The sequence below is a fragment of the Ovis canadensis genome, chromosome 13, assembly GCF_042477335.2.
Source record: "Ovis canadensis isolate MfBH-ARS-UI-01 breed Bighorn chromosome 13, ARS-UI_OviCan_v2, whole genome shotgun sequence".
Classification (NCBI taxonomy): domain Eukaryota; kingdom Metazoa; phylum Chordata; class Mammalia; order Artiodactyla; family Bovidae; genus Ovis; species Ovis canadensis.
The window spans coordinates 26,277,466-26,419,430 of NC_091257.1; the positions used below are offsets into that span (position 1 = coordinate 26,277,466).

At 50.0% G+C, this 141,965-nt stretch overlaps 1 protein-coding gene and 1 long non-coding RNA gene across 7 annotated transcripts; both read left to right on the forward strand.

Annotated features, from left to right (window-relative positions):
* The first annotated feature begins 2,474 nt into the window (after positions 1–2,474).
* Positions 2,475–87,129, forward strand: PFKFB3 (6-phosphofructo-2-kinase/fructose-2,6-biphosphatase 3). Of its 6 annotated transcripts, none has more exons than XM_069547162.1 (15): positions 2,475–5,901; positions 67,654–67,779; positions 68,778–68,874; positions 69,488–69,554; positions 69,969–70,043; positions 70,413–70,469; positions 73,063–73,187; positions 73,652–73,859; positions 75,160–75,306; positions 75,424–75,528; positions 76,953–77,082; positions 77,645–77,707; positions 77,820–77,884; positions 79,499–79,672; positions 84,634–87,129. In XM_069547162.1, exons 1-15 carry the CDS (start codon positions 5,577–5,579, stop codon positions 84,679–84,681), a joined length of 1,812 nt encoding a protein of 603 aa, XP_069403263.1. In that variant the 5' UTR covers positions 2,475–5,576; the 3' UTR covers positions 84,682–87,129. The 6 variants fall into 6 exon arrangements, with proteins under 6 accessions (XP_069403263.1, XP_069403264.1, XP_069403265.1 ...); XM_069547163.1 differs by lacking the exon at positions 84,634–87,129 and adding an exon at positions 81,182–81,278; XM_069547165.1 differs by lacking the exon at positions 2,475–5,901 and adding an exon at positions 60,355–60,758.
* An 8,933-nt stretch (positions 87,130–96,062) lies between these two features.
* LOC138417313 (uncharacterized) lies at positions 96,063–106,190 on the forward strand. Its single transcript, XR_011248069.1, has 4 exons — positions 96,063–98,960; positions 101,060–101,438; positions 103,352–103,561; positions 105,248–106,190. It is a non-coding gene; the product is annotated as an uncharacterized lncRNA (long non-coding RNA).
* Positions 106,191–141,965: the final 35,775 nt, after the last annotated feature.

A 141,965-nucleotide genomic window follows, 5' to 3' on the forward strand; every position in this document is an offset into this window, starting at 1 on the left:
TATAATTATGTTTTGACTTTTTAAACCTTTTCATTTTTAATTTCAGACTCGCAAAAAAGTTGTACACAGTACACAGCATTCTCAAAAACCCTTCACTCCAATCCCCCAACTGTTGCCTAAACACAGCAGCAGAGTTATTAAAGTCTGGAAGTGAATACATTCCCCCTGCTGGCGTCCCTGTTGTGGTCCCGTTGCAGTGCAGGAAGCCCTCTTTCATCTGGAACATCTCAGTCTTCGTCTTCATGATTTTGATGTATTTGAAGAAGTATCAACTGGTTATTTTGTAGAATGCCTCTTACTTTAGGTGCCTGTTGTTTCCTCGAGATTAAATTCAGAGCACGGATTTTTGGCAAGAGCATAGAAGGTGTGACGCTGTGTCTTTCTCGGTGCACTGTGTCCAGAGGCCCCATTTGGTCCCTCAGGGAAGGCGTTCGCATCGATCCCTTGGCCAAAGCAGCTGCTTGGTTTCTCCATCGTAAAGCTGCCTTCTTCCCCTTTATCATGAATAATTACCTTGTGGGAAAGACTGTGAGCCTGTTGGTATCCTGTTTCTCACCGTATTTTTGCTCACTGATTGTAGCAACTACCGATGATTCTTCTGTGAAACAATTACTGCCGCGGGATTTGCCAAAACGTTCCTGGTTCTGTAATTCCTTCTACATTTATTAGCTAGAATTCTAATAATTTCAGTCAATCTAGAAAGCTTCAGTTTCTACAAATCCTAGAATTTGTGGGGAAGAGTGTTCCTTCCAGTCCCACTTGTTTACTCACCTATTTATTTACTTCAGTGTGGATTCAGGGAATCTTTCTTCCTTCTGTGGGTCAGAACCCATTACGACCATGGTTTATCTTGTTGCCCAAACCGTCCCCGAGGAGCCCTTTCGGGTTGGCCCCCGGCTCTTCTGGACATGCTCCTGTCACTTCTTCATAACTCAGTGTAATGGTTAATGATTTCCTGGCACCCTCATCTTTCCTGTTCCAATTCTCCAAGGTCTCCTAGGTCCTTTATTGAACGATTGGTATTTAGAAACCAAGATCTATGAGTATATAGACATGTCCACAGCACTGTTCTTCATTTTTAAAATTTTATTGAAGTATAGTTGATTTACAACATTGTGTTAATTGTTTGCTGCATAGCAAACTGACTCAGTTATACACATGAATATTCTTTTTCATATTCTTTTCCATTATGGTTCATCATGGGATACTGAATATAGTTCCCTGTGCTCCGCAGTAGGACCTTGTTGTTTATCCATCCTATAAATAATAGTTTGCGTCTGCTGACCCCAGACTCCCAGTCCACCCCTCCCCTAACGCCCTACCCCTTAGCAGCACAAGTCCCCAATATCTGTGATTCTGTTTCTATTTTGTAGATATGTATCATAGTTTAGATTACACATATAAGTGCTATCACACGGTATTGGTCTTTTTTTTTCTGACTGACTTCACTCAGTGTGATAATCTAGGTTCATCAATGTAGCTGCAAATGGCACTACTTCATTCTTTTTATGGCTGCGTGGTCGTCTGCTGTATATAGGTACCACCATCTTCTGTGTCCGTTCATCTGTTGATGGACATTTCTGTTGTTTCCGTGCAGGTCTTGGCTATTTCCATAGAACTGCACTTAATGGTCATGCTCTGACACTGCGGATCATTGACCCTTTCATCGTCACACACAGATACTCACCTTTTGGTAAAATGCAGGGTCAAGGGGAGCTCATCCGCCTGCAGCTGGACTCCTCTTGCTACACTTGACCCCCCTGAACCTCAGCCCCCACGTTCCTTGGACTAGCCATGTGCGCCTACCCCATGCCTCCCCAGGCGCTCCCATCACTCACCTCCTCTGCAGGGACCCTTCCCACTCAGTGACCCTGGAAAGAGCCTCTCTGCACTTTCAGATCTATTATTATTAATGTTACTAATAACTATTAATACCTCTTACTGGGCACTTGTGCTCCGGGCAAACATGAGTTGAATCCTTACAGCAACCCACAAAGAAGGCAGCTTCCCCATTTATGGACCAAACACGGAGGCTCCAAGAGGGCTGTCACCCAGCTTAGGAAGCACGAAGTGAGGATTCTCACTCTTCAGCTCTGCTCTTTGCATCTGCCCTGCCCTGTGCGGACTGTGGGTCTGCAGACACCCAGGAGCCAGGAAGAGTGAGGGGCGGCCAGGCCGTGACAGCCCCTGGACTCTCCTCCCTGGGAGTCTGGCAGAGGTGGGGTGGGGCTGTTCCCCTGGCCCCCTCCTCTTCCTTCCGCCTTCATACACTCTTTTTTACTACTGTTCCTGGCCCCCATCAAAATTTCTCAGGTTCCTTCTTTGGCCTGGGAACTCCAGGAGACAAAGCCTAACGTTCTATGATCAGGGAGACAAGGCTTGAAAATGCAGATGCCCAAATACCTGGGGAAGGAAAGGCTGCAGGTGGGGTGGGTGAGTTTCCGGGGGATCTCTTCCTATTTGAATGTTCCTGTCCCTGTGAGAGGACACGAAAGCCTTCTGCCTACGAATCAGAAAAGAAATCTGGGTTGGGACCCTTTTCTTCCTGCAGAGAGAAAATCAGAGGCTGTGCCCTGGGCACTTCCTGCCAAGAGCCTGGGCACAGCGCACCAAAGCCAGGAGAAGGCAGCTCATATCCTGGGGAAACAGAGCCGGAGATGCTGATCTGGCTCCTCCAGTCCCCTGCCTCCCATCTAAGCTTCACTTTCCTTTTGGTTCTCTAAGTGCAGTCTGAACCAGGAGAACCAGCAGCATCCTTATAACCTGGGCTTATTGACAGATGGGTCAGTTGCTGGGCCCCACCCCAGACTGAATCAGAAACAAGGGCTGAGGCCCAGCGGTCCGAGTGAGCAGCCCTTCAGCCTCTTCTCCTCTCCTGCCTGCAAGCTGAGTGCCTCTGGCCTCAGGACCTCAGATGATTCTGCTAATGGTGACCATCCTAAACTGATGATCAGCTGAGGGACTAGGGGAGGCCCTGGACTTTCCTTACAGTTCTATAAATTAGGGTAGGTTTTAAAAATGCCACTTCGATGCACTAAGAGCTCCTTAGTAGAGAAGCGTTTAATCAATACTCCATTAGACTAAGGACAGAAATGTCAGCTGACACAATTGAAATATGCTGAACACTGATGACATTACTTAGTTTATGACTCATGTTACATTGGTGACAGGGCCTGGGAACATTTTCTAAATTTCAAATTGCTCCCAACTTTTCCTCCACATCTGCAAACCACAGGACCATGACCCACCACCCCAGCCTGTTGCCCACCAGCAAAGCCTGTGATAAGTTAGTGCTTCAGCAAATCCCACTGTCCATGACACTCTTACCTCTTGTGGGAACTTGCCTGGGCTATTTCCTCCCTTCTGCAAGGGACAAGCAGAAGCACTCTGTTATTATATGTTGACATCAGTCCTTGTTGGCTGCCTCTGACTGGTGGTAAAAGAACAAATGTTCTCAGGGATGTTAAACAGACACCACAAAAATCAGAGAGGGCTGCTCTCTGAACATAGGAGGGAAACCAGACTGTAAGGAGTCCTGTTTCCTACTCTGCGTTATACTCAAAGTGGAGCGATCAGGCTGCATGACTCTGAACTGGTTTTACTCAGCCCTTCTGATACCAAACGTGTGGGTTTTCCACACCAACAGCCATTTGTCCCATTGGATGTCCTGAAGTTCAACTCAGTCATAAACCACCTGGGTTTAGCCCATATCCCACAGGTTACAGGCTTAGTCCCTCAAGACTGCCCCGTTTCAGACGCCTGTCACAAGTACTGCCCAGGGTACCATTTTCTGTCGAATTCGGCTGCCAAGTGTGGGGTTCCTCCAACCCCATCCTTTCAGGTTTGATAATTGGCTAGACAGGCTCACAGAAGCCAGAAAAGTATTTACCGCTATTATGGTGGCTCAGATACTAAAGAAACTTGCCTGCAATGCAGGAGATGCAGGTTCGATCCCTGGGCCAGGAAGAGGGAATGGCTACCTGGAGAAGGGAATGGCTATCCACCCCAGTATTCTTGCTTGGAGAATTCCATGGACAGAGGAGCCTGGTGGGCTATAATCCACCGGATTGCAAAGAGTTGGACACGACTGAGCAACTAACGCTAACATAGAGGATGCAAGTCAGAAGCGGCCACACAGAGGAGATGAAGGGGGCAGGTGAGAGGGGAGCGGGCAGAGAACCTCCAGGCCTCCTTGGGTGCCCCGCCATCCCAGCACCTCCACATGCCCACCACCCAGAAGCTCTCCTAACCCCGCCATGGTGGGGTTTTGACTGAGGATTCGTTTTGTAGGTATGATTAATTAAATCATTGCCCATTGGTGGTTGAGCTCCATTTCCAGTCCTCTAATCATGCTGGGTCTTTCTGACCACCGGCTCCTAACCTGAAACTATCGAGGGGCTCCTGGCTACTGCTCTTCTAACTAGCATACAGAAGATCACTCCAGAGATTTCAAAGGTTTTAGGAGCTGTGTGCCGAGAACCAGTACAAAAGACCAAAGATTTCTTACTGTATTTCACAGTCACTCAAGTCCATAGAGCAGTGAAGGTGCCAACCAGAAGGACAAAAGGGCTGTCATTGCAAGGTGCACGTCCTGTGGCTTCAGTGACTCAGAGCAGTCTGCATCTGTGATGTGCTTTCCTGTACACTTTATCTGTGCACTTAGATACAGTTTGCCTTCCGTGGCAGCTCAGACCATGGAGTAAAGTGCACGGCCACCACGCATTATGCTCCTGGCGGGAGAAAAGGGCAGAGGGAGCTGGAATTGCATCTGGGGCTCTCCCACCTGTCCCTCATTTCCTGCTCCTGTGGGCAGACTGACGCCCACACTCACCAGGGCTCACTAGCCTACTCTCTAGCTGGGTCCATGTAACAGTGTCTTTCCAGAAGGCTCCACCAGGGCCCTAGACAGTCTGACCCAATGGCCACTTCCTTCTTTCAAAACAGGGTGCGGTGGAGGGGGTTGGGGGGTGAGGAGGTAGTTAGGGCTGTAATGGTTCTGATTCTCATTAAGAAAAAAAAATTTTAAACCACACTACTGGCTTTGACTTTTCCAGCTCACCTGGTTGGTAGTTTTCACCACATAGAAATGCCAACTGCTATTTGCATGGATGCTTTAAACATTAGATCAGGAGATTGTGCTAACATCTTCAAACTGTAACGTGAAATAGCACTTGTCACAGGAATTAACTCCTACTTGACTGGAAGGATGACCTGCCTTTGAGGCTCTTTGAGTCCATCATATTATAAACCATTTTCTCAGGTGCTGGTCTCGCAAGCAAACCAGTAACGTGAGGGGCAACGCCCCTCCCCCAATTCTCTGGGTTACAGTTCCGTAAGTCCCACTACCACGATTATTTTTTAACATACTTATTGAGCTGTGCGTGTGGCTGCCCCCTCCAGCCCTCATTTAATTTCAAATCAGTTCAGCCAGCGTTGGAGCCATCTCCTGGGCCTGAGGACAAAAGATTGAAATGGAATAAAGTTCTTCCAACACTTCCAGGGATGAAGCCCCCCGAGCAGCCCGAAGGCTTTAATAAGGGAGTAGATTTTGTTCCCAATCAGGAGTTTCCGCTCAGATGCGTCAGGAGACGCAGGCCGGGCGTCAGGGAGCTCGGGACCCGGACCCCAGCAGTAGCCGGGAGATTGCCGGCGTCGGCCGGCCGACCGGGAGCGCAAGGGTTAAACGGTTTCCGCGAGGCCCGCCCTGGGGCCGCGCTTCCCGCTCCGCCGCGGTTCCTCCCTCTGCCGGTGACGCGCCGGCCTTTGCCCAAATATGTCCCTTTCCCCTCCCTCGCCCGACACCCGGCGCCCGCAGGCGCCCCCGAGCCACGGGGCTGGCACTCGGCCGTCGCTCAGCCTCAGCGTCCCGGGAGCACTTCTCCGCGATGCCCTTCCGAAAAGGTAGGCGGGGTCCCCGCGGAGCGCGCTCGGGCCGGGGCGGGAGACCTGAGCGGCCAGGTGCCCGGGGAGGCCGGTAGGGCGCGGGGACGCGGGCGCCGCGGTGTGCCCGAGGCCCCCGCAATGCCCCGCTCCTTCCGCGCGGCTCCTCCGACCCCGCGTCGCCGCCTCCGGCCACCCGGCGGGCTGACCCCCACGTGCCCGAGCCGGGGTGCAGCGCGCGCGCCGCGGTACTTGGACAAGCCCCGATCCGATCGCGCCGCAGCAAGTTCTGAGATGCAGGTGGAATCGGGTTCTCCCGGCGGGTTGAAGATTTGGCAGGGGAGTGTTCTATGGCGGCCAGAGGTGGCGAGAGGTTCGCAGCGTCGGGTCCCGGCGGCGCGCTCGGGTCGAGGTCCGAGCCTCCCGGAGAGACGGGCGGGGGAGCATGCAGGTGTGGAAGCAGAGCCGAGTGGGAGTCCTGCCTCCGGCCTTTTCTGCTTACCCTCTGGCTCTCGGGAAGTCCTTTAGCCGACCGGAGTCGCGATTTCTTCATCCGCAATACGAGCGCGTCAGCTGGGACGTGTGGGAAGGGTGAGCGGCGCGCGGGGCAGCCGGCAGAGGAACGGCCCGCCCACCAGGCAAGACCTGCCTCCCGGTGCCCGGCAGCCTGCGCCGAGCTTCCCACCGGGCCCGCCTTCGGGCCCAGCTCCTCTGCAGAAAAGCCCCGGCTACTCCCGCGGCCCTTTTCCTGGCGGGGTGGTGGAGGCCCTGCTGTGCCCCGGGCGCTGAAGAGCGGGGCCAGGGCGCGCCATCCTCAGGTTGGACCCTGATGGATGGATAGAAGAGACTCGGCTTACTTTCCAAACAGAGCAGTCTGATTGACTCCTGCTCTTTCTATTTCTGTTGGCAAGGGCTCGGGGACCCACTTTCACTCAGACCCAAGGCTTCCCCACCCCCACCTGGGTACCAGTGACCCATGCCAGCGACTCCCTCTCGAACACCTGGGGACTGGCGACTGGCTGCGTGGCTTCCTCCCGCTGCCTCCACCCACCTTTCTGGCCGTCTCTACACTTCTCTCATCATCTCGATACATCGTCAGATTAATGCTAGGGTTTCCCCGATTACCCTGTTGGCCTTTGTCCCTTAAACGGAGGTTGCTACGGTGCCACTGTGAGGTCCTGGTTGTGAAGGGGCACGGTCTGCATGCCGGCCTGTGGGGATGTTGAGAAAGTAGGTGGCAGCTCAGCGCAGGGACTGAGGGTTCAGTCAGGTCCTCGGCTGATGGCGCGTGGTCCCAAAGTGGCCGGCTTCAATGGATCCATTATTCCGTATAATGGGGCTGCCATGCCTCTGGGCACTCCCCAGAGTCCCCACCTGACCTCATGTCGCTGCAGCATGAATGGTCATTTATCTACTGCGTCTGTGTGGTCTCTGGAGGCAGACTCCTGGGGGCACAGCCGCCGTTCACTCGGAGGGAGCCAGCCTTGCGCGGGAGGAGTAGGTCCCCGGGCAGCTGAGCCAATGTTCACCTGTGAAGGTTTCCCTCGGTCCTCACAGCAGACCTCCGTCCTCACGCTGCCCACCGTGTTTTGACTTTTATCCCTAGTCTGAAGAGAAGAACGTTGCTGCCTGGACAGGCGAACCCTGCCCCTCTGTTCCATGAATACTGATTCCTGAAGGGTCCAGGATGTGAGAGACGGGCCTTGTGGCTTTTTCATAAGCTTTGTTGTGAGCCAGGGCGGGGCTCCGGTGGGCTTGCAGGCCAAGCAGAACTTCCCCACTTGACTGGGTTGGGACCTCCTGTTGAGAAATAAATGCAGTGAGTGGAAATTAGGGCCAGGCCAGGTACATTCAGTCCAGTTCGGTGATGAGACAGCATTTGGACCTGTCAGGAGGTGGAAAGGTCAGCCTGTGAGAAGGGCTGTGGCACTCCATCCTGGGAACCATCTCGCTGCTAGAGACTTCTATATATATACATATACACAGAATATATGCATGGTATATATACTAAGACTTCAGTGTACACATATATATATACTCTTTCATACGTTAAAGGGTGGATTCCTTGGTGACTCAGATGGTAAAGAGTCTGCCCACAATGACGGAGACCTGAGTTCAGTCCCTGGGTCTGGAAGATCTTCTGGAGAAGGAAATGGCAACCCCCTCCAGTATTCTTGTCTGGAAAATCCCATGGACGGAGGAGCCTGGCAGACTATAGCCTGTAGGGTCACAAAGAGTCAGACACGACTGAGCATCTTCGCTCATTCATACTTTAAAGAATTTGAATCTATTAAATATTTTTTTTAAATAACTTAAAAAATGGGAAATGAAAAGACTTTGCTTCTCTCCCTGCAAAACAATGAGAAGCCAGATGGAGGGCTCCTTTGTGGCTCACATCCAGAAGGCTGACGGCTGTGTCTCCTAGGCTGTGTTTCTGTGTCTTGCAAGACAGATTCGGGGACCAGCTGGGTCAGGGCCTGGCAGGAAGGACTCGGCCCACTCATTCCAGGCAAGCTGAGAAGAGCTTAGTGAAGGTCCTATTACAAAGATGCAGGATAAGGGAGAGAAAAACCACAGTGGGTATTACAGAAGCCCCAGCAGTCCCACCCCAGGCCGGGGGTCGCTGAAGGTCCAGCGGTCACTGGAGCTGGTGGCTGGATGGGGCCTGCCCCTCTCTGGAGGATGCTGGTGGCTCGTGACCCTGCAGAGACCGCTTGCCGCTCCCTCTCTCTGACCCTAGGGCATTGACAGCAGAGGGCCAGGAAGCTCATCATGTGCATGTGGGTCAGCTTGTGGGGACCCGAACCTGCTGGGACCTGACCTTGCCCTTCGTGGCAGTGGGTCTGGGGCGACAAACAGATCGCCGCTCAGGCTTTGGTTCTCAGCCTGTGCCTTGCCTCTGGAGGCGCTCGATGGATGGCACTGAATGTAGTGAGGACAGAGTTCCGTGACTGCACACCACTTGCTTGCTCGCTCAGTCGTGTGCTCCTTCACTCACTCATTCTTTAGATCGAGCGTCTGCGGTGCGCCAGGCATGCTAGAGGTTCTCTACTTGCAGTCACACCCCCGGGCGTGATCCACCTGCTGTGATGACTGCAGCAGGAAGCATGGAGCCCGAATGGGGTGAACGGCGGGGCTGGGGTGGCGGGCAGAAACCTTCGATGGCCTTCCCCGCCGGCCGAGGGGGTGACATGCCAGCACCGTGTTCGTGCTGCTCACACGTCCACCATGCTCACACCCGCCCTGGCCTCTCTCCTTGGTGGCTCCAGGGTGCTGGTGGCTGTGTGTGTGTGGGGGAACAGAGTGGGACCCTTGGGTGAACTGCTGGAATCTTGAGATGGGCTAGAGTGACAATGAAACACCCTGATGTGGCCCATCAGGGAAAATCGTGAGAACAAAGGGGGCGGCAAAAACTTAGGTGGGAACCCATCACGGCAGGTGGATCATGCCCGGGGGCATGACTGCAGGTAGAGAACCTCCAGTGTGCCTGGCGCACAGCAGACGCTCAATCTGAAGAATCATTGAGTGAAGGACCCTACCCCAAAACTTAGGCGGTAAATCGGGCGATTAAACCTGTGAACCTGGCAGGTCCCCCTCTGGGGGACTTTGAAGCCAGGCTGGATGGTGATTTTCTAGGGGGTGGAGGGGTGCTCCATTCCGAGTCCGGGGCTTGGACCAAATTCTTCGGACTCTTTCAGGTGAAAAAGCTGGAAAAATGTCTTTAGATGGTGGAGTCCTAGGTGTTCCTGCCCATCCCACCTTCAGAAGGGAAGGGGAGAGAGGGGTGAGGTTCTGATAATAAATAACAGTGAGAAACCAAAGTCACACTTAGGGAGCACCTTCCAGTCCTGGGGTGAGAGCTCTGCCTGTGTGCACTTACCCTCTCAACCACCCCAGGACTGTTCCGTCCACTGTGAGGGTGAAGGAGTGAGGCTCAGTGAGGCTCTGTATGCAGCAGTCAGCTCGGGCGCTAAGCAGACCTGGACCGAGGCTTTGCCTTTCCAGCTTGGCCCACGATGATAGGCTCGGCGGGGATGTGGTACTTTGTGCATCAGGCTGAGACTGTGCAGCATGAAAGTCTGCAGTTATGGGCCAGCAGCATTTTCCACGTTGGACAGGAGAAAGGAGAAAGTTAGATGCCTGAATCTTCTTTGTCCTTGAGGGAGGCCCGAGGAGGGCATGGGTCTGCACGTGGAGATAAATCCTGTTCTGTTTCCAGAACACGTTTGTGGCCCCGAGGGCACACCTGTCAGGGGCAGGACTCAGTGCCCTGGTCTGGCCAGATGATTGCCTACAGGTGCCTAGGGAGCCGCTCTGGCTCCTGCTGGGAGTGGAGGCACAGACCAGTGCCACCATCGCAGGAGAGGAGGCCCCTGAGGGGTTCCTGCAGGTGAGCTGCTGGCAGTGGGTTTTTGGACCCAAGCTGGGGCCCTCTCCTTCCTTTCTCTCCCAATAGGATTGCAAAAAGCAGACCCCGACTCTACCCTCCAGGAGGCTGGGCTGGTCCCCCGTCCCTCCATCAGCCCCAGCGCTCCGGTGCTGGGCCAGCACCACCCTCTGCCCTGGTGCAGGCAGGCCGTGTCGTGGGGTGCTCTCCTCCCGTGGGTCCGGGGAGGCTTGCTGGGCAGGAGGCTCTATCTCAGAAACTCTGCCCCAGGGAAGCACCTGCCAGCCAGGCCGGGCCATCTTGTTTCCTTGAGGGCCTCTGTTCCCCACAGGATCCTCTGCTTTGTCCTCCTAGGCCTTCGATCCCTGAGCTATGCCCCTCTAACGCTTTCCTGTTCCCTTAAAGTGTGTCCTCTGCTGTGGTCCATGTCCTCAGCATCCAGTGGTGGCCCCCAGGACCCCCATGCTCCCACATCTGGGCTCCCCGCCTGCATCTGCTCCCCTGGGAGAGCCGTCTGCCCCCTCATTGGTTGGGGAGGGGGAGATGTACCATCCTTCATGGTACATCTGCACACGTGGATACACACACAGGCTTCGGGTCCTGCCTTAAGGCCCTGCTCAAGTTCACGTCTTCTCTGCCCTGTTTTCCATCTGTTCTGTGCAGATCGGGCTCTTGCAGACGCTTACTTTTGCTCAGTTTGCTTGCCCTCGATTTGGGGAGGGTCTGGATCTCATACTTCTGTCCAGCCAGGTGGTTGCAAGTGCTCCATAAATCCTTGTGCCTTGTTAGTTTGTCCAAAACTCCATTTTTCTCTGCGGTAAGCAGTGGTAGAGCCGAAGTAAGACTGTCAGATTCCCTGATCACCAAAAGATTTACGGTCATGCTCCCATGCGTAGTCTAAAATAAAGACAACGCCGAGCCATAAATGTAAGCAAGGCAGACACACTTGTGATTCTGACGACGGTCCCTATTTTTTTTATGCTTCTGGGTGAAACTGTAGGTCCTTAACAGCAGCACCTGATGCTGCGCACCGGTGTGGTCTGCGCCTTGGTGGGTTCCGACCTGGGGGCCCCATGCAGGCAGACGCTCTTCTCTTCCCCTTGTGGAGCTAAAAGCACCCATTGCTCACACATGCTCAGGATTTGTGGATCCATGAAGTGTCCAAGCCTCCGGCACGCCCGCTTCCCCAACCTCTTCTGCATGGGACGTGAGTCTCTCCTTGAACTTCACAGAGTTTTCCCCGGGCAGGCCTGCCTGAGCCATCATCTGTCTCCCAGTACCCAGCTCCTTTGTGGGTGGCCTTCCTGTTTCCTCCTGATCTCCAGTGGGTCCCGGGAGGTGCGGACAGCCCTCAGCCTCAGCTGACCATTTGGAAACAAAGGGGTAGCACCCTGAGATAGCTCCAGCTCCGGCCCAGGGACCGATGTCCCCCCACCCCCCGCCCCCCTGCTTGGACGCTCATCACACATGCTTTCTGCTCTGTCTGCCCCTCCGAGCTCCTTTAGCTAAGCTGAGCTGTGGGAGGCAGGGGGTCCTCCACTGGACTATGTCCTCCAAAGACTCTATCCTGGGCACCCTGGACAGCCTCTCCCAGCAGCTCCAGGGGACCGGCTGATGTCTCAAGAGAGTGGCAACTGAAGGTGTTCTGGGTGCCAGGAAGAAGCGCATCCTTATCCCACTGGCCTGAAACAGCCCGTCTGGATACTGGCTGCATCTGTGTCAAGGGACTGAGCAGAGGGGCCCAGCTGAGGTTGGGGGCATGTCGAAGCTCTGGGCAGGGGCCAGGCAGGCAATGTGTGAGCAACAGCAGGGTGTGGGACTGTCCGGCCCTGGGTGTCCCTGCTGGGATGGGCAGAGGTGCTGACGCTCTTGAGGGAACAAATGTGTTCTTTCTGAGGACTGACTACTGCTTTGGTGTTTTGCCTGTGGGCTTGACCTGCTGAACCTAGAGCAGGGTTCAGGGAGGCCTCCCCCTGAGGCTGCCTGGGCTCATCCGGAGGCCTAGGGACCTGGGCCTGTGCAGTCAGAGGGAGAGCAAGGTTCCATCAGCCTGTGGGGGTGGACAGGAGCTTCGCGAGTTGCAGGAAGAGAGAGGGAGAAACACCCGAGCAGGACCCTGGGGAAGGCCCAGCCCCTGGCATCGTGGTCCCAGGACGGCAGGTGCTGGCCAGGGACAGGCCTCCAGGGGTACCGTCTGTCTTATTTCTGGCCGCACACTTGGGTTGTGCTTAGCTGCTCAGTCATATCTGTCTTGTCGCAACCCCACGGACAGTAGCCCACCAGGTTCCTCTGTCCATGGGGATTCTCCAGGCAAGAACACAGGAGTGGGTTGCCTTGCTCTCCTCCAGGGGATCTTCCCGATCCAGGGATTGAACCCAGGTCTTCTGTATTGCAGGTAGATTTCTTTACCAGCTGAGCCACCACAGAAGCCCACACTTGGGTTAACTGGGGGCTTTTTAAAAAAGTGATGTGCCAGAAATTTTGATTTAATGGTACTGGGTTGATGTCTGGACAGAAAGATTCATGAAACAGTCTCATCCTTAGCATACAGGTACACGGTGACATTTCCAGTCAGTTCCATTTCATTAACAAGGAGGCTGGTCAGGCTTCAGCAAACCCACTTCAAGGCCAGGAACAGGGAGAGCCCAGCACTCCTGAGAACGCTCCCATTGCACCTCAGGGCACCTCCAGACTTCTTGCCGCTTGGGCCCTGGGTGTGACTGAGGGTCTCTAGCAGGTCTGGGGGTGCGAGGGACCTTCCCAGACTCAGTGGGGTTGGGGGGCTTTGTGAATCTGCATCAAAGGAAGGAGGCCCCCACCACGCAGCCATCCATCTGCAAGGGCCACCTTTCTCTGGGGAAACATCAGAAAACAGATGTTTGGGGAACACGAGGAAAGAGAGAGTTACAGCTGAGGAACTTGGGAGAAAAGGCAGGAGACGCACTGGGAGGCCGGATGGGCTGCCTCGGACGACCCCGACCCGGTGATGTTACTTCAGTCGCCTCCAGAAGTCCTTCGATTGCATGGCACATATCTGTCCTTTGCCTCGTGGAGCAGGATTGGGTGAAGCGCCAAGGGGGCAGCAGGGAACTGGCCAGACGCCTGCCCTTGTGGGCTTCCATTCTGACGGGGAGACAGACGGTAACAGGCGAGTCAGTGAGCACAGCATCTGTCCACAGGGTATCTGCGTGGGGTAGAAAAATAATGCAAGAAAGATGAGGGAAGGTGGGGGGGGCACTGCTGTTTGCAATAGGATGGTCACTGAGGGGACATTTGAGCAGGGACCGAAGGGAGTGGGGAGTGAACCATGTGGTTTCTTAGGAGAGTGTCTGGCAGGGGGATGTGTAGATGCAAAGGCCCTGCGGCTGCCTTGGGCTGAGTATGGAGGTGGGAGGGGCTGATGTAGGGTGGGTGTGGGTCACGGTGCCGACGGGCTGGGTAGGTGGTGTGAGTCCTCAAGGCCGTTGTAAGGCCTTGGCCTCCTCCCTGCAGTGGGATGGCAGGCCCCAGGAGGGACTTGGTGGAGGGCAGCCACAAATCAACTGTATTATAAACCCTCAGGCTGGCACGTGGCTGCCCTCCTGGGACCGGACTGCAGGTGATGTATTCAGGAGGTAGAGATGGTAGGTCTGGATCGGATGTGGAGGGAGAGAGAGTTGGGGCGGCTCCCACGACTGCCCCCAGCTGACCTGTGCACATGCTGGGCACGTTACTGTTAACAGTTGGCGTGGTCAGTGGAGGGGGCAGGTCACAGCAGGGCTGGGGGGCTCAGTGATTGCTGAGTAACTGTGAGAGGATTCAGGAGGATTGGGACTTGGCAAGTGGACATCTGCAGAGATCCAGTTTGCTCTGGGCTGATCTCCAGACAGACACTTTTTGTAAGAAGAAACTTGCTTTCAAGTCAAATCAGTGTTGACGTTCTTTTTATTAAAAAGTATTTATTTGGCTGCATCAGATTTTAGTTGTGTCATGCAGGATCTTTCTCTGCAGCACAGGACTCCTTAGTTGCGGCATGCAGGCTTAGCTGCCCTGCGGCGTTTGGAATCTTCAGTACCTGCTGTTGTTCAGTCCCACAGTTGTGTCTGACTCTGCGACCCCATGGACTGCAGTACGCCAAGCTTCCCTATCCTTCACTCTTTCCTGGAGCTTGCTCAAACTCAGGTCCATTGAGTTGATGATGCCATCCAACCATCTCATTATCTGCTGCCCTCTTCTCCTCCTGCCTTCAATCTTTCCTAGCATCAGGGTTTTTCCTAATGAGTTGGCTCTTCACATCAGGTAGCCAAAGTATTGGAGCTTCAGCTTCAGCATCAGTCCTCCCAGTGAATATTCGGGTTGATTTCATTTAGGATTGACTGGTTTGATCTCCTTGCTGTCCAAGGGATTCTCAAGAGTCTTTGCCAGACAGTCTTCTAGTTCCCTGACTAGGAGTCAAGTCCGTGTCCCTGAGATCTCCCCATTTTAGCATTGACAGTCCCCAGAGCCAGCTGCCTCCTCATCCCAAGCAAACTGGGACGGTGGATACCTGACCCACCTTCCACCAACCCTCGTTCCTTGGGCTTGATGACCCCTGGATGGCCTCTTGTTGGAGAAGTAGGTTTGAAAACATTCATATTGGAGCAACAAATAGAATCCAAGTTATTTTTATGGCCCTGGGTTACAGGCTGGAAAGTATGGAAGATAAGTTTCAAAGCAATTCTGTCAGCAGACACAGTAGAAAATCAGAACAAGAATGTTATCAGCAACTCGCTGTAATAACAGCAAAGGAATCTGAATCTGCAAATTGCCTGGCTTCTGCATGAAAAACCTAAAACTCAAATGTCATCCCTTTTTCACGAAAGTGAGTCAGTCAGCATCCACTTTACCACGAGTCATGCTTGCTGTCATGACATCATTTCCCAGACGTGAAAATGGGGAACGAACCACGCTTCAAGCTGAAATCAGGTTTGGTGCAAATCCTAGATGATATAAAAGCTTTTTTGTATAAAGTCATTTGAATGCAGGGAAAGGTCATGTGGTCACTGAGTGCTCTAGAGGAAACTGATTTCTTCACGTTATAAAACTTCTACAGATTTCATTTGTGGATGCCTCCCAGTGCGTAATTCAGGGCCTGATGGTAAACCGGTCATCTGCACCCCAGGAGCACCAGCTGTGCCCAGCAAGCGGGGTGGCCTGTGTGCCTCTGTGGCCACGTTCCTTTCTCTGGCTCCTGTTAGAAATAACCAAAGGGCTGGGAAAACCTTTTAGAAATCAGCCGGTGTGTAATGGGATGAAGGAGAAAAAGAAATTCCTCCTCTTCACCGCTCAGGAAAATGCAGGTGGAGAGCGTGGTAGAAGGCACCGTTTTCCCCTTCTTTGCCGACAGACAGGAAGGCTGGCGTTATGGAGTGCTGGGACGAACGTGGACCAGAAGGGTGGTCTCTGACATACTGCTGGAGGGTGACTGAACTGGCACGCGTGCCTGGGAGGCAGTCTGGGGCTGCCTTATAAAGTGGACACCCACACATCCTATCACCAGGTCATTCTTGGGTGTGTCACTGAGACAGACTCCTGGGCAGCTGGTATCCACTGAGACTCTGTTAGGAAGCCCTTTAAACACCCCGAAAGCACATGAACAGAAGCATGAGTTCACTCTTGGTATAGCCCCATAATGGAGTATTCTGTGGCCGTCTGAATGAGCTACACTCTGAAGACAGCTACACTCAGTATTGCCCATGCCTATTAAAAAAAGACCTCAAAACACTGGATACAGATACTTTCAAAAAAATAAAAACCACAAAATCTAAGCCATATGCTTTTTAAAAGCTTCATTCCCTTTTATAGCTTTTTTTTTTTTAATAATTAATTTGGCTGTGCTGGATCTTAGTCACGGCACGTGGGATCCTCGTTTTGGCATGGGGATCTAGTTCTCTGCCCAGGGATGGAACCCGGGCCCCCTGGGTTGGGAGTTCGGTGTCTTAGCCACTGGACCACCAGGGAAGTCCTACCATTGCTTGGTTTTAAATGCGTGAATTATGTCTCAAGAAAGCCGTTCCAAAAACCAAACAAAAAGACTTCATCGTCTTCATGGCAGCCGCTTTCTCAGCCTTCAAGAAGCAAGGTTTTGTCTCCACTTTCTGGATGAGCAGAAAGAGAGAAAGATTTCACAGACCCTGCCGAGGTGACGGATGACCAGGAGGAACAGCTGAGGCTGGTGCTGGGTTCCAGTCTCCGTCTGGACGTCTGCCCACCCGCCACGTCTTTCTGCTGCTTCCGAGGGCGCCAGGTTCCGGGCGGGGGTGACGTGGACCTTGGCCTGGGGGTGCCCCAGCCGACCTCAGGGGGCGTGGGAGAGCGTACTGGGAGGGGAGGAGGGACTTGATTCCAGTCCTGTGATGTCTCTCTCTGTCGGAGGGCCTCTGATGGTCCCTTCATCTCTCAGGACTTTTGTTCTCTTCTATAAAAGGAGGAATCGGCTGGGTCATCTCTTCAGCAAGCACACTGTGTGATTCTAATGATCCTCTTTCATCTCTCATGCTGTTAGGGTTGGTTTCTTCAATATGCATTTGAGTTTTAGTCCCCAAAGGGCTACACTAATGATTCCTACATTTAACTGGTAATACATGTAGTATATGTAGTTATCTCGATGGGTATCCTGAAGGTCTTTCAGTTTTCATTAACCCCTCTTCTTCATCCCCTCTACAAAGTGTGCGTCACACTAAGAGCTGGTATATAGGTGACTTGAACAAATCACAACAGGACAGTCTCTCCTGCTCTGAAGTGTCATCTTGTCCTAATCTGGGGATCCATACACCTGACGTCTTTGGTGATTACAAAAAAGTGGTTTACACCAAGTCCTAAGTGAGTCCTTTCTGTTATTGGCTTACATTTTATGTGTTTTTAAGCTGAGGTGTAACATATATACGGGAAGTATTCAAATCTCCATCAGTCTCTACACGTCTGTAGGTGTTGAATTCACTAAGACATAAGAAGCAATTCTTCCCTTTGCAAGATCTAGCCCCTTCTCTCTCTCCGGAGGTAACAGTGGTTCCTGTGCCGTAATGTATGTTCACTCCATTTCCCCAGCTGGACCGTAAGCTCCTGGGCAGTGTCCCCTTGTCCTCGGGCCCGATAGGATTGATAACCATATACTGAATTAACTAAAGAATTAGTAGGAACATTAATGCTTCAGGCCTCAAAGGATATCACTCTCTGACTTGAGGGTCTTTCTTTCTTCTTGATTAACTTATTAATGGAATCTTCTCCCAGCCCCTGACAGCGATCGCATGGAAGATCCACGCAGAGGAGCCTGACCTTCACGGGAAGGAACACAAGGCTGCAGAGCCAGCGCTGTGTCCAGAGCCTCCAGGCTTTGTAGCCCCCTGGCTCGGGTGCCTGCAGCCCCTCAGCCTCCGTGTGTTGTTGACGCTGTAACACCGCTCTAATGACTTCTCTGAGGGGTGTTTCTGCAGGTTTTATTCTGCCTTGTACCTCTCTTTCATTGCTCTGCCCGGTTAACAAGTCAAATGCCTCTTTTTCAGAGGGGGGCCAGTTTGGGTTAGACACTGTCCTCTTCAAGCTGCTTAGATTGAAGTCCTAAGTTATTCCAGCCAGGACACCTGCTGTCCCATTCACACAGGGTGTCTGGGGGGTTGTGCAGAATGAATCAGAACCCCTGAGAGGAGGGCCCTGGAACATGAGATAACAGAGTTCAGGCCACCCTGGGTCTCCTCCCGAAGGCTTGAGAACCACGGCAGCAAGTGTGTGATGAATGAATGACATGGGCCTGGCCGACCTCCTGTAACAAAGGAGACATAAAATGCTTAAATGACAGCAGAAATGTGTCCCAGCACAACTAGCCAAAGGGGGGACCTTGGTTTCAGGAGACCTTTGCAGTGACCCCTTGTGCTTCTTAATAATCAATGTCCACGTCGCTCTTTGAGCTGCACCTGCCCTCCTCAGAGACCGTTATAAAGAGGCCCCCTCTGAGCACGTGAGCCTCCCTGGGGGGACACTGCCCTGCTGAGAAGGTGGCCTGGGAGTAGATGGAAACCTTTCTGCCGCGAATGTTGGACAAAACACCGGGGATTCGTTTGCCCCAGACATGTCCCTTTCACTGCATATGTATTTTATTTGTGAGTGTACAGGAACATAAGATGTTCCTTGATTTATGTTCAATGACTCAGAAAACAGTTCTCAGGTCCACAAGCATTCTTTGCATGTGTCAGCAATGAGTGATACTCCTTGCCTGGAGGAAGTTTTCCATTTCTGTCTGTACCACTTTCTACTTTAAAAAATGGTAAGCATCTAGCAACGTTGCAGGTACAGCACATTGCCTGGATTCTCCAGCAGTTGTTGCATTTTACTGTGTTATTGTCTCAGGGTGTTTTGCTGTTGTTGAAACATTTGAGACTTCATTGCAGACATCCTAACACTTCGTCCCCAAATACTTTAGCGTGTTACTCCCCAAATCAAGAATTGTTCTCTTAAATTATCCATATGGATTCGAGGATTTTTAAAATGATGATCACATGTGTTAGAATCCAATCCTGACTGGATGGATTTTAACGCTCAAAACATCCCAGATTTAACACCCTTTCAAGTCGGCTGCCATGTCTTTTCGACACATTTCGACACATTCCCTTTGCCTTTTGAGCTCTTCCTTATTTTTCTGGCACCACCAGGTGCTTTGTCTCTACATCCTGTCTCAGCCTTGGGATCAGCGGCTGCTCCAGAGAGCCCTGCTTTCTTTCACTGGAGGATGGTGGTTATAAGTCAGGCCTGGGCTCTGGTTTGATTTTTGCTCATGGGCTACCATTGTTTCTGGGGACTTTTCAGTGGCCAGAGCTAGGAAACATGCTTTAAAAAAATACAAATTCATACTGCTCTCATTCTGGCCCAATACCAGATAGCTCTTCCTCTCCTTCCTCCCAATTTTGCATATTTACCTTTTATATTTTCCCCAGGAATCTTTTTTTAAAAAATCTCGGGGCTTCCCTGGCAGCCCAGTGATAAGACTCCATGCTTCCACTGCAGGGGGCATGGGTTCGATCCTGTCAGGAAACTGAGATCCCAGAAGCTGCACAGTGAGCCATTTTTTTTTTTTAATCTTCACTCTCCTTTACTCCTGGTATTATTAATTTGGAATCCAAAATTCCTTGTGCTGAATATCTGATTCCCCATGAGCGATGGCATTGAGTGGACCATAAATTCAGTGCACAGGTGGGGGCTGATCGTCCTATCTTCTGGGGCCTTAAAAAATATCTGCAGACAGGAGGTCTGAAGGAGACCACAAGCAAGAATACTTCGGTTCCTTCTGTATCTGCCAGTCATTTCACAATGCATGTGTTTTAACAGAATTTTTACCGAAAAGTTCAGGGGACAGAGTGTGGCACTCCCGCACCTGCTGTCTGAGTGCCCCCAACTCCTCTGGGCAAGAGGCCTGCTCCTCACCCACGGCCACGAGCAGATAAGCAACATGCTGCACGGACCACCAGGTATTTAAAGGAGGAGAAAGGAAATGAAAGAAAAATGTTCGATGAAGATTGCCTCTCCCCTCATAAAAAGATCAATAGCAGGAAAAAAAATGTTTATGTATATGAACAGACATATACCCACAAAGATATGAGACTCAAAAGGCTGCCAGGCAATTGAACTAAGGACAAGGATGAGGGTCTGGGGGCTTCAGAATGAAGGATAGGTCGGTGAAGAAGCACTGTCTCCCATAAACAGGACCCCTTCTAATGTGAATTTCTCTTATAAAAAGGGTAACTTTTCCTCTGTCTGCGGTCTCTCTAAAATAACCAGCTCAAAATAATCCTTAAGCCAGGAGGCATATTTTAGGGTGGCTAGCTCTGCCGCTCTCGATACACCTCCTGGAGCCAGGCTGCAGGGACGGAGGTGGCCCAGGGGCTAGGGGAGAAAGAGGGGCAGGCAGAGGGCAGGTGTCCGCGGGGCTTCCGCCGTGGGAGGCCAGGCAGGAGCCTGCAGGTGGAGCCCTGCCCCAGCGGCCGCCGCCTCACCCTCCCTGGGTTAATGATGGGCGAGCAGGTCAGCTGCGCCCGGCTGCCCGGGGAAAGGTCACCCCGGGACACGAGGCTGCGGCGGGAGGGGCAGGGAGGGGCGGGAGGGGCAGGGAGGGGCGGGAGGGGCAGGGAGGGGCGGGAGGGGCGGGAGGGGCGGGGCGGGGCCCAGGGGACAGGGCGGGGCCGAGCGCGCGGACGGGCGCGCGGATTGGCTGCCTGTGCGGCGCACGGGCCGATCAGCGCGCGCCCCGCCCCGCCCCGGTGCGCATCACGCCGCGTTCACGTGGCGCCGCCCCAGCCGGCTCAGCGGCGCAGGTCCTGCACGTGGGCACGGCGTGGCGTGCGCCCCGCGGTACCGGCAGGCGCCGCGTTCGTGTTCCGCGCCTACCCTCCCCGCGGCCTGGTTTCATTTTCCGGCCTAGGGTTCTTTCCGAGAAGGCCCGGGAGTGGCCGTATTTTGTTTAAAGCGCCAGAGGAACTAGGGCGACAGGTGGTTTGGTATCCGGGCGGGGCCGGGAGGGCGCGCCGCAGAAGAGGAAGGGGATCGGAGAGGCATTAAAAAGAGCCCGGACGGGGAGATTGCGTAAGCCCGTGCAGTGTTTTTATCTTCGGGACGTAAACAGTGGCCGCGTTGCGTTTTCCTGCCCGGCCGAAAGATACGCCAAAAGATGTACCAAATTGACCGTGGACGCGGTGTTCCGTGTGACACGGTGTAAACAACTTGCACAGCCTCGCCTGGAGGGCGCCTCCAGAGGGTCGGGGGCCTCTGCGGCCCCAGGAAACCGCGGCCACCTTCTGCGTGCGAGCTCTCCCAGCCCCCATGGGTTGAGGCTTAGGTGTCTTAAGCTTCGACCCCTAGCTGAACAACTCCTTCCCCAGCCTCTCACCCTCACTCAGAGCCTAGAATGAGCTGGGTCTGTGGAGCTCTGGAATTAACTTTCGAGAGTGACTCAGATAGTGGAGGGTCAGGAAACCAAGTCACGTGAAGAGTGGTTGAAGAATTGGGGTGTTTAGCCCAGACAGGTCCCTGGGGCACACAAGCCCAGCTACAAATATGTGAAGGACTCTTGGATTGTTCTGGTACAGTGCTGCCTGAGGGGACAGAACAGGGATATTTATGGCAGGTGAATTTCAGGTCAATTACGGAGAAGGAGCAGCAAAGAACCTTGCTGGAGTTTTATTCAGGAACCTGGTACAGATAGGTGTTTACTTGTTTCAGTAGGAAAATGGTGGCGTTTAGATTCAAACTCTGATCTGCCAGATTCCAGAGCCTTTTCATTTTTCATGATGCATCGGTTTTAATGCAGTGGGTTACTTTGTGGGTAATGACAGTGCCAAAGTGTTTCTGCGGTGATGGAGTGCATTGGACTGGAAGGTTCAGCCAGCCCTGTTTAGCCGTGTCACTGATTTCTGTATCTGATGGAGAAGGATCTTGTCCTGGGCCAGACAAGGATACCAGGGCTACCTGAGGAGGAGGAGATCCCCCCATTTCACCAGCAAGTCAGATTTTCCATCAGGGCACATGTCTGCTCCGTTGGCCCTGCAAGTGCTCTCTCTTATTGAAACAGTCCTGACTCTGAGTTTAGCAAGTGTGGTCACAGGGTCCAGTTGTCATCGGTCCTTGTTACAACCTCCCAGCCCATTTTTTGCATCTGACACTCTGCCTCTTTGCACTCCATCTGTCTAGACTCAGGTAAAGGTGGGACTAACACAGTAAGAGCTGAGGTCTGGGGGAGCAAGCAGGACTGAGTATGTCAGTCCTACAGGCGGCATGAGACACAGTGCCGTGAAAAGTCAGGAGGGGAGGGCCCAGGCTGGTTGGATTTCAGTCTGTGGCCCCTAGTGCCTCAAGAGTTCACACTTTTAAGCTTCTAGAGAAGATGCATAGAGGAAGTGGCCCTCTTTGAGGTCTTGGATTCACTTTATGAGTTAATATCTTCAAGCTTTCTGAAACCCTGAGCACTTTAGGAGTCATTTTTTGTCTCCACTACATGTATTATTCAGTGTTTCTCATGTTAGCAACCCTGGGAGGAAGGTAGGGGTATGAAATGCATGTAACATAGGAGGCAGAATCTGGTTTTTCTTGGCTCTCTAGTGAACCTGGTTACAATTTCTTATAAAAATAACCCACGGAGAAAATACCAGGCTGAGCCCTCTTCCCCTAGAGGAATTTGCCTGCGGCTGCATCCACCCTGCACACAGTTTTTAGACCTCCAGAAGGCTGTTGCTGAATGTCCACTCTTCCTTTCAGTACGTTTCCTGATTATGCATCCTTAACCTCCTGGGTCCTCCCGTTTCCAGGGTACCAAGACATTGGCCATCTCCCAGGCAGCCCAGTCCAGCCCTGAGCAGCACCACAGAGAGTGAAATACGTCTGCCTGCTTCCTTCTGGCCTCTTTCTTGCTGGGTTACTTCCTGTCTCTCAGGTCCTCTCCTGCACTCTCCTGTTCCTCACAGCCTTCATGGCCATCATCTGAGTTTATTTTATCTGCTGTTTATTTCTGTCTGCTCTGGTCGCTGTGCGTGGGCTTTCTCTAGTTGCGGCCAGCGAGGGGCTGCTCTGCAGTTGCAGTGCTCGGCCTTATTGCAGTGGCTCCTCCTGTTTCAGCTCACCCTCTAGAGCACCGGCTCCACAGTGGTGATGCACAGGCTTCGTTGCCCTGCAGTATGTGGAATCTCCACGGACCAGGGAGCAAACCTGTGTCCCCTGCGTCAGCAGGTGACCTCTCAACCACAGGACCACCAGGGACGGCCCCATGGACATCGTCCTGAAGGGACAGTGTTGCAGAGAAGCCAGTTCTGACTCCATGTTGGGACTGTTTCTTTGATTTGCTTTTCGTTGCTTTTGTTGTTATAATCATATGGAATGGGCTGCCTCAGAGTATCCTGCCTCTCTGCCTGTTAGAGTGCCTTTGTTCAGAATCCAGTCCACCTGTGGCTGGCAGGAAGGAAGAAATGACTATATCCCTTGCCTGAGGCTTGCCATTCTAGGAGATATTTGCAAGACTAATGGCCGCCTTATTTTGCTTCCTCATCTCCTGGGATCTCTGGTCTATAAAAGAACCTGGAATACAGACCATCCTGCCCCCAGCCCCCCAGTCATCACATGGTTATTTTGAGGCACTAGCTTGCCTTCTTCTTGGTCAGCCGGCTACCGACTCAGGTGTCTCCTTTGCCTCAACTCCTCATCTCTTGGATGCCTTGGCCCAATATGCAGCAAACAGAGACAGCTGCTGCTGCTGCTTAGTTGCTTCAGTTGTGTCCGACTCTGTACGACCCCATAGACAGCAGCCCACCAGGCTCCTCTGTCCCTGGGATTCTCCAGGCAAGAATACTGGAGTGGGTTGCCATTTCCTTCTCCAGTGCGTGAAAGTGAAGTCACTCAGTCGTGTCCAACTCTTCGCAACCCCATGAGCTGTAGCCTACCAGGCTCCTCCATCCATGGGATTTTCCAGGCAAGAGTACTGGAGTGGGTTGCCATTTCCTTCTCCAAGAGAGAGCTAGGACTTGGTAATAATAGTAGCTTGGTTTGTATTTTTACTGATGAACATCCTAGGGTTAGGGTCGGGGCAAAGGTTGAATCACATCCTTCTTTTCCCAGCTTCCCCCCTTCTCACCCTAGCCTACTCACCCTGAAGGACCGCTGGGGTGGGGCTCAAATCGCCTGACTGTGAGGTCCCTACTTCTGCTCCTGCTTACTGAGCCAAGGTTCTGCTCCCCAGCCAGCTGTCTTTCACTGTTCACGTATTATTCATTCAGTAAGAGATTCCGTCAATGAGATCAAAGCCTTAGACTGTGCTGGAGGCAGAGGTGGGATGTTGCTGCAGCCTCTGGAGGCTCACATCTTGGGTTCACACACCAGCTGCGTGGCCTTGGGGAAGTTCCTTCCTCTCTCTCTGCCTCGGTTTCCTCACCTGTCAGCCTTGTGGGGTGGTCGTGAGGATGAAGCAAGAAGCAGCCTGGTCTGGGACTGGCACGTGCTTGGCAATCCGTGGCTGGTGCCCTCTGCCCAGTGATGCCAGCTCTGAGGGTGTTGTTGCCACCCGCTGCTGTCTGGGCGTCAGTGCACTGGACGATGCGGGGGGCAGGTGGTCAGCACTGCTGCCATGCCGCTCCAAGGGCTTAGTGCCCTTCCAGACCACCTGAGTGCGACTCCCAGGCCTGCCCTGTGGAAAGGCGGGCTGTCTGCAGTGCTGTGTCCAGGAAACTGCCAGAGATCCATCCACCCAGGACCACACCTCCCGAAGGGGTCCTCGGCCGAATGACCCCCTTCCTGCCACCCTAGGTTCTCCGCAGGGACCACCATCTGCTTTCTTGGGTGTAGCCAATAGAGTGGGCCCTGTACCTGGGGAAGAGAAGGGCTGTGTTCTTCACTCTCACAGCCTGTGGGGCTGTGATGGGGTCTCTGGTGGCCGCACGCATCTTATCTTTAGTGGGAAGAAGAATGAAGAGGGTTCAACCTGTGGCCAGTCACGGGAGCTGTTGGGAGACAGGCATCTTCAGTGGGTACAGAGCAGGTGTGTTCCCCTGGGATTTTTTTATTTTGATCTTGAAACTTTGTGTCTGTTCCTAAGGCTGCCAGGAGGCTGGGGGTGGGGGTGGGGGGTGCCTTGTGTGTGTGTGTGTGTGTGTGTGTGTGTGTGTGTAAGTGAACTTGCCTTTGCTGATTGGTGGGTGTGGGGGAGGAACTGCGAGAAAGAGGTAGTTTTCTGAGGTCCAGAGAGAGGCTCAAAGTCTAAAGAATCTTTAAAAAATCTTTCTAAAAAGTGTGTGCATGTTCAGTCATGTCTGACTCTTTGTGATCCCCTGGACTGTAGCCCAGTAGACTCCTCTGTCCACGGCATTTTCCAGACAAGCCATTTCCTACTCCAGGGGATCTTCCCCACCCAGGGATCGAACCCGTGTCTCCCGTGTCTCCTGCATTGGCAGGCGGATTCTTTGCCACTTACGCCACCTGGGAGGCCCCCCTAAAAGGTGTGGCATCCCTAAATGTGTGTGTCCTCGGGTGAAATTCCAGTTCCTGGGCTCTGCTGCAAGGTTTGCCAGGAGAGTCAGAGACCCCAGGGAGGACTGGCCCCTCCCTGCCTCTCACAGTTGGGTTTTTATAAGGTTTCCATTTCAGTTTTGTATGTTCACGTCCTTGAACCTCCACCAGCGTCTCTGAGGCTCTGGGTTTGCACTGGAAAGATTGATGTTCTCACTGGTTGTGTGCTCTCTGGGATGACTTGACTCTTCCTCTTCCCTGTTTGTAGAAACCTTAAATTAGTAACATTTGGGGAGTCTTTTTTTTTTTCTTCTTTGCATCCAGTCTCCTGGACTTCTGTCTGTGGTTATTTTGAAGTGTCAGCACTGGGGGATGTGCCTTGGGGGCCCACCCACTGGCTCTGTAATGAGGAGACTGTAGTTTGCTTTCAGCGGGAGAACCAAGTTTACCATTTACTGGAGCTCCAGAAAGAGCCATAGACCCTTATCCCAAGATAGGAGGCTGTGAGCCTAGAAGCAGTTTAAAAAACTCTGTACTTTGATCCTCATCTTATCCGGAGAGACTGCTTAGATTGTTTGGTGATCTAGGAATCAGAAAGAGGACGGATGGCTTTCACATTAAAAGAGACATTATTCTCCAAGCTCACTCCCACCCTCCTCTGCGCCTCATGTGTGTTTTCCTTCCTGTCCCTGTAACAAACGAAGTACAGAAAGACAGAATGTTTGAAAGGGACTAGAAACTTTCAGCCACAGAAATTCCTGGGGCAGTGGATGGTACAGAAGGGAAGATTAAGAAGAAGAGTGGAGCTGGGTAATGTATGGAGGTGATGGTCAAGCAGGAACAGAGTGTACTGGGGGGTGAGGGGAGTGAGAAGCTGGAGGAGATGACCTGTGTATGCCAGGACCCCGAGCTTCCTTCCCTTAAGCTCACTGTTGAGAAAGGCAGGGCACACCATGTCCCTCCTCAGCCCCCAAAGCATGACTTCAAGTGCCAGAAGAAAATACCACAACTTCTCTTTCTATTTACTGCGAACTCATCCTTCTTCATTTCTAATTTTCAAGCAGGTTTTACAATGTACATAATATTATCAGCACAGTGGTATGTGTATATAATTTACAACTAAAGACATACCTTCTTGGGAGGTGGTGGTTTGCCATCAGAAGAGTTGGGAGGTCACTGCTCAGAAATGATGACACAGCAGGGAGAGACCAGTGCTCCGCAAAGTTGAATGCTTGTGACTCATCGGAGACTTTGTTGCTGAAATGCAAATTTGTGTTCAGGACGTCTGTGCTGGAGCCCCAAATTCTGCAATTGGAGGGCTGACTCAGAAGGAGTGAAATAGTGGTCCCTCTGCCTGCCTTTTTTTTTTTTTTTTCCAGTACTGTTCCAGTTGGTGTTTTAGTCATTGAGGGAAAGCCAGTGGGGGGGTCGGAACAAGATGCTGTGGAGCCTCTTCCCTGGAATGTCCCAGCCTGACCTCCAACACTGCAAGGAAGTCCCCGTGTGGTCAGTGTCACAGAGGTCCTGGGATCTGTTCCCATCAGGGATGTGTCAGTGTCCTGGGTCATATGACACTGTGATGCTGCTTTGCTTCTTGGGCCAGATGGCCCTGACCCTCTGCGGTGTGCGGGCACGGAGGAGGGGATGGGGAGAGAAGGAGCTGTGAGCGGACAGGTGGACCTGTGAGAGCTGGTGCCGCCCCTCCTTGCTCCGTGTGGGTCCTGGTGTTTTCCGTCCTCGGCTGCCTTCTTCTGGGCACTCTGCGATGTGGGCACCTTCTGCTTCTGACACTTAGCTCACATTTGCAAAGCACATTTCAATACTGCTGCTTAAAAAGGATAGCTCCCCAGGCCCAGAGTTGTTATTACTGTTTTTTCTTTTTTATTAGAGTATAAGGCTTCTCTGGTGGCTCAGTGGTAAAGAATCTGCCTGCTAATGCAGGAGACTCAGGAGAGTCCCTGGTCCATGAAGACCCCGTGTGCCACAACCGCTGAATCTGTGCTCTGGGGCCCTGGGGGCCCAGCTGCTGAGCCCACTCGCCGCAGCTCCTGAAGGCCGTGCTCCACAGCCAGAGGAGCCACACAGTGAGAAGTCCGCGCGTTGCAACTACAGGGCAGCACTCACTGGCCAAGACTAGAGAAAAGCCCTCGCGGCAGCAAAGACCCAGCATGGCCTAAATTAATAGACGATACGATTATTAAGGTTTCATTGCTTCACAGGGTTGTGTTAGTTTCCGGTGTACAGCACAGGGCATCAGCCATGCCAATACGTGTGTCCCCTCCCTCTGGAGTCGCCTCCCACCCCCAGGTGACCACAGCACACTGAGCTGAGCTCCCTGCGCTACACAGCCGGCTCCCGCTTGCTCTTTTATGCATGGTAGTGTGTGTATGGACTTCCCAGGTGGCGCTAACGGCAAAGAACACGCCTGCCAACGCAGGAGACATAAGAGACGTAGGTTCGATCCCTGGAAAGACCCTTGGAGGAGGAAATACAATGCACTCCAGTATGATTGCCCAGAGTACCCCATGGACAGGGGAGCCTGGCAGGCTACAGTCTGTAGGGTCGCAAAGAGGGTGGGACAGGACTGAGCGACGAAGCACAACCCAACGCAGTGTGTTATGGATGCCAGCCCCAATCTCCCAATTCATGCCTCTACCCCCGCCCACTCTGTCCGCTTGTCCGGTCCCTGCAGCTGCGTCTCTATTCCAGCCCTACAGATAGGTTCATCTGTACCATGTTTCTAGATTCCACATACCTGTGTTAATACACCATATTTGCTTTTCTCTCTTTCTGGCTTGCTTCACTCTGTACAAAAAGCTCTAGGTCAGTCCACATCTCTACACATGACCCGGTCTCATTCCTTCTGATGGTTGAGTAATATTCCACTGTATATACGCACCACATCTTTATCCATTCCTCTGTCACTGGCAGAATTCTTTTCACCTCTTCTTGCAAGTGAAGAAACAGCCCCTGAGGGGTCAAGTGACTCGTGAGATTGCAGGGCTGGGTGCAGTGGAGCAGAGAGGGTCCTTCCCAACGTGTGCTCACTGTTCCTTCTGTCTGACTGGAGACTGCCTCTGTGCTGGCAGCCCACGAGAGCTAAGAGGCCTGCGGTTTTGAGGACTTCAAGTCCCATTCATTCATTCATTCATTCATCAGAAAAGTTTCTAGGGTGTGTCTAGACCTCAGTGTTCAGAATTCAGGGATGAACAAGGCGGTCCTTGGCCTTAAGGAGGGAGACAGAGGAGCGGAGATGAGTCTCCCAGCTTGTTGGGTGCCTGGTGGGGTCAGGTCACTGTGCCGCTGGCGGGTCCCATTGCCGTGGAAGGGGCAGCAGAGAAGGTGATCTGGCAGGGTGTGTCGGCTGAGACCTGAGAGTAAATTTCCAGCAAGACAGGGGCGGGGGCGCCAGCACCCGGTGACTCAGCGTGTGGACACCGGGCTTTCTCCTCCATTCAACCGAAACAGAAATGATGGTGATTAATAATACATTTGAAACCTAACAGTGATAATCCTAAGTCATCATCTAAATCATTAGATTAGTGATAATCCTAAGTGGGCTGCTTGTTGTGTCTTCAGCCTACTTAATCATCGTGGAAGGTCCCTCTTAAACACTGTGAATACTGTTTGTTCTGAGAGCTACTTTGCTGTTAATACAGGGGCTCCCTTTTCTGGTGACATGTGTCTGCCTGCTGTAATTCCCACATTGCTTTACTTTGAACAACGCACGTCTTCATATTTAAGCTGGATTTCTTATCATCTGGCTTGCTTTTTCTCTTTATCCAGTGTGATGTGTCTTTTAAGTAGTGTTTAGGCCGTGTACGTTTAATGTAACTATCAACTGTCTTCAAGCACAAGAACAGAGAGTTCCCCAGGGCCAGAGGGTTTGCTTCCAGTCTGTTCTGGGCCAGAGTCTGAATCAGGTTTGGCCGGCTGGCTCTGAAGATTTCCCCAGCAGTCAGCCCAGGAGTCACCAACCTCGGGTTTGGAGCCCCTGGAGCTTGGTCTTCAGGTTTGGGGAAGAAGCTGACTGTGAGCAGTCAGCCCAGGACCCCCTCTGCCCACCCTATACGCATGTCCTGCCATTTATAAGCTCCACCTTACCCCTGAATCCCTCTCTGGCAGAAAAAAGGCCCACTTCCCCCATGAAGCCTTCCTGGACTGCTGACCAGCTTATAATGGGATTTGTCTGTGCAGGGCACGCACACTCAACACCAGCCTTGCGGTGAGCTTCCCAACACAGCATGAGAAGGATTTCTTTAAAAACAGAATTTCTAACACTTTCCCTAAAGCTTCACATGTAATGGCCAGATCGGGTTTGGCACGTCCTGGACTGGAACAGGTGGACCCTGGGCATGGGAAGAGTGGACATCCACCCCTGAGTTTGCACCGTCTGAGAGCAAGGTCGGTCTCCAAGTCAACAGATCAACACAGAGGCCGCTGCACAGGTTTTGCAGTGCAAGCAGAGAAATTAGAAGTGGTCTTGGTGGGGGAGTAGGGAGCCAGTGGTAGTTTCCGAGCAGGGGAAGAGCAGAGCTGAAATACTGTTTCAGGAGATGAACGTGAGAGCACTGTGTGCCAGGGGCTGGAATAGGGAGGCTTGCGTGGCCAGGGGGTCCAAGGGAAACCGGAAGCAGCGTCCTGTGCTCTCTGCGCAGTTTCAGGGCTTAGATCTGACCGGAGGCGGTAGGAATAGGCGGAATACAGATCACTTGTCTGAGCGATGTTACATCAAATAGGGTTTGGTGACTAATTAGCGGTGGGGCTCAGAGGGAAGCTGCAGGTTGCGGTCAGAAGCGGGGTCAGGGGCCGCCAGTGGGCTGGTCTTCCAAACTCCCGAGCCTCAGTTTCCTTGTCTGTACCCTCAGGGAGCTACAGCTGGTGATTCATCCCAGACTCACACTCGCCTGGCCTCCTGGCGCAGACCTGCTGTTTACATCCTTCACTGACCCAGGCTGTTTACCAGCAGCCCGCTCCCCGCCTCCCCCCGACCTCGTCCCTGCTTTCCCCGTCTGTCCAGGGCCCCAGCACCTGGCCGGTCTTGGCATGGCTGCCCAGGCAGGGTGTCCCAGGGCGCAGCTCAGATTCCACGAGTGAGGGTGGCCACAGCCTGGGCTGACCTCCTGGGCCCGCTGCCTAGAGCTGCCCCGAGGCCCTGGCCGAGGAGGCTGAGCCGGACCCAGCTGTGGACCGACCAGGCGAGCCTGGGACTAAGCGTGGAGGCGGGAGGAAGGGTGAGTGTGGGGCCGCCCTGCGCTCCGTGGGCTCTGCGTATCCTTGGCTCTGGGCTCCCAGCTCTTCTGCAGCCCCAGTGGCTGATGCCCGGACCTGGGGTCCCGGCGAGCCTCACGGACGGTGCTGTTTGGTTTCTTTTCATTGGTGACGGCGGGGCCCCAGCTTCTCCTCTCAAATCCCTGCATCACCTCTCCTCCGGTTCCACACACGAGTGATGTCTCTCTTTTCCGTAGGGGGAAGTGGGAGGCCACTGAGGAGATGGTAAGTTGCCGACCGATTGTGAAACGTCCTCTTGGTCTTGGTCCATGCCCTCTGCCCTTTTTCTCTGCAGTTGCGGGCACTTTCAGGAGCAGATTGCTGGGTGTCGTGGTAAAAATCCCAGTGCATGGAGCACTTAGGATGTGTGGGTGTCGTCCTGGGCATTGGTGTGTGTGCACACCAAGCTCACTGAGTGAGATCCTGGCATCCCCAGCCCGTTTTACAGAGGGCTGAGCTGAGCATGGAGCGGGTGGAGCCCAGCGTGATGGCCGCTCCTCGTCTACTGGAGCTGGGACGTGAGGAATCGAGCATCAGCGATGCTCAGACTCAGATAGAGAGAGCCCCATCTATCCAAGCCCCATTGCTTTTGACCTGTGTGAGCCCATGGGCACATGCTGCCCAGCACAGCCAGTACCATCCACTCATCGGATGTTGCCACCTACTGGGTGCCAGGCTTCATTCTAGGTATTGGGGCTTCATCAGAGGCAGAAACAAGCAAAAATCTGTGCCTTCATGGGGGAGATGAGTCAATACACAGGATAACAGAACACAGCACATTAAGGGTGATAAGTGCCAAGGGGCGGAAAATAAAACAGGAAAGAGGGACATGAAGTGTGGGGTGTGTGTGCTGAATCATGGTGGGGGCCATCACCAAGTGACTTTGGCAGGACAGGGGAGTGAGGGCCAGGGGTCCTGGGGTGGGAGGGCAGCCGCAGGAACTGTGAAGTGGATAGAACTCTCCCCCAAGCCAGGTGCCTTAGAGATTACCCTGGAATGCAGTCAGGTGTCATTTCTCCTGGGGGCATGGATTGGGTGTCTTTGCCTTGAATTTGTTTGCTGGATCCAGGTATTTATTGCTTTTGGAGCAATTCCAGGCCTGCAGCAGTGTTTGAGGGCCCCCGCATGTGTCTAGCCCCCCACCCCCCTCCCCCCCAGCTTGCACCTTGCCCCAGCGGGCATCCTGCACTTCTGCTTCTGCAAAGCAGACTGGTGGGATATGATGCCAGACTTTGGTTGCTGCTGGAACCACTTTTGAAACTGCCTTGGGAAATGGTCTCTAGTCTATTTCCTCCTCACCCCGGTGACCACTGTGAAGGGCCTCCCCACCTCTCCGTGTCCTAGGGCGAGTTATTTAGTCCCTCTGAGATTGCATCCTAACCTCCAGAATAGCCAGGATATAGCGGTAGCTAGTTCCCACATGGTTGGGTCAGTTCCAAAGATGAGAGATAATTTCTTTTAAGTACTTAACATGATGCCTGGTACATTCAGTAAAAGGGAGCTGTGATGAATTTATTGGCTAAGAATAAAAATAGCTAATGCTTCCTGGGCTATGTGACTGCTCCTGTTTTACCAGTGAAGAAACTGAGGCGCAGAGAGGTTAAGTTCTCGGTCCAAAGTCACACAGCTGGTAAGTGGTGAATTTGAACCCAGGCCGTCTGGTTCCCATCGGGGAGAAGTAGCAGATGAAGGTGAGGCAGCCAAAAGCTTGAACTTGCAGGACCTCATGCTGCTTCTGAGCTCTTTGTCCAAATCCCGTTTTTGCTGGAAGCTTTCTGATTATTTATCAGCTAACAGTTTGCTCCTTCTGGTGCTGGGAGGAGGACTGGAGTGTGGCGAGGAGGCCCCCAGCTAGAGGAATTTTCCCATTTCTTCTTTCTCTGCTCTGGGGTGTCACCATTAGTGGGGGCTGTCAAAGGACAGTGTGGAGACTCAGGAAGGCATCAGGCAGAAGGTGGGGGAAGAGAAGGGACCCTGAGTTCCACTAGGCTGGGTTTTTGAACGATGTACTCGCTGGCGCCCCAGGAGCGAGGTGGGCAGGATTTCTGCTGTCTGAGCAAGTGGGTACGGGAGGGATGGGGTACAGAAATACGGAGACGGGCACCTGAGCCAGACTCAGCCGAGGTGGCCAGCAGGGGTGGCGCTGGAACCCAGGGCACCTTCCAGCTTAGTGAGTTGTGAGATGACCGCTGGGCCTCTCAGTGACACCGAGGCCCATGACCAGCTCCAGACTGGGCACATCCTTTCACAGCTGCAGAGTGAGATCAGGCTAAGTGACCACATGGAAATGACCGGACTCTGGGCACTCAGCCATTCAGAGTAACCGGCTTCTAAAAATCTCTGGAATTAGCATTAATTTGAATGAATGAATGATGTATACGTACGTCAGTGCTGACTCCCGGACAGCAGGCAGTCCTAAGGAATTTGGACCAAGAGGAAAACACAGTCCTGTTTTTTCCCCTTAAGGATAACAATAGGACAGGCTCATGTAGAAAGGGCAGGAAAGTGTAAAGAAAGAAAGGCATCCCCCATAATTCCATAACACAGAAGTAGCTTTGTTATCACTTCCAGAAATTTCCTCCTTTTTTTCAAAAAGTTGATCATGGGATATATGCAATTTGTACTCTGATGCCTTACTCTTTCAAGAATAAATTTTAATAAATTTAATTATTTTCTTTTTGGCTGGTGCAGAGTCTTTGTCATGGGCTTATGGCAACCCACTCCAGTACTCCTGCCTGGAAAGTCCCATGGACAGAGGAGCCTGGTAGGCTACAGCCCATGGGGTCACAAAGAGTCGGACGTGGCTGAGCAACTTCACTTTCTTTCTGTATTTCTCTTGTTGCAGTGAGTGGGGGCTGCTCTCTAGTTACAGTGCGAGGGCTTCTCACTGCGGTGGCTTCTCTTGTTGCAGAGCATGGGCTCTAGGACGAGCAGGCGGAGCAGTTGTGGCGCGCGGGCTTAGTGGCACCTCGGCATGTGGAATCTTCTAGGACCAGGGATCGAACCCATGTCCCCTGCTGCTGGCAGGTGGATTCTTAACCCCTGGACCATCAGGGAAGTCCTGACTGCCTTCCTTTTAAGAATTCAGATGAAGGTGGTCTACTTTGTGTGTTAGTCTAGAAAATGACAAATTGTTGCATGTGTTCCTCAAGCTACGGCACGTCCTAATCATATAATACTGAGACGGATCCTCACAGGTTTCAGCTAGAACTGGAAGTGAACACAGAGACTCAAACAGATGTTTGTACGCCCAAGCTCATTCACAGCAGTGCAAAGGGTGAAGCAGCCCAAAGTGCCCATTGACAGATGCCCAAGTGTGGGTGAAGTTTGTCGTCCAGTCCAGGGTCAGGGCAGAGGGCCAAGTCTCTGCCAGACAGTGCAACACCATTACCACTGCCCCAGGGACCCCACTTGCTCCACTGCAGGGTCAGCCAGAGGGTCCGTCTGTCCCCATGGACCCACCCTGGTAACCTCAGAAAGTGGATGTGGCCAAGCCCTGCAGCAGAGAAGCAGCAGAGCTCCGCATGCACGCACGCACACACACACACACGCACGCACACACGCCCCGGCCCATCCCCATGCCCGCCACCCCTGCTGCTCTCACAGGGGGTGAGGGTGGGGCTCCCAGAGAGTCTCCTCATCTCTCCTGGGTGAACAGACCCCATGGGCAAATGACCTCTCGGGGGATTTTCTCGTCTAGCATAGCAGGCAAGAGGGAATTTTCTCTGGAAACCACCTAGTAGTTTAGTATCCCAAGAGTTTATCCAGCCTTCCTGGAGAAGGTCAACCCAGTTCTTCATCCTCAAAAGCAAAAGGAAACACATAAGAACAGGTTTCTGAGCTGCTAAATGGTCATCGGCCATGGAGGAGACAGGGCTGTAGGTACAGCGGAAACACCGACTCTGAGGAGTTCTCTTATTCTAGATGTTTTTGCTCACGAGTCTCCAGAACATCAACAGACTCCACGGGGACTGTGTTTACTGGTTTCTTCCCATGCATGTATGCTTGGTTCCTGAACACAGTATGAGACACGTGTGATCAGACACTGCTGACTTCTCCCAATCCCGTGGCCCCAACCTGAAGACCGGCACAGCGTTGGTTAGGTGTGGTGCAAATTGGAATCTTTATTTGGCTAGACCCGGGCATCACTTGAAAGGCTTTGAACAATTGCAAAGCCTAAACCCCACCCAGCAGCCCTGATCAAAAGGGTCTACACGGAGTTTACACACCAGATGTTTAAAAGATGTGCTCTGGATGGTTTTCGTGTGCTCCTGATGCAGAGAACCAGAGATCCATACTGTGGTTCAGGTTCGGCGATCAGTTTTGTGTGGTCGCTCTTTCCCTGCCGCACCACCCCCCGCCTCCAGATTATCCAGCCTAGCAGCCTGCGACCTCAAGTTACTGAAATTTAGGACATAAGGAACCTGATGGAAACAGCCAGGAGGCTGAGGCCTGGCTTTGCATGAGGCTCCGCTGGGAGAAATGCCTGGGGGACCAGGTCGTGCCCCGGAGAACTTCCTGCTGAAGCGGCCTTCCATCCCTTACGAGCCCACGAGGCTGCACAGTTCTGTCTTTCCATCCTGAGCTGATCTCTCGTTGCTTTGTGAGGATCGTGGAAACAGTTTCTGTTTCAATCTGCAGTCCACAGATGAAGCATCGCGGGCTGGCCGGGCTATTTCTGCAGGGAGCCCCCCTTGTCCACAGTGCCCGGAGGTGCGTGTGCCTGACCCTGGCCCCTGCTCTGGGGGCACACACTCTAAGCGGTCTGCAGCCTTTCCGTTCTAACTCCTTTGGAAGAAGGCTGGTTTTAGTATTGTGTGATACGTCAACACAGTTTAACACATCACAGGAAGTGTTGGACTAATCCCTGTTGGGCAGAGCCGTGCTCTGTCCCACACTTGTCCCACAGCTAAGCTGCCAGGTTGAGGGATTTCATCTCCTTCTGACACCTCCAGCCTCCAACCTGGGGCTCCTGAGTTCCCTTGCCCAAAAAACCAGGAAGGAGGCAATCAAAAGACGCCCTCATCTCTGCTTGCTATAGTCCTATACTGTATCCGTTGTTTTTCTTCAAGTGTTATTCAACCCGCTTTTGTACTAAAGGTCAGATGGAGAAATGAGAGTCTTGATCTTTCTCTAGGAAAATGGTCCAGGATCAGCAAATAGGTGAGAAGAGGTGGTGAGGCCTGCTGTCCACAGAGAGCCCTTCCTCTGGGTGACATGGGGGCTCCACGGCAGACCCTCACCCCAGATCCACTGTCTTTCCCTCTTTCTCTGCCTCCTTTAACCAGATTCACACATAGGCATATATGTCCTTAAAAAGGGTTTCATTTCATGGTGGTTAACCGCATGGACTATTTGCAGCAGACACATTGGAATTGGAATCCCCATTGTGTGAGCTGGTGCAGGACTTTTACCTCTCCACCTGGATTTCTTTCTCTGAAAACTAGTGATACTATTACTTACCTGATTGCATTGTTGAAAATATAAGGTAAAAGTTGAGCGCAGAACTTGTCCCCCATGCAGTGCTCGGGATACATAGTAGCTGTTTTATCAAGTAGTTGTTATAGTATTGTGTTCTAGTCTTTATAAAGTATCTTACAATGTATTCACTTAAGGAAGATGAAAGTGAGTGAAAGTCTCTCAGTCATGTCTGACTCTTTGTGACCCCATGGACTTAGTCCATGGAATTCTCCAGGCCAGAATACTGGAGTGAGTAGCCTTTCCCTTCTCCAGGGGATCTTCCTAACCCAGGGATCGAACCCAGGTCTCCCACATTGCAGGCAGATTCTATAGCAGCTGAGCCACAAGGGAAGCCCAAGAATACTGGAGTGGGTAGCCTATCCCTTCTCCAGTGGATCTTCCTGACCCAGGAATCGAACAGGGGTCTCCTGCATCGCAGGCATTACCAACTGAGCTATGCCTTTCATCATGAAAATGAAAATCACCTATAATTCAACCACCAAGATTCATCATTTCTGATCTATGTATGCGTGCTAAGTCTCTTCAATAGTGTCCGAGTCTTTGCAACCCCGTGGGCTGCAGCCCGCCAGGTTCCTTTGTCCCTTGGATTTCCCAGGCAAGAACACTGGAGTGGGTTGCCATGCTCTCCTCCAGGAGATCTTCCAGACCCAGGAATCGAACCAGCGTCTCTTGTGTCTCCTGCATTGGCAGGCAGGTTCTTTACCACCAGCGCCACCGGGGAAGTCCTTCTGATCTATAGACATACCTAATATATTCTAGAAAGTTGAGATTCCCCCAGCATTGTTTTTAAAAAATGTGATTGAAGTATCGTTCATTTATAAATTTCTGCTGTACAGCTAAGTGATTCAGTTATGCATATGCATATATGTGTATATATGTGTATTCTTTTCCATATTTTTTTCTTTTGTGGTTTATCACAGAATAGTGAATCTAGTTCTCTGGGCTATTCAGTAAGACCTTGTGGTTATCCCTTCCACATATAATCGTTTGCATCTACTAACCCCAAACCCCGAGTCCCTCCCTCCCCATCCGGCTCCTGGCAACCTAGTCCGCTCTGCCTCCCACCGGCCTCACTTTCATGTGTCCTTCCCTCATCCCCATAGTCTGCCATCAGCACGTGACAGCGCCAAAAACACACTCAGCTTGGCAGTGACACCATCCGGGTTCAGTGACTTCTGGCGTTCATCCTTTTCCTCCTTATTCCCTGGTGGTGGGTTTCTGATAGCTCACCGTGGAGGCCGCTCGTCACATTGGGCTCCCTGCATCCCTGGGGGCTGCTCTTCCCTTGATCTGTGCACCCAGAGGATCCCTGTGGAGCCGGCGCTCTCCCCGCTCTGGCCTGGGATAGGCGGGGCTCGCCTGCACCCCTCTGCCACCAGCCTCGAGCCCCCCACTCCATTGGGTGGGGGTGTCATTCTGACTGTGGAGGTAGGGAGCTGGGGTGGCCCAGGTCAGGACACGGAGTGGCTCGGGCCAGTTTCCCAAAGACCAAAGGAAAGAGCATCTCCGCTCAGCAGGCAGACATGAGGGCGCTTAAGGGTGCCCGCCCCCCCCCGCCCGCCCCCCCCACCCCGTCGGAAGAGATCAGCCCCTGGGAGCAGACTCAAGCCACAAGAGGCCAGTCCCAAGCCCATCCCTTCATGCAGGGCCTCAGGGTCAACACCTGATGAGCTGTCTCTTCAGCTTAAGGGCTGGATGGCAGGTAAGTCAAGGACCACCGGAGGGGAGATGTGCTAAGCCAACCAGGAACCACTGATAAGCTAATTCGGTGTGATGCAATCTTTTCGGGAAGCTAGTCTGATAAGGTGGAGAAGGCAATGGCAATCTACTCTGGTACTCTTGCCTGCAAAATCCCATGGACAGAGGAGCCTGGTAGGCTGAGGTCCATGGGGTTGCGAAGAGTCGGACAGTATTGAAGCGACTGAGCAGCAGCAGCAGAAGTCTGATAAGGAAGGAGAGAATGGGCCCTAAAAACCGGGCACAGAGGGGCCGTGGAGGGTTGGGAAAGAAGACCAGTTCTCAAAGAGGGTCCTGCTGGTCCCGCCCATCTCCTCTCTGGTGTGGCTGGACAAGTGTTCCCTCTGGGAGATGGGGGTTTCTGCCTCCCCCATCTGCCCTTTTGAGGTTTGGTCAGCCAGGGTCGAGCGTGGAGGTGCTAGAGGGCAAACAGTGGGTCATGTCCCCACCTACGCATGCATTCTCAGTTGTTTAGTCATGTCCGACTCTTTGCAACCCTATGGACTGTATAGCCCGCCAGACTCCTCTGTCCGTGGGATTCTCCAGGCAAGAACACTGGAGTGGGTTGCCGTTTCCTTCTGGAGGGGTGTCTCCACATCCATTGAAATAAATCTTCAACGTTCTGTCTTTGACAACTAACACATGCTATTTGATTTACTTTAGTTATGGAAGGGAAACATGAATTTTCCACAAGTGAGTTCAAGAATGGCATTATAGGGAGCTCCATAGCAGTCCAGTAGGTAGCACTCCACACTTTCACTGTGGAGGGTGAGGGTTCAGTCTCTAGTTGGGGAACTAGGATCCTGCAAGCTGAGTGGTGTGTCCCCCCGTAAAAAAAAGGTTAGAGTGGAAGTTGAATGTATAAACATTGTTGGTCTTGTCTAAGTACAAAGCTTAATATCTTCCCCCACTCTTCTTGTGATTAAAGACCATGTCTCCTGAGAGATGTTGGTTGGAAAACTGTGTAAGCAGAAAAGGATGCTATTGCAGAGATTGTTAGCATTCCCCCAACATCCATGCACCACTTTCTGAGCAGCAGAGTCCTGGGCAGAGAGTTCAGTTAAAAGACTGAGCTCCCCGCTGAGTTGGTGGCTAGTGTGACTGGCTCTACGACCAAGTTCTGCCTAGTGAGATGACATGGAGGTGTTCCAAGGACTTTTGCAGAGTGTTTTAAAAGCAAAAGGCCAGGCATCCTTTAAGCTGGTGGTATTTTGGCATACGTGATTTTGTAGTATTTATATAGTGTAATATATACGACATATCTTATGTCACACTGTTTAATATAACGTAATACATATGATGTGGCTTAGGTTACACCATTTAAAATACGGTAAATGAGGAGAGAGATATTAGGCAACAACTGTTCTAGGCAGCTTCTGCACAAATTACCTGTTAGCTGCATGGCGGGCCTCTTGTCAACAAGTGAAAAGTCAAATTAACTGTAATTGCAATTAAACGTTTTATAATTTATAATAGGTTTACCTAATAAACCATTAGGTTTTGACCTATGGGAGATGCCTTGATTTGATCAGATGTGTGTAAATTCCAACCCTGAGGAAGAGCCTTTTGAAGTGAATGTGAATGTGCGGAATTGCTACCATTTTAGGCCCTTTGTGAACTTAAAGTTTTTCGAGTTTAATTTTTTGTTTTGAAATAATCGTAGCGCTACATGAAAGTTGCAAAAATAGCACAAAGCCTCCCAAGATAACCTTCACCCAGATTTTGCAAAAGTTCACATTTACCCTATTTGATTTCTGAGTCTCTCTCTCTCTCTGTTTTTTAACTTTAAAAATTTATTGATTTTCTTTTTTCCTGTTTCTTTTTTTAAAAACAATTGATTTCTAATTGAAGAGGAATTGCTTTACAGCATTGTGTTGGCTTCTGCCTTACATCAACATGAATCAGCCGTAGGTATGCATATGTTCCCTACCTCTTGAACCTCCCCCCACGTCCCACTCCATCCCCCACCTCTAGGTGAGTAGTTTGCAAACATACACTGCGATATGTAAAACAGGTAGCCAGTGGGAATTCGCTGTGTGACTCACGGAGCTCAAACCTGTGCTCGGTGACGACCTAGAGGGTTGAGTCCATTTCTCGTTCTTTCCCTCTTTCCCTCACTCCTCTGCCTGCCTGTCTCTTTCTCTCCACCCATCCACAGTGCCTCACCTGGAACAGACATGGAAGTGGAATCATAAGGTATTTGTTCTTTTGTGACTAACTTAAAAAAAACTATTTAATTTATTTCAATTGGAGGATAATTACTCTACAATACTGTGATGGGTTTTTTTTGCCATACATTGACATGAATCAGCCATGGGTACACATGTGTGCCCCACCCTGAATCCCCCTCCCACCTTCCTCCCCGCTCCATCCCTCTCGGTTGCCCCAGCGCCCGGGCTTTAGGTGCCCTGCTTCATGCATCGAACTTGCACTGATCATCTCTTTTACATATGGTAATACAGATGTTTCAATGCTATTCTCTCAAATCATCCCACCCTTGTCTTCTCCCACAGAGTGCAAAAATCATTTTTTTTATGTCTGTGTTTCTTTTGCTGCTTTGCATGTAGGATCGTAGTTACTGTTAATAATACAGTATTTGTGTTTTTCTTTCTGGCTTACTTCACTCTGTATAATGGGCTCCAGGTTCATCCACCTCACTAGAACTGACTCAGATGTGTTCCTTTTTATAGCTGAGTAATGTTCCATTGTGTATCTGTACCACAACTCTCTTATCCATTTGTCTGCCTATGGACATCTAGGTTGCTTCCACGTCCTGGCTGTTATAAACAGTGCTGTGATGAACACTGGGGTACACGTGTCTCTTTCAGTTCTGGTTTCCTCGGTGTGTATGCCCAGCAGTTGGATTGGTGGGTCGTATGGCAGTTTTAGTCCCAGCTTTTTAAGGAATCTCCACAGTGTTCTCCATACTGGCTGTACCAGTTTGCATTCCCACCAACAGTGTAAGAGGGTTCCCTTTTCTCCACACCCTCTCCAGCACTTACTGCTTGTCGACTTTTTGATGATGGCCATTCTGACTGGCGTGAGATGATACCTCGTTGTGGTTTTGATTTGCATTTCTCTGATAATGAGCAATATTGAGCATCTTTTCCTGTATTCATTAGCCATCTGTATATCTTCTTTGGAGCAATGTCTGTTGAGTTCTTTTGCCACTTTTTGATTGGGTTGTTAATTTTCCTGGTATTGAGCTGCATGAGCTGCTTGTACATTTTGGGGATTAATTCTTTGTCAGTTGTTTTGTTTCCCATTCTGAAGGCTGTCTTTTCACCTTGCTTATAGTTTCCTTCATTGTGCAAAAGCTTTTAAGTTTAATTAGGTCGCATTTGTTTATTTTTGTTTTTGTCTCCATTATTCTGGGAGGTGGATCATAGAGGATCTTGCTGTGATTTATATCAGAGAGTGTTCTGCCTATGTTTTTCTCTAAGAGTTTTATAGTTTCTGGTCTTATGTTTAGATCTTTAATCCATTTTGAGTTTGTTTCTGTGTATGGTGTTAGAAAGTGTTCTAGTTTCATTCTTTTGTAGGTGGTTGGCCAGTTTTCCCAGCACCGCTTGTTAAAGACACTGTCTTTTCTCCATTGTGTGTTTATCTCTGGACTTCCTGTTTTGTTCCATTGATCTATATTTCTGTCTTTGTGGCAACTGACTGTTTTCACTCAACACAGTGTCCTTACAATTCATCCCTGTTGTAGCAGATGTCAGAATTTCCTTCCTTCTTACAGACTAATATTCCACTATGTGGAGAGACTACATTCTGTGTATACGTTCACTTAGATACATCTGGGTTGGACATCTGGGTTGTTTCCACCTCTTGGCTACCATGAATAATGCTGTTTTTAATATGGGTGTGCAAATACCTCCTTGGGATCCAGGCCATTTACTTCTAAGAGTACCCCCCCCCCATCCCCGAGCTGGAATTGCTGGTTGCTTCTTTATGATGAGACCCAGGCTTTGCACCTTGGCAGGAGCACCCGGGGGAGCAGTACCATGTCTTTGGGGCATCATGTCAGGACACGCGTGGTAGGTCTTTGTCCCATTCTTGCCCATATTAACTTCTAAGAATAATTAATTGATCACGACTGTGCTGGGTCCTCCTTGCTGCTCACAGGCTTTTCTCTGCTTGCAGTGAGTGGGGGCCACTCTCTGGTTGCACCAGCTTCTCATTGTGGTGGCTTCTCCTGATGCAGAGTCTTGGTCTCTAAGGCGAAAGGGCTTCAGTACTTGCGGCTTGTGGGCTTAGTTGCCCCACAGTATGTGGAATCTTCCCAGACCAGGGATCAAACCCCTGTCCCCTGCCTTGGCAGGCGGATTCTCAACCACTCGACCAGCAGGGTTGTCCCCATGTTCACTTTGATCCCTTGTTCTGGATGGCATCTGCCAACTTCGTCTGCTGTGAGGTTACTATTACTCCTTTGTAACTAAGAGGTGTCTTGTGGGCAGATACTCTGAGACTCTGCAAATATCCTTTTTCTTGCCAAACTTTCATCCACTCGATGACTCTTGTCTGAAATCGTTATTACCAACCGGTGCTTTACAAATTTCATTATTGCTTTTACACTTATTTGTTGGCATTCTGTGCAAGGAGAAGCTGTCTCATCTCCTGCACCCATTTATTCGTTTTATTTACAGTTGAATGGGTTTGGGATTCTCACTTTTCTCAGGGTTCAGTCAGTCAATTCAGACACTCAGTCATGTCTGATTCTTTGCAATCCCATGGACTGCAGCATACCAGGCTTCCCTGTCCATCACCAACTCCCTGAGTTTACTCAAACTCATGTCCATTGTGTCGGCGATTCCATCCAACCATCTCATCCTCTGTCGTCCCTTTCTCCTCCTGCCTTCAATCTTTCCCAGCATCAGGGTCTTTTCCAATGAGTCAGTTCTTTGCATCAGGTGGCCAAAGTATTGGAGCTTCAGCTTCAGCCATCAGTCCTTCTAATGAATATTCAGGACTGATTTCCTTTAGGATGGACTGGCTGTATCTCCTTTCTGTCCAAAGGACTCTCAAGAGTCTTCTCCAACACCAAGTTCAAAAGCATCAGTTCTTCAGCGCTCGGGTTTCTTTATAGTCCAACTCTCACATCCATACATGACCACTGGAAAAGCCATAGCTTTGACTAGACAGACTTTGTTGGCAAAGTAATGTCTCTACTTTTTAATATGCTATCTAGGTTTGTGATAGCTTTTCTTCCAAGGAGCAAGTGTTCCTCAGGGTTATGATCTATTATCATTATTCATTTTTTTGCCCAGCTCCTACCAGATTTGGCCAATGGAACCCCTTAAAGTAGCCCCTTGTTTCTTTTTTTAACATCTCCTTATCACTTTCTCAGGAAGTCACATGTCAACATCAGTGTTTCTTTAAAAAAAAAAAAGTTACTTTATTTTATTTACTTGGCTGCCTCGGGTCTTATCTGCAGTACAGGAACTCAGTAGTTGGGGTGCACGGCTTGGTTGTCTCCCAGCATGTGAGATCTTAGTCCCCTGACTTAGGATTGGACCTGTTTCCCCTGCATTAAAAAGTGTCTTCTTGACCGCTAGAGCACCAAGGAAGTCCAAGCATCAGTGTTTCTTGTGTTGTTCATTTTTACATAGTCATCAACATGGAGTATACATGAAATCTGTCTAATACTGTATGGTGTCCAAACCCACAAGGCAGCTGCTGATACTTTGTCTGAGTGATAAGCCAGCCCAGCATTGAGAGCACACTTATCTTGCTTCTGTGAACTCCAAACACACTCGGATGCTCTCTGGCTATTTTGGGCACATGTGTTGGTTGTAGCCTTGGAGAAGCAGACAGTGGGATGGAGTCAGAGGTTTAAGAGATGTATTGGGGGTAATGCTTGTGAAACAAGGAGCAGCCCTGATATGAGTACATATGAATGAAGGGGAGGCAGGGCAGGAAGATGGAGGGCAGTCTGAGAAGTCTGGCCCCAAGGGCAGCTCCAGTGCAGAGTTCACCCACTGTGGGCAGAAGTGCCAGACCCTCGTGCCCTGCTGGGCTCAGCCCTTGCCTGGGAGCTGCAGGGAGGGGCATGGCCGGACTCCGGGGCCTCCATGGATCCCAAGTACTGCAGCTGGAGCCTCGTTTAACCCCACTCCTCGAAGCTGACAAACAGGTTCTTTCTTACAGGGAGACCTGAGGGGCATGCTGCTAAGGCTGCCATAGGAAAAATATTTAAAGATTGTATTTATTGATTCAAAAATCAGAAATTTGAAACAGAACTCTTTCTACGTGGGATGTGAACATCTTGGGCTCCCACCCATTGGCGACTCGCCGAGGCTTCAGTCATCGCTAGATGGGACATGCTGATCTAGGTGTCTGACTCCATTCTTATGTGGGGTTTTGAGCTGGCGGCTCTGATTGGTTCAGAGGGGCCATAATGGTCTCTAGTTGCCCCAGCTCCTGACTGGAAAGAGTGAGTTGTCAGCCTTGTCAGCCGGGATCACCGGAGGGCTGTTGCATTCCAAGGGACTTGTTAAAAGAATGTTCCACCCAATCAGTGGCTCCGGCCCCTTACCTACCCAGTGTGATCAATGCACGATTAGATGCTGAGTCGGCAGCTTCCTACCCAGATTCCCTTAGTATCTGGTTCTGAAGACTTCACCGCAGAACCAGGCCCCTGAGGTCACAAGCTCGCTGCGCATTTCAGGTGTGCAGCTGTGCCCCCTCCCGCGTCACCGGGTTGCTGATCCGGGCTGGGCTCGCGGTGGCGCAGACCCTGTGTCGCTGCTCTGCTCCGGCGGCGCCCCCGCGGCCTCCAGCCAGTGCTCAGGCCTCTGCTCGTGGGAGCAGTGGGACGCGAGGCAGGCTCCCCTGTGCTGCGCGGGGCCGTCGTTTTAGCTTATCAGCTCGCTCTTTAGCTAGTCCTCGGAGAGTGTGGTTCCCCACGGCTGGGGCACCCTGATGGCCTGTCTCTGCATGCGTCTGACTTTGTCACCGCTCCCTGAGAGGGCGTCACCCAGCACGGGACATGTGTGCGGTGTGGTCTTAGCACCGGTGATTACAGACCAACACGGGGAGTTAGCACAGCCCAGCTGCGGTAGGCTTTCCAACGTCTAGTCAGCATTGTTTTCCGAAACCTGCACTTAAACATTTTGGGGGGGCTGGATTTGGCTCTATTTTTAGGGTGTTTTCCCCCGGGAGAAGGAAGAAGTATGAGGGGGAGCAGAGCAGGGAAGGGTATGCCAGCTCTGACTTGGCAATCACAGAGCCGGGCGCACCTCAGGGCGTCAGCGGGCTAGTGACACAGCCCAGCCCCCACATTCCTCCCAGTGTGTGCCCCCCACGGCAGCAGGTGGGCGCTGGTCAGCGTCTGTGCTCCCTACCGGTCAGGTACCTCGGTTGTTTTGACTTCAGTTGTCTGCTGTGTCTGTGTGTGTATGTGTGTGTGTGAGTGTGCATGTGTGTGTGAATGTAAATGAGTGTGAGTGTGTGAGTGAGTGTATATGTGTAAGTGTATGAATGTGTGTGTATCTGTGAGAATGTGTGTGTATGGGTATATTTGAGTGTGTGTGTATGACTGTGTGTGTGGCATACAGCCCATACAGACTGTATGCAGAGACTGGTGCTCTGGCCCATTCCAAGCTGGGGTTCCCAGAACATTTACAGAGGCTACTTCCAGCCCGTTATGTGAGCCATGAAGAGTCGCTGCAAATCCACTCTTCCTTCACCCAACATACGAAGATGCCGTGTGCCTGACACGGTGGCAGGTGTGTGTATGAGGTGTGTGTGGGTGTGTATGAGTTATGTGTATGTGAGAGTGTGTGTATGAGTGTATGTGAGTGTGTGTGAGGTATGTGTGTATAACTATATGTGTGTGGATGTGTATGAGGTATGTGTGTGAGTGTGTGTGAGTGTGTATATGAGTGTGTGTATGAGTGTATGTGAGTGTGTGTGAGGTATGTGTGTGTGAGTGTGTGAGTGTGTGTGTGTATGAGTGTGTGTATGAGTGTATGTGAGTGTGTGTGAGTATACACGTGTGTATGAGCGTATGTGTGTATGAGTGTATGTGTGTGTGTTAAGGAAACCAGGGAGACCAGATCACAGAGCCTCAAGAGCAGAGGAAGTCTGTTCAGACACTTCAGCCGCCACCCCGGGGTAGGCCTGGATGATTCAGAAAATGCTAATCTTTGTTTTGAGTCCCTCAGTGTTTCCACAAGCACGTTTAGTCGTATCTGCTTTGATCCCCTCAACCACCTCTTGCGGCAGCCGGGTGGCAATTATCCTCATTTTCCAGATGAGCCAGGATGACTGGTGCTCTGGCCCCCTCTGAGCTGGGGTTCCCAGAACATTTACAGAGGCTGCTTCCGGCCCATGATGTGAGCCATGAAGAGTCGCTGCAAATCCACTCTTCCTTCACCCAACATACGAAGATGCCCCGTGTGCCTGACACGGTGGCCGGCTCTGGTGGTGCACGCCTGCACAGCTGCCCCTCTTTCAAGTGCTTCTAGGCTAGCAATTACCATTGAGTTTATCTGTGTTTAACTGAGAACAATTAGAATCCCTGGAGAAGTGGAGGAGATGCTTTGAGGCCATTTCGACGGCTCACGGGCAGAGGAGGGAACTGGGGTCCGGAGAGAGCAGTGCCATGACTGGTACAGATAGGTTCAGAGCAGGATCCAGGCTCCCAGCCCACGCCCCCGCAGTCTCTTCTGTGCCCCTCACTCCCACAAGATAAGCGTGGAGACCTTATCCAAAGGGCTGGTTCACATGGTTGAGGATCCAAACTTCACTTATCTACGAGTTTCCCAGGATCACTTTTTGCCAGTCATTTTGAGAGCCTGGCTGCAGTGTTAACCCTAAGTCTCACGGTGTCACTCAGCATTCCCTCCTGCCTAGAACCCCACTCCTTTCACGTCCTGCGGCCAGTTTGGTCTTTCAGTCGGCGTTGCTGTTTGCCGTGGAAAGCGGTGTTCACGCTGCTCTGAAGCCCAGGAGTGGGCTTTGACCCTAAGGAGTGCGCGTCTCATGGGAACTCGCTGGCTGCTCGTCTGAGTTGAAGGGTGGGCGGGCATCTGCTCTGGAGGACGGGGCAGGCGGCACAGAGAAAGCCGGGGCGGGAGTGGTGGGAAAGGCTGTTTGGCTGGGTGGACGGAATGACTGGCCAGCAGCTCGTCTAATAATAGGACAACCAGCTGGAAGCCACAGGTTCAAGCTGAGGGCTCACTGGAGGGCACCGGAGTTTCTGGACTTGGGGAGGGAGCTGCTAGGTGCCTTGGGGGCAGGGTGTGGAGGGTGGGAGGGGAGCTGTACAGAAGGAGAGGGGGCCGCCAAACGTGGGCAGCGGAGTGGCCCCACCTCCACCTCTCAGCCTCAGCTCACCTGCTCCTCTGAAGCCCATCTTTCAGCTTGGAGATCGTTTAGCTAAAACGGGGGTTCTGCCTTGAAGGATTATGGCAGAGTGGCTCCTGGGGTGTGCAACGGCTAATTTTATGTCTTGACCTGACTGGGCCAAGGGGTGCCTTGGCAGCTGGTTAAAATACGATTTCTGGGTGTGTGTGAATGTTTCTGGAGAAGTTGCTTTGACTCAGTGGGCTACGGAAAGCAGATGGGCCTCCCCAAGGTGGTGGGTGCCATGCTGTCTGGTGAGGGCTTGGGTGGGACAGAAATATGGAGGAAGGGTAGGCCCACTCTCTTGGTATGAGTCAGGACGTCCATCCTGTCCTTGGACTTTGTCAGAGCTCCTGGTTCTTGAGTGAATCCCACCTGCTTTCCTGGGTCTCCAGCCTGCAGACAGTAGATGGTGGGACCTCTCAGACTCCAAAACCGTGTAATGAGTTTCCTTTTATACATACATAAACACACGTATACATACGTGCATATACACACACATCCATACCTACATACACACGAGTGTGTGCCAGGTCACTTCAATCACGTGCAGCTCTTTGCGACCCTATGGGCTGTAGCCCACCAGGCTCCTCTGTCCATGGGATTTCCCAGGCAAGAATACTGGAGTGGGTTGCCACTTCCTCCTCTGGGGAATCTTCCCGACCCAGGGGTGGAACCCGCATCCCTTTGTGTCTCCTGCATTGGCAAGGTGGGTTCTTTACCACTAGCACCACCTGGGAAGACCCCCCACACACACACACACACTTACCTACACACATACATACCTACGCATATACATACACGCATGCTCACATATCTGCATACATGCATACGCATATACATACGTGCAAGTCTGTTTCTCAGGAGCACCTTGGCTGTTACAGGAAGTCGCAGAACCTCCCAGCCACAAGGTGGATGTCGCTGAGTTGGATGGGGAAGACGAAGGAGCTGGGGAAACCCATTCTCTGGCTCAGGTGGCACCCCCTGGCTGAGAGTTTAGGGAGAGATTCGGGGTCTGGAAAAAGGAGAAGGCTCACTTTTCACAGAGCTCTTCCCATCTCAGGATGGGAGGTCCTGAGCCCACAGTGTGCCGAGTCTCTGCTGTGCACTGTTAGTATGAAAATCCCGTGCTTTAGGTAAGCATTAACCCTGATGCACCGCCAAGCAAGCCCACTCAGGTTCAGCGGCTCGCGACTTGTTCAGCCTCCTGCTCTCTCCTCTCCCCTCCCTGTGTTGTTGAACCTGGGGGCGCTGGGTAGGGGGCAAAAGGGCGAAGGCTGCCACTTGGCGGGTCCTTTCTGCTCATCTCCATTCTCCCAAACTTGCTTTTTCCTGGTCTCTCTATCATCCTCTTCTCCTCTATTTTGTTGACCACCTTGTCGCAACTTTAACAGATTTAATGTTTTCATTTTTCAGGTCTCTCTTCATCAGCCCTCATCTGCTGTCTTTTTCTTTTTTTAATTGTGCTGAAATTCACACAATGTAAAATGAATGATTTTAAAGCGAGATTTCTCCTGGGCGTGCCACACAGCATGTGGGACCTTAGCTCTACGGACCAAGGATGGAAACCACTCCCCACTGCATTAGGAGAGCAGAGTCTTAACCACTAGACCACCAGGGAGATTCCAAAATGGACATCATGAAGCACACAGTCCAGTGGCATTTAGTACAATATGTCCACAGTGCAGTGCGACAAGCGTCCCATCCAGTCCCGAAAGGTGGTCGCCACCCCCAAAGAAAGCCGCATCCCCGTTAGTCACCCCCGGTCTCTCCAGCCCCTGATCATCAGCCATCTGCTTTCTGTCTGTGTGGGTCCACCTATTCTGGAGAGCTCCCTGATGGAATTACATGAGGCCTGACCCTTTGTGTCTGGCTTCTTTCTTGGAGCATGATTGTATTAGTTTGCTCCAGCTGCCGTAACAAAATACCCCCGATGGGGTGGCTCAGACAGCAGACACTTGTTTTCTCATGGTTCCAGAGGCTGGAATCTGAGAGGAGGTTCGGTTTCTCCTGAGGCCTCCTTGCGCTCACAGGGCCTTTTTCCTGTGGGCACACCCCAGGTTTCTCTTTGGATGTCCAAACTCCTCTTCTTGTAGAGACTCTACAAGGTCAGATGAGGGGCCACTCTAATGGCCTTGTTTAACTTAATTGCTCCTTTAAAGACCCTACGTCCGAATACAGTCACATTTAAATGTACTGGGGGTCAGGGCTTCAGCATGTGAGTTTTCAGTTCAGTTCAGTTCAGTCGCTCAGTCGTGTCCCAACTCTTTGCGACCCCATGAATCACAGCACACCAGGCCTCCCTGTCCATCATCATCTCCCGGAGTTCACCCAAACTCATGTCCATCGAGTCGGTGATGCCATCCAGCCATCTCATCCTCTGTCGTCCCCTTCTCCTCCTGCCCCCAATCCCTCCCAGCATCAGAGTTTTTCCCAATGAGTCAACTCTTCGCATGAGGTGGCAAAAGTATTGGAATTTCAACCTGAGCATCAGTCTTTCCCATGAACACCCAGGACTGATCTCCTTCAGAATGGACTGGTTGGATCTCCTTGCAGTCCAAGGGACTCTCAAGAGTCTTCTCCAACACCACAGTTCAAAAGCATCAATTCTTCGGCACTCAGCTTTCTTCACAGTCCAACTCTCACATCCATACATGACCACAGGAAAAACCATAGCCCTGACTAGACTGACCTTTATTGGCAAAGTAATATCTCTGCTTTTGAATATGCTATCTAGGTCGGTCATAACTTTCCTTCCAAGGAGTAAGCGTCTTTTAATTTCATGGCTGCAATCACCATCTGCAATCACCAAAAAATAGTCTGACACTGTTTCCACTGTTTCCCCATCTATTTCCCATGAAGTGATGGGACTAGATACCATGATCTACGTTTTCTGAATATTGAGCTTTAAGCCAACTTTTTCACTCTCCTCTTTCACTTTCATCAAGAGGCTTTTTAGTTCCTCTTCACTTTCTGCCATAAGGGTGGTGTCATCTGCATATCTGAGCTTATTGATATTTCTCTCAGCAATCTTAATTCCAGCTTGTGCTTCTTCTAGCACAGCGTTTCTCATGATGTACTCTGCATAGAAGTTAAATAAGCAGGGTGAGTTTTCGGGGAACACAAAAATTCAAATGAGTTCCCCTAGACACACGTGTTGAAGAAGGAAATGGCCACCCACTCCAGTATTCTTACCTGGAAAACCCCATGGGCAGAGGAGCCTGGTGGGCTACAGGCGATGGGGTTGCAAAGAGTTGGACATGACGTAGCCACTAAACAAAAACGGCAGATATGCAGTGTCGTCAAGGTTTACCCATGTTGCAGTATGTATCAGTACCTCCTTCCTTTCAAGGCTGAGTAATGTCTCATTGTATGGATGGACTACGTTTTGTGTTTCCATTCATCTCTTGATGGATACTTGGACTTTTGGCTCTTGTGAAAAACACTGCTATACCCACTGCCTTTTTTCATTAAGGGGTGATTGGCACTGGGGGAGTGGAAGGCAGAGGAGAGCAGGCATGGTGTGTACCCTATCCCCAGAGAGCAGTGCTAAGAGTCTGGGTGCAGATTTCAGGTCCAGCCTTCTGTATCTGGGTGGCTCTGGCCCTCCGCAAGCCAGTAACAAATATTTGACCAGCAACTGTGTTGTTGTGAGCTTGCCTTTGGGCAGTGAAGGGCTACCAGACTGATTGAGTCTTTTTTTTTTTTTTAACGGTCTATTTCCTTTTGGCTGCACTGGGTCTTGGTTGCTGTGTGCAGGCTTTCTCTAGTTTCAGTGAGTGGGGGCTACTCTCTTGTGGAGCACGGGCTCTTGAGTGTAGGCTTCAGTACTTGTGGTTGCCCCTCGGCATGTGGAATCCTCCCGAACCAGGGATTGAACCCCTGTCCTCTGCATTCGCAAGCAGATTCTTAACCCCAGGACCACCAGGGAAGTCCATTGGTTGAGTCTTTAGCTGATGTAATCACTGTCCTGGTGTTTGCACACTGTCCCTGGCATCTGTCTGGCCTCTTCATCCGCCATGACTAATGGCCAAGTGATAGCTTTCTTGCTGATGAGGAAACAGCCTGAACTAGGGGGAAAAAAAAAAAATCCCCGAGTTGTCTAACTTATCCTCAGCTTATCCAGTGATGTGTTCTGGAAATCTTTCACCTACCGAAAGTCACCCAGCCCTTTTCTTATGGTACAGGTGGGTTTTTGCCTGTTTCTTTTCCATATGTGATTTGGAAGAGAGTGTCATGCAGGTCCTAGAAGACCCTCAGGAGACATCCGCATGGGGGGGGGGCGCTTAGGGATCAGGAGCTGCTGTTGTTTCCCCCGCTCCCTGGCGAGCTGACCCAGAGCTGCCACCTCAGTTTATCTGGCTCTTACTACACTTCTGGATTGCTTCTTCGACCTCTCCTTGTTTTGTGTTAGTGTCTAATAAAATATTGTCATTGGGAAACTCTTCTGGCAAGAAATAGAGTCACAAAGTGTTCCAGGGCACGCTTCCATGATTGTGATGAAAAGAAACAAGGCTGGTGTCAGAGAGAAATGGGTGGCCAGCGCTGTGTGTGTGGGGGGGGTGGGGGGTGGGGGTGGGGCTCCCTGTGGCCCAGTGTCTAGTCCCCAGATTTTCCTCTTTAGAAGTTGGATGTTAGTGCAACCAGCGGTGGTGGAGCTTGGGGAGACCAAGTCACAAACCAAACTGGTGAGAGAATGGTCTTTAAACTAGATTGCTCACTTGGTACGTTTCCAGGAGGACCACCGCTGCTGGGCAGGATAGAACGTTGTGGTCTGCTCACCAGTGGGTTGTCTGTGAAGGTGAGGGGAGGTGGAGGCGTTCTGTGCCTGAAGGGTCCCTGTCACGGCTGCTCGCAGAGCCGAGGCAGCCTGTTAAATGAGGCTCCCAGCCGTCAAAAGTGAAAGTCGCTCAGTCATGTCCAGCTCTGCGACCCCATGGACTGTACAGTCCATGGAATTCTCCGGGATTACTCATCAATTCATCCTCATGGCAGGTGGCAACTTTTTCAGGATTTGAGGGCCCTGTAACCCGCATCCTATGGTATGGTTACAGGTCCCTACATCCACTTAGGGTTCTAGCACCTCGATCTTTTCCTGCTGCACCCCGCCACCTCTTGTTTTCATGCCTTTGAGATGAATTTTCCAGGAAAAAAGTTTTTTGGCCTGCCCTTCTCTTAGGATAAATGCTGTTTGGGGAAGGAGTGGAGGAGAAATTGAGAACCAAGTCATTTGAAACCATCATCTCCACGCAGGGGGGCCTGTCTCTTGAGCTCCCCCTCACCCTATCTTCCTTAACCCTGAGCAGAGACTCTGAACCTTATCTCAGGGTCCTAAGACTGCTGCCTGCCTATTATAACCTGTCCTTAACACTATGACCAGAGGCCAGCCTTTCACCAAGTGCACATGCAGATAGCCAGTGCTGTGAGTACCTGCCACTAGGCCGGCTCCATTCTAGCCCCTCTGGCTGAAAACAGCCAGGATTACAAAGAAGTTCCCTCCCGTCCTCTTGCTGCTCTTTCTCGGTGCCCGCTGGGGTCTTCCTCTATTTTAAAACAAGAGCTAGTTGTCCTGATGGTCCACAAAGTGCCCCTTGGCTGCCCCCCACGCCCCAGTCTCTACCCACCTGGCTGTCTGTTGCACCCACCTGCCTTCTCCCCGAATCTGGATCCCAGCCCAGCGCCTTCTTCTTTGTGCCTCCACTTGGGTGTTTCTTACTCCACAAACCTGGGAGGGCGACTGAAGATGCGGGATACAACACGGAACATTACAGCACAATGCGCTGAAGCGACGGTGTCTGCACTCCATGAGGTTAACTGGGATCCAGCGCTGCCCTTAGCTCCTTCTGGTTCTTCTCACGACTGGAAAACCTTCAGCCGCAGCTGTTGCTCCTGCGGGCCCGCACTGTCCTGGAGCCACAGTGATGCCATGCTCTTGACAGTCTGGCCACAAAGATACCTTATCAACCACAGAAATGTGGAGCTCATCAGAGAGTTCGAATAGTTTTTAAGAAGTAGGATATTTCTTTTCCTCTTTGCTTTTATTAGGACATCTTAAAACCTTTGAGAAGTACACAAAGAGCTCAAAGCCTCCCTCCTGCACCTCTTTAAAAGAAGTTTTTAATGCTGACTCACTTTGATTTCATGAAATAGTTATTTCTTTTTAATCTGCTGTGGTGGCAACTATTAGCCTTTTAAGAAGAGGACACTGTTAGGTGTGAGTGCTGGGACTCTGTTGGGGTGGCGGGGGCGGGGGGTGACTCTCTCTTCGTATCCTAAGAAGCACTTTACAGTGTAGGCTTAGTTATTAATCTTTGTAATAGTTTCTGAAGACACTTCTTATTTCCTCGTTATATCCAAATAGTAGGTAATGTAGATACTGTCATAGAAACCACTTGGATCCAAAGTTTTGTTGTTGGCATTGTTATTGAGAAGGAAACTGAATGTTCTAGTTGGAAAGTGATTTAATTGGGTGACACTTGAAAGAATACCAGCCTAGTCAGGTATTTTTTTATTCCTTGGCCCATTATTAATAGCTGTGTGATCACAAGGAAGTCATATTGGTGAGCCTCGGTTTCATTAACTCTAAGGGGAAAAGGTAGGAGAGTGTGTGTGTCTGTGTGTTTCTGTGTGTCCGTCCATGTGTGTGTGTGTGTTGGGGACACTATGAAATTCAAAAATGAATCCGTATTTCTGACAAGGACCATGCCTCATTTGACTTTGGCGCCCCCAGGACAGCTGCTGTCAGTAAATGTTTGTTTCATGTGGGAAGAAACAGAGATATTGACTTTCTTCAATGTGTGACCTTGGACTTTGCAGAGAAACGCTGTAGGACAAAGAGATGGATACAAAATTCCCAGCCCATCTGCGAGAAACGCTGTAGGACAATGAGATGGATACGAAATTCCCAGCCCATCTGCCCCAAGTCCATGCAAACTCTCCGTATTCTCCCAATGTGAGCTTGTTACCCTGAGCCTGCATTCAGCATGATCTTACCTTACCCAGCACCTGTCTCTCAGTTCCCTGCTTGTATTCTATTTCGTGGCCATGTCCCACTCTGGTCTTCAGCTACAAGCTCTTGGGCATGGGAGATCTTTCTTTGTCGTGCTCGGCGTGAGACAGAGCACGCAGCACTGTGATGAGCTAGGTGATCACCTGCTGCTGCTTCCTGGCTAGACCCGAGATGAGATGGTTGTGATTCCAGTGCAGCCTGTTCTGTGCATGACTCGCAGCTCCTGCTCCTGAGCATCTGTTAAATGTACCAGAAGATGGACAGTGAGCTGCTTGCTGGTCTCTGTGTCTGCTTTCCCCTCCAGGAAAAACAGGTTTGGCACGGTCGTCGGGAGCCCTCAGCCGACCTCCACATGGGTCTCCTCTTTATTTCATGTCGTGCCTGCAAAGACCGCAAACCTGCTGATACTCTCCCGAAGATCTACACAAAGCCCATAAACAGAATCATCGCCCCCACCTCCACCAAAGTAAAACAGTTTGAGCTTGATTCCTCTTTTCCGCAGGTGTGGGATTCGGAAGCAAAGGTGTTAGGAACACATGCAAATCCCCAGGTTCCTGGCTCCCTTTCTGCCAGTTCCCGTCTCCCTTCATGTCTGTACTGCCTAGAATCCCATGAACAGAGGAGCCTGGCAGATTACAGTCCAGGGGGTCGCAAAGAGTCAGACTCAACTGAAGCTACCTAGCACACACTGTCTATGCTTTTGTCTATTTTTTTCTCCAGAATTTGAGCAAACTGAGTGATCACCAATTTAAAATCTGGGGTGTTTTTAAACAACTTTTTTTCTTTTGAAATTGAAAAGTTACAAAATAGCACATAGAGTCCTATGAACCCTTCACCCAGCTTCCTCTTATGGGGACATCTCCTATGACGGCAGAAAAATATCAAAACCGGGAAACTGATTGCTGGTACCAGACTGTGAAACAGACCACAGAATATCTGATTTTTAAAAACACACACAAAGGAATGCTTTAAAAACTTTTTTTAATTAGAGGATAATTGCTTTACAATATTGTGCTGGTTTCTGCCACACATCAACATGAATCAGCCACAGGTATACAAATGTCCCCTCCCTCTGGAACCTCCCTCCCATCTCCCACCCCATCCCACCCCTCTAGGTGGTTGCAGGGCCCTAGGCTGAGCTCTCCGAGTCACTGGCTATCTATTTTACATGTGGTAATGTATCTGTTTCCAAGCTGCTCTCTTAGTTTGTCCCCCTCCTCCCCCTACAAGTCTGTTCGCCATGTCTGCATCTCCATTGCTGCCCTGCAAACAGGTTCATCAGTACCATCTCTCCAGATTCCATACACACACATAACATCTGTCTCGATATTGGGTGAAGAGGTTGGCAGGGAGTGGCAGATACTCTCAGAGCAGGAGCCTGATGCAATGCCTGCTTGAAACACCCAGGGCAGTTTTAAGAGTATGGTCCCTAGGTCACGGGTGTGCCTTCAGAAGAGGAAAGGCCTGCAGAAAGTGGAGGAACAAGGACTGGGCAGAAGGAAAGGAAACTTGCTGGTTCAGTGGGACTTTAGTCGCGACTGTTCACCAAGAGCCAGGCTGTGGCCACATTTAAGTGTCCTGGTACCTCATAATGAGATGAGTAAGTCCCCTCATTTGGAGAAACATCTATACATTTGTAGAAAAATAAATGATTTTTAAAAACTGGACTTTATTTTCAGAGAAGTTTGAGATTCACGGCAAAATTGAGAGGAAGGTACAGACTTTTCCCAGGTGCCCCCCACCCCCACCCATGCCGTGCCCGCTGTTATCAGCATCATTCACCAGGTGGCACGTGGTTACTGAGGCTGAACCCACACAGACACATCTACTGCTGCCGTTGTGTGCTGTCGTGTCCGACTCTTTGCGACCCCATGGACTGTAGCCTGCTAGGCTTCTCTGTTCATGGGATTTTCCAGGCAGGAACACTGGACTGGGTTGCCATGTCCTCCTCCAGGGGATCTTCCCAACCCAGGGATCGAACCCTCATCTCCTGTGTCTCCTGCAGTGGCAGGCGTTATCGTCACCCAAAGTCCACCGTTTACCATGGGTTCACTCTTGGTGTTGTATATTAAGTGAATTTGGACAGATATATAAAGACACATATCCATCACTGTAATATACAGAGCAGTGTAAATGCCCTAAAAATCCCTTGTACTTTACCCGTTTATCACTCTTTCTTCCCTCACCCCTGGCAACCATTCATCTTTTTACTGTACTTGTACCTTTTCCAGAATATCATGGAGTTGGAATCATAGTCTGGAGCCTTTTCTGATCAACTTCTTTCGCTTAGGAATATGTACTTACCGTTCCTGCATGTCTTTGTCATGACTTGACAGCTCGTTTCTTTCTGGCAGTAAATAATATCCCATTGTCTGGAGGCATCACGGTTTATTTACCCTTTCACCTGCTGATGGACATGTTGGCTGCTTCCACCTTTGGGCAATGCTGAATGAAGCTGCTATAAACCTCCATGTGCAGGTTTTGAACTGGGTTTTCAACTCGGTGTTGCATCGTGTGGGTCTCTGTCTGTATCTGTGTTCCTATTCATGTATGAGTGACATTTTATGTATATATATTTTAAGTCCTCTCCCCTTTCTTTGGATGGTTGGTGAGGTAAGGGCTGATTTCAGTCTTTTAGTTGGTGTCTGTCTTCACTCTCTCAGACACTGTATTGTTCGCGGGAGCAAATGACGACACTTTGTGTCTAATTAGCAATATCTGATTGCTCACCACCTGCCAGGGCTTGTTCTGTCTCCTCTCGCTGGGGAGAAGGTGGGTTCTAGCACCATTTCAGTGTTTAAACCTGGTTCAGTGGCTCACCATTGTGCAAATGGTGTTGCTTTTTTGCTGTAGTTACAGGAGTGTTTGGGGTGGTGGTAGTTGGGGGGATGGGGTGCGGGGAGGTGGTTAGATGACCTCGGCTAGCAGAGGGAACTGAGAAGCAAGAGGTCATGGAGAAAACCCAGCGCCACCACTCCTGCTGAGTCTGGACCCAGCGAAGGAATTCTCTATAAAGAAGCATGGCAGCAGGCCATGCCGCACACGCAGGGCTTTCTCAGCTGCCTTCTGGGTGAGATGATCTGAGTTACAGTGCACGCTTCTCCCCTCATCATCACTCTGCTCAGCACCCTGGAGTCAGGCTGTGGCCATCACAAGTCTCTTGGGAGATGTCTGTGTCAAGTAAGGGAAAAAAGTTCCTAACTGGCTGTGGTCCTTGACCTTTAGCCCGGTTCTGACTCCTGTAATCTCTAAACTTCCCTTTACTCATTTAAAAGGATGATTGGATAATCTGGAAGATTCCTTGTAGACCTTGGGTCATAAAATTCTACACCCCCCCCCCACCCTAATCCTTGAAGCTGTCCTGTTTGTAAAAATATCATTGGATTAGAGGGGTTTTTACATTCTCTGCTGCCTTTTCTGAAGGATGGCATCCCTGATCGCCAGATTTGGGGGTGGGTCAAAGCCATGGATGGTTGGATATAGATGAGGTTGTTAACAGAACTAGGGAAACAGGTGGATGTCTAAACCAGTTGCCTCTGGACCAGTCCATTCTGGAGTTCAGATGCGCTTGGCTTGTTCGTAAATGAACTTGCAGAGAAGCGACGTTATCTTCCAGAAGAACACTACCCTGATATACCGTACTGGGGGACTGCAAGGACTGCTCCAGTTCTGGCTGTCTCATGACCCACACCCCCCCCCCCAACCTTATTTTTAAAGTGTGAATTCGAGCTCGTCCCCCACTCTCTCCCAGTTTCTTTGCACTTATATATAAGAAGTGGGAGAAGGATTACGCAAAACTTCCGTTTGCTGGCCTCCATCAGGTGAGGGAGGTGATGATCAGCTAGAACTCCGTCTCTGCTCTAAGGCACTATGGACACCCAGGCAGCAAAGGCGCCAAGCCTCAGCTAGAAGCTCCGAGGACTGTCACTGCCTTGTGCCTGCCGCGCTGGGCCCTGGTCAGACACGTGATCCAGACAGGGAAATTAAAGATACACTGTCAGTTCACTTCTGTGGCCTGCTCGGAAACACAGTCCCCTGCAAGCTTGGAGGGTGGAAGAATGCCACCCCAGCCTTGCCCTGTCCTTCAGCCTGTGCAAACAAAAATCGGTCGGCAATAGCTGGGACACAGGTACCCTGGGTCCTCAGGGAGAGACGAGTGTGCAAACATGCAGGGGTGCAGCCAGGGCGCCCGGACCCAAGCAGCTGGGGGCAGGGTGCAGGTGCGCCCTCCTCACTGTTTTCCTCTTTGGGTCAGCCCGCTCTTATTTCTGGAGTGGAGTGGGACTCTCCCTGGGGCGATCTAGGGTGTCATCTCTGGCATTTGCTCCCAGTGCAGAAAAACAAGTCCGAATGCAACGCACTCGGGTTTCTGAACAGCTGCCCAAGCTCCGAAACCAGGCAGTCAGCAAAGCGGAGGAAGGGAGGAGGGCAGGGGTTCGGGAGAGGGAGGAGGGGCGGGGCGGGGGGAGGCGGTCAAGGGCTCAGTTTCGGTGGGCGACGCTCCTCCCCGGGCTGGGGAGTGGGGAGGGTGGGGGACGTCCAGGCGAGTGGGGTGCCCCTAGTGGGGATCGGGGTGCAGGAGCGAAGGGGTCGAGGGTCCCCCCCAGTGGACGACAATGGGAGATCCGGACCCCTGGGCGGGCTAGGGTGGAGGAAAGTGAGGACGCTTGAGCTCGGTGAGGAGCCTGCAGTGGGGGTCGGTGCGCGAAGGGAGGGGTTTTGAGGGTACGTCCCCACCCGGTGGGTAGCGCTGGACGCTCTGCGACCCCAGGCGGGCTGGGGGAGGGCGCTGCCTGGACTGAGGGAGTGCCCAGGGTGGGGGTGGGCGTCGGGCTGGGGGATGGTTCGGAGCTCCTGCTCTGGGCGAGCTGGGGTGCGAGGAAGGGGGAGGCGCGGCGGGGCGGGGCGGGCAGGCAGGAGCTGCTTGCCTGCCGCCAGGGAGCGGGCGCCTTCCCAGCCGAGCCATGCGGTACGTGAGCGACGTGTGGCAGCCTCTGCGCAGACTGTTCCGCGGCAGTGTGGGTTTCGGCGAGCGCCGCCTCCTTCCAATCACCGCGCAGCCCCAGCGGAGGGATGCGCCTGTGCAGCGCAGCGCTGCTCACTGAGGCGTCGCGTGCCGAAGTCACAGCCAAGTGAATGCCTGCGAGGGAGGCATCCCTCCGCTCCCCGCACCCCAGATCTTCACAGGGCGGCCACGGACCTGACCTCACGACTGCCGCATGTCCCCAGCTGATGCAAAGCCTTGGGAACCCGGGATACGGAGGAACACACAGCAAAAACTGGCGAATTTTAGGGGTTTGCACAATCAAGGTGCCACCTCCCAATAGTTATTCCGAACTTTCAGTCAGGTAATCAATTTCAGATCAGAATAGGATCGAGGTTTATTTACTCTTCTACTAGAAGAAATAAAAGTGTATCGAAAATATTGTAAACGGTGACCGTGAAAACCAAGATGCCATGTTCCATTTTGGTCCAGCCTCCGAGTCTTTCCCGCCCCCTCCTTGTGCCCAGCATTCCGGGGACCTTTTGGGGAGCAGTGTTCAGCACAGGTCAGGGTTTCTAAGGAATTCAGGAAATTGGGCAGAGTGAGGACCAAGGGCCAAGGAAGCCCCCTCCCCTGGGGTGGCGCCAGGGCAGTGGCGGCTGAGACTCACGGATATTATTAGGGAGCAGTTCCAGCAAGGAGTGACCCCAGAGGCGCTCTCAGCGACCTCCTTCTGGCCTCCCTCTAGGGTAGCAGAGACACACACCCCCGTCCCCTCTTAACTTTCCCCCAACTTTTAACCCTAAACCCCTGTCTTCACCGTGACCGTGCCAGGCCCGGAATGCATAAAGTAATTGGCCTCCAATTTAAATAAATTTGTATTTAAAAAAGAATGCACAGTATCTGGGTCCCATTCCCAAAGAGGCCGAGTCTTTAGAATGCAATAAGCATTCCAGGTGATTCGCTTGCAGGGCTCCACGGGCCGCACTGGACGGTTCTGTTTCTCTCCTCCCAGCACAGCTGCAGTGGTTATTCTGGGAAGCTGTGCGGGGCGTTTTTAGGGGATGACAGGAGGAGGCTCACCAAGCGGCACCTTCAGCCAGGGCTCCTTTAGGGTGTTATGAGTCGTCGTCGCCGGTCTGCAGGGGGCGCCAGCAGGCTGGGCCACCCTCCTTCCACGTGAAAGGGGGCTGGAACCCGAGGAATGCGTCCCCGCCCCAGGGCTGACGTGTGCGTGGCTGTCTTAAAAGCTGGGGCGGTGCGCTGGGCGTCCAGCAGAGCCGGAGAGGAGGCCAGCGGGCGAGGACCGCACGGGCTCTAGCCGGCGCAAGAGGACCGCGGCTGTCGCTGCGCTCGGAGCATCCGCGCCCCGCAGGAGCCGTGGGTGCCGCCCCAGCCCCGCGTCCCTCTCGCAGCGCTTGGGGAGCCTCGCGCCCCAGGCGAGCGCCCGTGATTTAGCACAAAGCACGTTTCCAAAAAGCCGCGCTTTCGCGCACGCACCCTCGCCCCCCTTTGTTTCGGGGTCGCCAGGCCGCTCTCCTCCCCGAGTCTGAATTCTTCGGAAGGGGCGGAGGGCCGCCGAGCCTCGGCTGGGAAGATGCCCTTGGAGCTGACTCAGAGCCGGGTGCAGAAGATCTGGATCCCGGTCGACCACCGCCCCTCGCTGCCCAGGAGTGAGTGCAGACGCGCGCGGGGCCGGGCGGCCGGGGAGGGCGCGCCGTGCGCGGAGAGAGGCCATTGTGTGGAGGGCGCCGGCCCGGCGCTTTTGTGCCGGCTCCCCTCCTCCGGCGCGCTCGGCCGGCCGGGCGCCGCCCTCCGCGCCGTCCCCGCGTCCCGGCCCGGGCGCCCCCCGCTCCTCCCCACCAGCTCCGGCGCGGGGCGGGCACGGCGCCGGCGCTGCGCCTCCCCTGGCCGGCGTCGGGGGCGCTGTGGCCCGGCTCGAGGGCTTCGCGGGGCTCCGCTCGACTCGGCTCGCGCGCGGAGCGCAGAGGGACCCGGAAACGGCGCGCGCGCTGAGCGGGAAGCGCCGGGCGCCGCCGGGAACCTCCGTTTCGGGGACGCGTGGGAAGGGACGCCGGCGTCTCCCGCGGCCGCGGCCCCTCTCCCGGGCGCCCGCCGCGCCTCCTCGGGTCCCAGCCGCCGTTCTGTGTCGATCGCTACCTCCTCTCTCCTCTCTTCCCCTCCTTCCCTCCCGCCTCCTTTTCTCCGCTTTCCGCCTCCTCTTCCCCACCGCGTGTTTCTCTCTCCTCTCAACCTCTCTCTGCTTCCACCCCCTCACTCCATCCTTCGTCTCTATGTTTTCTCTTTCTTTATGTATTTCCATCGTCTATCTTTTTCTCCTTCTTTCTATGTATTTCTAATCTCCTATCTTTAATTCTCTTTCCCCCCCTCTCCCTTCGCGGTCTTTACTGCTGTCTGCCTCCCTCTCTCTTCCTCTCCCCGTGCCCCCCTCTACCCCCTGTGCCGGGGGCGTAGAGAGTTGTCTGGAACTCAGCCTTTGTGCACGTTTTGGGGAGGGTCTGCGGGTGGGGACTACACAGTTGGCAGCGTTTCCCAAGTGTGCGAGCCTGCGCGCGCGCGGGCACACATACGCACTCTCTCTCTCTGGACTTGGAGTTTGCTGACAGTTCGCCTCTCCGCCCTGTCCCGTAAATGCTTTGGGAAGATTTACCTTGGGCTCTGTCCCCAGCCACGAAGAGAGCCACCTCTTAAAAGTGTGGTTCCAGAGGTTTGAAGGCGACACCCGCTCCTCCAGCAAAATCACCAAGGGGCCTGTCAGATGGACAGGCTGAGACAGTGGTGAGCATTTTGCTCCAGGTCAGGTCAGGTCAGGATGCCTGAGAGGTAAACACTGGCTCCCAGGTGCAAATCCTCCCAAGTGGCTTCAAGGCATCCCCCGAGCTAGGTGGCCTGTGGGCTTTCTCTGCCATCACATTTTTCAGGGGCTGGTCACCAAGGCCGCAGTGACAGCTCCTCTCCCTAGGGTTTGCCCAGGTGTGAGTTACCTCCCTGTCCTCAGACCTGCCCCAGGAGGTGGGGAGAGTTGGCCCTGGGGTGCTCTTAGGACATCCTGGTGATGGGAGCCTGACAAGGTGCTCCCCATGCTGGCAGGGGTGGGGTGGAGCAGAGTGCTCCTCCACCAGCTTGATCCCTCAGGTCCAGCAGGCCACAGAAGGACAACTAGGCTTCTTTGCAAGGTAGCCGGGCACTGGGGAACCTTACAGGTGTCTTGCTCCCCAGCCCTTTCAGGTATGCTCTTAAATAGTCCACTGAACAGGCTGACCACGGTCCGGTTATATTTCTGTAAAACCTGTTGGTGGAGAGAAATGCCCCACCTGAAATCAGGAGGGAGATACAGAAGGAGCCCCACCCCTTTTTGACTTTTAAATAAAAGATATTGATAAAAGAACACTCGATACACTGGGGCACACAGAGATACATTGGTTCTCTCAACACCTGTAGGTGTATGTGTGCACACAGAAATGCACACTCACATTTAGCCGTCTTCTGGGGTTCACGGCAGGGCGGGGCGGGAGGGGAACTCTGAGCTGGGCTGGCATCCGCTTGTTGAGTGATTCTGACAGACACAAGTGTGCGGCCACGCTTTTCCTCGGGGCTTCAGAGATCCATCCATTAGTCCCTATCAGCCTGCACGTCTCGCACGCAGATGAGATATTTGCCTGAAAATCCCTGTCGGAACAATTTGCAGCTTGATGGGTGGGGGGTTGGGGGGGGAGGCGGTTTGCTGAAGCTGATGGATTAAGTCCCTTGTCCCCGCCCACTCCTGCAATCCCTGTGTGTGGCTGTGGGGTTACATTTTTTTCTTAGAAGATTATCTGCACCCTGGGTATTTATTGCTTGCATGCTGTTATTTTAAGTAGCAGTGTCTTTCTGGGTTTATATGGTCACAGTTGTCTCCTCCCATCATGGAAAGAGGGTATCTCTTCCTGGCATCTTTCCCATTCCCCGCCCCTCCCCCATTCTTTAATGGCATTGGGAACTGGGTGGATTTTTCTCCCTCCTGAACCTGTTGCCATCTTTCTAAGTGCTGTCCTAGTTGGGGGTCACAGCAGACCGTCTGAGATGTGGTAACTAACAGAGGACACAGAAAACACGACTGTGGATATATAAAGAATGGTAAAAACAGCCGCAGGAAGCCCCAGATTGATTCATTTGGTGGCACTTCCACCTCTGAAGCCCATCGTTTCGGGGCCCGGTTGCTACAACTTCATGGTGGTAAATGCTTCTTACAAATCCTGCCGCTTCCTTCAAGCGCAGACTGTAATTCAGGGAGACTTACTGACTTGGTGAATCAGCTGAATGGACAAGGAAGTAGGCTCTCGACTGGTAAGAACTAGCGATCCTTTGTTTCTCATCACGGAGAGAGTTATGTGTGCAGGTCCCAACTCATGTATCATTTCTCTGCTCAGAACCCGGTTTCCTCATCTGTAAAGCAGGCTATGCACTGTCTGCTGAGAGAAGGTTTCATCTCACAGAGGCTTTAGCCCCACTGATGGTTTTCCGGCTCAAAGAGGGAAAATCGGGGAAATCTTACAGACCTTATCACGGGGGCAGCCCCTGCAATCTGCGGTCGTGAATCTCCTCCCTGGCTTCACATTTAAATCATGTGGGGGAGACTTTGGAAAAAATACACGCTGGTACCCCCTCTCCAAGTTAGAATTGCTACAGGTGCAGCCTGTGCATCCTGGTTTTAAAAGCTTTTTAGGTTCAGCCGCTGGTCGAGAACCACTTTTTGAGGAAGGAGCACTTCAAGGGTTTCAGGTGAGAAGGACCAAGGTGAACCCCAGGTCTGTCCCTCACCGCTTATGCAGGGGACCTCCTTCACTTGTGGGTCCTGGTTCCCTCATGTCTGGCCCTAATGGAAGGAAGCCCTAATGGCTGATGGAGGCTACCACAGCAATCATCCTACACGTTACCTTCTGCTTCACCCTCTGGGAACCTTTGTGAAACATCCGTGCATTTCACAGACAGGGAAAACCGAGACTCCAAAAGGTCGAGTAACTCGTCTGGGACCCGAGGCAGTGCTGGCTTTGAACTCTCCTGGCTCCAGGCCCTCTCAGCCACCATGTTCCTGCATTGTCAACTGATTCCCTGAAACACCCCACCCTCCCTTGCTGGCAGAGAGCCTGTTGGGTTGGGAGGGCCATTCTCTGGATGAGAATTAGGCATTGAGCTAAAATGTGCGTGCAGAGCAATGAATGAGTGCAGCACCCACTGCACAGTCCAGAAGAGTTTAGGAAAGAGGTTTTGCTGAGCTGGGGTCTCCCCACCCTGCCGAGCCTCAGCCCGCCTCACTGCCACCCCCCCACCATCCCCCTGGGGCAAGGTCCCTTCCCTGTCGATTTCTAACACGGGACCAGGCAGACTCTCTGGGCTGAAATGATCCCAGGAGAAAGTTTGTGTCCAGTGGACCACAGCCAGGTATCTGCCGTGGCTTTCTGGGCCTGCCTTCCATTCTCCCAGGGCGGAGTGTGTGGTCCTGTTGCCCAGAGAGCCCTTTTCAGGTGGTGGTGTCACAGCAGAGCTTACTCTGCAGCATGTCATTTGCCCTTGCCTGGCAGCGATGGGGGAGCAGGTTGCCATGGGTACCATAGACACTCTGCCGTGGAACTCGCATGAGGCCCGCTGGGCACTGGCCCGGTCTACATCTGCAGCTCGGCTGTCTGTCTTCCATGAGTTCCCCTGAAACTTGGTGTTGAAGCCTAACTACCTACTTAGAAGAGAAGAACATGAGTAACGTGGCATCTTTTGAGGTTAACATTTCGGAGTGCCTCTGGGTGGCAGGAAGTTTACAGGAGGTGCAGTATGTGCGTGCTAAGTCGCTTCAGTCATGTCTAAGTCTTTGCGACCCCATGGACTGTAGCCCACCAGGCTCCTCTGTCCATGGGATTCTCCAGGCAAGAATAATGGAGTGGGTTGCCATGCCCTTCTCCAGGGGATCTTCCTGACCCAGGGATTGAACCTATGTCTCCTGTTGCTCCTGAATTGCAGGCAGATTCTTTACTGCTGAGCCACCAGGGAAGCCTACAGGAGCAATGGCAAAGTGTCTTCCATTGGTTTTTTTTTATTTTCTGAGCCTGCAGTACAGCATCAGTATGGTAAGCTAGGACAGCGGTCCTGCCTGCTTGAGGCAGTGGGGAACATGAATCAGAGAGGTCAGCTGCTCAGTCAGGGTGCAGGACTGGAATCGGAATCTGCCAATGCAGCCTCTGTCCAGGGACTTCAGACTGTTGCTTCTTTACCTCTAACCTCAGTATATCCTTTTACATGCAAGTACTTTGGGGAAAACCTAGTGTTAAGCTATACACTTACCTTCCCTATTCCTGAGCTGTTGGAGAGGAAGATGAAAAGGCAGGACTCCAGGGAGGAAGGTATGAGAGGTGGGAGTGTTAAAAAGGTCAGCAGAGAAGAGGGTCCGAATGGAATTGAGATAGAGGCAGGAGATTATGGGACCAGGGAAGCACTTGAGCTGTGCTGTGAGTTTAACAAACAGGAGGGAGGGTAAAGTTTTGTCATTTTGGGGACCCCTGAGCACCTGGGCGGATGGGCAGCAGCAGACACCCTTGGCAGCTCTTTGAATCTCATGCAAGAAGCCAAAGGACCCAAGGAATGACTTCTGCTTCCCCAGACAAGCAAGGGATGGTTTATTTGGTTTTGAATTTGGGGCTTAAGGTATTTATGCTGCCGTGTCTTTATGGGTTTTGTTTTTTCCTCCCAAAGTATCTATTGCCAGAGGAGATTTGCACATACGATTAGTGGATATAGAAGTAATCCCCTATTTGATAAATTAGTCAGCATCTGCCTCTGCTTCCTTGGCATGAGTCCAGCAGAAGTATTGCATGCGTGTGCACAGCCGAGAGTGTGTGTATGTGTGTGAGCGTGTGTGAGATGCTCCTGGGAGCAGTGACACGGTGGGGATATCAGATAAGACCAGGGGAAAACCAGTGGGTTGCGGGAAGGATCAGCAGAGTGGGCGTTTCCGGGTACAAGCGAGGACGCTTTCACTTTCTGGTGAGTCACCTACAGCTGTCACATGCTGACGGTAGGTGGGTCTTCTGTCCCCACTGGTCTCTGAGGAGGCCATCAGCTTTTTCCACTTGCCCCTCGGGGACTCCAGAAAGCCCCCTGGTGCATCTTTGCCCCAGTCCCGTGCTCACGCAGTTCGAGAGGCCTCTGTTTTCTAGGAGCCTGTTTGTTTCTAGCCCCTGGCCGCTGGGGAATCCCAGCCAAGGGTGTCTGTGGCTCCTCAGTGTCCCGTGGCCTCCTGACAGCCTTTCCTCCTCTTCCTGGCTCTCATGGAGATTGTCCCTGACAGTCTGGAAACATGAAAGGAGAAGCAGTGTCTGTGTGTGGCACTTGCTGCCCGTGTCCCCAGGCTGCAGGTCCCAGAGGCAGAACCTGGGCATCGCGGCCAGTGCTTGGACACGTGACCTAAGTCTGGCCACCAGGCCCAGCATCATGGGGCTGTGTTGAGGTGTCCAGATTGAGAGGAGGGGTCTCCTCAAGCTTGTGCTGTCAGCAGCCTGGTGGCCCCCCACCCTCCCATCTGACACTCACCTGTTTAGAAGGAAAGAGCCTCAATTCCATGGTGCAGTATGAGTCGCTTGGTCTGCACTGTGGCCAGAGCCCAGAGAGTGGGGCTGTGTGGTGGTCAGTGAGCGCCTCACACACTGCTGGGTGGGGAGCAGGCAGGCAGCTGGTCTCTGCCCCACATGGGTGGTCCTGGGCTCATGAGCACTTGTCTCACGAGATGTCAGGGACTCTCAGGAAACACTGCATCCGGAATGTCCAGAGCAGGGTTCTTTGGGCTGCTTTCTGCAAACCTAGTGAAAACCTCTCTCCCTAGAGTTTTGTTGAGATTCCGAGGAACATGGGTGAGAAGCCGGGAGAGGCTGCACAGGCAAGACCCTCTGGGTTTCTGGGAGCCCTGCCTGGGGCCCTTGTGACTTGGCGGCAGCCGGAACTTGGATGAGGAGGAGCAGGCAGGGGCGGTGGAATTTGTGGGGTCAGCTCCTTGGTCCCTGACCGACTTCCATTTCATAAACTCTTACTGTGAAAATTGCCTTTTAAAAATAACCTTTTTTTAGGAAAGCCATGCAGACCTCGTGCATGGAGGTACAGAAATTTATCTGTAATTTGGCTGCTGGAGCCCCACCCCCCAGGTCTCTTACCTGGCACCTCTATTTACCTGTTACGTTGAATCTGAGACAGCCTCTCCTACTGATGACCTCACCCTGTTGGTACAGGGGAGTCCCTTCCTTACACCCCAGGGCTACTTTCCCCTCTGGGGTTAGTCATCATTTTCTGGCTGGGTTTGGGGCCCTTAGGTGTCAGGCTGGGAATTTGGGGTCCCTGCCATGGGGACCTCAGAGCAAGAGGGAGCTGTGTGACAGAGGGCTCTGGCCGTCAGGGGCCCAGTCCTGTGGGATTGTAAAGTGCAGGGGCTTCGAGGTGGGGATGAAAGCTGCGTTTCTTTGGGATTCTTTAACGCCCGTTGTGGGCAGCGCTGGCTGCTTTATTCATGACCCTTCTGCTGTCTCTCCCCAGCCTGTGGGCCGAAGCTCACCAACTCCCCGACAGTGATTGTCATGGTGGGGCTCCCCGCCCGTGGGAAGACCTACATCTCCAAGAAGCTAACCCGCTACCTCAACTGGATCGGCGTCCCCACGAAAGGTGAGGCTGCAGCCCAGGCCAGAGCTGTCACACTGGGGGTACATTCTGCTCGCCACGACCCCCATTCCCCCAGAAAAGAATGGCCTTTCCCTCTCCAGCTGCTGAAACTCTGTTTGCGGGACCACTCTAGGGGGCTCTCTCTGCAGTGGGGGGTCACAGCTTCCTTTCCAGTATGTCACCCACCACCCTGTGTTGTACGCCCTGCTGGGTGCATGGGAGTCTCTGCTCACTGGCTGCTCTCTGGTTCTCCCTGCCCTGCAGCTTCCCCAGCTCAGCCCTCATCTCCTCCAGGAAGCCTTCTCTGACCACCCCAGTCTGTGTGGATCTTTTCCTTCAAACTCCCCCAGCCCTTGTTTGTGACATTCCTCCGCTGCTGTCTTAAAGTACTCTTTCTGTGCTTTTGATTATATTTTTCTATCTGGTCTTCCCACTGACACGGGGAATGTCTTTAGCACAAGAACTAATTTTTCACATTTGTTGCCCCACCCCCCACCCCCACTCCGAGCCCGTGCCCAGCACAGTGCTACATACACAAACTGCCCGGTCAGGGCCCAGTGCCCATCCTGGCCGTGGGCTGCTGGTATACAAAGTGGCTGCTGTGGATCCGGCCATGTGTGTGAGTCCGCACTCCCTCTCAGCCGTGTTGGCGGGAATCATGGCCCCAGTTTTCACTAGACACATGGCCACCACCTGCTTTCAGGCTCAGCCTCCAGCCCCGGCCCTGAAAGGCTAGTTTCCAGGCTGGGCTGTGGGAGGTGACCCCAGAGAATCAGGGGCACCGTGAGCAGTGCTGGGTCTTGGGGAACCCCGGCTGCCTTCCAGATCAAGCGATGCCAGTGCAGGACGTACGGCCCACTGCCTGGTTCCTGGTTTCCTTGGGATCTTATTCAAGTCATGCGCCGGCTTGGTTTCCTTCTTTGGAAAGAGGGATCCTGGCCCGGGGAGATCCTTTCTGGCGGTCAGCATGGTGAGTGAAGGGGCTGTTCTTTTCCGCGCAGTGTTCAACGTGGGCGAGTACCGCCGGGAGGCCGTGAAGCAGTACAGCTCCTACAACTTCTTCCGCCCCGACAACGAGGAGGCCATGAAAGTCCGCAGGTGAGGCCCCGGCTGTGGGTGCAGGGCGCTCTGTCTGTTGCGTGGCCTTAGACTGGGCGGGAGGGGGGCAGCCGGCCCCTCCGTGTGCAGCTCGGGAGCCTCTCGGCCTCCGAGCCTTGCCGCTGTCCTCCGCTTCCAGGCGGTCTGCACCCGCTGGTGTGAGGCGGACCAGCGACAGCATCTCACTCGGCACGAGCTAAATCATTCCCTGCAAAATCGTCTGTTTACGCTAGAAAAGGATTTCCTTTTCGGCCCCAAATGACCAGGGCTTCCAAGTGTGACCTTAGAGCCACTTGGGAGCAGGACACGGCCCCAGTGCCAGCCCCGCCTGGATGGGTACAGTGGGCGTCCGTGGGCAGGACTTGGGCAGCCATCTTTTGGAAGCTCCGGGGGTGGTTTTCCGCACGCCAGCCGCACTCAAGCACCCCGAGGGCCGCAGCTGTGTGTGCGGGGTTCTGACTGGGAGCCTCCGGCCTGGTGGTCTCAGCCACCTCGTTCACTTTAGCGGCAGAGTTGCGGGTCACCCTGCTCATTGTGGGGGGTGGGGTGGTGGTGCCTGGGTGTCCCCTCGGATGGACCCCCTCCGACGCACCCATCTCTTTCCGTGTTGCAGGCAGTGTGCCCTGGCTGCCTTGAGAGACGTCAAAAGTTACCTGACAAAGGAGGGGGGCCAGATCGCAGTAAGTCTAGGGAATAACTCTTGTCTCCCCTCCTGCCGTGGGACGGTGCCCTGGAGGGAGGGGCATGTGGACGGAGCCATGGGGGGACGCTGCTGGAGGGGACAGGCGTCTGGCCTGAGCCGTGAGGGAAGCAGGGGGTGCAGGTAGCCCTAGGACCCAAGAGGAAGCTGGTGAGTGGGGCAGACTGAGGGGCACAGCCCGCCGGACCTGGGGGTTGTGGCCCCCGAAGCCAGTAGCCCTCCGTGGCCCTCCCCTGCGCATTGCTTTAAGGACTGCTCCCACCCCGGCCTCCCCTTCAGTCCCTGAGTGCAGGAGGGAGGCCGTGGGGGGCCTGGGAGGATGCAGTTTCTCCTGGAGCCCCAGAAAGTGCAGTAAACACTGCTCAGCGCCAACCGGGTCCTCTCCTCTGGCCAGGTTTTCGATGCCACCAATACTACTCGAGAGAGGAGACACATGATCCTCCATTTTGCCAAAGAAAGTGACTTCAAGGTGAGCCTGACTTCTCATCCTGGCCTGGTGCGCTCAGGAGCAAGGGGGCCCCACAGGGATTGACTGGTTCCTTGACTGGAGCACCTGAGCTCCACGCTCGGGCTTCCCCTGCCGCTGCCTGGGAGTTGTTGCCTACAGATTGGGCTTTCCTGGTGGGGGCTCTAAGGGGTTCCTGAGACTGGGGAGGGGAGCATCCTCTCTTGGTGGGAGGGCAGAGACTGAGGGCTGGATCTTTTTTGTGTATTTGGGCATTTATGTGTGGGGTCCTTCCTGCTCCAGTGTGGCAGCGATGTCGCGGCGATCCCAAAGTTGGCCCTTTGTGTTACCGCATTTGTTGTTTCCTAACGTTTCTGTCTTGTTTCCTTCCAGGTGTTTTTCATTGAGTCTGTGTGCGATGACCCTACCGTCGTTGCCTCCAACATCATGGTAAGACCCCCAGAGTGTGGCAGTCTGAGAACAGGGTGACTGGGTCAGCCAGGAGAAGCCGTAGAACTTCGAGAATGAGCTGGCTCTGCCAGCTGGTGGGGGGATCATCTTGGGGGGAATCAGCCGGGTCAGAAGTGCAGAGCAGTAGTTAACTTAGAAACACATTCTGTGACCCGGAATTGATCTTAGCAAGGCCCTTCAGGTGGTTGGCAGAAAGAGAGAAGTCGAGGAACTCAGTTTTGGTGGGAAAACTGTTTTGGTGGCAGTATCCTTGGCCGCTGGAGGGTGAGGGAGCTGCTTAGGGCGGAGGATGGAAATAGAGACAGGAGGCTCGTCTCTTGCTGGTAAGTTTTCCCAGTAGGTAAGCATGGGCATGTGTTGACAACAACCTATAGGACCCTGCAGACAGAAGGCAGAATTCCCAAATTTGGGGAAAATGGGAGTGGTAAAACTGTCTTCCTGCTTCTCTCCCTGTGTCAAGGGGAGGGTTACTGGGTAAACTGAGGGTACTTGGCAGCTTAATTTGATGTCTTCTTAAATTGTGCTTGATAACAATAAACTGTAAACAGAAAAGGTTATCGTGAAGACTTCACCAGAAGTCCCCTTCTCTTGTTGTAGGTCACTTTCTCTCCAGCTCAAATACATCCGAGTAAGATGTTACCTATAGCAAAAAGCTGGTCAGATCCTTCTACAGGGAGTGCCAGACTTTGGCCATATAGTGTGTGTCCTTCAAAGGAATGCTGAGAGTTTGTTAGTTTTTGGTGGTGGGTCTTTGCTCCAAGGCAGTGGGAATATTTGCATGCATTTCTCAGAAATGAGTTCATATTTCAGGAAGGGCTATTGAAATGGTAGAAAAATCAGTCCAGATTGGTTTCAGTGGCCCCAAAGGAGGAGGCTCAAAGTATGAGGAAACACAAGTTGCCTTGGGCTAAACAAAGGCTTTTGCTATATTTCTTTGGTTTGGTTCTACATTTCCACCGGTAGGGAAGCAGAGTGCAGCTGCAGGATAGTCTGTTTCCCTGGTGAGTAGTTGACACTCACTTGGCCAGAAGCTCAAGCACCATCTCGTCCTCTGTGAATTGCTGGATCCCTGTTCCCCAACCCTCTGTGTTCAGAAATCTCTTTCTCTGATGACGCCTCAGAGCTGCTTAGCAGTTTTTAGACTTTTCTCTCATGCTTTTTATGCGAGAGGCTGTGTTGGAGGAAGAGATCTGTGAACTGAGGGGTTTTTTTTTTTCAATTATGCTAAAATATACGTAACTTTGGTGGTAGTGGTTTAGTCTCTTAAAGTTGCATGTCCCACTCTTGCGGCCCCATGGACCGTAGCCTACCAGGCTCCTCTGTCCATGGGATTCTCCAGGCAAGAGTACTGGAGTAGGTTGCCATTTCCTTCTCCATGCATAACTTTGGGTTGGCCAAAAACGCTTTTCAGATTTTCCTGTAACATCACATGGAAACACCTGAATGAATTTTTTGGCCAACCTAATAAAAAAGGTTACCACTTTGACCGTTTTTAAGTGTTCAGTTCTGTGACACTCAGCACATTCACCCTGTTGGGAAACCATCCCCACTGTCCACTTCCAGAACTCTTTCCTCTTCTGGACTAAACCAGTGCCCCCGTGAAACACGAACTCCCCGCTGAAGGTGGATTTTTGCAGTGTGCCCGCCTCTCTTTGATGGCTGTGGTCGTTGCTGAGGAAGAAAAGGGCACGTGTGAACGGATTCTGAGTTCCCCTGAAATCTGCCAGGTTTCTCAGGCTTGTTCAGTTTTAGAGGATGGCGGCCCCAAGGGGCATTTCTCCTCTATCTCGGTCCCATGAAAGCGAGCCTTGGTCGGGACCAGGTAGAGAAGCATCCGTTGGGGCCCAATGACAAGGGGGTACCACCCCGCCTGTGGGCAGTGCAGGAGGAACCCGATGATTCCACCAGGAGGGTACCCACAGTGACGGGGCATTGCCAGCACCCCTTGGGGCACCTTTGCTGACAGGCAGCCTCCTGTCATGGGTGCTTACGTGGGACTCAGTGAGGCTGAAGACCAGGTTGTCTAGCGGTGACCTGGCTACTGGACTGATCCTGAATCGGGGCCCATTCAGAGGGATTTATTAGAATCCACCTGGGACAGGACTTCCCTGGCAGTCCAGTGGGTAAGACTTCGCCTTCCAATGCAGGGAAAGTGGGTTCGTTCCCTGGTTGGGTTCCTAAGATCCGAAATCCCCGACAGAAAACCAAAACATAAAACAGAAGCAAATGGTCACAAATTCAGTAAAGACTTTAAAAATGGTCTGCATAAAAAATATATATATATCTTAAAAAGAATCCTCTTGGGTTTCCTGTCCTTGCCTTACCACGGGTGCCCTCGCCTTACCACGGGTGCCCTTGCCTTACCGCGGGTGCCCTCGCCGTGGAATCGTCAGGCTGTGACTCAACGCTCAGCCATATCACTTTTTGTTTTTCCTCTTAGAACGCTGGGGTCGGGTCATCATCATTCTGAGCCCGTCCATGCCTTTCCCAGTTTGCAAGCCCCAAATCCTGCTCATTCTAAGCAGAAAGCCCTCCAGCGTGATTCATCAGCTGCCTCTTTGTGGTATTACAGGAAGTGAAAATCTCCAGCCCGGATTACAAAGATTGCAACTCCGCAGAAGCCATGGACGACTTCATGAAGAGAATTAACTGCTATGAGGCCAGTTACCAGCCCCTCGACCCCGATAAATGTGACAGGTAATTCCTGAACCACCTGTTTCAGGGCTGTGAATATTATTCCTGATGAATAATATTCCCATGAAGTGTTTGCTCCTGGATACTTTTATAAACTCTCTTTTTTAATATCTCAAAAAAAGTATATCCTTGGTGATCGATTCGGTGTAACTGCCATAGACGCTGCGTGCTGTCGCTGCTGCTGCACGAGTGTGCAAAGTGAGCGCTGGGCCCCGTCTCTCTCTGTCCTCTGCTCTTTCCGCTTCTCTTCCTTTCAGTTCTCTCGCTTTTCTCTCTCCTATCCTCTGGGAGGCCCTCTAGCCCCACTCTGCTGTGGGAATTGCAGACTCAGACCCACCCACCCCCCGACTCTCGGAGCAGAAGGGCTCGGTCTGTGCCCCCCCCCCGGAGCTGACGCTGTGGTGTGGTGGAGGCCGAGTCTGCCTGGCGGGGCTGGGCAGCGTCTGACGGGCCGGCCCCCCCTGCAGGGACCTGTCGCTGATTAAGGTGATCGATGTGGGCCGGCGCTTCCTGGTGAACCGTGTGCAGGATCACATCCAGAGCCGCATCGTGTACTACCTGATGAACATCCACGTGCAGCCCCGCACCATCTACCTGTGCCGGCATGGCGAGAGCGAGCACAACCTCCAGGGCAAGATCGGGGGCGACTCGGGCTTGTCCAGCCGGGGCAGGAAGGTAGGGGGAGCAGGGGCTGGGCGGGAAGCGTCCCTGTGCGTGTGTGTCCCTGTGTACATATCTGTGCCTTTGTGTATATGTGTGTGTATTCCTGTCTGAGTGTGTTCCTCTGTGTGTGTGTCTGTATGTGCCCTTGTGTACCTCTGTGTCCTTGTGTGTACATGTGTCCTTGTGTCTGTGTATGTTCCTCTATGTGTCTGTATGTGCCCTTGTGTGTGTCTATGTGTCCTTGTGTCTGAGTGTGTTCCTCTGTGTATGTGTCTGTATCTGCCCTGTGTGTGTCTGTGTGTCCTTGTGTGTACACATGCCCTTGTGTCTGTGTGTCTTCCTCTGCGTATGTGTCTATGTGTGCCCTTGTGTGTGTCTGTGTGTCCTTGTGTGTACACATGCCCTTGTGTCTGAGTGTGTTCCTCTGCGTATGTGTCTATGTGTGCCCTTGTGTGTGTCTGTGTGTCCTTGTGTGTACACGTGTCCTTGTGTCTGTGTGTCTTCCTCTGCGTATGTGTCTATGTGTGCCCTTGTGTGTGTACCTGTGTCCTTGTGTGTACACGTGTCCTTGTGTCTGGGTGTGTTCCTCTATGTGTCTGTATGTGCCCTTGTGTGTGTACCTCTGTGTCCTTGTGTGTACACGTGTCCTTGTGTCTGTGTGTCTTCCTCTGCGTATGTGTCTATGTGTGCCCTTGTGTGTGTACCTCTGTGTCCTTGTGTGTACACGTGTCCTTGTGTCTGTGTGTATTCCTCTGTATGTGTCTGTATGTGCCCTTGTGTGTGTACCTCTGTGTCCTTGTGTGTACAGGTACATGTTCCTGTGTCTGTGTGTGCCTCTGTGTGTCTGTGTCCCTGTGTGTGTCTGTGTGTTCCTCTGTGTGTCTGTGTCCCTGTGTGTGTCTGTGTGTTCCTCTGTGTGTCTGTGTCCCTGTGTGTGTCTGTGTGTTCCTCTGTGTGTCTGTGTCCCTGTGTGTGTCTGTGTGTGCCTCTGTGTGTCTGTGTCCCTGTGTGTGTCTGTGTGTTCCTCTGTGTGTCTGTGTCCCTGTGTGTATGTGTGTGTCCTCATGTATGCCCGGTGCCCTTCTGTGTACGTGTGCGAGTCCCTGTGTGTGTCTGCGTATGCCGATCAGACACTGACTCACACGTGTGCACGTGTGTGCGCCTGAGGGGAGGGTGTGTGTGCAGGGCTGCTCCCAGGGCCCCCTTCCCCCAGCAGTGAGGACAGCCTCGCCCTCCGGGAGGGGCTCGGTCCTCCTCTCCCAGACGGGTGGAGCCTGTGACCCAGCGCGCGCCCCTCACCCCATCCCCCCAGTTCGCCAACGCCCTGAGCAAGTTTGTGGAGGAGCAGAACCTGAAGGACCTCAAGGTGTGGACCAGCCAGCTGAAGAGCACCATCCAGACGGCCGAGGCCCTGCAGCTGCCCTACGAGCAGTGGAAGGCCCTCAACGAGATTGACGCGGTGAGTGCGGGTCGGGGCCTCTGCCCGAGGCGCTGTGGGGGACCCCCGAGCCTCCCATGCTGGCCGGCTCGGTGGCTACAGGCTGCGCCCTCGAGCGACCTCCGCCTGTGCCCGCAGGGCGTGTGTGAGGAGATGACCTACGAGGAGATCAAGGACACCTACCCCGAGGAGTATGCGCTGCGTGAGCAGGACAAGTACTACTACCGCTACCCCACCGGGGAGGTGCGTGCGCGCTGGGCTGCTGGCGGGCGGGCCGCGGGGCTGTGGCTGAGGAGCCAGCGCTGGTTCTGCCGAGGCTGCGGTACCCGTCGAGGCCAGGGACACAGAGGGGCTGAGCGGCTCCGCGGAGGAAGGGCCTGTGCCTCCGCCCGGCTGAGCTGCCCCGTGCTCCTCCTCGCCCATCCGCCGGTGAACAGAGTCCTCCCCCTCACACAGCTCCAAGGGAAGCACTGGTGGGTTTCCCAGCAGCTGGGACAGAGGTGTGTCCCCGTGACGGAAATGACAGTCCAGGAAAGGGAAACAGTCCTGGCTGCTGGTGCGCTGGACGCAGGAACCCTGCTGACTGCGGGCATCATGGCAGGCGTTCAGCAAGTTCCTTGTGCCGGCTCCACAGATGCTGGCGGAGGGACCCCTGGCCCCTGCAGGCCCTCGGGCTGAGCCAGCAGCTGCCTGGAGCTCTGCACCGAGGGTCCCGTGCAGGCGGAGCTCTGGGGTCTGTGGAAGGCTTGGCCTGGTGACACCCCGCAGGGGTCCTTCCTGTCTGTGGTCCTACTGCTCAGCGTTTGTCACACGTCAGTTCCCGGGAACCCAGGGCACTGTCCCTCGTCTCATTCCCTGGGACCTCCTTAGTGAGAGAGGGACCAGGGGTCACGATGGTCTTGAAAGTCACAGGCTCACCCCTTCTTTTTCAATTTTCTCCTACTGAGATGAAGTTCCTGTCATACAGAAGTCACCGTTTTAGCCAAAGTACACATCAGTGGGTTTTTTCTATACTCACAGTATTGTGCAGCCATCATGACTAATTCTAGAACGTTTCCCCATTGCCCCAAAAGAGACCCCCAGCCTGTCAGCAGTCAGTCCCAGCTCCCGTCTCCCGGCCCGTGGCCTCTTTGAGTCTGTGTTCTGTCTCTGGAGTTGTCTGCTCTGGACGTTTCAATGGAGTCACACGCTCAGACGTCACTCCGTGTAGCGTGTTCGGGCTCCTTCGTGCTGTGCTGTGTGTTGGGGCTCCCTTTCCCGGGGCAGGGTGGGGGTCAGGAAGGAGCAGGGAGAGGGCAGTGGTGTGGGTCCCCTGGGCCCGGGATGGATGCAGGACCAGCACGCGGGTGGTGGGCTGATGCAGGACGGACGGCGTGGTCCCTGGTTTATAACAATGGGAGGGGTGTGGCTGGGGGGGGTTGCCCAGCGTGGTCTCTGGTTTATAACGACTAGAGGACGTGGCCCAGGGTGCCCGGCATGGTCCCTGGTTTATAACAATGGGCGGGGCGTGGCCGGGGGTGCCCAGCATGGTCTCTGGTTTATAACGAACAGAGGACGTGGCCCAGGGTGCCCGGCGTGGTCCCTGGTTTATAACAATGGTCAGGGCGTGGCCGGGGGTGCCTGGCTTCTGCTCCAGCTCACCATCCCCTTCTCCCTCTGCTCTGTAGTCCTACCAGGACCTGGTGCAGCGTTTGGAGCCGGTCATCATGGAACTGGAGCGGCAGGAGAACGTGCTGGTCATCTGCCACCAGGCCGTCCTGCGCTGCCTCCTGGCCTACTTCCTGGACAAGAGTGCAGGTGCCTGGTCTGCAGCGCGCCCTCTCTTAATGGAGGGTGGGGTTGGGAGCTGGTCCCAGCCCCTCCACGAGGAGGCAGGGCCCCTGGGGTAGCCCCCTCCGGGTGCTTCCTTGCAGCCCCCAGAGGATATCAGAGCAGTTTGAAGCTGGGTGGGCTTAATGGCCTTAAGAAACCCAGCCTCCCTGTCTCCCGACATCTCAGGGGCTGTGGGTCTTTGGGAAAGGGGCAACCCACCGCTAAGGGGCTCCCAGCCAAGCAACCTCTGAACACTTGTGTGTCTGCCTGTGGGCCAGCGGGATCCCGACTCCTACAGTGTTTGGGGAATGATGCTCTTACTCCAGCTCATTGTGTGAGGCTTTGGCTTAGCTCTGATCGTGCTCTTCTGGGTGTCTTAGCAGGGCGCCGCTGGCAGCAGGGCCTGTGCTGGGTCAGGGGCGAGGGCGGTGTGCACCTGCCCAGCCAGGTGTCTGCGGTCCCCATGCAGCGCAGGCTCTGGTGAGGGGCCTGGGCATGGCCACCCTCCAGTCTCCCATCTCACCATGGGCCCTTCTGTCATTTTCAGAGGAGATGCCCTACCTGAAGTGCCCACTTCACGCTGTCTTGAAGCTAACGCCCATCGCTTATGGTGAGCGTGGGGACCCAGCCCCACTGAGACTGGTCCCCCCGGGTGGGCCAGGCGGGGCTGTGAGCTCAGGTCCCCCTTTAACCAAAGCCGACCTGTCCCCGCCTTCACCCAGGTTGCCGAGTAGAATCCATCTACCTGAACGTGGAGTCCGTGAGCACACACCGGGAGAGGTCAGAGGTGAGTGTGAGCTCGCGGCCCCCTCCTCACCCCTGCTGTGTCATCTGTCTGGGAGGGCCCCGTGGGCGCCAGCCCCTGGAACGCCCTGTGGTGGCGGGGCTGGCAAAATCTGTGTCAGTCGGTGGCATCCGCCTGCCTCCGTCTGGACCTGTGGTCCTCGGGGCTGCCCTCCCCGACCCCCTCCCCGCTTTCTCGGCTCCGTGTGCCTCCTGCCTGCCTGTCTGGTGGCTTCTTGGCATCGTCCTCCTTTTCCTTTCTTTCTGTGCTGCTTTCTCCCATTTCCTCTTGAGCCAAGAAATGAGTGTGGAGGAGGAACCTCTTTTAAACGTGACCACGGTCTGGGTACCGTCGCTTTTTCCTCTGGGGAAGCCAAATGATCGCAGGTTCCAGAGTCCCGGGTGGCAGTGGGACCCACAAATTTCGGTGTCATCCACGTGCACTCACATCTCTAATCTCACAAAGACGATAAAGAATGAAGAAGAGGGTGGGGCCAGGGAAGCACAGCTGTGACTGGGGGTTGGCGATGTGGCGGATGGGACGCGTGATTCTCTGGACAAGCCCAGTGCCTGACCGCACGCGCCACCACCTGGGGTCAGCCTGGCTGGGATCCCCCAGGAGCAGGACAGGGTTCTGCCCAGGCACAGGAACCTTGTGAAAGGAAGTTTGAGTTTACTTTATCCCATCGGCCAGACTCCAGTGCTCTGCCGACATCCACCTGGCCCTTTCTTTGACACTGAGCTTGACATCCCTTGTTCCTGTCCCTGCTCTCATGGAGCGTGGCCAGAAGATCTTGGCATTCAAATCCCAGCCTCCAGTCGCCCAGCTGGGCGACCCAGACAAAGGTGGGCTGCATGCCTTGGCTCTGGCAGTGCCTCCCGAGTTGGGGTGGCAGGATGGGCGGTGGCAGCAGCCTCCCCACCGGACCCTCCCGCAGCGGGATGATGGGGGTGGGCTGGGACTGGGCTCTGATGTACCCTGAAAGCTTTGCCGGGCAGAACAGGGCAGGGGCTTGATGGAGACCCTGGAGGTCCCCACTCCAATCGAGTTGTCCCTTGGCCGGAGGAAAGCTAGCATTTCCTGTGTCTGTGGTCCCCTGGCTGGGATGGAGGCTGCGTTTCCTGTCCGAGGCTGGGTGTGCTCCCTGGGAGCAGGAACTGGGAAGATGCCGGCTTGAGGTCAGCAGGAGGCGGGCCCGGCACTGACACCTCCCGCCGCCCACGCCTTGAGCCCAGGACCCCGCCTCTGCGTCCCTGGAGGCCTGCAGCCAGGTCTTCCCCCGCCTCCCACGTGCTGTCACCACATCACTGTCCCGCTCTCTCTTCCTCCCTCGCCTGCTTTGCGAACGTTGTGTCTGTTGAGCGGTTGTCTGGCAATGATCGGGGCAGGGGCTCGGGATGAGAGATCACCCCTTGTTCTTGCTGAGTGGGAGACGCAGGTCGAGCCGGCGGCCCTGCGGTCCAGGGCCATTCTTCGTGGTCTGTCTTGTGGTCTCAGTGAAATCCGGAAGCAGAGAAATGTGTCTGGTTTGGTTTCGGATTTGGGGTTTTTTTTGGCTTATTTACCTCCCCCTCCTCGTAACTGTCGCCTTCTCTCTTTTGTCTTTGTCTCGCTTAGGATGCAAAGAAGGGACCTAACCCGCTCATGAGACGCAATAGTGTCACCCCACTAGCCAGCCCCGAGCCCACCAAAAAGCCTCGCATCAACAGCTTTGAGGAGCATGTGGCCTCTACCTCCGCTGCCCTGCCCACCTGCCTGCCCCCGGAGGTGCCCACGCAGCTGCCCGGACAAGTGCGTTGACCCCCCCTTCTCCTTCCTGAGTCGAGTCGCGTGCAGGGTGGGGAGAGCGTGCCCGGCAGGGCGGCAGGGGCCACAGACTCAGGCCTGTGTGGGGGGTGGGGACTGGGAGGAGAGGACACGGACCGTCCGTTTGAGTGTGGAACCCCCAGATCCATTCTTGAGACCTTGGCTTTGCACGGACATGCCTTTTCCGGGGAGGTGGCCTTCCCTGGGCAGAACCAGGCCAAGCAAAGAGATGGCCCAGTGTCCGTGATCCATTCACATTCGTGGACAGTTTCTTCTAAAAGTTAAGGCAACCCCCAATTCAGGACCAGCTCAGCCCCCATCTGGCTGAGGGCTGTTGGCTTCTGTGTGGCCTGGGGACATCTCTTCTGTCCCCATGATGAGTATCTTTCCTGACTTCCTCCCTTGCCATTGCTCTGTTAGAGAAAAGCTTTGTCAGATGGTGCCCTGAGAATATGTCTGGAGCTGGTGTGGACAGACTGGAACCCGGGCTAAAGGACCTGGAATAGACGCTTTCTCCTATAACAGTAAAAAAAAAAACCCCAAAGGAGAAAACCAACTAGAGTAATTCTTAGATTATTTCATCCTTTGTGATGCTAGGCTGAAAGACGCTGGCTGTTGGGCAGTAAAATTTGTTTCCAGCAAACCACTATCTTCCTCAACAACACTCGAGAATCCTGGCCAGGGTGTGAGGTGTAGAAGTCCCTAGGCACAGATTTGGGTCCCACCTAGGGGTCTCCCCTAACCGCCACCCTCTGACATAGAAATCACGGGTTCAAGTTCAAGCTGAATTTGAAGGCCCGCAGGCTCTTCCTGAGTTTCCTGGAAACTCCTTTAAACCTTGTGCTGTCTGGAAACGTGCTGTGTGTGTCCCTGGAGTTGGGGGCAGGGGTGACGGTGCTGTGCCACCCCAGGTAGGCCATTGGCCCGCTTCAGGCCTCAGTTTTCTCATCTGTGGAGTGGGGGAGCAGCAGCTTCTGCCACAGGCTGAACATGGGGAGACTCGTGCTGAGTGTGTCTGTGGTCGTGTCCCACCCTGGTGCCAGCTCTGGGGTTTTATGTCACGTTCTGTCACCTCCCTGGCCTTCAGTCTCCCTGTTTTTTTAAAATGAGGGAGACAGACTGGCTGGAAGACATCTAAGAGTGGTCCTTTCGGGCCTACCCTCAGCGGTGATTTTGTGAAAACTTAGAGCTGAAGTGCCATGTCAGTGACATTGTGTGTTGGTGTAAATGGTGGGGTCACAGATGGAAGGTGAGGGGCCACAGTCACAGACACAGGGACCTGTCGGGTGGGGGTCGGGCTCAAGGCTGTGCTGCCCCGGGTGACGGGTGACGGGGGTCGGGGGGGTGGGCCCGTCCTGCAGGGTTGCAGACCTGGAAGCCGCTGGCCAGGCTGGGGGTGCCCAGGGCTCCATCCCACAGAGAATGCCTGGTCCCCAGTGACCCAGGCCCTCTCCTTTCCCCGCACTGACTCTCTCCTACCTTTTCTCTCTGCAGCCTTTGCTAGGGAAAGCCTGTTTGTAAGTATTTTTCTCTGAATTCTTTCATCTCTTTCTCCCTGCTTGCCAGCTTGGCCCTCCTGCCTGTTGAAGTGGTGAGGGTCACGGCAGTTTTTGTAAAGTCTGAAGGAGGAAGGAGAAAGGGTCCGTGAATTTTCAGGACAGGACGCAGGGAGTGGGTGTTCCGTGCGTCCTCCGGCCATCCTGGCCGCCGCCGCCTTCTCCTTGCTCCCTCTCGGGGCGGGGTGACTGTCAATATTTGTGGTTCTCAGTGGCTGGACATCGGTCTGCTTTTTCCCTCTTAGCATCAGACGTTGGCAGGAAGCTGCATCTGCCTGTTGATGTTGTCTTTTATGTTCTGGGCCTCCCCCAAGAGCCCTACCATTTTGAGAGGAAAGTTTGCGCAGAGCCTAACCTGCGCAGTGAGCAGTGGAGGGCCGGAGCACCCCCTCCTGTCCTGCAGGGATCGCCCACCTTCAGGGGCTCTGGGACCCCCACTCTGGAGCGTCTGCCTGGACACCACTGCTCCGGATCATGTGGTCCTGGACCAGAACACCCTCAGCCTTTACGGTCATGTCCAGGATGGGGTGCGGCTGTCTCTTTGCAGTTTCTGGTTAATTCAGCGCTGGTTTTAATTCCACTGGATAAATTCAGTGCTTCCTCTGCTCTGGTGGTCTCGAGCCACAGGAATAAACTGAGGCTGTTATATCACAAAATTTTAACAAGAGACACCCTGAAATACATGTGCCCAGAAATACACGTCATCACTTTTCAGCTTGTACACATCCCGAGTCTTTAGTCCTTAAAATAACCCCAGGAGGTCACAGGGCAGTTCTTGGCCCTGCTTCCCAGATGAGGGTGAGGCCTCGCCCGCAGTCACCCTACCAGCCCTCAGCAGAACCAGTGGTTGGATGGCTCTCCAGTCCCAAAGGCTGGCTACTTTCTCTCTGCTGGCTTCCAGAGCTGCCCAGGTCCTGTTCCCCTGCCCGTCCCGGGCACCTGGCATTTGCAGCCTGTGGGGCGAGGCCCAGAGCAGTTTGGGTTCCTTTCTGGCTCTTGCAGCCTCTGTTTTGCAGCCACTTCCTGTGGCTGAGACGTGTTTATTTAATGGTGGGCTTGCCCATCAGAGTTAGTCTGTAAGAGTAACAGTCCTGTGTCTGTGACCCCTTTGACACATAGAATGTCCCAGGGGCGAATGTGCTTGTGTGAAAACCAGCCTTAGAGGTTTGGAAACTTACAGTTTTGTATCTGTGCGTGTCCTCTTCCTATGGATCCACAGCCTGGTGTTGCCAGAAAGGACATCTTCCTGCTGGGAGAGGGCCATTCAGCCACCCTTTGAGGCTGAACTTGTCTCTTTCTAAGGCTGGTCATGCCTTTGGTCAGAATCCCTCCAGTTCAGTGAAAATGTGTTCTCTGCATCCATGCAGGTGTGCCAGCATTCAGGTGTCTTGATGACAAGAATGGGGGTGTAACGCTTAGCAAAATACCTAGCTCGGGGCTGGTGCCTGGTGGACAAGAGCTGTTCCTGAGGGAGGCTCAGTGCCCTGTGCTTTGGGGGCCTGCCCAGGCTGGGGGTTCCTTCTCGTAGGCAGCAGGAGTCCTTGGGGTCTTAGGGTGGCGGCCCCAGGATGCTGGTGTCCTGGTAAAGCAGACTCGTGATAGACAGGTGGGACACAGCGCCTGTCCTGCAGCCCGCTCCCCGGGGGCCGGCAGACCGTCTGGCCTTCACACTGCACCCTTGACTTTTTTATTTTTAGTCGTAAATAATGCGTTTAATTATTTAGCTTCTTATAGTACTCACATAACAGAAACTGACAAATTCGTGTTGTTTAGTCACCCAGTCGCGTCCGACTCTCCTGTAACCCCGTGGACTATAGCCCGCCAGTCTTCCCTGTCCACAGGATTGCCCAGGCGAGAATAGCGAAGTTGCCGTGCCTCCTCGACTTGTAAATGTCAAATGCGCACTCAGAAGACAATCCTACTAAAGATGTTGTTTTGTTTTTCTTTCCTGACATGTGTCTCCTTCCCCCTTCTATGCTTGAAAGACGAACTGTCTGTCACATTTTCTCAAAGTTCTCTCCTTACTAACCTTGGCAAGGTAAACGCCACCTGCATGCCGGCCTCCGTTCCTTCCACACCTCTCTGCATCGTGGCATCTCAGCCCTCGGGGCGTCACGGTCTGCGTGGAGACTGGTCATTGTGAAGTCTGTGACTCATTCACCCAGGCCCCGGAGCATGTGTGTTTTTAAAGGGCAGCCCCCATGCCTCTGTGTCCAGAGCCCCAGGCACCCAGAGCGCATGACGTGGCCTGTGGTCTTCAGTGTCCTCATCGCATTGCCATCATTCGTGGGTGCCACAGCCTCGGGCGTGTGATGTCCCAGCGCGGGTGGGAGCTGGACCTCCATCCTGACCCCACAGGTTGACCGAGTCCTCCCTGCTTATGAGCCTCGCGGGCCTTGCTGGAGACACCCGGCTCACAGGGGCAATCTGATGCACTTGTGGGCGGCAGGTCGGTGGCCTGGGCCCTGAGTCCGGCTGAAAGCGGGCTCAGGTGGGACCCCAGCTTCCGTGCCGCCAGCCCTGCAATGGGCCTCTCTTTCGGAGATTCTTGGTTCTGGCGGGAGGGGAGTGGGCTGTGATGATGCTTGTGTTTCTGTCCTCCTGGGTTCCACTTCCCCTGCCGCCTCTCTAAGACAGTCTAGGAGGAGAACACTTTTAGAAATTGTGTTTCCCTTTTCTCCAGGGCAGGTTAAGGAGGGTGGGTTAGGAGCCCACAGCTGTGCGGGCAGGGCATGCAGTGTGGACATCAGCTCTCTCCCCCAGACGATGGAAAACGATTTTTTCAGGGGCCTTGGTACTGGCCGGCTCCTTCGGGGCAGGGCTTGTGGGCAGGATTGCTCTAATGAGAACAGGATGAGAGCTTCACCCTCACGGGTCTTCTCTGCCCAGCTCCTTGCCTGAGTTCCGGCATCCCAGCCGTATCCCGGGTCCCCAGGGCTGTGGTACAGCTCTGCTTAGGCCAGGCTGAGAGGAGGGTCCTAGTGCTTGTCCAGGTTTAACCACCCCCCCCCACCGCCCCTGCCTGGTAGCGAGGCCAGCACGGGTGCCCTGGGTGGGGACAAGCCCAGCTGTGGACTCTAAAGAGGCAGGAGCTGGAGGGGCCCCAGGTGCTGGCACCCAGTGCCCCTGGGAGCGGCTCGGACCCCAGGAGCTGCGCGCCCTCCCCGCCTCCTCCGGGTGCGTTATCAGGGCCCTTCCTGGACCCTCTCCCCATGGGACCCCAGGCTCGGCCACCACCACGTTCCTGGGCCGCACTGTCCTTGGCAATGCTGCTCCTCCAGGCTGTTGGGGAGAGGGGGCCCGCGTGTCAGTTGCAAACTTCATCTTTGCTTGCGAAGCCTAGTCAACAGGCATGGTAACCGGCTTCCCCCTCTTCTCTCCCGAGAGCAGAACATGAAAGGCTCCCCGGGCAGCGTGGACGCCTCCAGGATGCACTGACCGCCCCGCTCCCCACACCCGGCTCCCGCCCTTCCGTCTGCCCACGGCCAGCGATCCGAGGACGTCTCGCAGAGTGGAGCGGGGCAGAGGGCAGCATGGAGGAGGGGCTGCTGCTCCAGGGGGACCGGGCCCCCGCCTGCCCCTGCTCCCCCAGCCTTCAGGCCACTCACCCCATGGACCCCAAGTGGCTCGGGAAGGACTATGCACAGAGGAGGCAGGACGGGGTGCCTCCCTGTGGGCTTGTTCATCTCGTTCTGTACCTGCCCCACTGGGGGTGATGCTGGTCCTCGCCTCCTAACCTTAAGGGGGGCCAGGCTCTCAGCCGCTGAGGGTCAAGGGAATGAAAACTTCCAAGAGGCTCCTTGGCCTGGACGTTGCCTCCTGCAGGGAAGCTCACGGCTTGAGCTGGGTGGGGCTCACCCAGGAGAGCCGGTCCTGCAGCTGAAGAGAGGAGCCCCGCGCTGGACCCGCTGGTCAGCCAGGCAGCAGCCCCTCTGCATGTCGCCTACCCTTCCCAGTCTGTCCTGCCTCTGAGGAGGGCGTGGGACAGTCTGGCAGGAGGAAACACATTGCTGAAACAGCCCCGGGGGCCTCGCCTCCCAGCGCAAGTTCCTCCCTCGGCTCCCATGCCTGCTGGCTCTTGCACTTTCTTAACGGCAGAGACTGTGACCTGAAACATCTCACCTTTGGCAACTGAAGATGCTCGGGGTTTGTGCCCTTGGGGCTGGAGCTGTGGAAGGTTGTGGGAGCCAGGCGTGCCTCTGGGGAGGTGAGGGGATACCCCCACCCCTAAATGGCTGGGCAGGGAGCATTGGGATTGTTGCTAGACTGACTCTGGGCGACAGCATGCGGAACAATGACCTGGCCCCCTCCTTCGGGACGTTCATCCCCTCCTGTGCTTCCTGGGTGCGGCCCAAGCCAGGCCTCACTCGTGGCCATGTCCTCCGGGGGGCTGGCCACAGGATGCGGAGCAGTGCCCTGCGTGTGTGCGGAGACCCGCTGCCCCGGGCAGGTCCGGAGGAGAGGACATCCTCGTCCTCCTTCACGGCACCTGTGGCATTTCTAGTGGGGGGCGGTCAGAGCAGGCTGTGGGCACGTGGTTCTGAACACCTCTAGTTTCTGCCTGCTGGTCTTCCCCTGGGGCCTCTGGGCACTCAAGGGGGTCGAGGCCCAGGAGAAGCGGTGTGAACTTAGGAAGATCTTGTCCAGTGACCCTTTTCAGAATCTTGAGAAGCCGGTGCCAAAGGTCACCTTCTCTTCCTGCCTTTCCCGCTCCTTCCCCCTCTTAGCTTGTGAAGTAGTCACGGGGGTGGGGGGCCGGTTAGACAGCTGGAGCCTGGAGTAGGGAGAGGAGCTGTTTTCATTTGTATTTTTTGTTTGAGAGGAGCTTTTAGAAGAAAAATGCATGTTTCTCTGATTGGGACTCAGTGGGGAGCAGGGACAGGATTCAGAGGCCCTGCAATCAGGTGTGTGGGTTTCACATCAAACTGTTCAAACCTTCCCATCCCTGGCCATCTTCCCAAGAGGATGTCTGTCTACGTGCCTGTGCAGCGCTTGTGTTACTCTCCCTCTTTGCTGCTGCCTTGTCGTCGCGTGTGCTGTGTGCGTGTGTCTGAGTGTGTGTCTGTGCGCGTGTTGAGATGAGGGGCCTGCTGTCCTCCTGAGAACGGCTCTTACGTCCACCTTCTGGCTCCTCCTCTGGTGTTTGGAGCGGACCCTGAATTTCAACTCTTGACGGCTTATCTGAATGCTTACCCTGGCCTCTGACTGCCCGAAATCACTGCATTTACATAGGAGGCCTGACCTGACCGGGACCTTGGTTTGCAGGGGCCTTGATGTGGAGAGAGAACCTCAGTGTGGGGGGAAGGTGGGGGACAGGCAGAGAGCAGAGGCTGGGGGTCCCGGGCCAGAGACCGGACTTCCTGGGAGGGAGGGGCGGGCAGAGGCTGTGTCTGAGCCGCAGTCGCAGGGCTTCTGCCTCGCTGACCGCTGGCTCTCACTCCCCTCCCCCAGAAGCTTCTGGGACCAATATTTTTAACTTCGCTTATTCGTTTTGGGGTGGGCTTGCCCCTCCCCTTCTTCTTTCCTGAGACTGTGGGCAAAGCTCTTCATTTGGGGGTGGGGAAGAAAGACTGTTTGAACCACGCCAATGACGTTTTCGTTTCTAATACTTGAAATTTATTTTTTTATTATTTTGATAGCAGATGTGCTATTTATTTATTTAATATGCATAAGGGATCCTGACAGTGGAAAGCTGTATAGATTGGGTTTTGTTGGTTGTGGGCTTGGGGGCCTTTTACGTGTGACTTCTGACTTCTCTGTGTTCTCTGTAAATTTGTCTGAATTAATTACCTGGCACGAAGCTGTGCCAGCTTTCAAACGGAAAGCCTGTCGGAAATTTGTATATTTTGCAGTTGCCAGAACAATAAAATACCTGGTTGAAATACACAGGTGAAGCACCCCTTGGTCCTTTTTTGGGGGAGGGACAGGGAGACTCTTTAATGACACTGGGGGTCACTCCACCAAGTTTCTGCCACTCAGCCCCATCACCTTCCTTTAACCAGGACGTGCAGGGACTTCCCTGGTGGCCAGTGGTTGAGTGGGATTCCATGCTGCCACAGCTGGGGGCACTGGCTAAAGCCCTGATCCGGGGAACCGAGATCCCACGTGCCTTTTGGCCAAAAAGTCCCCTAGGACTTCAAATTCACCTGCAGCAGATAAAGTCATTCCATCAAACAGCTGCAGTGCAGATCCTTATCCTGCATGCCCTGGGTAGGGGAGGCTGTTTCTGTCCTCCTGCTTTGCAGATGAAGAATCTGAGTCTCAGCAAAGGTCAGTCACATCCCCCAAGGCTGCATAATGGGCGAATTTCAGGGATTCAAATCCAAGTGCCTGGGACTCTAAGGTTTGTGTGTTTAACCATCATAAAATTTACCCCCTGCATGTTCTTGGTCTCGCCAGGGTAATGGAGTTAACAGTGGAGCCTGTGAGAGGTCAAGTCAAGCTGCTCGCCTGCGGGGCTGGGAGTCAGGGGCTATCCTCCAGCCGGCTCCCTTTGGGGCCTGGCTGGTGGTCAACGCGGTCAGGTCTTCAGGGGGAGAATATGGGAGCCCTGGTTTGGATTCCTGAACTCCCTAGGTAAAGTCAGATTCCACCTTTCTTAAGTCCTTCTGAGAAACTGACTAGCGCTTTTAAGAGACCGCAGATTGCACCGAGTCATAGAGATGGGGTGTGGAGTCAGGGCGAGGGTGGGCCTGTCTAGGAAGCATTGCTGCAGCAAAGTGACCTCTGAGCAAACAGCCGGTGGCGTGCATCTCGAGGGCAGGGCTGTGCCTTCGTCCACACCAGGTGTTCCCACCTGCGGACCGGGCAGGGGGAGGGGCCTCCAGGCAGACTGATACTTATCTCACTTCGCCCTCGGCTAACTTTCTACTTTTCCCACCAGCTTGGTGGAGACGCTCATAACTTGGAATCGCTTAAATAAGCTGTGGCGGGAGAATCGGCCAACTATTTCGGATGAAAATGCTAATCAAATCATAGAATTGCACCGTCTAAGTGTTTTACAAAAATTCAATTTTATTAACAAAGGAGAAGAAAATGTCGGTGAATAACTTTGGTTGGACAGAGACCAAGCTTAAAAACAATAACAAACTACAAAGGAAATACTGAGATTCCATCTGATGAATGTTTTAAGTCCAAGGTCATAAAAAACCTTGAACATGAGCAAAAGCAAAACTACAGGCGAGTGGATATTTGCAACGAATTAGACAACCCCCAATTTTTCTAAAATGTAAATTGGAAACACATCCAGAGCAGTAAGAAAAAACATGACAACTCTTCTAGATCCTTGGACAAAGGCTTGTAGTTAATCCTTACTGTGAACCTTGGCAATCTTAAAGACAGGACGTCTGAAGTTTGTTATGGTTAGGTTCTAATGGTTGTTTCATCAACTTGAGTTGGAACTCACTTTTTAAAAAAAATTTGGCTATAGCAGATCTTCGTTGCAGCGTGCAGGCTCTTAGTTGTAGCATGTGGAATCTAGTTCCCTGACCAGGGATTGAACCTGGGTCCCCTGCATTGGGAGCATGGAGTCTTAGACACTGGACTGCCAGGGAAGTCTCTGGAGCTCACATTTTTGACGCAGTGTGAGCAGTTTGGGTCGAGGCTTCAGCCAGTGCTTTGATGGCTTAGGTGTGTGCTGTTGTGCTCAATTGTATCTGACTCTGCCATCCCATGGACTGTAGCCCACCAGGCTCCTCTGTCCATGGGATTCTCCAGGCAACAATACTGGAATGGGTTGCCATTTCCTCCTCCAGGGGATCTTCCCCACCCAGGGATCGAACCCGGGTCTCTTGTGACTCCTGCATTGGCAGGTGGGTTCTTTACCACTAGCGCCACATGGGCAGCCCCAGTGGCCTTGATATGAAGCCCCAGTAATCTTGATATGAAGGCAGTGGCTTCAACCTACAGGTTCTGACGTACACCTAAGCTCATGATAAAGAGGACTTGCGTAAAAATAACAGAAGCATGGAGAGTAAGAGATACAAACTCTCATGTATAAAATAAATAAGCTACAAGGATTTATTATTGTACAACACAGGGAATATAGCCATTATTTTATAATAATTAATATCTGCGTAGTCTCTCGGTCATGTCTGACTCTTTGCGACCCCATAGACTGTAGCCCTCCAGGCTCCTCTGTCCATGGAGATTCTCCAGGCAAGAATACTGGAGTGGGTTGCCATGCCCTCCTCCAGGGGATCTTCCCGACCCAGGGATCGAACCCAGGGATCGAACCCAGGTCTCCCACGTTGCAGGCAGATTCTTTACTGTCTGAGCCACCAGGGAAGCCCAAGAATACTGGAGTGGGTAGCCCATCCTACCCCTTCTCCAGGGGATCTTTCTTGCCCAGGAATCTAACCGGTGTCTCCTGCAGTGCAGGAGAAAGATGGTCTTAGGCTCACCTCTGTCCCATGATGACGTCTATGTGTGGACCTGGACAAGTTAGTTCCTGTTTTTTAACTTGTTCCCCACCCATAAAATGGGGAGACTCATACCATGTTTTTGTAAGATACGTTATCAGTTTACTAACTTCTCGTACAAAAGAGAATGCACAATTTACACAGCCAATACAAGATGAAATTCGATTTCTGTTGTGTTTCCCTAGTGGCTCACTTGGTAAAGAATCTGCCTGCAATGGAGGAGACCTGGGCTCAATCCCCGGGTGGGGAAGATCCCCTGGAAGGGAGCATGGCAACCCATTCCAGTATTCTTGCCTGTGAACTCTCATGGACAGAGGGGCCTGGCGGGCTGGAGTCCATGGCATCACAAAGAGTCAGGCATGACTTAGCTACTAAACCACCACCCAAATGTAGACCAAAAATCTCCTTAGAAGTAAAGCAATACTCTCATGAGTTTCCAGGCTTTTTGTGAGGACTAAATCTGATAAATGAAGCACCCTTGATGATTCTTGGCACACAGTGAGCACTGAAATGGCCATTATTAATCTACTAATGTGTCACCAACTTGATGGACATGAGTTTGGGTGAACTTTGGGAGTTGGTGATAGAGAGGGAAGCCCGGCGTGCTGCAATTCATGGGGTCGCAAAGAGTCGGACACGACTGAGCAACTGAACTGAACAGAATGTGTGCCAGGTTCTTTGAAAGCAAAGTCCAGGCTGTTATCCTGGCTTTACAGGTGCAGCTCCGAGACTGGGGGATCTCAACGAGGTTGCTTGGCTCTGCCCAGCCAGAACTGGGGATCAGCCCCAGGGTACAGGACGCCAGATCACCCAGCCTAGGAGCCACACCGAGGAGCCAGACCCTGCTGCATGAATCATGGGCCACAGGAATGGGAGTCAGTCACATGTTAGTTAGCAAATGGGCTTCTGTGTCCCTGGGGCTGTGGAGAGGTCTGTCTGCTTCCAAAAATGCCTAAAGGGAGGGAGGCTCCAGAGGGAAGGGATGTATGTATATGTATAGCTCTTTCACTTTGTAAGTACAGCAGAAACCAACACAACATTGTAAAGCAATTATACTCCAATGAAAGAAAGAAAATAGAATTTCTTTAAGGGGTCCTGATTTAGGACATCCAGTCTCTTAAGAGTCTGTGTTTTTCCCTCCCCACCTCTTTTAAACTGGGCCTCAAGCCCAATCTGTTGGGGTACCCCATCCTTGGGGTAGAGGAAGGCTTTCCCAGGAGCTCCCCTACATAGGTTAGGGTTAGGTTTTAGGCAAATAGTTTTCCAAATCCATGACTTCCACATTCACCCTTTCCAAGGCAGTTTGAGAAGTTTGCTTACATTCTCAAATAGCCTTTGTCTACTTTGCAGACAAAGCAGAGAAAGGCCACTTCCCTCTCCCATCCCAGAAGCACTCGCTGCAAGGAATGCTCCCGGCATGGAAACACCTGCAGGGCGCCCAAGGAGAGAAGCCTCCTCTAATGGTTGACTCGGGCACTGAGACTCAGCTACTCTTGGAATGTCCTGAATTTAGAACCGTGAACACAACATAAGCTAGTGCAACAGCTCTCCAGGTTTCTGGTCTTAAGGGGCTTTTAGAGATTTCCCTGGAGCCTAGTGGTTAAGGTTCTGTCCTCCAGGGCGGGGGTGTGGGTTTCATCTCTGGCTCCTCCATGCCTGGCAGCCAAATAAACCAAAACATAAAACAGAAACAATATTGTAACAGATTCAGTAAAGATTTCTTAAATGGTCAACATAAAAAAAAAGAATCTTAAAAAATAGAGTGGAAAAAGACTCCTTTACACTTATAAAATCATTAAAGATTTTATGTAGGTTATATCTATCATATTTAGTGTATTTGAAATGAAAACTACAAAATTCAAAACCTATTAACATGTGTTAGTAATTTATTTAAAAATAACAAACTCATTCACCTGTTATAACTAACCTATATTTTATGCAAAATAACTAATTTTTCAAAATAGAGAATATTTAGGTAGGAGAATGGCATTTGTATTTTTTAGAAAGGTTGTTAACTGCAGATCCTCATATTTGATTCGATATTCAGTCTATTGTAATGTGTTGCGTGGGCTGATATATGGGAAGAAAATCTAGCCTCACACAGAAATGTAGATGAAAATGGATGGAGAACGTTAATAGCCTTTTCAAATAATTGTGAGATTCCTTTTTGTCCCAGACTGGACAAATTATAGTTAGTTGCAGTGCTGAATCTCAGACTACCTCACTGAACTTCTAGTACTTTGTTACATTAAAATTCATTGGTTGATCTTATTTTTGGGTTGGTTTTTCACCCACATGTGATTATGTAACATCCAACATTGGCCATTTGGAAAATATTAACTCACTAAGTTATGGACATCTTCCAATATTGACACATTCCATAGCACAATATTTTAAAAATCACATTGATTAATCTCCCTCTGATCTCATCAAAAAGTTCTCAGGAAAAGAAAAGAAATTCCCTGGTGGTCCAGTGGTTAAGACTCCACCTTCCAATGCAGGAGATGAAGGTTCAATCCCTGACGCGGGTTCAGTCCTTGGGTAGGGAACTGAGACCCCCCACAGGCCGTGGGGCAGCTAAACGTGAGCTCCACAATTAGAGAGCCCATGTCCTGCAAATAAGACCTGGCACAGCCACATAAATAAATTTTTTAAAAGAAAATTCTCAAAGTATTGGAAAGCAATGAGCCTTATGGTGATGGATTCTAATTTTCTACAAAGCCAGTTTTTACTTGAAAACTCAAAATGGTCAACAAATACTGTCAGTTGTTTTCCTTAAAGTGATAATCTCCCTCATTCATGTTTGAGAAAATATCTAAGTATTACCATTTAAGGCTTTTTAAAGGGAAATCTGATAATTCCTGAGCATAAGTCCTTTCCGTGGCCACCCATTCATTTCCCACAAAAAGGGACAGGACATTAGCATGGCAGGCAGAGCCCCCAAGCCAGGGACCCTTCTGCAGAACTCTACCCTTCTGCTTCAGGTTACTTCTTACCCTTCTGTCTTTTATTAACCAAATTGTTTTCCACTTGATTAGTCACAGATCACCTGACTGCCATTCCGATCACAAGATATTTTATCAGAAACTGCAGTGGTGGACAATGGATAAAACGGCTCCCACCCAACTCTGCATTTCCCTCAGAACTGCAACTATTGTTTAAAAAAGTTTTAATTGAAGTATAGTTGATTTTCAGTATTGTGTTAATACCTGGTGTACAGTAAAGGGATTCATATATATATTCAATATATGTATTTCCATATATTTATATATATATTTCTTTTATATATTACTTTTCATATGCTTTTCATTACTATTATGGTTTATTACAAGGTATTGAATACAGTCCCCTGTGCTACACAGTAGGACCTTGCTGTTGATCTATTTTACATACAATAATCTGTGTCTGTTAATCCCTAATTCCTAACGTATCCCTCCCTCACCCCTTCCCCTTTGGTAACCATGAGTTTGTTGTCCATGTCTGGGAATCTGTTTCTATTTTGTAAATAACTTCATTTGTTATCATGTTTTAGATTCTACATGTAGGTGATGTCATGTGATGTTTGTCTTTCTCTATCTCACTTATTTCACTTAGTATCCTCTAGGTCCATCCATGTTGCTGCAAATGGCATTATCTCATTCTTTCTTATGGCTGAGTAACATTCCAAATCATGGTTTGCTCTAGACATATGCCCAGGAGTGGGATTGCAGGATCATATGGTGGCTCTTTTTTTAGTGTTTGCTGCTTGTGGATTTTTTGATGATGGCTATTTCGACTGATGTGACCTGGTCGGTCAGTCAGTTCAGTCCCTCAGTCGTGTCCGACTCTTTGCGACCCCATGAATCACAGCACGCCAGGCCTCCCTGTCCATCAATCACCAACTCCCGGAGTTCACTCAGACTCACGTCATGGAGTCAGTGATGCCATCCAGCCATCTCATCCTCTGTCATCCCCTTCTACTCCTGCCCCCAATCCCTCCCAGCATCAGGGTCTTTTCCAATGAGACAACTCTTCGCATGAGGTGGCCAAAGTACTGGAGCTTCAGCTTTAGCATCATTCTTTCCAAAGAAATCCCAGGGCTGATCTCCTTCAGAATGGACTGGTTGGATCTCCTTGCAGTCCAAGGGACTCTCAAGAGTCTTCTCCAACACCACAGTTCAAAAACATCAATTCTTCGGTGCTCAGCCTTCTTCACAGTCCAACTCTCACATCCATACATGACCACAGGAAAAACCATAGCCTTGACTAGACGGACCTTTGTTGGCAAAGTAATGTCTCTGCTTTTGAATATGCTATCTAGGTTGGTCATAACTTTCCTTCCAAGGAGTAAACGTCTTTGAATTTCAAGGCTGCAGTCACCATCTGCAGTGATTTTGGAGCCCCCAAAAATAAAGTCTGTCACTCTTTCCACTGTTTCCCCATCTATTTCCCGTGAAGTGATGGGACCAGATGCCATGATCTTCGTTTTCTGAATATTGAGCTTTAAGCCAAATTTTTCGCTTTCCTCTTTCACCTTCATCAAGAAGCTTTTTAGTTCCTCTTCACTTTCTGCCATAAGGGTGGTATCATCTGCATATCTGAGGTTATTATTTCTCCCCACAATCTTAATTCCAGTTTGTGCTTCCTCCAGCCCAACATTTCTCATGATGTACTCTGCATAGAAGTTAAATAAGCAGGGTGAAAATATACAGCCTTGAAGTACTCCTTTTCCTATTTGGAACCAGTCTGTTGTTCTATGTCCAGTTCTAACTGTTGCTTCCTGACCTGCATACAGATTTCTCAAGAGGCAGATCAGGTGGTTTGGTATTCCCATCTCTTTCAGAATTTTCCACAGTTTATTGTGATCCACACAGTCAAAGGCTTTGGCATAGTCAATAAAGCAGAAATAGATGTTTTTCTGGAACTCTCTTGCTTTTTCGATGATCCAGTGGATGTTGGCAATTTGATCTCTGGTTCCTCTGCCTTTTCTAAAACCATCTTGAACATCTGGAAGTTCATGGTTCACGTATTGCTGAAGCCTGGCTTGGAGAATTTTGAGCATTACTTTACTAGCGTGTGAGATGAATGCAGTTGTGCCTCATTGTAGTTTTGATTTGTATTTCTCTAATACTTAGTGATGTTGAACATTCTTTCATGTACTTTTTGGCCATCTGTATGTCTTCTTTGGAGAAATGTCTATTTAGGTCTTCTGCCCATGTTTTGATTGGGTTGTTTGTTTTGATGATATTAAGTCACATGAACCATTTGTAAATTTGTATCTTTTCAAATTAGAATTTTCTCTAGATATATGCCCAGGAATGGGATTGCAGGATCATACGGCAACTCTATTTTAAGTTTTTAAAGGAACTTCCATACTATTCTTCAGAGTGGCTGCACCAATTTACATTCCCACCAACAGTGTAGGAGCATTCTCTTTTCTCCACAACATTTATTATTTCCCTTTTCTCCAGCATTTATTATTTGTAGACTTTTTAGTGATAGCTCAGTTGCTATGTCATGTCTGACTCTTTGCAGCTCTATGGACTGTAGCCCACCAGGGTCCTCAGTCCATGGGATTTTCCAGGCAAGAATACTGGAGTGGGTTGCCATTTCCTTCTCCAGGGGATCTTCCCCACCCAGGTTTTGAACCTGGGTCTCCGGCATTGCAGGCAGATTTCCTACCATCTGAGCCACCTCGCATTTCATGTAGACTTCTTAATAAAGGCCATTCTGACCAGCTTGAAGTGGTACTGCTTTGTAGTTTTGATTTGCTTTTCTCTAGTAATCAGTGATGCTGAGCACCTTTTTATGTGCCATTGGCCATCTGCTGAATCTTGACTCTTCATCCTTGTGTTGGGTGGTGATGAGGGAGGGCCATCTCCCTAATCTCGTCTCCAAGAATCTGGGTTCAATTTTCCTCCTTCCTTCAGTTTAATACCTTCTCTGGCCAGACACTCACGACTTGTTCAGGATAGTGATATTTAAAATGGTACACAAGGTTTCCCCTGGGGGTTTAAGGGAAGACCTTCTAAGATGTAAGGTAAATAGGATCGTATCTAGCAATCCAAGACTTTAAATTTCATGTGTTTTTTTTTTTTTTTTTTTGCAAAAGTTATGTGTCTGAAAACATGCCTTTTGCCCATGTTAAATCTTACTTAGCTGCATTGCCCTAGTATGTAAAAAAACTTCTATGCCACAAAGCAAAACGTAAGACTTCATCAACTATTAATTAAGATACCCTGAACCCTGGACCTCCTGCCTTTCTCTGCTTTATAGATAGTTCTTTAAAAGGAGATTCATTTTGTTACATTATTCTGAATGGCATATGGTAAAAGGAAGTGGAGGAAATAATCATTTTATTTCAGTGTCTTGGCTTCTTCCATTTCTCCATTGGTATCCAAGCATACAGGCTTCCCCGTGGCTCATCATTAAAGAATCCGCCTGGCAATGCAAGAGATTCGGGTTCTATCCCTGGGTCAGGAAGATCCCCTGGAGGAAGGCATGGCAACCCACTCCAGTATTCTTGCCTGGAGAATCCCATGGATAGAGGAGCCTCGTGGGCTATAGTCCACGGGGTCACAAAAACTCAGACATGACTTAGTGACTAAACAACAGCAACAGCGATCCAAGGATACAGCCCTCTTGAAAGACAGTCCGTTGTGTGCAAAGTAAAGACTATCAGTAAGACATACTGAGTACTTAACATTAAAAAATGTAAACATAAGCAATTATTTTCAATTATTCTCAATATTCTCCATCTGGAGAGAAAAATGCCTTTAAAAAGTGAGAGCAGCAATATAGGTTGTCATAAATATTCTTTAAAACATAGCAGAAATGCTTTCTAGGGCTAAAACAATTTGTAGAAAACACTGGAAAAAGTTTCCACATATGAAATTTCTACCTCATCTCTTATACTACTGGTTTCAGGGGGGTGATATCAACATACCTATGATTTACTGTAAAAATGGCTGAGTGAAAATTTACCTGGAGAGAGTGAGAATGAATGATAAAGCAAATGGGATAAAATGTTGGCAAAAAGGAGACCTAGGTAAAAGTTACATAGTCTTTTCGGTTCTATTCTTATTTTTGCAACTTTTCTGTACTTTTGAAGTTATTTTCAAAGAAAAAGGTAAAAGATTATATGTTTTCATGTGGTTTTTTTTTTTAAATAATAAACACATCTTTGCTGATGTCATTAAACAAAAACTGATTACATTACTAGCAAAACAGTATTTCCTTGAGTTGCAGTCAGGGGCAGTTACTCTCCAAAATGTTAAATATCCAACATCAATATAAAAACATTAAATTTTGCATTGTCTTTACCACTTTTGATATTCTGAACAATTTTATTGAGCCAAATAAAATAGAAGATGGCATGTTTATTTTATCTTCAGAAGTGTCAAGGTCTAAGAATCCCAACAATTTTTACTATAATGTCAAAATCGGGAGATGTCTAAGGAGTTGCTCTTTTTCCCCTCTTGAAATCAGCAGTCTAACAAGGATTAAGAAGAAAAATTCTTTTCAGTGCTTCAGACAGAGCAGAAGCTGTGAGAACAGCAGCGTGGAAACGTAAAGGACGGGAAAGAGTTTCTTCATGAAGAATTTCCTGAATTCTTTAAAAAATCTTGTGTCTTTTAATTAGAAGGTTGAAACCAACAGTTATTGAGTCTGAGCTCACTCTGCTTGCCACATGCCAGGCCAGTGACTCAGAGACGAGGCAATGGAAATCAAGCCAAAGAAACAGTTCCAACATGGAGTCAGAGTTGCTCCTTCTTTGCCACACTGTTCTATCAAACTGTATCATGAAATGTTTATTCTGATTGCCACCAATCCTCCTTTTATCTTCAAATGCATAGTTATGTCTACCTCCTTGTAGTTAAAATTAGAATGACATGCCAGCCACCAGGCAGATTAGATTTCAGCCATGTTAACCTTTCTTTTTCACTAAATATGTTACAGCAGAGAAAAGCCAATTCTGACTCCATGCTGGAACTTTCCTTGACTCGCTTTCTGTTACTTTTGTTATCATAATCATACGTGAAGGCCTGCCTCAGAGAATTCTGCGGCCTCTGCCTGACTAAAGCACGTTTGTTCAGGACCCTGTCCACCTGTGGGTGGCAGGAAGGAAGAAATTAACACATCCCCCTGCCAGAGACTTGCCGTTTTGGTGATATCTGCAAGATTGATGGTCTTATTTTGTTTCCTCACCTCCCCCATCTCTGTTCTGTAACAGAACCTGGGATATAGACTCTGACAAGATGCTTATTTTGAGACGTCAGTCTGCTATCTTTTTGGTCAGCAGGCTCTCAGAATAAAGTCATATTCCTTGCCTCAACAAATATGGATAGGGAAAGGCTAAATTTGGTGGTTAGTGAAAGGAATGGAACAGCTTCCTATTTTTACTTTATATGTTTCTGTTTTATCTTTTAAAAGCAAAACTTAACATCATCTTTACTTTATAGAGTCAGTGTCTATAGGGACTTGCCCAGGACTAGATGGCTAGGATATCTGGGTTTTATGGCCATTAGGGTCAAGTCCGTGTAATTAAAGGGCCGATTATCATGACTTAGCATATGCCGGGTGTGAGGATACTGAACATTGGCTCATTAGCATCCCTAGATTTCTTACCTATAAAACGAAGGGAGTAGACTAGATAGCGTCACAAACACTTTTCACTTTTGAATATTTTTAGATTTACAGAAGAGTTGCAGAAATAGCACAGAGAGTTCCCATCTGCCCTTTACCCAGCTTCCCCTAATGTCAACATCTTATAAAAACACAATATACTCATCAACCACTAGGGAAGGTCTCTGTACCACTCTGCACTATACAAAAAAACTAGAGAATTGTATACTGTACAGGAGTGAACTTTATGGCATGTGAATTGCATCTCAATAAAGTTATTATTAAAAAAAGAAACTAAGAATTAACATTAGTATAATGCCATCAATAAAACTGTAGATTTTATTTGAATTTCCCAAGTTTTTCCATTAATATCCACTTTCAGTTCCAGAATCCCATTCAGGATCTCACATGGCATTAAACCTCCTTCAATCTGTGAGTTTCTCAGTCCTTTTTTTTTTTTTGAAAAAAATGACTTTGATACTTTTGGAGAGTGCTAGTCTGGTATCCTGTAAAAGGCTCCTGATTTGATTTTGTCTTAGGTTTTCTCATGATGGGACGAAGATAATGCATTTGGGGGCAAGTGACTTTCTCATCACACCATTTTGAGGGACAAAGTAACAACACGACTTGCTGGTGGTGGTGGTAACCAGTCATTTGGTGAGGGTGGTGTCTGCTGGTTCTAACCGTTGTCAGGTTGGTATTTTTTCCCTTTCAATTTATAGTTCTTTGGAAATGAGCCATAGTCCAGCTCCCATTCAGAAGAGGAGAGTCATCTCGATCTCTGAAGGGAGGAGTGTTAAAGAATTTGTGGGCATGTGTTAAAATCACCACAGAAATTGATCAAGGTTTGGAGGGGAGACATTTTGAGGATATACAAATAACTCATTTCTGTGGTTGCAGTTTTCGCTCTGGAGCAAACCTCGGGAGATAGTGAAGGACAGGGAAGTCTGGCCTGCTGAAATCCATGGGGTCACACAGAGTCAGACATGACTGAGTACTGAACAATAACAACAAAATGCCCTGTTTCTTCTTAAAGTTTCACTCCTGGGCTTTGGCATCCATTCATGTATTTTCCTTGCAGTTGTTATTACTGTGATGTCTAATGGCAACTTTCTATTTCCTTCCTTTCTTTGATAATTGTTGTTTGTGATTCTCCTGTAAGGAGAATTAGTCACTTCTCCCCATTCATTTACTTATTCAAGCATCTATTTATATCACTACGGACTCACGGATATTCCTCTGCAGATAAGTTTTTGAGTTTCTTACTTGCTCTGCAGTTCTTTGATTTCTGAGAACAATTTGCCTTCTGCTACCCAGAATGTTTGGTACTTGATAATCCTGCCAGGGATGGAGGTGGTGACCTCAGTTTCCATGGCAACCCGAAGGTCAGCATCACCATCATGGTTCACTCGTGTGCTGTAACTGCTCTGGATGACTTCTTCCTGGTGTCTGGATGGAGCAGGCAGGATGAGAGCAATCTCACTGTAATGCTCTGAAAACAGGGTTTGTTTTCTTTTTTAAAAAGTTGAAGTATAGTTGATTTACAGTGTTGTTAGTTTCAGGTATACAGCGGAGGGATTCAGTTATACATATACATATACACATTAAGTTATACACATATAAGTTATACATATACACATATATCGATTCTTTTCCAGATTCTTTTTCATTATAGGTCATTACATGGTATTGAAATAGTTCCCTGTGCTATGTAGCAGGAGCTTGTTTATCTATTTCATAAACAGTAGTGCGTATCCATTCATCTCAAGCTCTCAATTTATCCCTTTGTCTCTTTTTGTTCCCCCAGCAGATTCAGTTACTGGGCAGTTTGAGGGGTTCATTCATCAGAATGTGAAGCTTTCACATATCACTTGCAAGAGGCTTACCCTACCCCCTCAACAAGTATCTATTTTTTAAAAAAACTTTTTATTTTGTATCAGGGTATGGCTGATTTAACAATGTAACACTTTCAAGTGAACAGCAAAGGGACTCAGCCGTAGGTATCCATGTATCCATTCTCCCCCATACTAGGCTGCCATACAGCATGGAACAGAGCTCCATGTCCCAACAAGTATCTGCTGAAGACAGGTTATATGCAAGTCACTGTTCTAAGTATTAGAGACAGAAATTGTTTTAAGACTTGGCATCACCCTTTCCGAGCCAGAGATCTAATCCATTCACTGGGGATGCCCAGATCCTGAGGCCCAAGATGCCCGAGGTGGGAGCATAGAGAAGCAGGCAGGAGCTTCACTGTTTCATTAAAGAAAGAAAAAGATTCCTTTACAAACCACGCTGCCATGACTGGAAGTGGAGCAGCAGTTGGTCCCAGGACAACAAACACATCTTTGGTCCAGTGCTGAGATGTGAGCGTAATTCCATCTAAGACTGTTTACTTTGTTATTAAATCCTGGAACATCTGAGCAGATGAGGTTGGTGAGGAATGGCAGGGATGGAGGGAGAAATACGGAAGGAGAAGTGAACATGCGGTGGCAACTTCAGACAAGCCCCCCTTCACCCTGAGAGGGAGCAAGGACACAGCGTCTGCCCGACCAGCCTCTGGGTGCAGTCCCTCGGATCTGCCTATCTGTCTGAGCTGTCACCCAAAGCAGACGTCTGCCTCGGCTGCTCCCTGGGGGCCCGGGACTGTTCTTACTGGAGCCTGTTCTCTTCCTCTAATGCACTTTCCATCTCCCCATGATGGAGTGGAAAAGAGCATGTGAGACAGATTGTGATTTGTTATTTTGTAACTCCAAGGCTTTGGAGTTAAACACATTAGCTCTTTGTTTTCTCAGCCCATTGAGGGGACATCGTGGCCTTGTTGACTCAGCTGTCGGGGACATTCTGGGCCCGCAGGTGCCAAATGAAGGCATGACACCCACTACTCACCAGGATAAGAAGGCACACACACGGAGTGTGGATCAAGTGCTCGGCTGCTGCTGCTGCTGCAAAGTCGCTTCAGTCGTGTCCGACTCTGTGCGACCCCATAGACGGCAGCCCAAGAGGCTCCCCCATCCCTGGGATTCTCCAGGCAAGAACGCTGGAATGGGTTGCCATTTCCTTCTCCAATGCGTGAAAGTGAAAAGTGAAGGTGAAGTCGCTCAGTTGTGTCCGACTCTGTGCGACCCCATAGATGGCAGCCCAACAGGCGCCCCCGTCCCTGAGATTCTCCAGGTAAGAACACTGGAGTGGGTTGCCATTTCCTTCTCCAATGCATGAAAGTGAAAAGTGTAGTCACTCAGTTGTGTCTGACTCTTCACGACCCCATGGACTGCAGCCTACCAGGCTCCTCCATCCATGGGACTTTCCAGGCAAGAGTACTGGAGTGGGGTGCCATTGCCTTCTCTGATCAAGTGCTCTAGTGCAGATCAAACCCTCTGCTCTCCAAGGGAGTCTGACCACCACCAGCCAGAGAAGACGAACTTGGTCAAGAGAGAGGGATTTTCTGGAGAGATGCTGATCTCTCTGGAGCAATGTGGTTGCTCAGTGTTTTAGGGAGTGTGTTAGCTCCTCAGTCATGTCCAACCCTTTGCAACCCTGTGGACTGTAGCCCATTAGGTTCCTCTGTCCATGGGATTCTCCAGGCAAGAATACTGAAGTAGGTAGCCATTGTTTACTGGGAATGGTCATCTTCCTGACCCATGGATCAAACCCAGGTCTCCCCCATTGCAGGCAGATTCTTTACCATCCGAGCCACCGAGGAAGCCCATTTTAGGAAGACACTAACCATATTCCAGTTCAGATCAGGTCTGGGCACAGAGCCTCCCAAAGATGTGTTCGGTTGGAGGCTCTGGGTCAGAGAGACCTAAGCCCAGTCCAGACTCTGGGCTTTCTTACACAGGAATAGGTTAGTTCTACAGCAAGCAGAGTACATCTGGACAAGTAATTTTTTTTTCTGATTTGGTAAGTTTTTTAATGTTAAATTGTAAATTGGAGTTGATTAAAGAGAATGTGGGTTTTTTTTTGTTTGTTTTTGCATGTACAAAGATTCTAATTTTTGGCCTTTAATCTATTGATGTGTTAAATTACATTATGGGAGCTTTCAATCTTATTTCACCCCTCCTTTTCTAAGATATACCCAACCTGGTCATTATTTACTTTTAACAGCTTATTGAGCTGAGACGTTTTAACACGTCTTTTGTTACTGGAACCTTATTGACGGGTGACATTTCAATATTCACTTGTGTAACAAATCACCAGCTACAGGCCTTAGTTTCTGCAAATATCCCCCGGTCAATAATGTCTCAAGATATATTGTAGATTTCAACGTGCAGGTAGACATTTTTAGAAGCTTTTTGTATATTTGCTGTAGACTGTAGCCAAGCCTACTCTAGACCCAGTAATGCAGTGAAAACATAGTGTTTCAATGACACAAAACTGTGGTCATCACAGTGGAAAAAGGAATTGCTTTGTATAGCAGTGGAGAGACACTCGGATAATGCTATGGCCCCTGTCCCTTTTCTAAAGCATAAATGGAAGAAAGCTGGTGACTTGAACTCTTTGATGCGGTAGGCTTCTCATCCTGCCCTCTCTTCAGAGAAAACAAAACTTGGGGGAAAAAAAAGAAAACACAACTTAGGAAGCATGTCTCCGAGAAACTCAGCAGGAGTTGGGAAGCTTCACCCAGTTTCTGGCTTGTGTCTTTATCGCATATATTTTGAGTTTTCTTTGTTTATTGATTCAGCCTGAAATGAAAGTCACCAGGAATTAGATTTCAGCCATCATTCTCGGCAGTCTTGAAACCAAAACCAAGCCTTTTTATTCTAGCCTCACAGTAAATTAAAAGTGAGATTGGGAACTTCCCTGGAGGTCCAGTGGTTGACGCTTCTCCTTCCAATGCAGGGGTGCAGGTTCGATCCCTGGTTGGGGAGCTAAGTTTCCATATGCCTCATGGCCAAAAAACCAACACATAGAACAGAAGCAATTTTGTAATAAATTCAATGAAGACTTTACAAATAGTCCACATCCAAAGAAGTGAAATTGGCTTATAATAGTTGTTTCTTATACTGTTCTTTTCTGATTTTGACTCTGACTTATACTCATTTTATAAAAATTACTTAAGTGATTTTCTTTCTCTGTTTTGAAAGCTTCAGTCAAGTCTGACTCTTTGTGAACCCATGGACTGTAGCCTGCCAGGCTTGTCTGTCCATGGGATTTCCCAGGCAAGGATACAGAAGTAGGTTGCCATACTCTCCTCCAGGGGATCTTCCTCACATTGGGAACGAAGCTGTCTTTACCACTGAGCGACCAGGGAGGCCCCCTTCAAGATCCTCCAGTTCAACCCTAACGTATTACAGGTGAGGATACGGGGGCTCACAAAGGGGAAACAATTGCAGGCATAATAGTAGCTGGGACTGAAATAACTTGACTCCTGATCCAGCTGTTTTTCCAGTGAAAGTTACTTTCCTGGAAAGGAGGAGAGAGAAAACAGTACCCCAGGAATTTTCAGAATTTTCTGTGTGGCATTCAGAAAAAAGTTCTGAACTGCCAGGTACAGCTGCTCCCCTCTACTACTAATGGCTGAGAAGACACCTTCCTTCATTTTCTGCAAACTGACCCTCTTCCCTCTTCTCAAAGATGCTGCCTGGGTCCCTGAGCCTTCTGCGTCCTTCCCTCAGCCCCAGAGCTCTCCTGAGTCGCTTTTTGATGGACTCGAGGTCTGTAGAACCTCTCGTTTTAGGGGTGATTTTGCCGTGAAACTCGTACTAAGAAACTCAGGCAGTAATTCCCGAGGAAAGGACTGAAGACGTTTATACTAAGATCAAAGCCACAGAGCACAATCCTTGGCTCTCAGAGCAGGCAATCATTTTAGACAGGGACAGAGGGAAGTTCTCGACGGCTCTGGAACTTCACAGAAAAACCCATCAGTATTGCCAAGCGAGGCACCGAGGAAACCTCCAGAGATGGTGACAATGAGCACACAGAACCCGCCTGCTGGCAGGGCTACTGCCCGCCCCGAGTCTGAAATGCAATCTGCCCTAAAACAAAGGAAGGAGGAGAGCTGATGCCATCGAGTAGGTGAACCAAAGGTGATCTTTGCTTGTGTTCCTTCATTGGAAGTAGAAATGAAATGCCCAAATGAGTGTCTTCATGCTCTCCTCTGCTAGCTGGGGTCTCAGAGAGTGTGTGTGCATTCAGCCTTATCCAACTCTTTGTGGCCCCATGGACTGTAGCCCACCAGTCTCCTCTGTCCATGGAATTTTCTAGGCAAGAATACTGGAGTGAGTAGCCATGCCCTTCTCCAGGGGATCTTCCAGACCCAGGGACTGAACCTGTGTCTCTTGCACTGGCAGGAAGATGCTGCCACCTGGGAAGCAGCTGGGGTGTCACTTCCTGGTATTTTGACATCTCTACAAGCCATGGTGGGGACTTTCTGTCTGATGGAAATCTCCAGTTCAGTCTCTAAGGGAGAAAACATTGTCAGTTAAATGAAAAGGAAGTGAGAGCTGTTTTACTTGGGGGCCCAAACTTTGATCTAAAATAAGAAGGCTTTGCCTCTCAGCCTGACTTAATCGCTGAACAAAGCCCTCTTCTTGTGGGGAAGAAAGATGAGGACTCAACAATCAGCCTCTCAAAGTGTAGGTCTGTGAAAACAACTGGAGGAAATCGGCAGAGACATCCATCCACCCACTGCTTTTGGAGAGTCTGGGGGAAGGCCAAACACAGGAAAACACATCCGGTTGGTTCAAGAGTTCAGCTCTCGCTTTAGTAACGGAAAAATCCATTTTTCTTCCCCCTGGCCAGTCCAGTCTGTGGCTCCCCTGCTGTGACGTGTCATCTTCCAGACCCGTCCTAACTCAACCCTCTAGTCCTGATGGCAAGGATCGCCCAGCTCTTTTGGGGACCAGGTTTGTCTTTGGATGGTTCCAGGAATCAAAACTAGAGGCAAGGGTTTAACTTGATTTTCTTACCAGAGGCTATCTAAAGATGTATAATAATATATATATAATTCATAATATTAATAACATATTGTTGTTTTTCAGTTGCTAGGTCGTGCCAGACTCTTTGCGATCCCGTACATGAACTTGCAGCACACCAGGCTTCCCTGTTCTCGACTATCTCCCGGAGCTTGCTCAAACTCGTGCCCATTGAGTCAGTGATGCCATCCAACCATCTCATCCTCTATCACCACCTTATCTTGCCTCAGCCTCTCCCAGGACCAGGGGTTTTTCCAATGAGTCAGCTCTTTGCAGCTTTTCGTGGCCAAAGTTTTGGAGCTTCAGCTTTAGCATCAGCCTTTCCAATGAATATTCAGGGTTGATTTCCTTTAGTATTGACTGGACTCTCAACAGTCTTCTCCAGCACCAGAGTTCAAAAGCATCAGTTCTTCGGAGCTCAATCTTCTTTATGGTCCAGCTCTCACATCCATCCGTACATGACTACTGGAAAAACCATAGCTTTGACTCTACTGACCTTTAAGACATGTAATATGCTATGGTCCCCAAGAATACAAAGAAGTAATACTTGAATGCCCACTACGGCTAGATGTTTAGATTTGGAACATTGCGTTGAATCTTCCCCACAACTTTACAAGCTGGCTCTTTGGGGGTTTTATTTCTCACTTTATATTGTTAAAAACAAAGCAACAGGTCCAAAATAGAATCATTTATGCTAAGCCCCACAGCACCAAACCCAAACTTAATCACAGTTTCAGCCCTCCCAGAAATGGAGTCTTAAACCAGTTAGTCAGGAAACACCTTATCGGCTCTGGTTAGGTCACCTCCTGATAGACCCCTGTGTCCCTCACAGGGAAGAAGCCTTGCAATAACCAGCCCAATTTTTTTGCCTCGAATAACTTCCTTGTCTCTGCTCCCTTCTGGCTATAATCTTTCATTTTGCACAGCTTCTTTGGGCAACTTTCTTTCCGCTAAATTAGCTCTACCCCGATTCAAATGAAGTTTTGCTCAAATAAACTTAAAAGTTTAATATGCTTCCGTTTCTCTTTTAACATGAGAAAACTCTGGCTCAAAGGTTAAATAATTTGCCCTGAATTACACAGATGGTTACAGCTAGAGGGGGCGTCAAACCAGCTGATTGTGGTTACCAGGTGGTCAATGTCTTAGTTTTTTGCTGGATCCAACTTGATTAAACAAAAGTCAGTTTCCAGAAAGAGAAGAAACTGTGGAAGCAATCTTTTGGGGTGGGAAAACCAACTTTTTCTTTCATTTTTACTAAGGGGATTTCCCTGGAAATGTATCCACTTCCACTTTCCTGGGCTGCTGTGAATTTTTATGTCTTGGAAATGTCTTTCTCCCTCTCCTATATTTGAAGTGTTCAATTTGAAGCTGTAAGAAACGCACTTGGGGGCTTCCCTGGTGGTTCAGTGGCTAAGACTCCACACTCCCAATGCAGGGTACCCCAGTTCGATCCCTGGTCAGAACACTAGATCCCACATACTGCAACTAAGAGTTCAAATGCTGTGATGAAAGATTCTGCATCCCACAAGACCTGACACAGCCAAATAAATGAATATTTTAAAAGTGTGTTTTTTTATATTTATATATTGCTTTATTTATTTTTTGGGGAATAATTACAATACTGTGATGGTCTTTGCCATACATAAACATGAATCAGCCCCAGGTATACATGTGTCCCTCCCCCCCCCCCAAGCCAATCCTGAATGCCCCTCCCACCTCCCTCCCCACCCTATCCCTCTGGGTTGTCCTAGCGCGCCGGCTTTGAGTGCCGTGCTTCACACATGGACTTTGCACTGGTTATCTATTTTGCATATGGTAACACACACGTACACATGTTTCAGTGGTGTTCTCTCAAAGCATCCCACACTCGCCTTCTTCTGCTGAGTCCAAAAGTCTCTTCTTTACCTCGGGCCTCCTTGGCTGCTCTGCATGTAGGATCACTGGTACTGTTTTTCTAAATGTCATAGATATGCATTAATATACAGTGTTGGTCTTTCTCTTTCTGACTTTTTTTTTTAAAGAAGTGCAATTTTTTCCCTATGTTAAGTGCCTAAAGATTAACTCTCATGGGTGTCTATTTAATCTATCACTTTGAGAATGTTTATGGAATACCTACTGCACGCAGAGCGCTTTGGTGGATGCTTTTCACTGAACCTTTTCTTTTTGCATATTGGCCCTTAGTTCCTCACCCAGGGATTGAACCTGTGTCCCCTGCAGGGGAAGTGGGGAGTCGTTACCACTGGACCACCAAGGCAGTCCCTGGACGCTGTAAAGACAGAAAGGGGGCTGAGAAGTGGCCTGAGCCCTCAGCAGTGCGGAGGAGATAAAATAGTTTAACATGTGAAAATCTAAAGTCTAAGGGATGAAAGGAACAGGTGGAATTAAACCAGCGCTTCTTAACATTGGCAGCACCCCAGACTCACCTGGTGAAGTTTAGGAAGCACTGTGGTCTGGGTCTTGCCACAGAGCTGTTGTTTTACTTGGTCCGGACATCCTCTTGCCCTCCCCTCCCCGCCACCCCCACCATGGATGTATTTTTAAAAATTTCCTGGTGATTCTAACATGCAGCCAAAATTGAGAGCCTTCAACTAGAATAACCTAAACTATTTTTTCTAGCTCTCACTGCAAAAGTTAGAAGGGATGTTAGTATACCTCGGGTGTCCAGGGTCAAGGGCTGGGATGGGAGGGAACCAGTGCATTTATATCTGTGATCTCATGTAGTCCTCAGAGGGATTATCCATCACCTCCCGTCCCTCAGATTCACCCTCCCACCTTTCCCGACCCAGCCATCACCTCCGGAACAAAGTGCCATCTGTGACCACGGAGAAGAGCCCCTGGCTCTCTGTACAGTTTAGTGCCTTTAGACTTTTTTTTGAATCTGTGGTTCCCAATGGCTTTTTTATTACTCTTATAATTTTAATTTTTAATAAACAGGTAATTGCTTTAGCACCCTGTGTTGGTTTCTGCTGGCCAATATCTTTTTTCTCATAACTTTATTTATTCGCTTTTTCTTGGCTGTGCTGGGTCTCCATTGCTGTTCAGGCTCTTCCCTAGCTGCAGCACAAGGGCTTCTCACTGTGGGGGCTTCTCGTTGTGGAGCGTGGGCCCTGTGGCTCTCCAGCTTCAGTAGCTGCGGCTCCGGGGCTCTAGAGCACAGGTGTGGGCTTCGCTGCTCTGTGGCTTGTGGGATCTTCCCAGTCCAGGGATCAAACCCTTGCCTCCTGCACTGGCAGGCAAATTCTTTACGACTGAGCCGCCAGGCAAGCCCTGGCCCAGAGCTTTTTAAAAATATGTCTTTGCTATTTAGCTTTTGTTTTTCTCCTTTTTCCGGTGTTGTGGGTAAGTGTGATGGTCTGTTACAAGCCTCTGTGCTCCAGTGGGATGCAGACCTGGAAGCCTTAGAAGGGAGGGGTGTGGCCTGGTGGAGGGGAAGGTTGGTCTGAGGGCAGAGGCGAAGTGACTGGGGTTGAGGAGGAGATGGAGGCAAGGGGAGGCTATGGCGAGAAGGGAACACAAGCTGAAAACAGGTGTCACGAGAGAACAGGCTTCACGTTGTAGAGACAGATTCAAATCTGTGTCTCACTCCAACACCTGAGCCTTCGGTCTGTGTCTTCCGTGTTATTTGGCTGTGGGGAGCTCCTCCTTCTGCTGTGTGGCTAGTATAGAGTCTGTTCTCTTTGGCTTAAGCTGCTGTCCTGGTGTATTTGAAGGATATACTCTTGGCACTCCTAAACTCAGCTTTGTTTTACGAGAATGAATGAGATGGCTTTGAAAACTCATGTTAAAACATGGTATGGTTGATAACAGACACCCAGAACGTCCTCGGTCAATATTGTGTGTGTGTGTATGTGTGGTGGTGTGAGCAAGAGTACGGTTTACTTTCTGACTGATAGTTGGATAATTAAGCATGTAAAACTTTTGTTTTAAAAGTTTGTCTTCAATTCAGTGATTCAGCTTCTAGAAATCTGTCCTAAGACATAAATGCAAATACTTGTACAGAAAGTTATTTATAACATGGATAAATTTAAAAATGATAGGAATGTCTTATCTTAAGGAATGATATATGTCATATACCCATATGCATGGATATATGATTATAAAATATCTGAAACAACTTAAATGGCCATCAATATGGAATTGGTTAAAAAATGATATGATCATACTATGGAAAACTGTGCTACAATCAAAAATAATGAGATAAACATACAGTTTTGAAAATATCTCTAATACTTACTAGTAGTAGTATGGTATCACTTATGTCATCATAATAAATTGTATATAATATATAAAATATTTTATATAATGCAACAATATATAGTTTATGTTAATTATATATCATTTATATTTAATCAATATAATTATAACTTAATATCATTATAAATTATCATATAAAATATACAAACATGATTTAATAATACAACTATATAGCAATTATATAAAATGTATAAATTTATATGTATATTATATGCCAATACATAGAAATAGACTTGAATGATACATATCAAATGGATAGTAGTGGTAGTTAGAATGGGTGGGAATGATAAAGCAGGACCTTTACAATTTACTCTGTAAACTTCTATGTTTGAATCTTTTACAATGAGAACAATTACTTCTATTACATACATAATTAAAAATTGTAACATCTTTAGAAGAGTTGACTTTTCCTTTTCATCCTGTGTGTGCGCGTCTTCTCCTACAGCTTGCTTGCTTATTGCAGGGTTAAAAAAAAATGTTATCCTCTCTTCCACAAATCTAAATTGGTAGCAGCAAATTTAACTAACTGGGCAAAGCCCTGAGGCGAATTGCCTACCCGGTGAGGTCGCCCTCTGAGCTGCGTGGAGGTGGAAGGCTGTGGGTGGCAGGATGTGGTCCCCTCGGGGGCACGAACTTGTTCCAGGCCAGGGTGACAGCGAGTTCTGTGACAGGATTTTTTAGCTCAGAAAAAGCTCCCCCAGCCTTGCTTCCAACATCCTTCTACTGTCACCAGCCAGGGTTCTCAGCCTTCCCTGAATAATGGATAATGATCAGAGGCCAGACAAGAAATCCAGGCAAGGCTTCACTGGGGCCTCCGCTGTGGTGAGGGGGCAAGCTTGTTCCTTCCATGGGGTGAGGGTAGGGGTGTGTCTAGGGGTCTGGCTGGAGGGTGGCTTAGGTAACCTGCCCACCCTTTTGTAGTGCCGAGTGCAGGGGGCGCTCAGTACCCTGCTTTTGCTCCCAACCCCGTTTTTGTTCCAGACCCTTCAAAAGTGGAAGCTGGGTTTTTTGGTCTTTGTATCTTTTGGTCCAGAATTTGCCCCAACCGTGCATGTACACAGTTATTTTTAGTCCCCTACGGGTTTTTGGTTTTTTTTTTTTTCATATTTTGTTGCTTGAGGAAAGTTGTGTCCAGGTGCAGGCACGGCAGCCCTGCCTCCGAGGGCCCCAGGTCCCAGCCTGTCTTCCCACCTCGGTCGCTGGCATAGAGAAGGGACTGAAAAGGCTGCCCCAGTCAGGCGCCGGGGGTCCAGGGAGCAGGAGAGCAGTCGGGGCGCCATCGAGGCAGAGAAGGCCCACAGCCTTGGGGCAGTCAGCCTGGAAAGGTGATGCTTCAGGCGAGACGAGGAACAGAGCATCTTAGTTCACACACTCGCAGGTGGCTCCATCCTCTTCTGCTATCCACGCAAGCAAATCCATCTACAGTGTGCTCCCTGCTATTTAGGAGTTCAAGAGTGGAATTGCTGGGAGGGACCCTGGGTCACCCCGTTCAAGCCCCCAGGCTGGCATGGTAGGTGTGTGGAGAGGGCGCCCAGCACCCAGCCTCAGGGCTGGTACCCACAGCCGGCACCTGGAGCTGGACTGGGGCTTAGACTCCTTCACTGCTGCGGCTCCTTGAAGCAGTTGCTAAAGATGACCTGAGACAAAGGTTGGCCCTCTAGAGAAGGTTTCCTAGCTCTGGGGTCACCTGGCACTTTCAGATCAGTGATAGCTGTGTAAAATGTAAGTTTCAGTTCTTCACGTCCATGCCTTTGGTGTCAATGCAGACCGATTGAAAATGATTGTTTTCCATTAACCTGGCATTTTATACTGTTTGGGCTACACATCCAGTGTTACGTTGAGGGTTTACATCTATTTCTGTTTCTTTCTGACCCACATACAAATGAAATACAATTTACTCAACCTCTCTTTCTTAAATCAATTTTAATGCAAAAATGCAATCTATTTATATTTATCTATATATCTATGTCTATATTCTGGATAATTTCAGCACGTGTCTCCCTTATCTGACTGTGTAAGCTTGCAGACCTAGAGTACTTTTTTGGCTTAGTTTTTGTTGAGTACACAGATCTGGGCCAGGTCAAGTAAGTGGTGGTGGTGGATGAACAGGCCTTGTGGAGAGCCACCTGGGAGGTGTGGACTCCAGGAGGCAAAGGCTAAGGATTCTGAGCTTTGTCTGGCTGGTGATGCTCTGAGTCGTAGGCCCAGAGGGGTGGCCTGGGGGGCACATGATGATGAAACTGCTGGGGAAGTGATACAGTTGCGTCTTCAGAAATAACATTCTGTGATATTAATAACAATGATTATTATTATTTAAAAAGTAACTGGCAGGTGATGGGAGCCTTGATGCGTACCTTCTGTCCCCTCCCGTGTTCTTTGTTTCTAATAACATTAGCAATACATTTTGGTGGAAAGAGAGCCCAGGCCAGGATTTGGGAGAACTGGCTGCAACCTCTGACTCGGCCACTGATGGAAGGTTTGGGATGAATCACCTAGACTCCGACACATTGTCATTCCACTTGCCTCACCCGCTTCTTAGTCTGAGTCCCTCCCCTCTCTGAGACTTGAGCGCCTGTGCGCTCAGAACTTAACTTTGTCTTTTGTTCTTAAAGCATCAGTACTGAGATGCTCTCCGGAAAAAGCATTTCCTCTTTGTGGATGGTTTGGCCTGGAAGGTATACCTCCCACCAGAGGATGTAAATTCCCAGAGACTAATTGAGATCTTTTTTTTTTTTTTCCAGAATGGGAAGGGGTGCGTCAGCAGGAGATGGTGAGAGGTCTAGGTGAGTCAGCTTGTTTTATGGAAAAAAAAAAAAAAAAAAAGAGTCTTTGCTGGATGTGACTGAAACACACAGAGGAGACGGTTATGGTTGGACCTCTCTCATCCTAGGGTTGTGAAATGCGATTATGTGTTCAATGCCTTCTCCAATTCTATCACACAACTCAGAGATGGCAGCCACAACACTTCTATTCACATGGGGGTTGTGTGTTTTAAGTGGTGTGTGTGTGTGCTCAGTCATGTCTGACTCTTTGCAATCTCATGGACTGTAGCCTTCCAGGCTCCTCTGTCCATGGAATTTTCGAGGCAAGAATACTGGAGTGGGTTGCCATTTTCTTCTCCAGGGGATCTTCCCGACCCAGGGATCGAACCCACGTCCCCTGTGGCTCCTGCACTGCCATCGGGGTTTTAAGTGGACTGACCTTATTAGTTGTCTCGAAAGCTTCAAGAAAGAGGTGGGGCTACTAGCAGGTATACTTAACGTGTTGGAGATTTATCATCAGAATGAAATGTCACTTGGAACTATTCCGTGAGTGGAAATACACAGCCAGAGATGAGAGGGGGCCTTTCAGACACTGAGAGATCAAACGTCTGCCCACGAGGAGAGAATCAAGAAGGAATCCAAAGATTCCTCCCTTAGGTTCTGTTATCAAGAGAACAGTGTGGAGGAAGTGTCTATTCCAGTGATTTCCCCAGAGAATAAGATAGTTTGGCTCATTTTTAGAGGTTTCTTAAACAAGAGAGTTTCAAATAGATTTCCATGTCCTCGCTGTTCATTTCAAAATGATATTTTCAACCCACTTGGAGCCTTTTCCTTGTGAAAATTTCAGAGTAGCATTGATAAATGAAGCCTCTCCAGCATCAAGATTTCATCTTTTTTTTAAAATTTGGGACCGTCCAAGGTGTTATGATGGAGAAGGAAATGGCATCCCACTCCAGTATTCTTGCCTGGAGAATCCCATGGATGGAGGAGCCTGGTAGGCTGCAGTCCATGGGGTCGCTAAGAGTCAGACACGACTGAAGCGACTTCACTTTCACTTTTCACTTTCATTCATTGGAGAAGGAAATGCAACCCACTCCAGTATTCTTGCCTGGAGAATCCCAGGGGCGGAGGAGCCTGTTGGGCTGCCGTCTATGGGGTCGCACAGAGTCGGACACGACTGAAGCGACTTAGCAGCAGCAGCAGCAGCAAGGTGTTAGGAGGGGCTTCCCAGATGGCGCTAGTGATAAAGAACTCGCCTGCCAATGCAGGAGACAGAGGAGATGCAGGTTCAATCCCTGGGTCAGGAAGATCCCCTGGAGGAGGGCATGGCAACCCACTCCAGTATTCTTGCCTGGAGAAATCCACGGACAGAGGAGCCTGGCGGGCTACAGTCCATGGGGTCACCAAGCATTGGACATGACTGAAGCACTGAACATGGCACAGCAAGGTGTTAGGAAGAGATTAGACACTGGGGTGTAAAACCTTGTAATTTCTCTGACAAAAGGACTCTTGAGTCATTGATCTAGAAATACGAGGCCCAGCCTCTGGGAGGGTGTGTAATAATAACCATTGATTACTTAGGAACCTGAGAGCTGAGCAGTTCGGAAGTTGTGTGGGCTGAGTCCTCTGATCCTGACTTAACTCCAGGAAAAATAAACAAGCTTGCTGAGTCATCTGTCTTCTCAGTGGCTAATATTGGTGATGCTTTCTTCGCTGCTGTGTTTACGACTCTTATGTTTTCTCGGTGGGCTCCTTCTTTCCATGTGTTTTTTAAATCGACATATACTTGATTTACAACATTGTGCCAGTCTCTGCTGTACAGCTACGTGACTGTGTTATCCGTATGTATACCTTCCTTTTTATGGTCTTTCCATTATGGTGTATCACAGGATATTGACTGTGGTTCCCTGGGCTGTGCAGTCGGGCCTTGCTGTTTATCCATTCTGCATATAACAGCTTGCATCTGCTAATCCCCAGCTCCTGATCCATCCTCCTCCACTACCCCACCCCTCAGTAGCCCCATCTCTCTTGGCAACTACAGGTCTATTCTCTGTGTCTGTGAGTCTGTTTCTATTTTGTAGATACATGTTTTTTTTTCTTTTCCCGGAAATTGAATTAAGTCTCATTAATTCTAGGGCAAACTCAAAAGGGTTTCTATGTTAGTGTGTGTGTTTGTTTGTTTTAGCAAATCCTAGTATATTATTAACAACAAAAAAAAGATCTGTACCTACGCCATGATACACTTGACAGTGAAATAAATAAGATACAAAGACAGACACAGTTGTAACATGAAAAAGCCCCCTAAAACCAAAACCAAAAACCCAGCACAGGGGTGTGGGGGCCATGTGTGTGTACAGTGCCAACGTGGCTGGCATTTTTCAGAAAATTGTTCTCATTTCCAAATGTCATCCTTAGCAAAGCCCTGGTGGAATTCTACAAAGTTCTTATTTGTTCTCCTTTAATATGTAATATTGTGCTTGATAAATACAGGGTGGCAGGGAAAGAAAAAGATTTGGAGACAAACCAGGCATGCCTGCTTTCCTGCACGACTGAGAAGCTAGTGGGGCTGTGGCGGGTGCCCGGGGCTGTGGTGCCCTAGGAGGGCTGCGTGCCTCCCCGGGCCCTCTGGTCCTTCAGGCTCTGATGACGGGAGGCCAGACCACTGACCTGGCCAGCTCCTAAGACTCGGGGTGGGAAACGGGGGTCGAGGAAGCTCTCTGTTGTAGGATGGGTGTGCAGATGTGTGTATGGTATGGTCTGGGACAGGTGAAGTCAGGAACCACACAAAAACCCATTCACAGGAGACTGGGTGGACGAGTGCATAACCCATACGTGGAATAGTAAGCACGGTGAGTCATCTTACTCAGACACACCTGCGATGTGACTTACCAGGGATGTGTTGCTAGGAAAGTCGCGGAAATGAAAGTGGGGCAGGAGCAGGGAGTGAGGGGAGAAGACTACAGGTCAGGGGGTGAGTTCAGATGAAGCCTCAGTGCATGCCCCATCCCCATGGGGGAACTCAGAGTATAAAGTGTACCACCTGCAGGCCAGGCCCTGGGCCCTCTTTTTTAAAATCTATTTTTAATTGGATGATAATTGCTTGTGTTGGTTTCTGCCATACATCAACATGAATCGGCTGTAGGTATGGGACAGCTGTATGTCCGGGACTTCCCAGATGGTGCTAATGGTAAAGGGCCTGCCAGTGCGGGGGATGCAAGAGGTGTGGGTGCAATCCCTGGGTCAGGAAGACCCCCTGGAGGCAGGCATGGCAGCCCACTCCAGTAACCTGGCCTGGAGAATATAATGGACAGGGGAGCCTGATGGGCTATAGTCCATGGGGTCACAAAGAGTCTGAAGCGACTTAGCACAGCACAGCATACATACGTCCTCTTTCTCTTGAACCTCTTCCCCAACCCCAGCCCATCCAACCCCTCTAGGCTGTCACAGAGCACCAGGCTGAGCTCCCTGTGTTACACAACAGCTTCTCACTAGCTACCTGTTTTATGTATGGTAATATACCTTTCAGCATTACTCTCTCAGTTCGTCCCACCCTGTCCTTTCCCGCTGAGTACACAAGCCTGTTCTCTAGTCTCTTATGTTCTCCATGTCTGCTCTCTAAGGCCCTGGTGCTGGCCTTCTTAATCCGGTGGGCCCTCCTGGTTCTTGATACCTCCAGGGAGAATGGGGCAGGCCTCAGGAGAGAGCTCTGAGGGCAGGAGCTGCAGGAGCGCACCTGGGAGCTGGTGGTGAGACATGCTGGAAGAACCAGGAGCCTAGGGGCTGTGGTGAGTGCCTGCTTTCCCACCGAAAGGGTAAAGTGCAGTCCAGAGCCCTTCCCGTGAAAGCTGTTTATGAGAAGCACTGAGCAGAGAAAGCAAGGTGCTGAGTGGTATATTCTGGGTGTTTCCCAACACCAATCGGTTCTGCAGCACCAGCTGGGTATCAGTGATTTAACGCAGCCCTGCACTAACTTTCTGGTGTTAAGTGTCAGATGCCGCAAGTTAAAGCGTTCAGTCCCACACGCTGCCCCCCACTTCACGTGCCAGACGCAGGGGCCACCTGTCCTCTGGATGACAAATCAGAGGGTCCCAGGACCCTCTTTTCTGGTTCAGTGGTTTGCTAGAATGGCTCAGAGTTCAGAAGGGCACTTTACTTGCAGTTACAGGTTTATTATAAAGGGTACAGCCTGGTGGCTCAGTGGTAAAGAACCTGCCTGCCAACGCAGGAGACTCAGGAGACATGGGTTCAGGAAGATCCTCTGGAGTAGGAAATGGCAACCATTCCAGTATTCTTGCCTGAAAACTCTCATGACAGAGGGACCTGGTGGGCTGCAGCTCACGGGGCTGCAAAAAGTCAGAGATAGCGACTCAACAGCAGCCCAGGACAGATGGAAGAAATGCAGAGGGCGTGTATGCAGGACGGAGTGCAGAGCATCCCTGCCCTCTCTGGGTGTGCCCTCTCAGAACCTCCACGTGCTCACCAGCCCAGGAGCTCATCACATCTCGTTGCTCAAGAGTCTTACCAAGCTGACTCTCCAGTCCTCCTGCCCTCTTGCCCTAGGTCAGTGGGTGGAGCTGAAAGTTCCAAGCTTTTCGTTGCTGGGTCTTTCCAGTGACCAGCCCCATCCTGAGGTTATGTAGGGGCCAGACCCTGATCACCTGATTAGCATAAACTCAGGTATGATCAAAAAGGGCTATTTTAAAATAATAATAAAAAAGACTCCTCTTACTTAGGACTTCCCTGGTGGCTCACTTCCCTGTAAAGCGTCTGTCTACAATGCGGGAGACCCGGGTTCGATCCCTGAGTCAGGAAGATTCTCTGGAGAAGGAAATGGCAATCCACTCCACTACTATTGCCTGGAAAATCCCATGGACAGAGGAGCTTGGTAGGCTACAGTCCATGTGGTCGCAAAGAGTCGGACACGACTGAGCGACTTCACTTCACTTACTCAGGAAGTTCCAAGGGTTTTAGGAGCTCTGTGCCAGGAACATGGGACAGAGAGCAAACGCATGAGTTAGTAGATTATACATATATAGTTGGATATTGTTTTTAAAATAGAAAGAAATGTGTGTGCAAGAAATAAGCCTGGAAGGCTACAGATTGCATCGTAACTGTGTTACTACAGACGTGGCTGGGGTTGGGGATGGAGGGGTAGATGGAGACGCTGAGGCTTCCTGAGAGAGCCTATTATGCCTTATAGTTGGAATAGGAAAAAGTGCAGTGTACATAACTGCCATGTGACTGTAGCCTGGCTCAACAGCCTCCTTGATCTGCAGTTCTAAGACCCAGACAGCATGAATGCGGCTGCTTGGTGGATGTAATGATGTTTTCTTGTCTCTGTGATGAGCAGAACCTTGAGAACTACAATTACCTATAATACTGGTCTGGAAATTGTGGCTTCAGTGGTCTCCATTCTGGATGCCTGGTGTCATTTTAGGCTGTCGTCGGAAAACATGTTTTTAGCCTAGCAAATCCAGCTGCATCGGATGAGCATCAGTGTAGCTCTGCTCCCTGTGGGGGACTGTCTGCCTTCAGCCTAGATTGATAGCCCTGGCAGAATGCTTAATTTGTAGGTAAAATAAATTACCCATTTGATGGCAGATATTATAGATCCTTCTTGATATAAGCCTTTTCCCTGGCTAGTGAACAGACAGGAAAGACCAAACCAAGTCCTGCAAAAATGGTCACCGATTTCCCGGTCATCACAAAGCCTAAAAGTTTTATTGTATGTGTGTTAAGCTCTGAGCAAGGAAAACTGCCTGGAGAAAGTCTACACTCTTGGAACTTCAAAATTGACATTAGTCTAACTCTTGTTTCAGTTTATCTAACCATCTACCCACCCATCCATCCACACACCCCCTTATCTATCCATCCATCCATCTATCCACCTACCTATCCATCCACCCATCCATCATCCACCTGTCCATCTGTCTATCCATCCATCCACACACCCATCCATCATCTGTATTTCTAATAATTACTGAGAAAATTTTATAAAGCAGACATTGTGGTAGGCACTGTTCCTTGTCTCCTGGCATTCATTTGTAGAGTGCATGTGTGCTAAGTGGCTTCAGTCGTGTTCGACTCTTTGTGACCCCATGGACTGTAGCCCTCCAGGCTCCTCCGTCCACGGGATTCTCCAGGCAAGAATACTGGAGTGGGTTGCCATGCCCTCCTCCAGGCGATCTTCCTGACCCAGGGATTGAACCTGTGTCTCTTGCATCTCTTGCATTGGCAGGCACATTCTTTACCACGAGTGCCACCTGGGAAACCCTTAATTTGTAGCAAATACACTTAAAACTCACCTCCACCCTGTACCTAGTCTTTAGTATATATTAGAAGCCATTTTAGCCTCTTTGACAACTTCTTGTTAGCGTTTTGTTTTCTCCTAACCAGGTTCATGATTATTTCTGTCTCTCAATTGTAGAACACCTGATAATAATAGCAAGCATGTACTAAATACTTATTACATGATGCGCAGTTCGCAAAGCCTTCTATACCCCTTAGTTCACTTCATTCTTACAATGATCCTAAGAAATGTGCGTTATTATCTACAGTTTGACTTTTTTTTTTTTTACAAAATACAACCTACCTAGAAAATAGTGCTTAAAAGTGAAGTAGCGTTCCATAATTTATCAAAAAGCAAAAACCATAAATGAGATTAAAAATAGAACATTGCCAGTACCTAGAAGACCTATTCATCCCCCTGTTAATTCTCACCCCTCTTTGCCTCCCAGAAGTAACCACTATTCTAACACATGTGATGATCCTGCTTTTCTTTAGAGTTTTACCATCTATGTCCCTAAACTACTAGAGTTTGGTTCTGCCTGCTGTTTTTTAAAAAACAAGATTATACTGTGTATGTTCTTTGGTGTCTGTATTTTTTTTTAATTCAACATTAAATTTTTAAGATTCATACTTATTGTTGCATCGGTTTTAGTTGATTTTATTTTCTATATGATATTTTCTTATGAATATACCACGATTTATTTTCCATTCTCCTGCTTTGGGACATTTGTGTCTTTCCGGTTTGGGGCTATTAAGAAAAACGCTGCAATGAACATCCTTGCATATGTCTTTCAATGACAAAGAGCCTGTGTTTCGGTTGGCTGTGTAAACAAGAGTGGATTTGCTGGGTGATCGGCATGTGTTCAGTTTTGGTAGGTGATGCTGAACAGGTTTCCGCACTGGTTGTGCTAATTCACATTCCCACCCGCAGCGTACAAGACTCTGAGGCATGCATCCCTGCTATTTGCCTGGCATTATCAGTCCTAACTCCAGCTTCTATGATGGTGTGTAGTGACATCTTGATTTTAATTTGTATCCCATTTGTGAAAAATGAAGTCAAGTGCCTTTTCATACATTTATTAGACTTTTGGATATTATCTTTTGTGAAGTACATTTTGAAGTCTTTGCTCATTTTTTTTTCAATTTTATTGAGGTGTAATTGGCAAATAAAATTGTATATAGTTAAAATATTTTGTTCATTGGGTTTTCTGCCTTGACTTGTAGTTCTTTATGCTTGGATTGTTGTAGTTCAGTCACTCAGTCGTGCCTGATTCTCTGTGACCCCGTGGACTGCAGCATGTCAGGTTCCCCTGTCATTCGCTACCTCCTGGAGTTTGCTGAAATTCATGTTCATTGAGGCAGTGATGCTATCCAACCATCTTATCCTCTGTCCCCCTCTTCTCCTTTTGCCTTCAATCTTTACCAGCATCAGGGTCTTTTCCTGGATAGAAGGCCTACTTTGTGTGTGTGTGTGTGTGTGTGTGTGTGTGTGTTCAATGAATAGCAAATACCCCTTACTTGCCTATTAATACTTTAAAAGCTGTCTTTTGATATGTTCAATGTAATCTGACTTCCCAAATGTTTTCTTTCTGATTAGCACTTCTGTGTCTTGCTTAGGAAATCTTTCCCTACCCTGAAGTCACAAGAATATGTGTTGTATGTATCTGTTGAATTGAGAGAGCAGAAATCACATTATCTCAACAGAGTTGAATAAGGAGACATGGTTACCCAGGTTTCAGAAACTGAAAGCCAAGAAGGAACCTTTGGGTAACAGGGAGATAATAGCTTCAGAGAACAGGTGCTGCCTTGAAGGCTAGAGGAACAAAGGGAAGAAATTGGGGTTATGAGAACCTAGAGGCTCAGGGAAGGGATGCCCACAGCTGAGAAGAACAGACGCTGAGCGCTTGAGGGCGGGGTTAGGCAGGCGATGAGATTGGATCCCCGTGTGCTGAATGACGCTGGAGGTTAGAACAGAGGACAGCAAGGGTGAAGGGCTGCAGCCCAGAGATGCTTCTGGACCAAACTGCGAAGTGGGAAGGAGGAAGCCGCTCCTGAGTTCCTCCTGACTCTCAGAATCCCTCTCTCAACCCCTCCTGCAGTCTAGCGGGATGCCAAGGGGCCAAGGAGATGTGAAGGCCCAGACTTCACTTCTAAAACATCAGTTCAAAGGTAAAGTTAAGAATTTCATGACGGCAGGAACACAGCCTTAATCCAGGCAGAGTGTCCTACTGAGCATGGGCCCCTGTGTGACTGCATAGTTCACTGGTCTCTTATTATGGGAGATTTTCTTAAGACTTTTACTCCGAAGGACCTGAACACACAGCAGAACTCCAGCAGTAGCTTTCTTGTAATTAGGTACATATTTCTCTGCATAATTCTCAGTTCCTCTCTATCCTGAGGATGCTGAGAGCATTGTGGTTTATTTTTGCTCCTTGATAATCTTAAGCTTTATTTTTTTTTAACATTCTTTTTTATTCTTTTATCTTTGGCAGTGCTTTGGAGGTTGTGTGGGGCTTTGGTGGTTACTTTTTTTTTTTTTTTTGAGGTTGTGTGGAGAGTTTTGAATTCAAGAGGTTGCTGTTATCTTTCAGACTAGGATCTTTTGTGTGTGTGTGTGTGTTTTGAGGATGTTGTAAAAATTATCTTTTTTTTCCACAAGAAAAAACTTTCATCACAATTTTTTTTTTCCTGGACTGAATGGTACATTTACAAAGATCATGAAGAGGTTAAAAGGCATCATCAAAATTTTATTCTTTATTTACTGCTGTTACATAGGAATAACAATTGTGGTTTTGAAAATTTCCTTGTATCTTGGGAGCTTGTTGAATTCACTGACTAGCTCTAATAGTTTTCCTGTAGTGTTTTGCTTGTTTGTTTTGGACTCTCTACCTAAACCTATTATGAGGTCAGACAATGACGAGTTTTATCTCTTCCTTTCCAATTCTTATCCTTTTCCATTTTTGTTCCATTGCTGTTTGGCCCTCCAGTAAAATGTCGAATAGAGCTGGTAAGAGTGGGCATTCATCTCATTCCTGATCTTAGAAGGAAAGTACTTCCCTTTTCACCAGAGATATTATAGTTTTTGCAGCTGTTTTAGAAAAAAATAAAAGCAAGGAATTATCTTTTATCCCTAGATGTTTATGAGTTTTTAAAAGAGAGAGGAATATGTGCTCAATTTTATCAAATGCCTTTTCTGTAGCTCGTAAGATATCTCATGATTCGGACTGATTTTTGAATATTAAGCAATCTGCCATTCCTGGAATAGACCTAACTTGTCTGGGATATATTCACCTCTTTATATATTATTGCCTTTGGTTTACCCTCACTTTGCTTTAAGATTTTTATGTCTGTGTTTATGAGTAAGATTGGCCTGAAACTTTCTGTCTTTATAACGTTCTTAAGAGATTTTGCATCATGGTTAGGCTGGCCTCAGAAAATTGAGTTGGAGATGGCTTCATTTCTCTTTTTGAAAAGAATTTGTATAAGCGGAGCATTACTTCTCCTCTGAGTGTTTGGTAGGATTCCCAGTGAACCCATGTGGACCCTTTCTTTTGGGGAGGTTTGAAATGATGGATTCAACTGTAATTTTCTGTGTAATCATGCCAGTTTTGGTAAGTTTCATTTCTTTGGTGCTTTGACTATCCATCTCAATTTTTCATAATTATTTTCCTAGAGTTGTTCATAATACCTTCTTAGGGTATTTTTAATGTCTGTAGGATTTGTAGAGCTATTTCCTTTTTAAATTTTTGATCTTGTATATATGTGCTATTTTTCACGGCACTTTGAAGGTACCCTTCTACTGGCTTCCTGTTGAGAAGTCAGCTGACATTTCATTTTAGGTGTTTTAGAGGTAATATGCCATTTTTTTTCCCTTGCTGCAATCCAGATATTACTTTTGTGTTTGAGTTTCAGTGGCTTTATTATGATGTACCTGGGGTGGAATTCTTTTTTTAATTTATCCTCCCAGAATTTTTAGAGTGGTTTGAATTTGGGATTTTATGTTCTTCATTGTTTTTGGAAACTCTCAATCGTTATTTCTTAAATATTACATTTCCCCCCCTTCCTCTCTCCCTCAATAATTTATTAAGCACGTATGCTAGGCATTCTCAGTGTTTGCTCTATTTCTGTTTTCAGCTCTGCTGTGATCTCCATCTTTCTGATACTCGATGCCTCCTTTATTTTCCTCCTGCCTTCTATATTTTAGTTGACTATTTTTCTCTTAAACCTGTCCCAAGAACTCTTAACTGTGGTTGTTCTTAATACTGGTTATTATCAGTTCTACAATGTCCACTGGTTCTTTTTTTTTTTTTAATTTTAATATCTTTAATTCTTACATGCGTTCCCAAACATGAACCCCCCTCCCACCTCCCTCCCCATAACATCTCTGTGGGTCATCCCCATGCACCAGCCCCAAGCATGCTGCATCCTGCGTCAGACATAGACTGGCGATTCAAAATGATTTCCATTTCTCTGCTGAAATTCTTAGTCTTGTATCTCATTGAACATATTAAGCATGGAATGATTTATGCTTGTTGACTTTCACTGTTTACTGTTTCTGCAGGTTTTCGATCATGTGATTTTGTCTCCTCACGTGCCTTCTTACTTGTGGATGTGCACAGGGCATTATTCTTATGAACTTACTTGCAGAGGTCATTCATATGTTGCTGTCTTCCCCCAGATGTTGTCATTTTCTTCTGCTGGGTGCCTGAGGCTGCAAACAGTCTGACTGCATCAGTCCAGTTTCAGTGATTCAGCTCCTTTGAAACTGAGCATCGTTTTCCTACGGGACTGTCCCCTGCCCTGTTACCACTGTAGTCCTGTGAGGTTCCAATCTAAAGTGAGGGATTTTCACAATGTCTTCCTCCTCATTCTGTCCCTAGACTCCAGTCCCCAGGCCCTTAGCCAGGTGAGGCTACAGCATCACTGCTCAGCCTCTCAGTCAACCCCCTGGAATGAGCAGATGCCTCCAGGAGAAAAATGGTCTACACATGCACGGGCTTATCTCCTGGGCTTTTATCTTTTCCAGATGGCAATTCTTCACTGCAGTTTTAGCTTCCTGCTCCATCCCAGTAGACATTGTTCACATTTTCTAGCTGTACTATTTGTTCTCAGCAGGGTGTTTGGTTGGAATGACCTGTCCTCCACTGCTGAGAGTAGAGGTCTTACTTCCATTTTACAGATGCAAAGACTGAGGCCTGCTATAAAGAACTTCCCCTAAACAAATTTAAGGCTGAATTATAGACTCAGGGGTCAAGGATGACTTAGACTTGCTTTAGGGAGTAACACATAACACTGTATTTTCCTCTGCAGGACTCTGGGTTCTCTCTTACTTTTACTGATGAGGTTATGCTGAAAAGGCAGTGAACTAATCTTTGCCAGAGGAAAGCCACTGCAGTTAAAAAGTTAGGAATGACTTAGTGAAGAGAAATTGGAGGAGAAAGAGGAGAAGTGTATGGAGAGAGGTGGTCAGAGGCTTAACCATCCCTAGGGGTGGGCTTGCACAGCTTGTATTTCTGGCTACTGGCTGAGTCAATTATACCTGCACAAAGAATCAGTGTGTCAAATGTTTAAGAGAAGAGGGTCACCTAATGTGTCTACCAGTGTATTTTTCATCTACTTTTTTGAAAATGGCTGTTTAGAGACTTGGGAACATGCAACAAGAATCTTACACTTTGGTGTTTTTTAATTTTTTAAAACTTTTTTTTTTTAATGTAGACCATTTTAAAAGTCTTTATTGAATTGATTACAATATTGCTTCTGTTTTATATCTGGGTTTTTTAGCCTCAAGGCGTGTGAGATCTTAGCCCCTGGACCAGGATTGAACCCACACTTCTTGCATTGGAAAAGGAAGTCTTTCTTTAAAAAGTAATTATTTATTTGGAGTGGGCTTCCCAGGTGGCTCAGTGGTAAAGAATCTGCCTGCCAGTGTAGGAGACATGGGTTTGATCCCTGGGTCAGGAAGATCCTCTTGAGTAGGAAATGCAACCCACTCCAGTGTTCTTGCCTGGAAAATCCCTTGGACAGAAGCACCTGGTGGGTCACAGTCCACCGGGTTACAAAAAGCTGGCCATGAACGAGTGACCGAGCAGGCATGCAATTATGTATTTCTTTTGCTGCGCTGGGTCTTGGTTGCCGTGTGTGGCCAATGGGGACTGCTCTCTAGTTGTGACGTAGGGGTTTCTTGTTGCTGCGGCTTCCTTGTTGTGGAGCAGAGGTTCTAGGGCGTGCAGGCTTCAGTAGTTGTGGGGTGTGGGCTCAGTAGTTGCAGCTCCCAGGCTCCAGAGCACAGGCTCAGTTGTGGCACATGAGCTAAGTTGCTCTGAGGCAGGTGGGACCAGGGATCGAACCGGTGTCTCCTGTATTGGCAGGAGGATTCTTTACCACTGAACCACCAGGGAAGCCCAGAAGGCAAAGTCTTAATCACTGGACTCCCAGGGAAGTCCCAGGTCTTGCCCTTTGACTTCTAGTGACCTGCACAAGCTGCTTTCCTTCTGTGTATATCAATGTTGTCATCCCCAGAGGAGGTATTGGTTCATATGTCTTCCTATTTTGTAAGGGGAGTGTAGTGTGGCTGACATTGCTCACTGTTACCACCACGAAACCAGAGTCACGTTTCTGAAGGAACTGTTTGATTGTGTTACCCCGGTGACCAAAGCCCTCCCTCCACTGCGGCTTTTCCCAAGGCTGTCACTTTTTCTTTTCCTATTGCTCTTGGGCTTAGTGACAATCCCCAGAAGCACAGCTCACCATGTAAGGGATGGCCTGGCCCTCAGCCACCTCCCTGGCTTCATCTTAGCACTTTTACTCCTCCCAGGTTGTGTAGACTTTCTGTACCTCCCTTGTCTGTGCCCTTGGAGGGTCTTCGTCCCTGTTAGTGCTTCTGCTCCTTGGTGTCCCTTTCCCCCCTCTCATCCAAGGAGCTCCTGATGTATCTGGGGTCATGTCCTCAGGGGAGACATCCCTTAGTTGTTTAGTTGCTGAGTTGTGTCCAACTCTTTGCAATCCCATGGACTGCAGCATGCCAGGCTTTCTTGTCCTTCACCATCTCCTGGAGTTTGCTCAAACTCATGTCCATTGAGTTGGTGATGCTGTCCAACCATCTCGTCCTCTGTTGTCCGCCTCTCCTTTTGCCTTCAATCTTTTGCAGCATCAGGGTCTTTTCCAATAAGTCGGCTTTTCTCATCAGGTGGCTGAAGTATTAGAGCTTCAGCATCGGTCCTTCCAATAAATAGTCCGAGTTGATTTCCTCTAGGATTGACTGGTTTGATCTCCTTATTGTCCCAAGGACTCTCTATGGCCCCATTCTCACATCCGCACAATGACCAATTTAAATCTCTGTGAAATGCACTCCCTGGACCACATGTATCTCTCCTGCAGGATTCCCAGACTTGTCCTTTTACGTTTATTGGTATAATTCTTTGCTTCCCGTCTGCTCTCTCCCCAGGCTTAAGCACGTAGGGGTAGGAACAGTGTGGTGTTGGCCCATCAGTCTCTCCAGCATTCAGCCCACTGCTCAGGAGCAGGAGGCATCCAATACCTACTTGCCAAATAAGGAAGGAAAGAAATCTTATGAATTTCATCCTAAGTAGAGATTTTTTGCCAGTTTATCCACTTGTTTTCTGGAAAGTAGGTCGGAACAAGAAGCGCCAGGAACAGATGGTTTAAATAGTGAAGAAAGTGAAAGATGGTCTTCACACGTCCTTGTCTACAAGTAATTAGTATTCAACTGCTCCCGCTGTCTGGAACCTGGTGGCAAGTGCCGAGAGAAAACGTGTTTAGGATTTTAACCGATCCTCCTGGAAACGCCAGTGGGAGTGCAGTGGCTGGAATCGCCAAGCTAGGCTGTGTGAATGAAAAATCTCCGATCTTCATTCTTTTTTCTTTTTTAAATTGCAGGCTCTGTAGTGAGGAGGCACCAGGGGAAGGGGAAGGACACAGGTGTTTGAGGGAAGTGGCGAGACCTCCCTGCTCTTCTCTGCCGAGGCCACAGGCTGGTTCTGCTACCGTTGTTTCTGGTGTGTGTCTGACACTCCAGACAAGCTGGGGCTGAGAGCTGAACATTGGTTTTGCCTCTTAATGTGTTTCTGGGTTGCTGTGAGTCAGCCTGGGAGGCCCTGTAGCCCCTGAAGGGACTCAGAAGGCAGCCTGCCTGTGGGGAGCCTGTGAACCCAGAGAAAGCCTTCAGCCGTGGCTGTGGGGCAGCAGCCTGCACCTCAGGCTCGCTGCTCAGAGCAGGGCTGGGGAGCCAAAGTCCTTTCAGAGCCATGAAGCCAGGGCCAGGTGGCTGCACCAAGAGCTGGTGAAGCCCGGGGTTTGAATCAGCCGTGCCTGAGCTCTCCTCCTGGTTCGGTTCTGGTCTGTTTCCAGATCACTCCTTATACCAGGTGTGTTTTTTTGCACAACAGCCCATTCTCTGACACCAGCTGGTTACCAACATTTCAGCTCAACTCTGATGCTCTCTGGGGCCAGAGCAGACCCCCAGGCTAAGGGCTCCATCCACGAGACCACCCCCACTGCAGACACCACCTGCACATCCCAGGTTGTTACCTGGCTTCTGACTCGTGGCTCTGAAGTCCGATAATCTGCCAGACTAGCTGATAAGGCCCAGGGAAAACGGTTCACCTGCTGTCACCAGTTTATCATAAAGGCTGCAACTCAGGAGCACTCGAAGGAAGAGATGCTTAGAGCGAGGTTTGTCGGAGGGGGCGTGGAGGTCCTGGCCCCCAGCGTGTCCACCAACCAGGAAATTCAGCAAATCTTGTTAAGAGTTTTGATAGAGCTCGATCCGCAGTCCCACTGCCTCTCCCAAGGGCCACCCAGGAGGGCTGAAACTGCCCCATCCTGGAAGCCCCACCCTTCAGCATCTGGGGGCCGCACCTGTGTCTCCTCATTAGAATAACTCAGGTTTGATCAAAGGGAGCTCCTTATGAATAACAGAAGACACTCCTATCACTCAAGACTTGCCGCAGGTATTAGGGGCTGTGTCCCGGGAGTGGAAACAAAGACCAAACATGGGGCTTCCCCGGTGGTCCAGTGGTAAAGGATCCGCCTGCCAGTGCTGGGACACCGGTTTGATCCCTGGTCCGGGAAGATTCCACATGCCGCAGAGTAAATGAGGCCATGCGCCACAACTTCTAAAGCCTGAGCGCTGGAGTCTGGGAACTGCAAGGAGAGAAGCCTCTGCGTGAGAGGCCCAAGCACCGCAGCTGGGGAGTAGTCCTGTCTTGCCGCAGGTAGGGAAAGCCTGTGTGCAGCAAGGTAGACGCAGTGTAGCCAGAAATTAAAATTTTTAAAAGACCAAACTTGTTTCTCATTATGCCACAAATACCATCTTAGCTGTGTGACCTTGCAGAAGAGTTTCCAAAATAAGATCATCGTGGAAGCAATGATATGGTGCACATCCCGAATGTGAACAGAGTGTGTGTGTGTGGCAGTCACTCAGTCGTGTCCGACTCTTTGTGACCCTATGGACTATATGGCCCATGGAATTCTTCAGGCCATAATACTGGAGTGGGTAGCCTTTCCCTTATCCAGGGGATCTTCCCAACCCTGGGATCGAAGCCAGGTCTCCCACATTGCAAGTGGTTTCTTTACCAGCTGAGCCAGAGAGTGAATGCCAATAAAGGCAGTTGGGACCCAGTACCCACCGCAGCCCAGGGCTCCTCTGGAGGGAGGGGGGTGGGTGGGCGGGCCTACAGGGCAGGTGGCAGTGTGCTTTTCCTTGCACATGCTTTTATGTTTTCAAAGCTAAATTTGGCTGAGCTAGGGTGACCTCAGAGGGGAGGAAGTGGAACAAAGGGCAGGAGGTTATCACAGAGGTGGATGTGGAAGAGGCGGGTGAGGGCATGGTGGCCAGTGTCAGGCACGTGTGGGAATCTGTGCTCTCACACTGCTGTGACCCAGAAGGGAATACACATGTGAAGCAGTGATTCTGTGTTTCATCACCACCGTGTACGTACCTTGTGGCTCAGGGGTAAAGAACCTGCCTGCCAATGCAGGAGACACGAGACATGAGGGTTCAATCCTTGGGTCAGGAAGATCCCTTGGAAGAGGAAATGGCAACCCACTCCAGTATTCTTGCCTGGAAAATTTCATGGAAGAGGAGCCTGGTGGTCAACAGTCCATGGGCTCGCAGAGTGGGACACAACTCAGCATGCACACACAATGTACCTGATATGTTATGAATATGTGCAGAGTGCGCTGGGGTCCCATGATGTGGGACTGTAACCAGGCTGGTGCACTTGGGTGAATGGCCGATGAGGGGTGCTGCTCAGAGATGATAAATGACCCTGACATCACCCTGGGGCCTGAAGGGCATCATCTCACCTGCTACTCCCTTGGTGTACAGGAGGTGATCATTCTGGTTGCCCGATTAGGACATCAACATGCTGAGTTTCTTAATCAGACTCTGAATCATCCATCAGATCTATGGATTCTGGCCAGTGTGTTGAAATAAGTCTATGAGGGCCCTGGAAACTCCGCTTCAACTGGTTTCCGCTGGGCTGGTTTCTTATCCTGGGTTTGGGCTGATCAGCAGCTAGGTGGAAAGATTTCATTCAGTTCTCTTGAGAACATGGTCAGATGAAGGAGACAGGACTTCAGACTTGGATAATAGGCCTGAGGTCAAGATGGATCAGGAGAGTCTCAGAGAGAGAGGGAGAGAAAGTGCTGAGAAAGTATTTCCCATGTTCCTAAAGGGTTCAAATGTCTTCTGCGTGGTGAGCACCGTCAAGGGTGCAGGCATTTCCATGAGACCACACGTGGACTCCAGTGTCCCACGGCCTGCCACCTCTTAACGTGTGATACAGACCATCACAACTGCTATAAAAATGACAGCTGAGACTCTTGGCAGCCGCCAACAGAAAGTAAAAACAATGAACCCAGAATGTTCCTGCTCTTCTCCTGGGGACCAGAGCACTGGTGGCCTCATGGGTGAAGAGCTTTGCATTCTGACCCAACCTCTCAGGCTTCTGAGAACGTCTCCACGAGGAGAGCTTGCTCCCTGCTCTCTGAGATTTTCCTGCCTTATCCTTACCATACAGTGGTGGGATACAGTTGTATTAATAACACAGTGACATATGTGCTGCTTTAATAATGGATTAAATAGCGAGATGTAGTGGCAAGTTGAAAAAATCTGTGATTTCCAAGTAGGGATTAAGCGTGGCTGGTGTTTCAGGATCCACAACTACCATAATGGGACATGAGCATCTTAGGACTTTATTGGTGGCAGACACAGATGTCTGCCTACATTCACAGGCATTTTTTTAATGCCTGCATTAAAACACCAAATTATCTATTATGGGTCAGTGGAAGCAGATTTTTTTCTTCCATCCACGTGCACCTATTCCTTTAAAATTTTTTAAAAAACTGTTCCATTGAAGTATAGTTGAGTTACAATGTTGTGTTAATTACTGCTGCTCAGCAAAGTGCTGTAGCTATATATATACATACATTTTCATAGTCTTTTCCATTATGGTTTATCACTGGGTATTGAATATAGCTCCCTGCGCTCTACAGTAGGGCCTTGCCGTGTACGCATCCTGTATATCAGAGCTGGCATCTGCTAAGGCCGACCTCACACTCCGTCCCTACTCCAAAGCCCCTTCCCCCTGGCCACCACAGTCTGTTCTCTCTGTCCGTGATCCTGAAGTGCACTTGTTCCTAAGTCTTGTCCGCACCTGGTCTGGGTGGTGTCTGGGGCCCCGTGGGATCTGTGATTGAGTGACTCCTGACTGGTTCCACTGAGTGGCCAGTTTCTGAGCCTCCTCACCTGGGACGCACTAACCCTCCAGCCTGGGCCTGGGGGAGCCGGGCGGTGGGGCTGGTGCTCGTGACCACACCCTGTCCTTCTCAGGCCCTCTCTGTTGTCAGGGTGACAGGCTTGTTTGGTTTCTGGAAGCTGCTCTCTTGTCAGCTGTGGGCACCAGCATGTTGCTGCTGCTCCCGGAGATTTCCCTTCATAGTCAGGCAGTGACTCAGCAGAGGAAGTGCATCGAGAAGGGGCTGGGACCCTGTTGCTTTCAGCAGAGACACCTGGGTCACCGCTGGGTGACTCACCGAGCCTTCCTGACCCCTGCCCAGGCAGGAAGTAGCCGATTATCTCTCCATCCCTGCCTGGTGACAGGGCCGGTGTGGCTGAATCATGCATTTCCGGTCAGCTGGTCTCCATGCACGCCCACAGCCCCACACGTGCTCGCATCCACACATGACTCCGGGCCCTGGTTTTTCTGACATGTTTCATATGAGCTCATCGCACTGCTACAAATAACCACACACTCTCCTCTTTCCCCACACACCTTCTTATCTCACAGAAAGAAACCTTTTGGTTTCTTTGGACCTTGAGTTTCGCATGGAGGGATTGCATCATTGCACGTGGAAACATTTTCCTTGAGGCATTAAGGGAGGCTGTACTCCAGATGTGGGCAGAGGTTATATGACCTCACTGGAGGTATCTGGATGGAATCTCACAGTATTCCATGCATTCTAAGGCATGCCTTTTTCCTGCTCGAATACCTGTGAAATTCGGATGTGTCTTGGAATTCCCAGACTCTTATATTGGACAAAAGTGAATGCTTAGAGAGAGTGAGTCTGGAGGGGATTAGAGGGTGTCGATGAAGACAGAGCCTGTGTTTCTGTTGCCCCAAGAGAAGGCTTTGGTCATTTTGATTGGACCGGCAGCCAGATGCTACTGTTCTTTCATGGGACTTAGGGTCTTTGACTCAGGCTCATGGGTGGCATGTTTTATAGATTAGGTCACTAATGGGATAATTCTTCAGAAAGAAGCACAGCATATGAGTGGAAGCAATTGTTCCACGTATGGCTCATTTCAGATCATACTTCAGAAAGTGCGTAAAAGTGCAAAATGTGTGTTTGTGAAAGTGAAAGTCGCATAGTCGTGTCTTTTTGCGACTCCATGAACTGTCCATGGAATTCTCCAGGCCAGCATACTGGAGTGGGTATTTCCCTTCTCCAGGGGATTTTCCCACCCTGGGATGGAACCCAGCTCTCCTTCATTGCAGGCAGATTCTTTACCAGCTGAGCCACAAGGAAAGCCCAAAAACACTGGAGTGGGTAGCCAATCCCTTCTCCAGGGGATCTCCCGACCCAGGAATCAAACCGGGGTCTCCTGCATTGCAGGTGAATTCTTTAACAACTGAGCTATCAGGGAAGCCCCCAGTAAAAGGACCATGTTTCAGCCAAAAAAAAAAAAAAGCACTTGAGACTGTCCTTTGACTGCTGCATGTTAACTGCTGACTTATTTAACCATAGGCCACCTGCATTTGACCTCTGCCAAGACCATGAAACCTTTGCTTTTTCAGGGCAGTGACCCCCGGGCCACAGCAGCAATGTTGCAGCTGCTGGTGGGGTTAGTGTCGACAAAGAAAGAATACTTACAGAGTAGTCCACATTTTTTTTTTAGAAAATTTAAGATCATTTAAAGATTCAAGGAGGTTCCCCCCAAATGCACAGGGAGGTCCTTACGCCTTCACTCAGCTTCCCCCAATGATAACATCTCACATAACTACAGCGCATACAGTGTTACCACCTGCATTCTGACATTCTTCCATGGAACTTGTCTAGATTTCCTCTGTTTTCTGTGCCTTTGAGTCTACGTGTGTGAATAATTCTATGCAATATTATCACAGGTGAGTATGCTTATTAAAGTGTGAGTCGCTCAGCCCAGTCTCTTTGTGACTGCATGGACTGTAGCCTACCAGGCTCTTCTGTCCATGGAATTCTCTAAGCAAGACTACTAGAGTGGGCTGTCGTTTCCTTCTCAAGGGGATTTTTCCTGACCCAGGGATCGAACCCAGGTCTCCAGCATTGCAGGCAGGTTCTTTACCATCTGAGCCCCCAGGGAAGCCCTGCTTATAACTTACGCTTATAACAGCCACTCCAATCAATATGCCTACTGGTTCCATCCCATCAAGACACCCTCATGCTGTCCTTGGTGGCCGCCTTCCTCCTTCCCAATCCCATCCCTAACCCCTTGGCAAACACTAAGCTTTCTCCAGCTCTTTAACTTTGTTATTCCAAGACTGTTATACATAAATAAGATCATATAGTGTGTTACCTTTTGGTTGACTTTTTCCACTGGGCACAATTTCCTTGCAACCCATGAAGTTGTTTATTAATATATGTTAATGTATTGCTAGTATTGCATTACATGTAGCATAAGAGATACTAGTCGTAACGAGTACATGTAACTAGTAGTAACACTAGTACCACATTACATGTATTAATAGTGCATTCCTTTTTGTTGGATAGAATTCTACCATGTGTGGGTGCCACGGTTTGCTTATGTGCTGAAGGACAATTGGGTTGCTTCTCGGTTGGGGCGATTATGAATCCAGCTGCTATCTTCATAGCAGTTTTACCAAAGATTTGCTGAGGACAGGTTGTTGCAGATTCATTTTCATCCCCTGGTACGTGGCATGTGTATGCATGCAGACGCTCAGTAAGCGCTTCTTTGGTGAGTGGATAGATGAATAGGTACCATCTCAAGGAGACGGTCTCAGGGTAGGTGGGGGGTTAAGATAGAAGATTTAGGCTCAAGACTAGAACTCAGGGCTGGACTTTGTCACCTTGACCCTGGCTGAGCTAATGCAGGCCTCTGTTCTTCATCTGTAAAATGGGATAATAGTATGATAGCTACTGGAGCGCTCAGCTGCTAAGTCACTTAAGTCGTGTCCGACTCTGTGCGACCCCATAGACGGCAGCCCACCAGGCTCCGCCGTCCCTGGGATTCTCCAGGCAAGAACACTGGAGTGGGTTGCCATTTCTTCCCCAACGCGTGAAAGTGAAGTCGCTCAGTCGTGTCCGACTCTCAGCTGCCCCATGGACTGCAGCCCACTAGGTTCCGTCCATGGCATTGTCCAGGCAAGAGTACTGGAGCGGGGTGTCATTGCCTTCTCCATGCTCTGGAGAACACGAAATGAGGAAACACATGGAACTCTTCGCAAAGCCTCTGTTTTACAGTAATTGCTTAATAAATGTCAGGTGTGATCACTACCATTTGTAAGGTGATCACGGCTCTCCACCAGATCATCATCATAAAGCTAATAACTTACTATTGCTTTTACTCTGAAATGCTTTCATCTTCCAAATCTACCATTATGTATTCTATATTTAAGCCTATTTAAGTCTTATATTCATATATATGTCTCATTTTAAATATCTTAAGTGCTTTCTTCTTAAAATGACGCTTCTTGCTTAATATTATAATTTTATCTTATGAACATTAATGGTCAAAAATCTAATGCACACATGCATAGAAATTTGGAAGATTCAAAATATTCTTTCTGTGTAGTCATCCAAAGTTCCCATCAAGCTTGCAAAAAGGCATCTGCGCTTATAAAAGTGGGCCAAATTTTATTTTTCTCTTTCATTATGATACACATTCATTTGGAGAAGCAGCAATTGTCTTGGGTCATCTTTTCCCTTCTCTTCTTCAGAAATCAGGTTGCTAAGTGCACACCCAGAGGGGCAAGGCCCTCCCACCCCTCACCTGCTGGTGCTCACAGCTGTGTGCCGGGGGTCACGTCTGGAGGGAGTGTCCCTGCTGTGACCTCCTGGAATGTCAGCAGAGCCCTGAGTCATATGGAGCCTCCTGCCAGACAGCATGAGGCAGCGCTGTGAGACTGACCATTAACCAGCGAAGGGGGCAGGAGTGGCGGTACAATTTCCAGTTGTTTGACAAACACCAGTCATGTTTCCCATCATGTAAATGAAGCCAGAGTCAGTTGGTATTGACTTATCAAGGTCTGTCTGGGAGGCAGGCATTGCGCCAGGCTGTGTTTGGTTTGTAAAGATTCCGTAGACCTTGGGCTGTACCCTGGTGGGACATGGTGTGTGTAGGGCAGGTTCTTGGAGGAATCTGGGCTTTGCAGGTGGTCAGAATAGGCAGATACGGGGGTGGGGGTGGGGACAAGGTCTTCCAGAACTTTCCCCTTTGTCTACGTTACACATGAGTCACACCTGACTGATGACCTCCCTGCTGCACCTTTTTGCTCAGCTGCCTCCTCCACCTAAAATGCCCTTCTTTGGAGAAACTGCGCTCATTTCGCAAGGCAGTTCCAGGGAGCCTTCTCTGCATACCTTCCTTCTGCCTGCCACACAGAAGTCTTTCTTATTTTTGGCCTATATGGTGACAGTCCTTGACTTCTTTTCACTTAGCATAATGTTTTCAAGGTTCATTCGTGTTGCAACGTGTATCAGAAGTTAATTTCATTTTAACAGTTGAAAAATATGTTATCGTGTGTACAAATACATTTGGTTTATTTATCCGCCAGCGGAGTCTGTGTTGTCTCTCCCTTTGAGCTGTTGTGCATATGCTGCTGAAATATCCGTGTACAGTATCTATGTGAGTCTCTGCTTTGAATTCTTGTGAGTATAAACCTCAAAGTGCAATTGCTGAATCACGTGGTAATTTCAAGCATTTGAGGGACTGCCAAGCTGTTTTCTACACAGCTGCAACATTTTATATTCCTACCAGAAATGCATAGGGTTTCAAAGTTTTCTATATCCATTTATTTTTAGTCTATCTGTATCTTTTTGTTTAAAGTGGGTTTCTTGGAAGTTCTCTGGTGGTTCAGTGGTTAGGACTTGGTGTTATCACTGCAGGGGCCTGGGTTTGATTCCTGGTCAGGGTACTAAGACCCCACAAACCACGCAGTGTAGCCAAAAAATAAATACATAAATTGAAAGTAGGTTTCTTGTAGGCAGCATTTAATTAGGTCTTCTTTTTAATCCACTCTGACAGTCTCTGTCTTCTAACTGATGTACTGTTACTGCTAAGTCGCTTCAGTCGTGTCTGACTCTGTGAGACCCCATAGACAGCAGCCCACCAGGCTCCCCAGTCCCTGGGATTCTCCAGGCAAGAACACTGGAGTGGGTTGCCATTGCCTTCTTCAATGCATGAAAGTGAAAAGTGAAAGTGAAGTCGCTCAGTCGTGTCCAACCCTCAGCGACCCCATGGACTGCAGCCTACTAGGCTCCTCCGTCCATGGGATTTTCCAGGCAAGAGTACTGGAGTGGGGCACCATTGCCTCTCCAAATTGATGTACTTAGACCATCCAATTTAGAGTGTTTATTGTTTTAGTTTATTATCTACCATGTTTGAAATTGTCCTCTAGTCATTGCCCTTGGTTCTTCATTTCTTTTTTCCTCCTTTCCCCTTTTTCTGTCTTGTCTGCTTTTAATAAAGCTTTATATATGGTTTCATTTTATCTTTCCTCTTAGCATATATCAATTATATTGGGTTGACCAAAAAGCTTGTTTGGGTTTTTCTATAAGATCTTATGGAAAAACCTAAATGAACTTTTTGACCAACTCAGTATCTGTTGGTTTTTTTTTTAACTTTTTTGAGTGGTTGCCCTAGATAATGCAATATATGTTTACAACTAATTCAGGTCCACTTTCAATAACACTATACTGCTTCATAGATAGTGAAAATATATCAGAGTCATCCCAATTCTTCCCTCCTGTCTTTTGTGGGGGGTGCTCCGCAGAAAGAGAGAGGCAGTGGAACTTCCCTCAGCAAAGCCGAGGGGTCCCGAGGAGAGGTGAGCCTGCTGTCCGCCAACCCAGCCCCTCAGCCAGCGAGAGACAATCAGACTCAACAGGGGTTCGGTCTAAGCAGTTCCGCTTTATTGCCACAAGCTCTTGGTTTGTATAGGCAAGCAAGGGGGTTTTGCGAGGGTTGGACCAATCACGTTAAAGGTCAAATTGTAATATGCCACAATTACACCAATCACGTTAAAGGTCAAATCTTAATATACCATAGTTGCACCAATCACATTAAAGGTCAAGTCATCATGTGCTTCATTGTAACGAGAGTCTATGGTGATCACGCGCTGTCCACTGCTCCAAAATGGAGAGAGCCAATCAAAAGTTTTAACAAACAGCTTAGGCCGCACCCTCATCTCTTCCGCCAGGTGCCATCTTAGCTCTAAACCACAAAGCTAGCCCTTCTGTTTTCAAGGTTTCCTATTTAGGGCACCACATTTTATAACCTTGCTTTGATTCACTCACTTATCCATAATCTATAACCACCAAGTACATTGTTGCAAGTACGATTTTGAACAAGCTGTTATCTATTGGATCAATGAATAAGAAAATAAAATAATTTTTACCTTCACTTATTTCTCCTCCAATGCAATTCCTTTCTTTATGTTGATCTGAGCTTCTAACTTCTAGCACTATTCTTCTCTCTGAAGAATTTATTTTCATATTCTTGCAAGGCAGTTCTACTGGCAATATATTTCTTCATTCTTTGTTCTTCTGTGAATGTCTTTATTGACAGACATTCTAATGAAAGATTTTAGAAGATAATTTCACTGGAGCCAGAGTGTTAAGCTGATTAGTTTCTTCCTGACACTTTCCACTGTCTTCTTGCTTGCGCGGTTTCTAAAGAGACCGACATAATTCTTATCCTAGTTCCTCTTAGGGTAAGATATTTTTTCCTTCATCTGGCTTCTCTCAAGATTTTCCCTTTATTTTTTATTTTCTGCAGCTTACGTATGATATGACTAGGAGGAGATTTCTTTCTTTTTTTAAAAAATTTACTCTACTTGGTGTTCTCTGAGTTTCCTGGATCTGGTTTGGCATATCTCATTAGTTTGGGGAAGCTTTCAGACAGTATTACTTCAAATATTTTTTTCTGTTTCTTTTTCTCCTTTCCCTTCTGGTATTCCCATTGTGCGTCTGTTGCACTGTTTGTAATTGCCCCACAGTTCTTGGACTTTCTGCTCCATGCTTTGCGATACTTTTTTCTCTTTGCTTTTCAGTTTTGGAAGTTGCCATTGACACCTCTTCAGAATCACCAATTCTTTCCTCAGTCGTGTCTGGTCTACTGATAAGCCCATCATAGGCAGTCTTCATTTCTGTTACAGTGCTTTTTATTTCAAGCATTTCTTTTTGATTCTCGTTTGCAGTTTCCATCTCTCTGCTTATATTACCTATCTGTTCTTTCATAGTGCTCACCTTTTCCATTGGAACCGTAATTAGTCACTGTTATTTTAAACTCTGGATTTTTTTTTTGCAGGGTGGGCTTTTATTATGCCTTGTAATTTTTTTTGTTGAAAGTCAGATCTACTGTTTCAGAAGGACCTGAGGTAGACAGGCCTTTGGTGTGAGGCTTATGTATATCAGGCTAGGTGTTATGCTGAGTTTACTGTTTGTGGTGGTGTCAGAAGCTAAACTTGCCTTTAATGCTCTTACTTTCATCTTCCCTGTTGTCCTTGCTTTTCTGAGAGACTCCTTAAATAGGGTCTGAGGCTTGCAGTTCTTTCAACTGTAATCCCCTGGAATTATGTAGGAGCCCTGTTGATGAGGTGGGTGGGGTGGGGTGGGGGAGAAGGAGTGTTTTCTAGGCTTGCAGTTCAGTCTTTTTGTGAGCCTGACTGGATGGTTCCCTTCTCCCAGGTCACTCAGGTTTTGGTAAAGCCTCAGCTGCTTACCTTCTGATAAATAGTTCCTTTAGAGGGCAGGTCTTATTAATGAGAACACAATGTTTTTCCCTCCTCCTGTGAAAAACAAGAGGGGATTTCTAGCTGATCTTTATAATGAGAACTTGTAGAATTCCTGGGGGGAACACTCACAAAAGTGTGGATTAGTTGCTAAGTCGCGTCCGACTCTTTGCGACCCCGTGTACCGTAGTCTGCCCGGCTTCTCTGTCCATGGGATTTTCCAGGCAAGAACACTGGAATGGGTTGCCATTTCCTTCTCCAGGGGATCTTCCCCAACCAGGGATCGAACCTGGATCTCCTGCGTTGCAGGCAGATTCTTTACCAACTGAGCTACTAGGACCCCTCAAAGCCTGGATCCCCTTAACGGTTTTAGTTCTCAAGCTTGTCCCCACTGAGCCTCCAGCAACTAGCCCATCACAGCTTCACGTGTTCCTACAGGTGTCGGCTACAGCTGCGGGCTTCCCTCCTGGAGAGCTGTCAGTTTCTGTACCTGCCTGTCTGTCCCTCCAGTTGAGGGGGCAGCAGTTTGCTCTGCAACCTCAGTTCTCTGAGGGATCTAACCAGAATCACCAATCTTCAGTTTATTCAGCTTTTCTTTCTTATTGGGAGGGTGGTGATGACAACTCCCAAGCCCTTCACACACCAGACTGGAGGTTGGAAGTTGGCTTTTTAAAGTATGTCTTTATGCACTGAAATTGGTACTCTCTATAGACTGATGAATAGGTCAGGAAGCAACAGTTAGAAATGGACATGGAACAGCATACTGGTTCCAAATCAGGAAAGGAGTATGTCAAGGCTGTGTATTGTCACCCTGCTTATTTAACTTATACGCAGAGTACATCATGAGAAACGCTGGGCTGGACGAAGCACAAGCTGGAATCAAGATGGATGGGGAAAATATAAATAACCTCAGATATGCAGATGACACCACACTTATGACAAAAAGTGAAGAAGAACTAAAGAGCCTCTTGATGAAAGTGAAAGAGGAGAGTGAAAAAGTTGGCTTAAAACTCAATATTCAGAAAACTAAGATCATGGCATCCGGTTCCATCATTTCATGGCAAATAGATGGGGAAGCAATGGAAACAGTGTCAGACTTTATTTTTGGGGGGCTCCAAAATCACTGCAGATGGTGACTGCAGCCATGAAATTAAACAACGCTTGCTCCTTGGAAGAAAAGTTATGACCAACCTAGACAACATATTCAAAAGCAGAGACATTACTTTGCCAACAAAGATCCATCTAGTCAAATCTATGGTTTTTCCAGTGGTCATGTATGGATGTGAGAATTGTTCTAGAAAGAAAGCTGACCACCAAAGAATTGATGTTTTTGAACTGTGGTGTTGGAGAAGACTCTTGAGAGTCCCTTGTTCTGCAAGGAGATCCAACCAGTCCATCCTAAAAGAAATCAGTGCTGAATATTCATTGGAAGGACTGATGCTGAAGCTGAAGCTCCAATACTTTGGCCACCTGAGGTAGAGAACTGACTCATTTGAAAAGACCCTAATGCTGGGAAAGATTGAAAGCAGGAGGAGAAGGGGATGATAGAGAATGAGATGGTTGGATGGCATCACCGACTCAATGGACATGAGTTTGTGTAAACTCTGGGAGTTGGTGATGGACAGGGAGGCCTGGCATGCTGCAGTCCACAGGGTCGCAAAGAGTTGGACACAAGTGAGTGACTGAACTGACCTGTTAGACTGCAGGTATTACTGGGGATGCCTTGGAAGCTACTCCAGTTATAAAAGAAAAAGGTCTGTAGAAGTTGCCAGACCTGAGGCAAAGGGAAGATTAAAGACTTGACCTCACCCGTAGAGCACAAAGATATAGGGAAGAGAGCAGCCCAGTCTTGAGATGGAGTCTGGATCTCTTATCGTCAGCCAGGCTTCCTGGGGCATCATCGGGAAGTGGGTGGTATTTTGATGCCCGCTGATTCTCTCTGTGTTCCAGCAGAGCATGAACTGAGGTTCTGAGTTGACTGAATGTGGGGATGGTGACCCTGGGTTCCCAGACCTGCTCTGCATTTGCCATGGTTGCTATGCTTGGGGGGCTGGGGGAAAAGCCTTTCATGGGAGGAATCACTTTGTACAGCTTCCTGGGAGGAGCTGAAATATGCTCCTTGTTTCCAAGGAGGGGCACAGGCATGAGGTCTGAGCACCAGAGAGAGAGCAGATACAGGATGGAAAGGCTCAAGCTTGCTCTTTTTTTTGGTTGAATAATACTCCATTGTATATACACACCACATCTTTATCCATTCATCAGTCGATGGACATCTGGGTGGCTTCCATGTTCTGGCTGTTGTAAATAGTGCTGCAGTGAGCATGGGGGCACGTGTATCTTTTAGAACTGTGGCTTTCTCAGGGTCTATGCCTGGTAGTGGGGTTGCTGGGTCACACGGTAGATTTCTTCCTCGTTTTACAAGCAATCTCAATCCTGTTCTCCATCATGGCTATATCAGTTAATATTCCCACCAACAGTGTGGGAGGGTTCTCTTTTCTTTATATCCTCTCTAAAATTTATTGTTTGCAGATTTTTTTTGATAAGTTGAGTCAGTTCTAGTGAGGTGGATGAACCAGTTATACAGAGTGAAGTAAATCAGAAAGAGAAAATCAAATGTTGTATGTCAATTACATTAATGCATATATATATAGAATCTAGAAAGATGGTATTGATGAGTCTATTTGCAGGGAAGGAATGGAGACACAGAGGTGGAGAATGTATGGTGGAGGGAGAGCGTGGGACGGATGGAGAAAGTAGCATCAACATATATTCACTATCCTGTGTACAACAGCTGGCTGATGAGAAGTTGCTGTATAATACAGGGAGCCCAGCCTGGCGCTCTGTGATGACCTAGAGGGGAGAGATGGAGGAGGCCTGGGGGCTCAGTGTGTAATTATGGCTGGTTCCCATTGTTGCAAGGCAGAAACCAACACAACATTGTAATAATTGAACAAATAAAACAGGAAAAGGGGTAAGGGCTGCATTTGTGTGAGCTGAGGAAGAGAGCAGGGCTGCTTCAGGGACAAGGGGAGCAGGAGACCCCGAGTCAGGAGGACAGGGTGAGCCAGGGCCCCTCTTTGCAGCACTCTGTGGGTGTAGCACCCCTGGAAGGAAAGGGGGCTGTTTTCTGCTGCAGGAGCTGTGGCAGGATGCCACCAGGAGGGGCAGCAGGAGGGCAGGTACAGGCAGACCTGTTCTGGACACATGTGGCGACGTGTCTCAGGGCCTTTGCACAGGAGCCAGGGGCTTGCTCTGTGGCTGGAGAGTCCCTCCACCATGGTGCGTGGGAGGCTGCGGGAGTGGCAGGGGCGGAGCTGTGCCCACCGCCTTTTCCGCCCATCACAGCATTGAGGGGTCCTCTTTATCCTCTGGGGGAGTTTCTAGCTCTTCTCCAGGCACTCCAGTTTTGTTTAACACCTGAGTCACAGATGTCCCTAAAGAGTAGCCCGTCTTCCCTCTGCTCAGAGCATCAGTCTGTTCCTCTGTCCAGAATGGGAATGTACAGGTGTATAAATTGTGTTTCAAACTGAAGTGACTCTCAATCACTGGGCTGGGGCCATGAGCCACTGCGTTCTATTTAGTTAAGGAACTTACCAGAAGGAGGAGGAGGAGGCTTCTTAACCAGTCTGACCTCGTTAATCAGTCTCACATCTTGAGCAAAGCTAAAAGGAACCATGAGCACAATGTGTGACCTGCTTGGGGACATACAGGCAGAAGCCAAGCCAAACTCAGATCTCTGTTTTGGCCCCATGAGCCGGAGGTTCTTCCTTGCTGGGTGACAGTTGGAGTGTCCTGGGGTGATGCCCGTGGAGTGGGCTTGAGGAAGGAAGTGGAGGATGGAAGAGGCCACGGCCCATCTGTTCATCCATCAGCACATCCTTCATCCTCACTGTCTTTATCAAGCTCAGCACATTCCAGATGTGATGGTCCTAAATGACAGGGGTGATCTTCCAGGGAGGAAGTCTTCTAGGCACCCCAAAATACAGGCTCCCTGAAGGCTTCCCAACTCTG

Excerpts from the sequence above, each read along its gene's own strand:
- PFKFB3 (XM_069547162.1), top strand. The coding sequence starts at position 5,577 with ATGCGTCAGGAGACGCAGGCCGGGCGTCAGGGAGCTCGGGACCCGGAC. Across the intron at positions 70,470-73,062 it reads TCGTTGCCTCCAACATCATG|GAAGTGAAAATCTCCAGCCC; the intron begins GTAAGACCCCCA and ends GTGGTATTACAG. Across the intron at positions 79,673-84,633 it reads CCACGCAGCTGCCCGGACAA|AACATGAAAGGCTCCCCGGG; the intron begins GTGCGTTGACCC and ends TCCCGAGAGCAG.